The sequence below is a fragment of the Bos javanicus genome, chromosome 20 (genome assembly GCF_032452875.1).
Source record: "Bos javanicus breed banteng chromosome 20, ARS-OSU_banteng_1.0, whole genome shotgun sequence".
In the NCBI taxonomy this organism is placed as follows: Eukaryota; Metazoa; Chordata; class Mammalia; order Artiodactyla; family Bovidae; genus Bos; species Bos javanicus.
In genome coordinates, this window is record NC_083887.1 from 64960826 (window position 1) to 65082721 (window position 121896).

The 121896-nt window shown below is 45.6% G+C and overlaps 3 protein-coding genes across 6 annotated transcripts; 2 read left to right on the plus strand and 1 right to left on the minus strand.

Moving 5' to 3' along the window:
- Positions 1-46225: 46225 nt before the first annotated feature.
- On the minus strand, positions 46226-79210 carry MTRR (5-methyltetrahydrofolate-homocysteine methyltransferase reductase). Of its 3 annotated transcripts, none has more exons than XM_061393886.1 (15): positions 79122-79210; positions 76817-76981; positions 74699-74852; positions 71937-72054; positions 68720-69092; positions 62970-63092; positions 60977-61130; positions 59785-59873; positions 57208-57388; positions 54841-54883; positions 54110-54296; positions 51926-52044; positions 50653-50745; positions 50356-50538; positions 46226-47794 (listed from the first exon to the last, which is right to left on the minus strand). In XM_061393886.1, the coding sequence occupies exons 2-15, from the start codon at positions 76943-76945 to the stop codon at positions 47653-47655; spliced, it is 2088 nt and encodes a 695-aa protein (XP_061249870.1). In that variant the 5' UTR covers positions 76946-76981; positions 79122-79210; the 3' UTR covers positions 46226-47652. The 3 variants fall into 3 exon arrangements, with proteins under 3 accessions (XP_061249870.1, XP_061249871.1, XP_061249872.1); XM_061393887.1 differs by lacking the exon at positions 79122-79210 and adding an exon at positions 79023-79097; XM_061393888.1 differs by lacking the exon at positions 71937-72054 and having other exon boundaries at positions 74713-74852.
- A 77-nt stretch (positions 79211-79287) lies between these two features.
- On the plus strand, positions 79288-90904 carry FASTKD3 (FAST kinase domains 3). Of its 2 annotated transcripts, XM_061393889.1 has the most exons (7): positions 79289-79388; positions 81741-83224; positions 84560-84645; positions 86844-87018; positions 88274-88343; positions 88680-88794; positions 89901-90904. In XM_061393889.1, exons 2-7 carry the CDS (start codon positions 81787-81789, stop codon positions 89997-89999), a joined length of 1983 nt encoding a protein of 660 aa, XP_061249873.1. In that variant the 5' UTR covers positions 79289-79388; positions 81741-81786; the 3' UTR covers positions 90000-90904. The 2 variants fall into 2 exon arrangements, 1 of the variants encoding a protein (XP_061249873.1); XR_009731837.1 differs by lacking the exon at positions 89901-90904 and having other exon boundaries at positions 79288-79388; positions 88160-88343; positions 88680-88698.
- Positions 90905-104592: 13688 nt separating this feature from the next.
- On the plus strand, positions 104593-120206 carry CFAP90 (cilia and flagella associated protein 90). Its single transcript, XM_061393891.1, has 3 exons — positions 104593-104853; positions 117414-117530; positions 119709-120206. The coding sequence occupies exons 1-3, from the start codon at positions 104707-104709 to the stop codon at positions 119886-119888; spliced, it is 444 nt and encodes a 147-aa protein (XP_061249875.1). The 5' UTR covers positions 104593-104706; the 3' UTR covers positions 119889-120206.
- Positions 120207-121896: the final 1690 nt, after the last annotated feature.

Below are 121896 nucleotides of genomic sequence, written 5' to 3' on the forward strand. Positions count from 1 at the left end.
TCTAATTAAAAATAAATACATTAAAAAAATAAAGTTCACAGTGATGCATTTTAAAATAAACTGGACAGTTGGCTATTTTCTAAGCACTGAGAGCTCACCCTGCATCCTGGTCTCAGGTCTGGCAATCTGACCTTTATTGGCTGCCAAGGCCAGATTGCCCATCCTTAACGAAAGTCCCATTCCTACCCAAGGGGCCTTTCACATTCCCAAGACAGCCACTATCTCTCCTTCTTTCTCTGCCTCTAGATTACAAAGCCCTTTTCACCGGCTGCACTGCATTTATTGCCTCCAGGCCTATGGAAGGACCATCTTCCCAGTGATGACTTCCGGGTGCTGTTCCTCCCGGAGTAGCAGTCTGGTTGGGGGTTTGGACAGTACCAGCTGCCCCGGGCGTGGGGAACAGCCCGGGAGAGGCAGGTGTCTCCATGTTCCAGCCCTGCCAGCTCCACTGATAACTCTCCTAAGTGTGCTGCACATACACTTTCATTTAAAAAGAAAGGAGCCACACAACGTAGAACAAAAGCAGGGACTTGCTTGGCGGCCCTGTGGTTGGGATGTCAGGATTTCACTGCGGTGGTCCAGGTTCCATCCCTGGTCAGGGAAGATCCCACAACCATGCATGGCACAGCCAAAAAATTAAAAGTTTTTTTTTTAATTTTTAAACTTTACATAATTGTATTAGTTTTGCCAAATAGCAAAATGAATCCACCACAGGTATACACGTGCTCCCCATCCTGAACCCTCCTCCCTCCTCCCTCCCCACACCATCCCTCTGGGTCGTCCCAGTGCACCAGCCCCAAGCATCCAGTATTGTGCATCGAACCTGGACTGGCATCTCGTTTCATACATGATATTTTACATGTTTTTTAAAAAGAAGAAGAAAGAAAGAAAAGAAATTAAAGCCACTCCTCCAAGGGAGTAAGAGCTGCTTGTGATTTTGACAAAGCTTCCCAGAACCCTGCCTGGGACCCCCTCCTGACCCATCTAGCTTCTCCCCTCTCACCTCGCTCTACAGAAATGCTCTGTCCTGTCAAACTCTGTCTGTCCTCCCAGCCTCCCTGCAACCTGCCCCGATCATCCTCGCCTCCCTTCACGATCAATACTGTGTGCTCTGCTACAGCGTGAAGATGTTGGTCCTTCCTCTGCTCCGTTGCCGCCTTTGGGGAGAGCGCCGCATGCCCAGGCTCTCAGGAGTCTCCCTTCCTCCTTCCTGGTTCTGGCAACTTCATGCAGAGCCCAGGTGCCTCCCCCTTCCAGATGTCCCAGGCTGTGTGCAGTACACTCAGCCCCTCCACACCCGACAGCTCCTCACCTGGTGCAGAGGAGCTACGTCTACTCAGGGACAGAGGAGAGTCCACCCAGGATCCAACAGAGTTGTCTCAGCATCATAAAGTCCCATTTTCCATTATTTTCAATGAAGATTTGCATTTTCAAGAAGGCATCTTCCTATAAGATTGCTCCTATGATGGAGGAGGTTTGTGTTTCGATTCAGCTGCTATAAGAGCGATCATTTTTGCTGAATTCCATTTATCCAAAGGCTTCCCACATGGCTCAGTGGTAAAGAATCTGCCTGCCAATGTGGGAGACCTGGGTTCAGTCCCCAGGTTGGGAAGATCCCCAGGAGGAGGGCATGGCGACGCACTCCAGTATTCTTGCCTGGAGAATCCCATGGACAGAGAAGCCTGGCGGGCTACAGTCCATGGGGTCACAAAAGAGTCGGACATGACTGAGTGACAAAGAACAGCACATAGCACAGTACACGTCCCTGTAAGTATTATAATTATCCCCATTATGCAGATGGGAAACTGAGGCATGTGAAGGTCAACTAGCATCCCAAGGTCACAGTAAGTGGCAAGGTCAGAGGATGAGCCCAGGCAGTCCCACCTGTGCCCACCCATTCAGCTGACCAATCTCCATTCCTACAAGAGGGCAGTTATAATTCCCTTGCACAACTTGCCAGATTAGTTTGAGGATATCAGTTTCTGAAGGGCAAAAGCACACTTTAGAAGATGTGTAAGTCAATATAAAAATGCAGAATATTACGCTGACACTTTGTACGATTAAGGGCTTTTTGCACTGCTTTCTCTAATGTTTACATGGTAGGTGCTTAGTTGTGCTTAGTTGCTCAGCTGCATCCAACTCTTTGTGACCCCATGGACTGTAGCCCACCAGGCACCTCTGTCCATGAGGATTCTCCAGGCAAGAATACTGGAGCGGGTTGCTGTGCCCTCCTCCAGGGGATCTTCCCAACCCAGGGATGGAACCCAGGTCTATTGCAGATGGATTCGTTACCATCTGAGCCACCAGGGAAGCCCTTAAATGTTAAGGGATAAGTTAAATAATTTTTGAAATACTACTGAGTATATATAACAAAAGTTTGGAAAAAATGTTTCAGACTATGTGATCATAATCTCTCAGACTACTAAAATGTGAAATAGCCCCTTGGCCTGAATTCCTCCCAAAGATGTAGGGAATTACACTGAAGGTCCCAAAACCCACCCCCAACTCCCACGGCTTCCCACGTTGCATGGTTCACACTTCAGTTCAGTTCAGTTCAGTTGCTCAGTCGTGTCTGACTCTTTGTGACCCCATGAACCACAGCATGCCAGGTCTCCCTGTCTATCACCAACTCCCAGAGTCCACCCAAACCCATGTCCATTGAGTCAGTGATGCCATCCAACCATCTCATCCTCTGCCATCCCCTTCTCCTCCTGACCTCAATCTTTCCCAGGATCAGGGTCTTTTCAAATGAGTCAGCTCTTCGCATCAGGTGGCCAAAGTACTGGAGTTTCACCTTCAACATCAGTCCTTCCAATGAACACCCAGGACTGATCTCCTTTAGGGTGGACTGGTTGGATCTCCTTGCAGTCCAAGGGACTCTCAAGAGTCTTCCCAGCAGTGCCTAATTCTGACCATGTAGTCATAGTTAATCCATAGGATCTATTTTTCCTAGCTGTACTGTGACCTTGAGAGTAGGTAGTGGAAATCCTTTATTTCTTTATATTAGCACTGCATCTCCAGGATTAATAAAAGTCTGTGGATCTGAGCTGGCTCTGTCTCCCTCTCCTCCACACACCCCAAGCTAGGAATAGTGAGTTTTCTGCCATATATTAGCATAGTGAGGTTGACAGATTCAGACACAAAATTGTATTTTCACTTCAAGGGGAGGCTTGCGTGGGTGTCTCCATTTCTACTGCTCTAGGTGCTTTGCTGGTACATGCTGGTTTTCAAATATCTTCAGATTTAGTCAGGTCAAAAATCCACTCAGAAGCAAAGCCAGACACGGACCTCACAACTGATGGATGCTGGTCTTGCCCTGAGCATTTGGCTTTTGTTCTTAATAGAACGGCAGTCTTCTTGCTGTTTCTAAGCACAGATACACTTGCCCCAGGGGCTGCTGAATGCTGAAGTCATTGAGGCCAAAAGCTTGTCCTGGGAGGCTGAACTGATGGAAATGCCCCAGCCTGGCCCACAGCCTAGAGGCCGCCTTCCCACATGCATTGTTATATATTTGGTTATTTTGCCAACCCCTGCCGGTTCCCTGAATTATGACATGCTGGGATCTAGGTACCCACTCTGTTCTTCTCTTTGGTCCCTTCTTTCTGAAACACTGCTTGCTATCAGCAGACTTGACCATGATAAAGCCTGTCCCTTCTCCTAAGTCCTTAGAAAAAGCATTGATGCCATCCATCAACACAACCCCAGAGAACTCTCACTGTTCACCTTCGTAGGAACTGGCTGTTCACTCAGACCCTTCGTCCCCCTCACAGACAGCTGCGCTCATCTCTTTATGAACCATGTCTTCCTTAGCTTTTCATGAGCCAGTTAGAAAAAGCCTTTCCCATTTAGGAAATGTTGAGTGAATGAGGGAGTGAAGTCACTCAGTCGTGTCCAACTCTTTGCAACCCCATGGACTGTAGCCTACCAGGCTCCTCCGCCCATGGGATTTTCCAGGCAAGAATACTGGAGTGGGGTGCCATTTCCTTCTCCAAGGAAATGGTGCACATCTAAATAAATTACGTCTCCTGATATGTCAGCCATACTACATCAACTTCAAAAGTCCTGTGATGGATTAATTTTGCAAAAATTGGCATTCTCTATTTTTCCTGTTAGTATTGAGTCTCTATTGGCTAAGGATTTACTTTATTTTCTCCGTCCCTTTTTTTCTCTTGTTCCTCCTGACATTAGACTTCAATTCTAACCGTGTCCGCTGGATTCATGCTCACTTCAGATTCTTTTTCTCTCTCTCTTTTTTTTTTTAAGCATTTCACTCCTCATTGAATTTTTATTCTCATACAAAACCAGTCAGTGACATCTTTGGATGCCTTTTGTAAGGGTCTGTAAAATAATTACCAGGACATCTGTGTCGGTCTTTAGAGTTTATTCACGAAAGAACATCTGTACTCTAGATGGACATCTGGTCACCCCAGCATAAGAGCTGACATTTCACACCTCTGCCCTTAGGCCTGATTGCATCTGCAGTAATGAGGGTCCATCCTGGGGTGACATTAAAGCCCCATTCAATTTTTTATCCAAAGACATCAAGTTCACATTTCACTCTAGAAACTTAAGCACAAGCAGCTATTAAATTGGGAAATATCCATCAGGAAAAGTTCAAATTAGCTCTCTCGTGACCCATATATCACACAGACATGTCCAACGGGCAGTAACTCCGTGTGGAGCTGCCCTGAGGACAGGTGTGGGTGGAGATCAAGACCATGCGGCAATGACAGGGTCAGCGTCATGGATTCCGTCCACGCTGTACTATTACTGTGGTAGCCATGCATACAGGGAAACAAACTCACTCAGAAGAAGAATGCAGAGAGTGGAGTGCCATTTGTTACACCCGCAGGCCCAAGGCAGAGTCTCCTCTTAGCCAAGGACCCCGACCAGTTTTTGTGAAAACCTTATATACCGTAAGCGATCATGCCCAAACCCACCTCCCCAAATTCCCTGAAACTAGTCTGAACAAAGGAAAAAGAAAGATGCAATCAAAGTTAACTCATGATTCATATGCCTTAAGCCTAGGTAGTTAACAGTAAACAATTCTCAATAGGCTTACAGTCATACCCCAGTAAGCATAATAGAATGTCTGATTCTATTCGGTTACACAGATAATTAGGGTATTCTTTTAGGCGATGGAGATTCCTGGGGCTCTTCCTCCGGGGGCCTGGTTTTCCAGTTGGTATGTCGTTTCCATAGGTACTGGGCATATAGCTTAACGTCCACAGTCCGGCCCAAGATGGAGTCCTGCTTTCAAATTAGAGCCTGTTCTGTTTCCTCCTTCATTGCAGCTGGAGAAGACCTAGGAAAGGCAGGGGCATATACGCACACCGGGTTGCCCTAGAAAGAGCCAGTGTCCAGGACTGAAGCTTCAAGAGAAGGAGGCTTATGTTGGTGTTCTAATCAATTGCTGTTGTTCAGTCGCTGAGTTGTGTCCAACTCTTTGTGATCCCATGAACTGCACGCTGCCAGGCTTCCCTGTCCTTCACCATCTCCCAGAGTTTGCTCAAATTCATACCCACTGAGTCAGTGATGCCATCCAACCATCTCATCCTCTGTAGTCCACTTCTCCTCCCACCTTCAATCTTTCCCAGCATCGGGGTTGGCTCTTCTCATCAGGTGGCCAAAGGATTGGGGCTTCCACTTCAGCATCAGTCCTTCCAATGAACATTCATGGTTGATTTCCCTTAGGATTGAATGGTTGGATCTCCTTGCAGTCCAAGGGACTCTCAAGAGTGTTCTCTAATCAGAGTGGCTGCCCACACCCAGATGGCTCAAAGGTCTCACAAGTCCCTGGTGGCAGAAGCAAATCCTCTTTCAGGCACACTTCTCTCTCCTCCCAGGTCAGATATCTGGTGCTCACCTGGCCAGGAACTACATCAGCACTATGAGGAGCCACAGTGCTGGTCTCAGCTTAGGGATGACCAGGAGAGAAAATCAAAACAGAAAGGAGGAAGTTGTTCTGCCTGGAAGTCTTATGGGAGCAGCACCCCAGAGAGGACCAAGTTTAACTTAGACTGAACCTCATGACCTCAACAGATCAGAAGAGCCTCTTAAAGGAGGTGACACAACCTCACTTTTTATTCCTCATCTGATGGCGACCACAAAGCAGCTCTTAGGCTCAACTAACCTAATGCAAATGAATTCGTTCACTTAACCACAGAATCCAGTGGTCAAGAGGAAGAGCAAAGAGAAGTGGAAAGAGAGAAGAGGTAAGGATGGTGGGAGGCAGGGATAGCATGGGAAAGACCACAAATGGTGAGGTTTAAGGAGTAGCTAATCCCTAAAATGGTCAGTGGGGAGCACTGTAGAGCCAAGCGTACTTGGCATCTAGGAGCCCTTGGTTTGGGGAGCTCTCTGGATGTCTCGCCCATCAGCTCCCACCTGCTGTCATCTCAGAGTCCCTGACTATCCCTTCCCCTGCCTACCAGGATCATCACCATCTTGCTTTGCTGTTCTGCCCTTCCACATGGTCAAAGCCCCAAAGGAGGATAATTTCATATTCTGTGTGTGTGCATGCTCAGTCGTGCCTGACTGTGAGGCAGCCCCAAGGACTCTGGCCTGCCAGGTTCCCATATCCATAGGATTTTCCAGGTGAGAATACTGGAGTGGGTTGCCAATTCCTCCTCCAGGGGATCTTCCAGACCCACAGATCAAACTCGCATCTCCTGGGTCTCCTGCATTGGTGGGCAGATTCTTTACCACTGAGCCACCTGGGAAGCCCAGTTTCCCATCAAGCACCCTTAAAGTCCATATATTAATGCATATCTATGGAATCTAGAAAAGTGGTACAGGTGAACCTCTTTGCAGTGCAGGAATAGAGACGCAGACATAGAGAATGGATATGCGGACACAGTGGGGAAAGGAAGGCGAAATGAATTGGGAGGTAGACGTATATGTTACCATATGCAAAATACACAGCTAGTGGGAACCTGAAGTATAGCACAGGTGCTCTGTGATGACTCAGCTCAGTGCTCTGTGAGGACCTAGATGTTGGGTTGAGGGTGGGAGGGAGGTCCAAGAGGGAGAGGATATATGTATACATATAGGTGATTTGCTTCTTGTACAAATCACCTAACTAACACAACATTTTAAAAGAAACTAACACAACATTTTAAAGAAATTAACACAACATTTTAAAGCAACTATATTTTAATTAAAAAAAAAGACAACCGGCAAGTTTGAAAGAAAAAAAGAGAAAAGCTATAAAAACACATTAGAATAGTTGTTTATATGATAAGAAAATGCCAACATCTGTTTCGGCGTATCCCCAGAACTGGCAGACTAATTTGCTTAGCAGTTTTCTATCAGGAGTTGATGATATTTGAAAGGTTAAATGAAAACAATGAGACTGTGTTTTCCATAGCTTGACTCAATCGCTAGAATGGAAAACAAGGTAAGATATTTAAATTCTGATGTCTGAGCTTGATCGTTTTGGTTTATTGATCAATAGTGCCAAGTCCACAATTTGATAATTTCTGAATTGAGATTTTTTATTTTAAAAATTTATATTTTTAATACAAGCCATCAGGTTTTATAACACTTATGATAAAATCTTAAAGCCCAATCAGTTAAAGGCAAAAGCAATGACAATCTCTTACAAATGTCTCAAAATGTCAATCTAGACCTGCATACTGTTTTACCTTATATGGAAAAGTTTCCAACCCTCTATGTACTCTGTTGTGTAAAACAGGCCTAAAATCTCTCAACTTATTTTTTAGCATTTTGATAGATCAATGTAATACTTTTAACTCTTTAGAATAAAAATTATACAGAAAGCCCAAATCTCTCTTTGGAAACACAGGTACAATCTCCAGTGTTCAAGAGGATATTCCTGTATTGTTTAGTCACTCAGTTGTGTCTGACTCTTTGCAACCCCATGGATTTCAGCACACCAGGCTTCCCTGTCCTTCACTATCCCCCAGTTTGCTCAAATTCATATCCGTCAAGTCAGTGATGCCATCCAACCATCTCATCCTCTGTCGTCCCCTTCTCCTCCCGCCTTCAATCTTTCCCAACATTAGAGTCTTTTCAAATGAGTCACCTCTTCACATCAGGTGGCCAAAGCACTGGAGCTTCAGCTTCAGCATCAGTTCTAGGTTTTGTCTTATCTCTGGGAAAGATTTCAGGCCATCACCATAATTTAGAAAAACAGAACAGTTTACTGGTTTCTTGAAAGGAGTTCAGAAGTAGATACTGCATTTGAACTAAAAATCTGTATGCAATTAATGAGACAAAATAATGACGCTGGGGCTGGTTTCAGTCTCTCTCTCTCCCAGCTGTCTCCCTTGGGTTCAGGAATAAGGATGCCTGCCTCAGTTAGGGTCCTTACAGCCGCCTTTTCCCGTCCTCTCCCCTCTCTAGGTCACCTAATTCTAGGACCCCCCCACCTCCCTAAGCCCTTCACTCTATTTTATGGAAATCTCCTGAAACCCCTTACCCTCCCTGGACTGATCCCTCAGCCATCGCACGTTTACCAAATCCAAAGGTCTGCTGGCGCCTGCTTTCCCACCTGACTGATTCCCCACCCGGAGGAAGGAGGGGAAGTTTCTTCCTCCTGCTCCCGGTGAACAGTGTCCCCACATGGCATCATCGCCTTTCCCACTTGTCTCTTGGAAAGTGATGACTCCCTCTTTTCTCTCCAGCAGCGCCGGCACTTGTGTTTGTGCGCATGCTCAGACTTATCCGATTCTTCCCGACCCCATGGACTGCAGCCCCCCAGGCTCCTCTGTCCATGGGAATTTTCAGGCAAGAATACTGGAGTGGGTTGCCATTTCCTCCTCCAGGGGATCTCCCTGACTAAGGGATCGAACCCCCGTCTCACGTCTCCTGCATTGACGGACAGGTTCTTTACCATTAGCACCATCTGGGAAGCCCTGTGGATTACTCTTCAATTCACTGCTCCTCTCTTGTTTGGAGATCTGCTTCTTGGCTACTTCTCATCTAACCTTTCTAACCCTAACCCTAACCCTAATTTGCCAGCATGAGTTCTAGCACCTCCGCCTTTATGCTTCACCAGTGATATGACATCAACTCCAGTGACAACTAGCCCAGGTGTTTATTGTCTTCAGATGGCACGGTCACACCTCAGGTGTCATTACCCAGGATGGCTCCACCTTGAAAGAAAGAGACCTAAAATTCCCTGCTATGGTAACAGCCCTCTTTCTGCACTCTCTCCCCGTGCACTATAGCCTACTCTTAACTGGCTGAAATTGATTCCTTATATTCTCTGGGCACTCTTCCTCTCTAGCAGTCCTTCTTCTATTAACTATCTTTTCAACTTCATTCTTACAAATTGCACACGAGCTTTGTTTCAAGGGTTGTACTTCTTACCTTCATAGTGGTGATGACTTCACAGTGCGTACATATGTCCAAACTCATCAAATTGTATACACTAACTATATACAGTTTTTTTGGTTTATAAATTATACCTCAATCAAAGCCAATACAAAACAAAGAGATAAATGTTTTTATGCAAGGAAGAACAGAATATGGCTTTCTGGAATGAGCTTATGGTTACCAGGGTTGGAGGGGAGAGAAGGCGGGGATGGGATAGTCAGGGAGTTTGGAATACACGTGTACACACTACTATATTTTAAGTGGATAACAAGCAAAGGCCTGCCATACAGCACATGGAACGCTGCTCGGTGTTATGCAGCAGTCTGGATGGGACGGGAGTTTGGGGGAGAATGGGTACACGTATGTGTATGGCTGAGTGCCTTGTCTGGTTACCCGAAACTATCACAACATTGTGAATCAGGTATACCCCAATATAAAACAAAATTAAAAAAAAAAAAAAGAAGAATATGGTGTGCTGGAGACAGGGTGAGTGTAACAGGACTTAATAAATGAATCATCAACAGGACCAGATACCAACCTCTTGTAAATTAAAAACCTGATTGGCTTTGTTTATCTAGTATTTCCTTTTGCCTCTGAAAATAACTGCAGAAGTTGTTTACGACATCACAGAACCATCACAGAGCTCGTTGGTCACGTTGGAGCCTCACCCAGGAGGCCTCATTCCTGATTCCACAGGTGCACAATGTGGGGTTTACCCCGGAAGGCAGCTGCACCTTCGCTCTGACAAATGTGCTTTTTAAAGGTAAACCAGGATCTTTAAGCTGTGGTCATGCCTCAGTGAATCTGGGGATACCGGGGCCACTGAGGAGACGCAAGGGGAAGAACCATCAGATTGCTTTCTAAACGGTAGGATTTATTTCAATGCTCACACACAATGCAATGAGACAACCTGTTTACATAAAAGATAAGTACAAAGATATACTACAACTTTTTCTGTACATATCAGGTACATATCTAGTACATTACTATACATATTGTATCCCCCAAATAGTTGGCAGATAGAGATGAGGAGGGGGCCGCTGTGGAAGGAAGCTTGGGGGACTATAGGACCTGGGATCGTCCTTCATGAATTGTTTATAAAGTGTAACACAATGCAGCAGCTTGGGTTCTAGAACCTGACAATTTGCCAGGAGCAGCGAGTGAGCAGGACACTTGCGCTTTCAGGGTACCAGATCATTTTTACCTTGTAGACATGCTTCTTTTCCTCAGTGTTAAAGCTGGGAGCTGGCGAGAGTCGGTCTCCGCTGACTGGCTGTGTGACCCCCGTCCACCTCGCCCCTGAACGTCTATCACTGATCCAGGGCAGCGGGCAATGGGCTTCCTGCCTGGGCTGCCATACCGGTGTCTTATTCTGATTTTGAAAACAGTGTTATCTGTCTAGTGTCATTAGACAACTTTCTTAGATTTAGACCCGGACAGTCTCCAGTGAGCATTTGAGACCAGCGAACTGATGAACAGCAAAGATGAAAGTGAAGATCACTGGAAATCTGGATAGCACACAACCTGGTTTCCAATGACTGACAATTAAGATCACAAGAACCGAGAGTGAACAGTACCTCCAATGCCCCGGTGAGGAAATACCAGGCAAAACTGTCACATTCCAACAAGACGAACACAGTTCCGTTCTCTCCTTCAGTTGAAGGTGAAAGGCAATGCTATTTCATTCCACAAAAGCTCCACTGTAACTAATAGAGACTGCATTTTTGTTTAATGCAATTTTTGAGAAAAGTGAAGTTAGTAGTTTCTTGTGCTTTTCACCAAGGGTCGAAATTGGCTTTAGAAAATATTCAATAACAAAGTAAAACAATTCCAAACAGATTTACTGTGTCACAAAACAGGAACAGAATTAATACAGAAAGCATTTAGTGGGCCTTCCCTGGTAGCTCAGATGGTAAAGAATCCACCTGCAATGCAGGAGACCCAGATTTCGTCCCTGGGTCAGGAAAATACCCTGGAGAAGAGAATGACAGCCCACTCCAGTATTCTTGCCTGGAAAATCCCATGGATGGAGGAACCTGATGGGCTACAGTCCAAGGGGTTGCAAAGAGTTGGACACAACTGAAGCAATTTAGCAAGCATGCATGCATGGATTTGCCTGAGGAGAACAGTAATAAAGCTTTTAATTTCTATGTACACCGCACTGACATCCCTACTACAGAACCTACACTAAAGGGATGTGGGGATTGTCTTGTTTGTTGGTTTGCTTTGGAAGATACAAAAGTTGGAGGGATGTCAGATTCTGGAAGACAGTCTGTGTTAGTCTAAATCCTGAACAGCCCATGACATCTCTTCTGGGGCCACAAGGTGCAGAGAGATGACGGGCACATGGGTGGTTGTCTGTTCCTGAGTTCAAGGAGAGTAACAAGAACAAAGTTATTTAAAGTACAGCCTGACTCTTTGCTTCTGATTGATACCAATAACATCCAAGTGGAATGATCAATCATCATCTTAAACAAGGCACTGCCAACTTTTTATAAGAAATTAAACTGCTGCTGCTGCTAAGTTGCTTCAGTTGTGTCCGACTCTGTGCAACTCCAGAGATGGCAGCCCACCAGGCTCCGCCATCCCTGGGATTCTCCAGGCAAGAACACTGGAGTGGGTTGCCATTTCCTTCTCCAATGCATGAAAGTGAAAAGGGAAAGTGAAGTCGCTCAGTCCTGTCCGACTCTTAGCGACCCCATGGACTACAGCCCACCAGGCTCCTCCATCCATGGGATTTTCCAGGCAAGAGTACTAGAGTGGGGTGCCATTGCCTTCTCTGAAGAAGTTAAACTATTTACATTAAAAAGAAGGAAGCTAATAGAAGAATAGTTTGGATTTTCAGAATTCAGATCTCCTTCTGAGCTTGTGAGCCTTTAACACTGAGCTTTTTAACTTGCAATCACTTTTCAAAATCCAGATGCATATCCAAATTATCTTGGAAGTTTTTGAAAAATACAAATGCCCAGGTATTGTTTTTTTCTCTAAAGCTCCGGATATGCTTCTAATTAGCAGCTGTGTTTAAAAATGACTGGACTGTATGATGATCTTCTACTTTTATTTAGTTTGTTTCACTTTTTCTATTTCGTATTCAGAGCTCTCATTTCATTTAGTTTATGTTTTCTAATTTCTCCATCTCTTCTTTTCTTTTTATATTCTTTATCAAGCATAGTAGAAAAGGCTATATATATATATGTGTGTGTGTGTATAAATATATATATATATATATATACACCATGTATAATGGTGATTTGTTTTGGAAGATATATATATTCATCATATATATATATATATAAAGCTTATTTTATATATACATACATAATAAGCTTGACTTTTTTCACTGGCAGATCTAATATGATCTTTGGAAAACACTGTATGTGAGGTGAATTTTCTGGGAACTGAACAAGGGGTGTCAGGCTCCAATTAGCTTTTTATGGGGCTCTCAGTCATTTTGCTATGGGGACTATATTTTCAAAAGAGAACAGGTCTCTATTCCTGTTGCTTCTGATACAAAATTTCCACTAATAAAACTGTATTAAAGTTGAATCAAACCTTATTCCATCTGCTAAAATGTATAATTCATCTTTAATATAAGTTTATTTTTAAAAGAGCATGGGATACAGTCATTAAAAAAAAAAAATCACTGCTGACACTTCAGCATCACAGAGAGGCAACTGAGCAGGGATAATATACCTCATTCATTGTTTTCCAGCATCCAAAAGAGCAAAGAAGCAAAGATTAGAGCAATATATTTTCTCTGATTTTGTCATTTCAAAACAAGTAACCTGAATGCCTTGGTTCAGTATTTATTGAGTTACAAAACATTCTTAAATCAATTATCAACCAATTATTATTAGTGATCTCAATAAGGGAGAACAGCAGAAATAAATTCCAAAATAGTGCTCAGGCTGCAAATATTTTTAACCTACATGGTAATGCCCTGTGCAATATTTCATTTCCCCTTTTGTGCATTTCTGAGGTCAAAGTAAATATTATTGTACTTTCTCTCATTTCACAACCACTGACCAGAGAAGCAAGGAAGTCAGAAAGGCTTTCTGGCATCTACTATAGATAATTCACTAGTGGGTAATCAAACTTTCATCAATATTAGCTCTGTTGTGTCAACAGACATCTCCAAATACACCATGAATGAATGGACACACTGGACATGCAATCATTTTTAAAAGAATAGCAAAGACTCTGCATAGGAGTTGATTTAAGGGCACCATCTGAATAGCCTACTTGTATGGAAATTTACTGCTGGAGCTGTGGTACTTGAGCAGCACCCCCATCCGATATGCAGAAGGGTTGCCTTGAGGCCGATGCAACTGAGTCATTGTAGCCACTCAAGGTAGCTCCTGATACTATCTACTGTACCCCAGAGCCAGTCTTTTGGTAGAGAAATGCTGCATTTGGACAGAAGCCATGAAGCTGCCTTTTAAATGCAGGCACTATAAACCTCGATGGCGTGTAAAAGACATCCCGGGATTAGCGATAGTTGATGACCATGGGGCAAAACTCAAAGCTGAAAGTGGCTTGACAGTATTGGGAAAATGTTTGTGATTGATTCTCAAAGTGAGGAAAATGTCAAAAAGGAGCATCAGGATATTTGTAAATGCAAACACTATGAAGGCTGCACCTCCAATGTGCATTAAGGGAGTGTTTACACAAAATGACTAGCTGAGCACAGACTTGACACATTTTTTAATAAAATTTCTTTTGACCTGTGGTTCCACTAACACATCCTTTCAGGAAGCCCCTGGGCTGAAAATTTGTCCATAACTCTGAAGGCATGTGACTCACTAACTCAGCCAAGGACTCCTGTGCGAACTCTGACCACACAGGCTTTGATGCCCATGAATTCACCCTTTTCAGATAAATGAGGAAACAGAGGCACCTTCACCTGCACTCTGGGCAGTTGATCCCGGAAGATGCAGGAATCAGACACAGGACTGTGTGAGATGATCACAGTCTCCACCTGGGATCATCCACAGCCCTGGGCTGCGAGGGACCAGAGTCCCTTCTTCACAAGGCCACTTTCTCCCAAATTCACTTCCTTTCTCTTTGACATCACTCGTGAGTCAAGGGACCAGACCCCTGGCTCTCGCTGACCTTGTGGGCTGACCATCCCTGGGCACAGAGGCTTCTCCATGTAAGAGCCCTCACATCCGCTCACCGCTTACCCCTCTTGGTTCCTTTAGGCTCTCTGTCCACCCTCCACACACACAGGGAGCCATCTTTTCCCCCAGGATTACTGCCAATTCTAGTCGGAATCGAAAGGCTTAGTGACATGTCCCTGAAAGAGCAGGAACCTTCAGATCCTCCTGTAAGTCCCAGGGGCAGCAACACAGAAGCAGGCCTAGAGCAAATCAGGCAATCGGGGAAGAAAAATCCCAAGTCCGGGGATCCTGGGTCTTCACGCAACACAGCTTGATTCTGTGTCCCCAGAATCCACAGAGTCAAGGTCGTCCAGGGAGACAAATCCCTCAGTGTGATCAGAGCCATCATCTGCAGAGCTACTCTGAGAGGCCAGCTGCTATGCTATGAGCAGGAACCCTGGGGCAGTGCGGGTTGGTGTTAGGCAGGGACTAATCCAGTTTAGAGAAAGCACCCAACACTGGGAATCAGATTCCAGAGAATTTCAGTGTGAGACTGAAGCCCGTTTCCTAATGAGAACCAGCCAAACTTCAACTATATCTAGAAGCAACCCTAGAAATTAAACTGTGATTAATGCCACTTGACATTTAGTTCCTTTAGCATGATCAACATGCTTGATGCAGCTTAACAGTATTTATCTCTAACTGTTCTTCTTATAATAAAAATGAAAAAAACAAAACAAAAACAAAAAAAGCGGAAAGCTCACACAGAAATTTGAAATGTGACAAGCATCCCCAGAAGGTTTTGGCAGGAATCCCAAACATCTCAGCCCGAGGAAGAGCTGCTGTGTGAAGAAGGTTCCAGCAAAAGTGGTAGACGCCACGGTGAAAGCCCACCACCACGAGGGGCTTAATGAGGGGTTCGGAGGGGAGGCGTAGACACGTGAGCAGCAGCTGTACAGGGACGGGAAAACAGGAGGCTAAGATGCTTAGACCATAGCTAAAATTATTCTAAACCAGTTGATCCTCTGTTAAGTAATTATTTAAAATGGTAGCAACAACCACTCCATTAAGATGGCTAAACTCCAAAGCTTGACAAGACTGATTACAAGGAAGAATGTGAAGCAACAAGAACTCTCACTCATTGCTGGTGGGAACGCACAGCCATCCAGCCAATCTGGAAGACAGCTTAGCAGGTTTTATAAACCTACCAGATCGACCAACAGGAAGAAGCAAACTGATTGGAAGGAGGTTTAATTACAAAAGGACATGACATGGGAAGAACGGGAGACAGGATGGCCAGTCATTTCCTTTTTTTTTTACTATGTGGAATAATAGATTTTATTTTATGATTTTTTTTTGTTATTGTGAAGAGCTAATTCTTTTTTTTTTATTTTAATTGGAGGCTAACTACTTTACAATATTGTATTGGTTTTGCCATACACTGACATGAATCTGCCACAGGTGTATATATGTTCCCCATCCTGAAACCCCCTCCCACCTCCCTCCCCATCCCATCCCTCTGGGTCATCCCAGTGCACCAGCCCCGAGCATCCTGTATCATGCATAGAACCTGGACTGGCAATTGATTTCACATGTGATAATTTACATGTTTCAATGCCATTCTCCCAAATCATCCCACCCTTACCCTCTCCCACAGAGTCCCTAAGACTGTTCTATACATCTGTGTCTCTTTTGCTGTCTCGCATACAGGGTTATCATTACCATCTTTCTAAATTCCATATCTATGCATTAGTATCCTGTATTGGTGTTTTTCTTTCTGGCTTACTTCACTCGGTATAATAGGCTCCAGTTTCATCCACCTCATTAGAACTGATTCAAATGTATTCTTTTTAATGGCTGAGTAATACTCCATTGTGTGTATGTACCACAGCTTTCTTATCCATTCGTCTGCTGATGGACATCTAGGTTGCTTCCATGTCCTGGCTATTATAAACAGTGCTGCAATGAACATTGGGGTACACATGTCTCTTTCAATTCTGGTTTCCTCAGTGTGTATGCCCAGCAGTGGGATTGCTGGGTCATAGCTCTCCAACAAATGTTAAAGGATCTTCTCTAGGCAGGAAACACAGAAAGGGTATATAAACTCGAATCCAAAACAATAAAGTAAATGGCAACTGGATCATACTTATCAATAATTACCTTAAATGTAAATGGGTCGAATGCCCCAACCAAAAGACCAAGACTGGCTGAATGGATAAAAAAACACGACCCCTACATATGCTGTCTACAAGAGACCCACGTCAAAATAAGGGACACACAGACTGAAAGTGAAGGGCTGGAAAAAGATATTCCATGCAAATAGAGACCAAAAGAAAGCAGGAGTAGCAATACTCATATCAGATAAAATAGACTTTAAAACAAAGGCTGTGAAAAGAGACAAAGAAGGATACTACATAATGATCAAAGGATCAATCCAAGAAGAAGATATAACAATTATAACTATATATGCACTGAATATAGGAGCACCGCAGTATGTAAGACAAATGCTAACAAGTATGAAAGGAGAAATTAACAATAACACAATAATAGTGGGAGACTTTAATACCCCACTCACACCTATGGATAGATCAACTAAACAGAAAATTAACAAGGAAACACAAACTTTAAATGATACAATAGACCAGTTAGACCTAACTAATATCTATAGGACATTTCACCCCAAAACAATGAATTTCACCTTTTTCTCAAGCACACACGGAACCTTCTCCAGGATAGATCACATCCTGGGCCATAAATCTGGCCTTGGTAAATTCAAAAACATTGAAATCATTCTAAGCATCTTTTCTGACCACAGTGCAGTAAGATTAGATCTCAATTACAGGAGAAAAACTATTAAAAATCCCAACATACAGAGGCTGAACAACACGCTGCTGAATAACAAACAAATCACAGAAGAAATTTTAAAAAATCAAAATATGCATAGAAATGAATAAAAATGAAAACATAACAACCCAAAACCTGTGGGACACTATAAAATCAGTGCTAAGGGGAAGGTTCATAGCAATATAGGCATACCTCAAGAAATAAGAAAAAAGTCAAATAAATAACCTAACTCTACACCTAAAGCAACTAGAAAAGGAAGAAATGAAGAACCCCAGGGTTAGTAGAAGGAAAGAAATCTTAAAAATTAGGGCAGAAATAAATGCAAAAGAAACAGAAGAGACCATAGCAAAAATCAACAAAGCCAAAAGCTGATTCTTTGAGAGGATAAATAAAACTGACACACTATTAGCCAGACTCATCAAGAAACAAAGGGAGAAAAATCAAATCAATAAAATTAGACATGAAAATGGAGAGATCACAACAGACAACAGAGAAATACAAAGGATCATAAGAGACTACTATCAGCAATTATATGCCAATAAAATGGACAACCTGGAAGAAATGGACAAATTCTTACAAAAGTACAACTTTCCAAAACTGAACCAGGAAGAAATAGAAAATCTTAACAGACCCATCACAAGCACGGAAATTGAAACTGTAATCAGAAATCATCCAGCAAACAAAAGCCCATGTCCAGACGGCTTCACAGCTGAATTCTACCAAAACCTTAGAGAAGAGCTAACACCTATCCTACTCAAACTCTTCCAGAAAATTTCAGAGGAAGGTAAACTTCCAAACTCATTCTATGAGACCACAATCACCCTAATACCAAAACCTGACAAAGATGCCACAAAAAAAGAAAACTACAGTCCAATATCACTGATGAACATAGATGCAAAAATCCTTAATAAAATTCTATCAATCAGAATCCAATCATTTCCTAAGACAGTGTTGTCTCCTATTTACAGGTGGAGACGTGGAGGGTCAGAGCACATGAGCGACTTTTCTCAAGGCTACACGGGTCAGGTAGATCCAATATTAACTAACGTCCCTCATGCCCTTCTGGGCACTGGAAAGAGACTGGCTTTCTACACAAAAATGTCTGGCTCAAAAACTGGCTTAATAGCTCATTGAAGAAGGAAAAAAATAACAAATGCACCGCCTCGTTGCCTCATAGGGAGTGGGGGGTCGGGGTGGGAGGAAGGACATTTACTGCACTTGAAAAAGAGTTGGTTGAAAACAGCGCAAATGTTGTCTCGGGGCGCTCTCTAGTGGAAAGTTCCTGAAGTGACATCCTTTTAGGTCTTCATTTCTTGCATTTCCCTTGTTCCTTTAGAATCTACCTGAGGAAGGCCATGGGCCTTGGTTTCACAAGCAAAATGAAGAAGGCAGTTCCTCATGCGGGGGAGGGGCCTTTATCCTGACCGTCACCTGCGTCACTGTCACAGCTTTGCCAGGGCTTCCCGCATAGCTCAGTTGGTAAAGAAATTGCCTGCAGTGCACGAGACCCGGGTTCGATCCCTGAGTAGGGAAGATCCCCTGGAGAAGGCATGGCAACCCACTCCAGTGTTCTTGCCTGGAGAATCCCATGGACAGAGGAGCCTGCAGGCTACATGGCCTTGGGGTCGCAAGACTCGGACACGACTCAGCAACCCAACCAGCACTAAACCACCGCCCAGGACCCACCTGCCTTCTTGGCACACCTCAATGCAGCGGCGGCTGTGGATGCCCTAAGCTGATGGCCTCCACCGGGTCACCCGTGCTCAGGCTGCTGCTGTTGTGAGTTCTGCAAGAGGCTGGCCTCAAGGGGATGGATACTGGTTCCTCTGGCAAGAGGCATGGCCCTAGGATGGACGGTGATCACTTAGACCGCAGGTTCAAAGCCGTGTCGGTTCTCTTCCTTCTCTTTCTCCCCTCAACTTTTTCCTTTTTCCCGCATCCCCTTTTCCTTCAGGGCAGAGCCAGGGAGGCGTTTGAGGTTGGCATCCAGGCACTATGGGGCGAGCGGGCAGCATCCGGGGCTGGGCAGGGGGAGGTCATCCCAGGGCTGGGCAGCCCCTCTGGGAAAGGGGGTGTCTCCTGAGCACACCGAGGACGCAGAACGAGGTCCCCAGACACAGAAGGAGATCCCCCGGGAGAGGCTGCCTGCAGGTTTGTGCCCTGCACCCAGGTCCCCGGGCCTGTGCCCCTAATCACCCAGGCTCCTCTCGAGGATTCTCTGAGCCTCCTTCGCCTCACCTGTGATCTGCAGCACACGTGAGGTATTTCCTATGTGACCCTAACCCCAGGCGGCCCCCTCCAAGCAGGGCCCCTTTGATGTTCCAGGACACTGTTCCTCCCGAAGCACGCAGCGGTGGATTGGCTCCCAGAGGTAGATGGACACCTCTGGGTCTTCTAGAGCCTCTAACAAACATGAGACTCCAAGATCAGATCAGATCAGTCACTCAGTCGTGTCCGAGTCTTTGCGACCCCATGAATCGCAGCATGCCAGGCCTCCCTGTCCATCACCAACTCCCGGAGTTCACTCAGACTCACGTCCATCGAGTCAGTGATGCCATCCAGCCATCTCATCCTCTGTCGTCCCCTTCTCCTCCTGCCCCCAATCCCTCCCAGCATCAGAGTCTTTTCCAATGAGTCAACTCTTTGCATGAGGTGGCCAAAGTACTGGAGTTTCAGCTTTAGCATCATTCCTTCCAAAGAAATCCCAGGGCTGATCTCCTTCAGAATGGACTGGTTGGATCTCCTTGCAGTCCAAGGGACTCTCAAGAGTCTTCTCCAACACCACAGTTCAAAAGCATCAATTCTTCGGTGCTCAGCCTTCTTCACAGTCCAACTCTCACATCCATACATGACCACTGGAAAAACCATAGCCTTGACTAGACGGACCTTTGTTGGCAAAATAATGTCTCTGCTTTTCAATATGCTGTCTAGGTTGGTTATAACTTTCCTTCCAAGGAGTAAGCGTCTTTTAATTTCATGGCTGCAGTCACCATCTGCAGTGATTTTGGAGCCCAGAAAAATAAAGTCAGACACTGTTTCCACTGTTTCCCCATCTATTTCCCATGAAGAGATGGGACCAGATGCCATGATCTTCGTTTTCTGAATGTTAAGCTTTAAGCCAACTTTTCCACTCTCCACTTTCACTTTTATTAAGAGGCTTTTTAGTTCCTCTTCACTTTCTGCCATAAGGGTGGTGTCATCTGCATATCTGAGGTTATTGATATTTCTCCCGGCAATCTTGATTCCAGCTTGTGTTTCTTCCAGTCCAGCATTTCTCATGATGTACTCTGCATATAAGTTAAATAAACAGGGTGACAATATACAGCCTTGACGTACTCCTTTTCCTATTTGGAACCAGTCTGTTGTTCCATGTCCAGTTCTAACTGTTGCTTCCTGACCTGCATACAAATTTCTCAAGAGGCAGATCAGGTGGTCTGGTATTCCCATCTCTTTCAGAATTTTGCACAGTTTGTTGTGATCCACACAGTCAAAGGCTTTGGCATAGTCAACAAAGCAGAGATGAGACTCCAAACAGACCCGCAATTTCTGCAGCAGGCTCCTCCTCTTCATAACCTGAGGCTGGATAATCCCAGAGGGCATTACTGGAACATTCCACAAGTCTCACCTGCTCCCTGACATCCAGACCTCCGCCTACTTTTCATTTCTCCATTATTTGGTCACTGAATTAACAGAGTGGAAGGAATCCATAAATCTGTAGTCTGTCCTGATTTTGTCAGAAGCCTCCATGGCTGGACAGTTCCCAACCTGGGACCGTTGGGTGAAGCCATGCAGGGACCATTGCACCCGCAGCGCGAAGCTTTTACTCTAACCCTGAAGCAGTCCTCAAGAGAAGCAAGAGCCAGATCTTATACCTGTCGTCATTTCTCCATGTGTTAGCCGTTTGGATCCCCGGGGTCAAGGCCATGTTCAGATAAAAGGACTTCTGCTGCACTGGTAACAAAGTATAACACGTGGAAGAAGTATGACTCTCTGCACGTGCAGATGCTTTGCCATGAGTCGCGTGAATCATCCCTGCAGGTGCCTGGGGAAGGCTGGGGCCAGCTGACATGGCCGGATGGTTGTATAGTCTCTGTGTCTCACACAACTAAAAACAGCTGAGTTGGAACATTTCAGTAGGCCTACATTTTTTCTGCCTAAGCAAAAATCGTGCCTATTAAACCTCTTGAATCCGCTTAGTGTGGCTCTTTGCTTTAAATACGCTGCTTGCTGTGATTGGTCAGTAAGCTGGCAGGGAAATCCCACAGTTAAGTTAGGTGGCTGATATTCTGGGCAAAGTCTAATGATATCTCAACAAACAGAAGGGAGAAGTACATATTGTCTCCCAGAGCATCCTATGATGTTGAATAATTGCTTGTGTTTACCTGCCAGTCCTAAAATGAGGTTGGCCTAACCTCTCCCCTATCTCCCTGCTGATGTATTAATACAAGCAGCCTAAAGAGTTAAGACATCGTTTCTGAGGTTTACAGACTCAGGTTTCTGTACATTCAGTCAATATCCACTGGCTTTGTAGCCAGTTGGTCAGTCTGGCTCAGACAGACAGGAGCTGCATTTCAGGATGGGATGGAGCCTTGCCTTATCTCATCCTGGGTGCTTAAGGTCCTTAAAGGACTCCTCTGTCTTAACCCAAGAGGGCCAGTCGGGGGGAAGATCTGCTGGTCAAAGTCAGGCCTCCCGTCCAGCTATGATCATTACACAGGCACGTGCTGTACAGTACGTGGGTGACTCAGATGGAGAAGTCCAAGTCTGTAACAGATGTGAACATGAGAATGTGTTTTTTGTCATCCAGGACTGTAGAAAGTTTAAAGGATGTAGACAAAACCTCATGCCTCATTATAGCTGAGCCACCCAGAGGCTGGAGACTTAGACCAGCTGCAAACTGAGTGAAACTGTTAGTCGCTCAGTAACGTCTGACTCTTTGAGACCCCATGGACTGTAGCCCGCCAGGGTCCTCTCTCCATGGGCTTCTCCTGACAAGAATACTGGAGTCGGGTGCCATGCCCTCCTCTAGGGGATCTTCCCTACCCTGGGATTAAACCCAAGTTTTCTGTGTTGCAGGCAGATTATTTACCATCTGAGCCACCAGGGAAGCCTCTAGGTGATGTCTTGTTGTTGAGTCACTCAGTTGTGTCCGACTCTTTGCAATCCCATGGACTGCACACCAGGCTTCCCTGTCCATCACCAAATCCTGGAGCTTGCTCAAACTCATGTCCACCAAGTCGGTGATGCCACCCAACCATCTCATCCTCTGTCATCCCCTTCTCCTCCTGCCTTCAACCCTTCCCAGCATCAGGGTCTTTTCCAGTGAGTCAGTTCTTTGCATCAGGTGGCCAAAGTATTGGAGTTTCAGCTTCAACATCAGTCCTCCTAATGAACATTCAAGACTGATTTCCTTTAGGATGGACTGGCTGGATCTTCTTGCTGTTCAAGGGACTCTCAAGACTCTTCTCCAACATCACAGTTCAAAAGCATCAATTCTTCAGTGCTCAGCTTGCTTTATAGTTCAACTCTCATATCCATGTATGACTACTGGAAAAACCAGAGCTTTGACTAGATGGACCTTCATCAGCAAGATAATGTCTCTGATTTTTAATGTGTTGTCTAGGTTTGTCATAGCTTTTCTTCCAAGGAGCAAGTGTCTTTTAATTTCATGGCTGCAGTCACCATCTGCAGTGATTTTTGAGCCCCCAAAAATAAAGTCTCTCACTGTTTCTATTGTTTCCCCATCTATTTGCCATGGAGTGATGGGACCAGATGCCATGATCTTCGTTTTTTGAATGTTGTGTTTTAAGATAGCTTTTCACTCTCCTCTTTCACTTTCATCAAGAGGTTCTAGTTCCTCTTCACTTTCTGCCATAAGGGTGGTGTCATCTGAGGTTATTGATACTTCTCGTGGAAATCTTGATTCAGGCTTGTGCTTCCTCCAGCCCAGTGTTTCTCATGATGTACTCTGCATATAAGTTAAAAAAGCAGGATGACAATATACAGCCTTGATGTACTCCTTTCCCAATTTGGAACCAGTCATTGTTCCATGTCCAGTTTTAACTGTTGCTTCTTGACCTGCATACATGTTTCTCAGGAGGCAAGTCAGGTGGTCTGGTATTCCCATCTCTTGAAGAATTTTCCACAGCTTGCTGTGGTCCACACAGCCAAAGGCTTTAGCATAGTCAATAAAGCAGATGTCTTTTTTGAATTCTCTTGCTTTTTCTGTGATCCAACAGATGTTAGGAATTTGAACTCTGGTTCCTCTGCTGCTGCTGCTAAGTCACTTCAGTCATGTCCGACTCTGTGTGACCCCATAGATGGCAGCCCACCAGGCTCCCCCGTCCCTGGGATTCCCAGGCAAGAACACTGGAGTGAGTGGCCATTTCCTTCTCCAATGCATGAAAGTGAAAAGTGAAAGGGAAGTCGCTCAGTCGTGTCCGACCCTTCGCAACCCCATGGACTGCAGCCCACCAGCTCCTCTGTCCATGGGATTTCCCAGGCAAGCGTACTGGAGTGGGGTGCCATCGCCTTCTCCTCTGGTTCCTCTACCTTTTCTAAATCTAGCCAGAATATCTGGAAATTCATGGTTCATGTACTGTTGAAGCCTGGCTTGGAGAATTTTGAGCATTACTTTGCTAGCATGTGAGATGAGGGCAATTTTGCAGTAGTTTGAACATTCTTTGGCATTGCTTTTATTTGGGATTGGAATGGAAACTGACATTTCCCAGTCCTGTGGCCACTGCTGAGTTTTCCAAATTTGCTGGCATACTGAGTGTAGCACTTTCACAACATCATCTTTTAGGATCTGAAATAACTCAACTGGAATTCCATCACCTCCACTAGCTTTGTCCTAAGGCCCCCTTGACTTCACATTCCAGGATGTCTGCTCTAGGTGAGTGATCACATCGTCATGGTTATCTGGGTCATTAAGATCTCTTCAGCACTCTTGCCTTGAGAACCCCATGAAGAGTATGAAAAGGTGATGTAACAGTTCAGTTCAGTTCATTTCAATCGCTCAGCCATGCCCAACTCTTTGCGACCCCATGGACTGCAGCAAGCCAGGCCTCCCTGTCCATTACCAATTCCCAGAGCCTGCTCAAACTCATGTCCATTGAGTCGGTGATGCCATCCAGCCCTCTCATCCTCTGTCGACCCCTTCTCCTCCTGCCTTCAATCTTTCCCAGCATCAGGGTCTTTTCTAATGAGTCAGCTCTTCACATCAGGTGGCCAAAGGACTGAAGCTTTAGCTTCAGCATCAGCCCAAAGTATTGCCACCTTTGCATCAGGTGGCCCATGAGTGTCCAGGAGTCTCCAGCAGACGAGTGGGTCAGTGGTGGCCTACTGCAAGGTTGGGGGCACAGTGTAGCGGTGAGTGCATGGGGCATTTTGAAGGAGGTCACCTTTATCTTCATTAGCTCCACAATAGTTTGGTCTCAGGTCAAACAATGTGAGGGAACACTGCCTTGCCCATCAACAGAAAATCAGATTAAAGATTTACTGAGCATGACCCCACCCATCAGAACAAGACCCAGTTTCCCCCACAGCCAGTCTCTCCCATCAGGAACCTGCCATAAGCCTCTTATCCTTATTCTTCAGAGGGCAGACAGAATGAAAACCAAAATTACAGAAAACTAATCAAACTGATCACACAGACCACAGCCTTGTCTAACTCAATGAAACTATGAACCATGCCATGTAGGGCCACCCAAGACAGATGGGTCATGGTGGAGAGTTCTGACAAAACATGGTCCACTGGAGAAGGGAATGGCAAACCACTTCAGTATTCTTACCTTGAGAATCCCAAGGTGATGTATAGGTGTTAATTACTTAACACTTACATTTATGTAATTAACATTCAAAGTATGGGGGATCCATGAAGGGTCTTTAGTCTGTTAATTTTGGCCACCAGAATAAATAGTGGGACTTTCCTGGTGGCCCAGGGGTTAGGAATCCGCCTTGCAATGCACGGGACACAGGTTGGTTCCCTGGTTGGAGAGCTAAGATCCCAAATGCCATGGAGCGACTAAGTCCACAGACTGCAACTAGAGATCCCACGTGCTGCAAGGAAAGATCCTGCACGATGCAACTAAGGCCCAAAGCCAAACAGCTAAATATTAAAAATAATAATAGAAGAAGAGATAGTTTATAAAAAGAGAGGAAGAGACATGATCAGAAAATATCAGAAACTGAATAGTTGGTTGAGGGGGAAAAAAAGCAAAAGCAGGCCTTCTGCCTCTTCAGGGTACTGAAAGCACAAAGTTCATGAAAGGACGATGATTTTAAAGCTTCTCTTTAAATAGACCTGTTTGTGGAATCCTGTTGTTGTTCAGTCTCCAAGTTGTGTCTGACTCTTTGCAACCCCATGGACGGCAGTACACCAGGCTTCCCTGTCGTGGAATTATGGAATACTACTCAGCAATAAAAAGGATAAAGTACTCATCGCACATAGTATGAATACATTTAAAAATCATTTTGATGACTGAAGGAAGCCAGAAAGGGGGGAATACATAGTGTATGATTCCCTTTATAGAAAGTTCTAGGAAAAGTAGCATGGAGTGACATAGAGCAGATTCGTGGCTATTTGTGATGGGGTATCAGGGTGAGATGAGTGCAGTTGTGAATTGCACTCATCTCACATGCTAGTAAAGTAATGCTTAAAATTCCCCAAGCCGGGCTTTAGCAATATGTGAACCATGAACTTCCTGATGTTCAAGCTGGTTTTAGAAAAGGCAGAGGAACCAGAGATCAAACTGCCAACATCTGCTGGATCATGGAAAAAGCAAGAGAGTTCCAGAAAAACATCTATTTCTGCTTTATTGACTATGCCAAAGCCTTTGACTGTGGGGATCACAATAAACTGTGGAAAATTCTGAAAGAGATAGGAATACCAGACCACCTGATCTGCCTCTTGAGAAATTTGTATGCAGGTCAGGAAGCAACAGTTAGAACTGGACATGGAACAACAGACTGGTTCCAAATAGGAAAAGGAGTTCGTCAAGGCTGTATATTGTCACCCTGTTTATTTAACATATATTCAGAGTACATCACGGAGAAGGCAATGGCACCCCACTCCAGTACTCTTGCCTGGAAAATCCCATGGACGGAGGAGCCTGGTAGGCCGCAGTCCATGGGGTCGTGAGGAGTAGGACACGACTGAGCGACTTCACTTTCAGTTTTCACTTTCATGCACTGGAGAAGGAAATGGCAACCCAGTCCAGTGTTCTTGCCTGGAGAATCCCAGGGATGGAGGAGCCTGGTGGGCTGCCATCTATGGTGTCCCACAGAGTCGGACACGACTGAAGTGACTTTGCAGTAGCAGCAGTAGCAGAGTACATCATGAGAAACGCTGGACTGGAAGAAACACAAGCTGGAATCAAGATTGCCGGGAGAAATATCAATAACCTCAGATATGCAGATGACACCACCCTTATGGCAGAAAGTGAAGAGGAACTAAAAAGCCTCTTGATGAAGGTGAAAGTGGAGAGTGAAAAAGTTGGCTTCAAAGCTCAACATTCAGAAAACGAGGATCATGGCATCTGGTCCCATCACTTCATGGGAAATATATGGGCAAACAGTGGAAACAGTGTCTGACTTTATTTTTCTGGGCTCCAAAATCACTACAGATGGTGACTGCAGCCATGAAATTAAAAGACGCTTACTCCTTGGAAGGAAAGTTATGACCAACCTAGATAGCATATTGAAAAGCAGAGACATTACTTTGCCAACAAAGGTCCGTCTAGTCAAGGCTATGGTTTTTCCTGTGGTCATGTATGGATGTGAGAGTTGGACTGTGAAGAAGGCTGAGCACCGAAGAATTGATGCTTTTGAACTGTGGTGTTGGAGAAGACTCTTGAGAGTCCCTTGGACTGCAAGGAGATCCAACCAGTCCATTCTAAAGGAGATCAGCCCTGGGATTTCTTTGGAAGGAATGATGCTAAGGCTGAAACTCCAGTACTTTGTCCACCTCATGCAAAGAGTTGACTCATTGGAAAAGACTCTGATGCTGGGAGGGATTGGGGGCAAGAGGAGAAGGGGACGACAGAGGATGAGATGGCTGGATGGCATCACTGACTCGATGGACATGAGTCTGAGTGAACTCCATGAGTTGGTGATGGACAGGGAGGCCTGGCATGCAGCAATTCATGGGGTCGCAAAGAGTCGGACACAACTGAGTGACTGATCTGATCTGATCAGGGTGAGAGGAGGCATATCTAGAGCAACCAGATCCCACTTTCCATAACAGTTGCACAGGTTATGTTCCAAGTCATCAAATTGGGCACTGTAAAAATGTGAAGTTTATTATATGTCAATTATACTTCAATAAGGGTGTGAATAAATAATTTGTTTCTTAAATAAATTAAAAAAAAATATGATTCAATAAGCATTCTGGGCCCAGCTGTGTTCAGAAACACATTTATGAGACTTTACCCCAGAATGTGACTATATTTGGAGATGGACCTTTCAAGAGGGAAATTAAGTTAAAATGAAGTCATTGAGGTGGACCCTGATGCAGTATGACATGTGTCCTTGTAAGAGGAGAGAGGGACACAGACACACAGAGGGAAGGTCATGTGAAGACACAGGGAGGAGACAGCCATGCACCGTCGAGGAGAGTGGGACAAATGGGGAAAGGCGCGTTGACGTACACACTCTATTGGGTGTAAAACAGAAGCTGGTGAGAAGCTGCTGCACAACACAGGGAGCCCAGCCTGGTGCTCTGTGATGACCTAGAAGGGTGGGGAGTGGGGGAGAGGAGGGAGGCTCAAGAGGGAGGGAACATGCGTATACTGATGGCTAAATCGGGTTATGGTATGGCAGAAACCAATACAACATTGTAGAGCAATTTTCCTCCCATCAAAAGATAATTTAAAAAAAAATCAGGGGTGTAGCAGTTTCTCAATGAGCATTTGTTGGATGGATGAGTGAGTAGATGGGTGGACGATGGTTGGATGGATGATGAATGGATGGATGATGGTTGGACGGATGATGGATGGATAGATGGATGATGGATAAATGGATGACGGAAGATGGATGGATGCAAGGGTGGATGGAAAAGGTGGATGAGGGATGGATGGATGAATAAACATGAACATTAACCTAAAAATACAGTTCCCAGCTTTGTAGCTGGGGTTCCTAGCTGCTCCACTCCTCCTAGGCTGTCTCTGCCTGAATTTCTCCAGACTCAGGACACTCCTGACCACCCAGCTTTCCAGGCCAAGTGATGCTGAGGAGGTGGAAGGGTCACAGCACCCACTGTTTCCCACAGCCCCAGGGTGGAGCGTGGCAGGACCCCTCACCCGCAGCTTGGAGGGAACCGGTGAACTGACATCCTCAGATCACCCTGCCCTCACGTCCTCAGGCTCCAGACATGATTCCTCGTTGTCATCAGCACATCCTTAGGCACTGCGAGGGTCAACACTCATCACAGAGACACTCTGTTAATAGGAGCTGCTGCCTGTCTTTATTTTATTGGTCTGAATATCTTGGTCCCTTGGTCCCAGCAGCTCCTTCCCTCCACCTCTTGCCAAACCAAAGCAGCTAAGTCACAAAGGTTGATAAACCCAGAAAATTGTTTTCTTCTGAGAACCATCTTTGACCAGAAACTCTTCCAGAAACTAGCCTACCATAGGCTGACCCTCTGGCTTCATCAGGAAAACTGAGAGGAGCAGGATTCTAATAGCTGTCCACCTGAGGACTCAGCTCAGGCCAGCTTTGGGGCATCGGTAGGAGGAACTGAGCCATATTTAGGCATGTTTGAGTTTCTCTAAGAGAACCAGAGCAATGGATGGGGAAGTATTTGGAATTTTGGCTACTAATACTTTATTCACGCAGCAAGGGGAATGGCAGTTGTCAGGAAGAAGGTGAGAAAGGGAGAAGGTGAGTCTAAGGAGAAGGTGAGTAAGAAGCATCTCCCTTTGCTTCTCCCTTGATCTTGTAGATTTCATAGCCAACAACGTCTTGTGGAATTGGGACAAGTGCTGAGCACTGGGTCTGAAATTATTAAAGCACGTCAGTGCATCTCCACAGGGCTGCCTGGTTGGCAGTGCGCTCCCAAATCTTACTGGAGCAAGTCACATTCATCCTCCGGGGTTTTCTAGTCCAGCTCGAAAGAAGCCTTCCCTAGCCCATCCCCTTTGACAATTAAGTAAAAATGCAGGTGAGTCATTTCCTGCTACTACTGTAGCTTATTCCTTTGACTCTTTGCAACCCTATGGTCTGTAGCCCACCAGGCTCCTCTGTTCACAGGATTGCCCAAGCAGGAATACTGGAATGGGTTGCCATTTCCTTCCCCCAGGGATCTTCCCAATCCAGGGATCGAAATTGTGTCTCCTGAAGCTTCTGCATTGGCAGGAGGATTCTTTACCACATGAGCCACCTGGGAAGCCCCTTATTCATCTGTAACTTCCACTAAATAGGGTGCAAATGAGAAAATAATCTGTGTATGTGGCTAAGTCCCCTGGCTGCAGTGGTTCTCGCATATTTTCACATATTTTCCTGAGAAACTTCATACGAAGAAAATACAACATTCTCAGTACTTTTCCCTTGAAAATACTAAAGGAAAACAGAAATAACCTACAGATATATTGTGAAATAAGGGCAGGATTTAGCTGCTCTTGGACACAATGGAGTCACGCTGTTTGGTGAAAGTCATCCGTCTGGAAAAATAGAAACATGATTTAGACCTTTTCCAAACTGTTCCTTTACCTGTTAACATTTGGACCATGAATTAAAGCTGGTGAGAGGTGCTGAGTTAACGGCTGTTGAATGGAGAGCCGTGGAGACAGACGTTTGCGCTGGGACCAGGCAGTGGGGCGGGCACTTGCTGGGCGAATGAGAAACACAGCAAAGTGAGCTGGCCATAATCAAATGCAGCCCTGAAATTCAGAGCACTCCCAGCCGTGAAGCAGCGTTACTCCCAGAGTAATGGCAGAAGAGAGAGGAATAGAAGAGACAGCAGCAACAGGAGTGGTATTAGTGCTACTAATAAATAGAAACACGTTGTAAATCCTTATTTTGTATCAGGTGTAGCCCTAAGGACTTGAAATCTGTTAATTTTTCTAAGGGACAATTGTCAAAATTCCTGTCCATTTAGGTTAAACTTTCTCCCCAGTTGCCAATATCGATGAAGATTTAATAATCTTCTCAGAAGGTAGACGGTGTGATGCAGGCTTTCCCGAGTCTACTGGGCAGAGCTCTCTGTCCTATAAAGGCAAATAGACCAAAGGCACTCTTGCCCTCGAGTGTCACGCCCTGCTGTTTATCCAGAGCCACCAGCTCAAAAGACGGTCAGGATTCTTTGCAGAGAAAAAGATGCAAGGTAGCACTCTGTCTACATCATTGACCCTGTGATTAACCACTAAAGAAACACCACACAATTCAGTCTCATCCTGCACAGAGCAAAAGAGCGTCCTGTTGCCTGTTCAGAAAACCTGCATCCAAGTGTGGACAGAGGTGTGAGGAGAACTTAAGCCATAAAGACCCATGAAGTCTCCGGGCTGTTTGAAGCCACATTTGTCTTACACAGTTGGAGGAAATAGAAGACGCCTTTTATAACAAATACTGCCCTTGTCCTTGGCTTGTTGTCTAATATTGATAACAAAAACCAGACTTTCTTATATGTATCTGAAAACCAGAGTTAAAAATACGTGAATATTCAGAAACTAGAAGAAATTAAGATGTACAAAAGGAACACCATCTTATATTTTCTTAATTTGATGAAATTAAAAAAAAAATCCAAAGCTAAAAAGATCCTGGGCAGACTGCTTTGCAATATCTGGATAAAGAGCTGAATGGAGATAGTTGGACACCATGGAAATCAGTGCCTTGCAGTCACCAAAGCCCATCCAAGCTCATGCCAGCCACACAGGCTTTCAGGAGCATATGTGTGTGACCATGACTGTCCATTCCCCGGAAACTTGACCTTCACAGCTGCCAGGTGGCTCCATCAGAGTCAGCAACCAAGTTACAAGCCCAAGGGAACAAACAGTCCTGACCCAATGCCCCTTCTGACCAATCTTCTGACCAATATATTACAGCGGACATGCAATTCCACTTCAGCAACCTCACACCAACCAGGGCACATTTGGAAGCCGTGCAAGATGCTAAATAATTCAGAAAGTCCCCCTTTTTTTTTAAAGACAGAAATAATGAAAGCAAAGGAATGACGCTCATGTGCTGGACATTCTGAGTTCCAATTTCTGTGTCTTAACATAGTGGAAAATATAAAGCATGTTAAGAAAATGGTAAAATTTAAAATCTTTTCATTCTTCTTTCATTAGGGTTTTTTTTTTTTTTTTTTTGATGGAAGACTTCTTTCTCTGCAACAGAAAGTGCCTCCCCCAGAAAGCTATGTTCTGTACTATTATGACCCCACGATGCTCCCTCTTTCTGAAGCCAAATTTCAAGTCAGTGGTGGTAACACATCAGGCATCTGGTAGATCATGGTTTACCATCACCTTACTGGCTCAGATGGTGAAGAACCTGCCTGCAATGAGGGAGACCTGTGTTCGACCCCTGGGTCGAGAAGACCCCCTGGAGGAGGGCATGGCAACCCACTCCAGTATTCCTGCCTGGAGAATCCCACAGACAGAGGAGCCTGGCGGGCTACAGTCCATGGGGTCGAAAGCAGTTGGACACGTCTGAGCAACTAACACTAACTAACCTCTGTGTGACAGTAATTTTCACTAGTAACTGCGTAGTGAAACATAATAATAATGACAAGAGAGAAACACAGTAAAAATTTCCTCTTATTGATCTTGATATACATATAATTGGGGCTTCCCTAATGGCTGAGATGGTAAAGAATCTGTCTGCAATGTGGGAGACCCGGGCTTGATCCCTGGTTTGGGAAGATGCCCTGAATAAGGGAATGGCTACCCACTCCGGTATTCTTGCCTGGAGAATTCCACGGGTAGAGGAGCCTGGTGGGCTACAGTCCATGGGGTCGCAAAGAGTCGGACACAACTGAACAACTAACATACATATACTTTTTAATTATAAAAATCAAAATTAAATATTATAAAAATTATAAAAATATAAATATTTTTAAAAAGATAAATAGCAATCGATTGCTTCTCTTTAATTGTACCAAGTCATTCTTTGAAAAAAGGGGGTAAATTTATAACTACATATGCATCTAATGGCTTAACAAATCACAGCATTTATTTCAATCTGTAACTTCTGCATATTTGTCAAAATTAACATTCTTTGCATATTCGTGTTCAATGGACATGTAACAAGATTTATCATGTCACTTCACCCATAGTTAATTGAAAAACACTTCTTTTAAAATTTCTCATTCTTTTTTTTAAATTTTATTTAACTTTACAATATTGTATTGGTTTTGCCATGTATCAAAATGCATCTGCCACAGGTATACATGTGTTCCCCATCATGAACCCTCCTCCCTCCTCCCTCCCCTTACCATCCCTCTGGGTTGTCCCAGTGCACCAGCCCCAAGCATCCAGTATCGTGCATCAAGCCTGGACTGGCGACTCGTTTCATATATGATATTATACATGTTTCATTAAGTTCAGAAAGTTAAGTTCATAAAGAAACAGATATGTGAATTGTTAGGAGAAGTATTAAATATAAGGATAAGTTTGTCAGAGATCCATAAAAAAAATCATATTTCACAATGAATCCCAGAAACTGAAATACTGTTCCTGTCTTTGTCCCTTCAGGACTGAGTCTAATGGTTTTCAAATGTCTCTGCAATAGAAGAATTTCCCCTAATATATCTTCACCATAAATTTCTATTAAGTGAAGATGTCCAACAGAGTCTGAGAAAAGAGCTGGATGTTAAGAAACACTGAGGATGTTTAATCCACTGATTAAAGCCACTGCTTTAGAAGAACTGTCCAGTTCTGGGTGAAATTAATAAAACACTCAAACAAGCCTTGTGGTCCCTTCCAGCAACCCAAGGCTGGCCTCTTTGGTCCTTCCCCTGACATTCTTCCTTAAATTGGATTCTTTTTCTGTGTAAATGTCCATTTACTTACACTTTATTGTTACATAGTTATCAATAAAATTTTGGTTTAAATTTGTGGTTTTCTCCACAATCTCTGATCTTCAGGGAACAGTTTTAAGGCTTGAGCTTCACTATATCATTTTTAAGGTTGTTTCTGACTGTCTATAAATATTTCTGTATCTGATTTAAAGTTTACACCAGGAAAAAAAAAGATGGCTCAGGAAAAAATGATATATCTCTACATATAGTAGAGAAGAAAATCCAAGAATGACCTGCTGTGTCCATGTTAATTTTCAGATGGCAGCGCACTGCAGAGGTTGATGTGGACATCTAGACCTGTCTAAATAAAGCCCGTGTAGAACTTCATGTGAGCACATTATATCAACAGGGAGAGTCATTCCAGGCTATACCCAGATTTCAAAGCATTTTTTACCTATAAAGTGAGACTGAAGGAAGTAAGTAATTGTTTCCCAATTGTTTTCCAACGTTAGAAAAGGCTTCACTGGTGGCTCATTGGTAAAAATCCACCTGCCAATGAAGGAGATGCAGGTTTGATCCCTGGGTTGGGAAGACCCCTTGGAGGAAATGGCAACCCACTCCAGTATTCTTGCCTGGAGAATCTCATGGACAGAGAAGCCTGGCGGGCTACAGTCTATGGGGTCACAAAAGATTAGGACACAACTTAGCGACTAAAACAACGTTAAAAAGAAAGTCACCATGAAGGAAAACTTCGAGTGGTCATACAGAGTAACAACACTGAAATAACTCAAGTTCTATCTGTTTGTGTCCATCATCCCCATGCCATCATTTAAAATTTTGACTCTTTTGTTCAAATGTGGTAACACCTAATGCAGCAGAGATGGAAGATGGGGCCATCCTAAAGCTCTAATGAGGCTGAGCTCCTATTGATTTACTCTCAAAATAAAAACAGGAGCTCGCAGTCATCGCTGGTGGGAACAGGACAGTCACTTTGGGAGGTAATTTGGCAGCTTCTTAGAAATTCTTGTTTACAGAAGGAAAAGAAAAGCTTAGCATCCAACCCAGAAATCCTACTCCCACATATTTATCCAAGTGAAGTAAAAAACTTATGTTCATGCAGATTTTCTTCAATAGGTAAAGGAAAAAACCATTCTAAATCCATACAACAAAATACTGTGTAGCAATAGAAAAGAACCAGATAGCAAGTCACACAATCACATGAATTAATCTCAAAGACATTTTGCTAAATGAAAGAAAGTGAAAGATGAAAGTCGCTTTGTGAGGGTCGACTCTTTGTGACCCCATGGACTGTAGCCCACAAGGCTCCTCTGCCCATGGGATTCTCTAGGCAAGAATGCTGGAGTGGATTGCCATTTCCTTCCCCATGGGATCTTCCCGATCCAGGGACTGCACCCAGGGACTGAACCCAGGTCTCCTGCATTGCAGGCAGATTCTTTACCATCTGAGCTACCAGGGTAGCCCTAAGACTCACCCAAAAAGCAGCCCTTTGTATCATCTAATCATGCCTCAGTCTGGAAAAGCCAAAATTAGAGAGGTGGACAGAGATCAGTGGTCGTCAGGGGCTCTCTAATAGAAGGAACTGGGGCTCTTTGGGACAATGTTTAACTGTACCATTGGGGCAGTGAGAATACAAGATAATCATGAAGCAACTCAGAGCGCCAGAAAGTAAAGAAGCACTTAGAGAACAAAACCGAGGGGCACATCAAAGGGACTGAGAGATCTTGCAAAGGCCAAAGATGAACAATTTGAGCAAAAAACCAATATTATAACTCATAGTATTTAATACTCAACAGTCCATCTAATAGGAAGAGATAATAAAAATAAAATACATAACTTGGGAGAAGGGACAAAATTTTTTTATTTTTTCCCTACAAAAGCATAAAAATAATATATATAGATACTCCTTCAGGAGGTCAAGCTTAATTTCCCTCCCTTTTAATATGGGTTGGACTTAAGTACTCATTTCCAAATAGACCGAAAAGGAAAAATAGGAACTTCTCAGTGGAAAAACGTAGCAGGTTCCATCGGAACCAAATGACAGGCTTAACTCACAGTGACTAACCTCACATGCTATGCCATGTGCTAAAGAAGGTGACATCTCACCTCTCAAAAAACCATGACGCTAGGGCAACCATAAGCAGTGTGCTCAGCGGCGCAGTCGTGTCCGACTCTTTACAACCCCATGCACTGTATCCCACCAGGCTCCTTTGTCCCTGGGATTTTTTTCAGGCAAGAATACTGAGGTTGCCATTTCCTCTTCCAGGCGATCTTCCCAACCCAGGGATCGAGCTCTTGTCTCCTGCATTGCAGGCCACTCTTTACTGCTGAGCCGCCAGGAGTTACAGGGTCTCCTGTAACCAGTAACTGTAACTCCTGTAGCCAGTCCAGTAACCAGGAGTAACTACCAGAAAACCCAAATCAAGGGGCCTCCTATAAAATACCTGAGGTCTGCTTTTGAAAACTTAGGGTCATGAAAAACAACAAAAGACTGAAGAACGGTCACAGGCTGAAGGAGACCAAGGAGATAAGAAGATTGAAAGCAACAGTGTCCTGGGTGAGGCTGTGCACAGAAAGATGTTACTGGAAAAAGTGGCAAAATCAGAATAAGGCCTGAAGTTTAATTTTTAATCTGATCAGAATTAATTACATATTATTACTGTATGGTTTAGTAAAGCTATTTAATATTATTTGATAAATCTACTAAATTCCTATGGTTAGTATTATCCAAGTCCTATTTCCAAACTGGACTTTTTCAAATTCTAGAAACAGATTTACTTAAAGTTTTTTAAAATGTAACTTAAGAATCACAGAATCTAGTGTTCCTAAGAATAAAACGCTGTGTGGAAAAAAAAAATTACAAAACTTTACTGAAGAACATTACAAAAGATTTAATCAAAATGAGAGAACCATTTTCCTGATAGTAAGCAACAATATGGTAGAGATTTCAGTCCTTCTAAAATCTATTCAAGGCAATTCCAATTTAAAAATCTCATCAGGATGTTGTTGATGAACTCCAAACGCTGATTCTAAAATCCACAAAGAATAACAAAGACCTGAAAATAACCAAGACGCTCATTTAGAAGAAAAATAAGATGGCATGTTTATGGGGCTGTTAAATCTTAGCCAAACCTCCTCATTTGCAGACTAGGAATAACGGCACATAGCTCACAGCTCAGTGATGACTACATGAAGTCCACAAGGGTTGACACGCAGGAGTAGATGAGCGCTGTTAACCCTGGGATGAGAAGCGGGGTGGGCGTGGGAGACCAAGGAACCCCGGGTCCTGAGCTGAGCTTCTCAGATCACACAACCCACTGCTTACAAATGTTATATTCACACGTACGCTCAACATCATAAATGCTGAAGAGAGACTGATCTGACAGTGAAATGCGTTCAGCATTCTTCAGCCAACTCTAGTTTAACATTCTTACCCTAAAAGAATACTTCTAAAAATAAAAGTTGTTCTAACCTTAAAAAACACAGCTGAACCTCTGGTCATGAAAATTTAATGGATGTCAAAAGCAGTGTTTGGATTTCCATGAAATGTCAACCAACTCCACTTAAAAAGAAAAACGTTAGCTTTAAACGAAGCATAGATGAAAGCCTGGAAGAATCGATTTAGCAACAGAATGAGTAACACTGCTTTTAATAGTGTTCAACTTAATGTTCCTTTCTGAGTGGGGAAAATTAATCATATTTATTCAAATACTGCAAATCTATTTAAATTACCTCAGTTTTCAACTTTGATGACAATCAGTCACTTAGACCTGTGATGCACACGTGCATTAGATAAACTGCATCCCCTGGGTGATTAGAAGAGCTAATCTCTGTGGCTCACAGAGTGAGAGGGAAACCAGAACCAGCCGGATCACGGCACACGGGACATCCTACATGGCAGTCGGGCTTCCTTGGTGGCTCAGTTGTAAAGAATCCACCTGCCGATGCAGGAGACATAAGACTGGTTCAGTCCCTCGCTTGGGAAGATCCCCTGGAGGAGGAAATGGCAACCCACTCCAGTATTCTTGCCTCGGAGATGCCAGGGACAGAGGAGTCTGGCGGGCTACAGCCCACGAGGTCACAAAGAGTCGGACACGACTGACCGAATTTCACATCACAGTGCCCCTCAAGCGCGTACTGAAGGTGAGCAAAACTCTCCATAACCAAGCATGAAAAAGAAAATCACCGCAGTCTCTAAAGCAAAATAAACTAAGTACTTCAATTAAAAGCGATAAACAGATAAAAACTTAAAGTACAAATCCAGATGAAATAACTTTATAATTAGTGTGGTGATTAAAGAAGTTAAAGCTTAAATATATTAATGTGGATAGCCTTTCCGGTATTTTATTAATCTGACTGATGAAAGAGGAAATTGAAGTACAGTCCACTTAGAACATTTCAGGAAAATTCAGTTAAAACCAAGTCATGTCCAGTGGGGTGAAAAAAAATCCAGAGCAGAGACATAGGGTTCTGAACAGGCAAGAAAGCAACACAGCTCAGAAGCTCCAGGTTATTGGAAATCATGCCGCTGCCCTGGGGATTTTAAAGCCAAGGAATAGTTTGGGTACTTGGGAGCTTGGGAAGTCAGAAGAACACCCTCAAGTCTGATCAGAAAACCCAGGTTTAAACAATACAGTATACTAACGCATATATATGGAATTTAGAAAGATGGTAATGATGACCCCATATGCGAGACAGCAAAAGAGACACAGATGTAAAGAACAGACTTTTGGACTCTGTGGGAGAAGGCGAGGGTGGGATGATTTGAGAGAATAGCACTGAAACATGTATATTATCATATGTGAAATAGATCACCAGTTCAGGTTTGATGCATGAGACAGGGTGCTCAGGGCTGGTGCACTGGGATGACCCAGAGGGAGGGGATGGGGAGGGAGGTGGGAGGCGGGTCCAGGATAGGGGACACATGTACACCCATGGCTGATTCATGTGAATGCACAGCAAAAACCACCACAATATTATAAAGTAATTAGCCTCCAATTGAAATAATTATTTGAAAAAAAAAGAAAACCCAGGTTTAAGACTTAATTAGACTTCCTTAAGGTAATTGTTTATTTTTTACGTAGCAAGTTTTAAAATTCAGTAACAATCTGATGTACAGGAATAGTGTCCTTTATTTCATCCTAAGTGATCATATTTTGCTCATAAACCTCTTAATCCAGGCTTGGTAACCAAACTGTTTTCTCTCATAATATGTCTGACACCACATGTACAGGATTTTTCTTATGCTGAGATACATTTCCTCTACACCCAATTTGTTGAGGGTTCATATCATAAAAAGATGGTGAATTTTGCAAAGCTATAAAATATAAATGAATGAAACTGTGGAAGACACAAATAAATGGAAAGGCAGTCCATGCCAATGGACTAGAAAAAGAAACACTATTAAATGTCCTTACTAGCTGTAGTGATCTACAGATTCAATGAAACCCCATTCCATTTGCACTTTTCATAGAAATTGAGAAAACAATCCTAAAACTTGTAAGAAATAACAAAATATCCCAAATAGCCAAAGCAATCATGAGCTGAAGTGGCTTTAAGGCCTTGGTAACCTATGTAAGATTGGAGGCAGGAGGAGAAGTGGATGACAGAGGATGAGATGGTTGGATGGCATCACTGACTCGACGGACCTGAGTTTGAGCAAACTCTGAGAGCTGGTGATGAACAGGGAAGCCTGGTGTGCTGCAGTCCACGGGGTCGCAAAGAGTCGGACATGACTGAGCGACTGAACTGAACCAACGTAAGCCACCAAAACTTTGTGTAGTGCCTCAAGGTTAAGAAATCAAACCTAAGGACATACAATAACAAACAGCCAAATAGACTTCCCCAAATAACTCTTAAGCCATAGGCCGTCAAGGAATTTCCTTGCTTCGCTTCCCCATCTTCCCTGTAAGTCTTCTCCCTAACTTCTGTAGGTGGAACACTCCTAGAAATTTCCTGTTAGGAATTTGTTTTTGGGTGGGTGGGGGCATGCCTCAAGGCTTGAAGGATATTAAACCTGGTGGGCCCTGGCAGTAAAAGCATCAAGTCCTAACCACTGGACCACCAGGGAATTCCCTGAATTGAATTTTGCTCTTAAAAGTTTAATATACCTCTAAATAAACACAACAGCATGTTCCTCAGTCATGAGAAAGAAATTCTGCCATTTGCAACAACATGAATGAGCATAGAAGACGTTATGCTAAGTGAAATAAGCCAGACACAGAAAGACAGAAATTGTATGGTCTGACTTATATGTGGAATCTAAAAAGGACGAAGTCAAAGTCATAGAAATGAAGGATAGAATGGTGGTTACCAGGGGCTGGGGGCTGGGGTAACAGGGGAGAGCCAGTCAAAGGGCACAAGCCTCCGGTTATAAGAATACGTTCTAGGATCTAACACGCAGCATGGTGACTACAGTGCGGCACTGGATACTTGAAATGGAGTACATCTGAAACCTTCTCATCACACACACTCAAACATGGTAACAATGTGAGGCAATGTGATAATTAACCCGACTGTGGTGATCACGTCACAAAGTCCACACAGACCAAATCATTATGTTGTACATTTTAATTATATACAATTTTGTTTCTTAATTGGGCTTCCCAGGTGGCTTAGTGGTAAAGTCTGCTTGCCAATGCAAGAGAATCAGGACATGGGTTCAATCCCTGGGTAGGGAAAATTCCTTGAAGGAGGAAATGGCAAGCCAGTCCAGTATTCTTGCCTGGAAAAGTCCATGGACAGAGGAACTTGGCGGGCTACAGTCCATGGGGTCATAAAGAGTCAGACATGACTGAAGCAACTCGGCACGCACACATGCCAGTTTTCTTGCCTGGAAAATTCCATGAACAGGGGAACCTGGTAGGCTGCAGTCCATGGGGTTGAAGAGTTGGATAAGGCTCAGCTACATGCACGCACACTATTTGTTAATTTTACCTCAAAATAGCTGGGAAAAAACTTAAGACAATTAACATTTGCTTTAACATTGGTTTCCTCTATTGCACTTTTTTTTTTTTTTCCATTGGCATCTTCTTTTATCCTTACTGCATTCTTTCAAATGTTTGGCATTTAATGTACTGGTCCTTTTCCAACTTCCCAGTATTTAAGCTTAGATTATTGATTTGTAAGCTTCTTTAATTTGATCAGAATTTAGACACAACTGTTTCCCCCAGAGCACTGGTTTAGTTGCAAACTTCAAATTTTGAAAAGTCTTTTCTTGTCTTCATCACAGTATTTTCTAATTTCCTTATGATTTTTTTCTTGAGTCATAGGTTACTTTGTGTTGCTTATTTTCCAAAGATTCGGAGGTTATTCTGGTTTCACTTAGCTATTTTTAGTTTAATTCTCAGAAAACCTACTGTACAGCTTCCATCTTTTTGAAAGTTGGTGTATTCTGATATGTATTCAACATAAGCTGGAAGATATGTTCTGTTCTGAAGTTGTTGGTGTTAGTGTTTTACGCATGTCCATCAGCTCCTATTGTGTTAAGTCGCTTAAACATTTACGATTTTGTCTGCTTATTCTCTGTGTGGTATGTCAACTTCCCCATCTGTGATTTTGGATTTGCCTTTTCCTTTTAGTTTGAGTTTTTGCTTTCCATCAGTATATTGAGTTGGCCAAAAAGTTCCTTCAGGTTTCTCCACAGCCTCTAATAGCAAAATCCCAAAAGAACTTTGTGGCCAACACAGTATTTTTATGCTTTCTTACTAAGTGCAAGCATATTTAGGATTTTCATGTCTTTCTCATCAATTGACTCTAATCACTATAAAAATATCCATCCCCTGCAATATTTCTTGAAGCTTCCTTAATTTTAATAATTTTTATTATTTATTTTTGGCTATGTTGGATCTTCATTGCTGTGCAGGCTTTTCTCTAGTTTGTGGTGAAAGTCAAAGTCACTCAGTTGTCCCTAGACTATACAGTCCATGGAATTCTCCAGACCAGAACACTGGAGTGGGTAGCCTTTCCCTTCTCCAGGGGATCTTCTCAACCCAGGGATCAAACCCAGGTCTCCCACATTGCAGGTGGGTTCTTTACCAGCTGAGCCACAAGGGAAGCCCAAGAACACTGGAGTGGGTAGCCTTTCCCTTTTCCAGGGGATCTTTCCGACCCAGGAATTGAACCCAGGTCTCCTACACTGCAGGCAGATTCTTTACCAACTGAGCCACAAGGGAAGAGTGGGTAGCTGCTGGGGTCCAGCCCCAGCAGGATCCAGGGGTACCCTCAGGATGACGGCATAGGCGAAAGGATAGCAAAGCAGACAGAACAGAGGCTTGATCTTCCTTGATTAATGCAGAAAGCCAATAAAGCTCCTGTATTCCAAGGAGTCATCCTGAAAGAAGAGAGAGAGAAAAAGAGAGAAAAGGAAAAAAAGCATGACACGGGGAGACCAAGCTTTGGTGAGCGAGGCCCATAACTTTATTTTCAAAAGGAACTTTTATACCTTGACTTGTACATAGAGGGAAATGAAAGATGCAAAGTCATACACAGTCAGCCCAAACATTACATCTGTTTTGTCTTTATCAAAACCAGGATTTTTTCTGCATACCTTTCCCATAAACAATGTTGTGTACATTATCTTCTGGCCTTGGAGGCCTGTGGACATTTTATGACCCTTTTTTGATAAAGGCCACTCAACCAGAAAACTTATTTTCCCTTGAAGTGTTTTTTCTTTATATTTCTAATCTATGTCAGCCTCAGAAAGACAGACTTACATTCTCACGGAGCAAAGGTGCAATTAGTTACAAGAAAGAAAGAACCAATTAGCTCAGAGGTCTGATGTGGGTAATTCCAAGGCTGCTGCTTGTTTTTTTTTCTTACATTCCAACCATGTTAACCAATGCACTCCCAGGTGCACAATGGATAAGGGATATGGGAACTTGGCAGCAAGCATTGGCCCAACAATGAAGCCCTTTACCAGTACTATTTTAATAATTTTTCACCCCTTAAAGGACTCTATGCTCATTAGGACTTTTAGAATGTTTTGGCTTCCCGTGCCTTTCAAGGTTGGGGAGTTGTGAACAATCATGTGTGTTAATTGCAAGAGTATGGATAAACCTGTCAAGCAAGCTAGAAAGCCATCAGAAGGGTTTGAATTGAAACACTCCTATCATGCCCAGGAGACTTATTAACTAAAGCTCTAAGTTGACTTTTTCCAGAGAAAGGTGGTCGGGGATAGCCCTCTGCTAATGTCAGAAGAGTTGGTGAAAGGCATAATACAATAAACAGTAGAGAGATTTTGGTTTTGGAGTAGATGCTTGAGCAGATCCAAGGGGTCCCTTGAGTTCTGATCCGCCTTGCTCATCAGATCTCTTCCACATGACTTTGTCATGGGTGGGATCTCCTGTGGTGGCTCCCGGCAGGTAGCCTTTCCCTTCTCCAGGGGATCTTTCCGACCCAGGAATCGAACCCAGGTCTCCTGCATTGCAGGCAGATTCTTTACCAACTGAGCCACAAGGGAAGCCTTGTTGTGGTGAGTGGTGGCTACTCTCTAGTAGTGTGTGGGCTTCTCATTGCTGTGACTTCTCGTTGTAGCTCCCGGACTCTAGAACACAGGCTCAGCAGTTGTGGTACACGGGCTCAGTTTCCCCCGGGTGTGTGGCATCTTCCCAGACCAGACTGAACTGGAGTCTCCTGCATTGGTAGGCAGATGCTTTACCACGGGGTCACCACAGAAGCCCTCTTGAAGCCTCCTTGTACACTAATTAAACTACACTCCCTTTTGTTTCCATGGTATTTTGTTGTTGTTCAGTTGCTCAGTCATGTCCAACTCTTTGCAACCCCATGGACTGCAGGATGCCAGGCTTCCCTGTCCTTCACCATCTCCCAGATTTTGCTCAAACTCATGTCTATTGACTCGATGATGCCATCTAACCATCTCCTTCTCTGTTGCCCCTTCTCCTCCTGCCCTTAAGCTTTTCCAGCATCAGGGTCTTTGCAAATGAGTTGGCTCTTCCCATCAGATGGCCAAAGTATTGCAGCTTCAGCTTCAGCATCAATCCTTCTAATGAATATTCAGGGTTGGTTTCCTTCAGGATTGACTGGTTAAATCTCCTTGCAGTCCAAGGGACTCTTGAGAGTCTTCTCCAGCACCAATGTTCAAAAGCATCAATTCTTTGGTGCTCAGCCTTCTTTACGGTCCAACTCTCACATCCGTACATGACTACTGGAAAAACCATAGCTTTGACTGTACAGACTTTTGTCGGCAAAACAATGTCTCTGCTTTTTAATATGCTAAGTTTGTCATAGCTTGCCTTTCAAGGAGCAAGTGTCTACAATGATTTTGGAGCCCAAGAAAATAAAATCCTGTCACTGCTTCCACTTTTCCCCATCTACTTGCCACAAAGTGATGGGACCAGATGCCATGATGTTAGTTTCTTGACTAGAGAGTTTTAAGCCAGCTTATTTTTTAATTGAAGGATAATTGCTTTACAGACTTTTGTTGTTTTCTGTCAAACATCAACATGAATCAGCCACAGGGGTACATTGTCCCCTCCTTCTTGAACCTCTCTCTCATCTCCCTCTCCATCCCACCCCTCTAGGTTGATTTATTTGCAAGGCAGCAATGGAGAAACAGACATAGAGAACAGACTTATGGACACGGGGAGAAGGGAGGAGAGGGTGAGATGTATGGACAGAGTACCATGGAAACTTACATTACCGTATGTAAAACAGATAGCCAATGGGAATTTGCTGTGTGTCTCAGGGGACTCAAACAGGGGCTCTACAGAGCCAGATTTTTCATTCTTCTCTTTCACCCTTATCAAGAGGCTCTTTAGTTCCTCTTCCCATAACCTTTATTATCTTCTCAAACATCATAATATTTTTTCATTCATTTATGGCTCTCCTCAGTAAGAATGCAAGTTCTGAGAACAGAGGTTTTTTATCTATTTTCTTCACTGCTGTTGCCACAGTACTTCAGGACCTGGTGAAGTAGGCACTGAAAATACCTGTGAAATGGATGAAATTTCCCTCTGGGTATTGCTTTGGCTGCAACTCATGTGTATGTTTAGCATTCTGGAAGAAATCAGTCCTATATATTCTGTAAACCATTTTCATTTCCTATGTCACACGTCATTTGCATGGGTTTAAAAATTCTTCAGTGTGGCCTCAGCGGGCTGATTATAGTTGCTTCTTAACTCTGTCAAGACCAGCAAACAATGCCTTATTTCACACCATCTGTTGTCTCCCTTTATGGCCTAGTTCATGGTCAATTTTAAAACTGTCTCAAGCATCTGAAACCAGCGTGGGTTTCAGATGCCTGGATGCAGCTCACATGTCATCTAGTCTGCCGGCTGTGAAGTTCACATTCCCACATTTTTTAACCTGACAGTTTATGACTAAGTAGATTATGTCCCAGTATTATGGTGTCTGGAATTCAGTTTAGACTGCTCCAGCGCAGATAACTAGGTGTGTTACGGAGTAAGGAACTCTCTGGGTGCAGTCAGCATTCTAATGAGGAAAACCATACAGCCAATGGCTACCTCAAGCTCTTTTACTAATTTCATCACTGATCAGCCTTATTTTACCGAAAATAATGGGTCCAACAGTAGCTTCTTACAATAACAGGTTAGAAAGGGGTTCTTACTGAACACTTAGTGGTACTAAGATATGATGGAGCTTGACTATATTAATCAGAGGTACTCCCCACTGCTGGACAGACAGGGTCAAAAAGGACTTAACCAGCAAGACTCTTGGGGTAGTGCCTGAGGCGTAACCCCAAAACAGCACTGTGTCCAGCCACTGGGCTGGGGGTGGGGGGGCAGTTTATGATGCTGAGAGGAACAAAAGTCTGCCCTTGTCATACTCACAACCACCTTGATGTGAAACTTTTTATGTAAGACGTGGCCAGGCCACCTAGAGAGAGAGTGCTGGAACTTCGTTAAGCTTACAGGCCTGGCTGTAGGAAGCGTTAGTGCCTGACTGCTAATAAAGAAAGAAAACTGTTCAAGAGCTGTGTGTGCTGCAAAATCTGGCCTGGGATCTAGTTTTACCCTCATCTGCTGGCAAGGCTGTGAGGCAGCAGCTGATTAACTCTCATCTGAACCTGGTAACTCGCGACCTAACAGAAATAACCCGGATGTTGGGCACCAACAACATGGCTCGGGCTGGGATCTGAGGACATTATGCACACTCTTCAGTTTCTCTTTAGGGGTCTGTCAGTTGTGCGGTCACATATAGGCTTCCCGTATGGTCCAGCGGTGAGGATTCCTGGTCTTCACCCAGGCGGCCCGGGTTTGACTCCCACTATGGGAACGTGGTAACTTGTAGGACTTCCCTGGTGGCTCAGACTGTAAAGCGTCTGTCTACAATGCGGGAGACCTGGGTTCAATCCCTGGGTTGGGAAGATCCGCTGGAGAAGGAAATGGCAATCCTCTCCAGTACTATGGCCTGGAAAATCCCATGGACAGAGCAGCATGGTAGGCTACAGTCCATGGGGTCGCAAAGAGTCAGACATGACTTCATTTTCACTTTCACAGGCTTCCCTAGTGGCTCAGACAGTAAAGAACCCACCTCCACTGCAGGAGACCCAGGTTTGATTCCTGGGTTGGGGAGATCCCTTGAAGAAGGGAATGGCAACCCATTCCAGTATTGTTGCCTGGATAATTTCATGGACAGAGGACCCTGGCATCCTACAGTCCATGGGGTCACAATGAGTTGGACATGACTGAGCGACTAACACAGCAACATGGACGGACAGCACTGGCACAGGACACACGTTCTCAGCTGTATTTTCTTGTTAGAATGATTAGCAAGGAATATCGTTCTTTGTCCCTTTTCATGTTTTCACCTTAAGTCTATTCTGGCTGACAGATATTAATATATGCCCATAATTTTGCTTGATATGTTGTCTTATGCCTTGTAAGTTTTTCCAGAAATATTTCTATTGTAAAAGACATGAAATATGTAACATTAGAGGTTGTAACAAACTGCTTTGAAGTCTTAACAAATTTTAAGATTATATACCGTATTATTTTAGATATTTATTTTTCAAAATGACCAGAACCCTTTGACAGGTAGAGATTTTTTAAATGCCAATCTCTTTAATTAAAAAAACAATATATACCAGAGACTAGGAGAAAAAATTTCCATACCCCTTTTAGACTTTGTTTTCTGTTCTGACAAATACTAAAAGAGAATGGGTTGTTGGGAATTATCTTAGTCCGGTAGTCCATTTGAGCTGCTGTAACAAGATATCATGGGTAGCTTATAAACAACAGAAATCTTTCACAGTTCTGCAAGCCAGAAGTGCAAAGCAGGTGCCAGTGTTGCTGGGTTCTGGTGACGGCCTCAGGGTTTCGGACGCCGACTTCTCACTGTGTCTTCACAGGGCAGGAGGAGCAGGGAGCCCTGTGGGGCGTCTTGAAACAAAGGCACTGATCCCATTCCTAAGAGCTCCACCATCATGACCTTGTCACCCCACAAAGGACCAGCTCCTAGTACCATCATATCAGAGGTGAGGATTCAAACATATGAATTGGGAGGCAGCGGGGGAAGCTGGGGGACATAAATATTCAGACAATAGCAGGAATTTATGAAATACAAGGGTACTAAGTAGGTATTTTAAGCCCAGGATACAATCACAGAAATAACAATAAATTATGTGGGAAAATTTAAAAGTACATCAAAAGGGGCAGAAATCAAAAGATGGGAAATGGATCTATAATCTGAATGCAAATTTCTTTAAATTCTGGAACTGTGATACTAAGAAGAAATGACCATGCTAAGTATAAGTAAATCATATGCCAGAGTGGAATTTCAAAATATAGTTTGTATTTCCAGCATCATGAAAAGAATCACTATAAGCATTACCTTAAAATGTTTTTATCAGAAATATAGTTTTGGTAATAAACCATCTGATAAAATTATATATAAACATGTAATCAGATATACTATACATATGTAATTTTAATACACTCATATGAATACTCTCTATGGTGTATTTTGTATAAAATAAAAATTAATTTTAGATTATTAAAAAAACTGGCAACAAGTTCACAAGACCTGACCACCTACCGGGTCAGCTCCCACGCTCACATCCTGCGCTGAAAAGCTCTCACACGCACCAACAGAGAAGCCCAGAGAGCCGGTCAACGTCCCTGCAAAATTTCTCCAGGATGTGGAGGTGGCCTGTGAGGTGCTACTGGAGAAGTCAGAGCCGCCTTTCTGCTCAGGGTGGTTTGGGGAGGGGGTGGGGGGAGGTATGGAAACCCGAATTGAAAGTTCCCCGTATGGTTAAAATGGTCCACGCCCCGCCCCACCTCCTCCAAGAAATGTTGAAAAAAAAATTTTTTTTTTAAATTTAAACGTTGAAAATCCCAAGCTTCAAGTCAAGTTTCATGTCAGAACTTTCAGCCAAAAAAAACCTTAATTCTCTTCTTTTACTTTCTAGGTTTATCACCAAATATCCTGAAGATACCGCTTTTCTTCTTTTAAAGTGGCCAATGTTTTCATTGCCTCTAGTTTTTCAACTCCAGTCTCTCTGCTTATTATTTCCACAAGGGCATCGTGGACATCCTTGGCCATATTCTTAGCATCTCTAGAAAAAAATGAGTAACAGCATTCTGTTTAAGAACAGGAACTGTGCACTAAATCCTCCTGCATTCACGAATCTCAGGCCGGGCCTGTGTCACCACACTGCAGCCCCCTCCATCTCTCTGGAAAGTGACCCTGAGGTCTCCAGGCACTGGTCACCACCACACCCCCCAGCCCAAGGCCAGGCCTTTGCCCAGGGACCACCAGCACATGCATTGCTGACCACCCCGTTCACAGCTTTGAGTCCTTCAGCAGGCTCTGAGCTCCAGGAGCAGCCGAAATCTTGACGTGCCTGAGGGCCTCACGCACTGGGCCCTCCTTGGCTCTGCCCTCCCTCCACTCTCAAGGCCTTCCTGGGGCAAGGAGTTCCCCTGAGAGTCTAAGCCTGCATGCCTGGCAGGCACACAGGCACACAGTTATCAACAGACACATCACTGAGAACTTGCTGAGGGCTGCCCCTTCTCGGTGCAGTTCCACGGCCCAGCTCTTTCACTGCAGGCCAGGCGAGGCCCCACGCAGCCCCCGCTGCACCGTGAGCACTGCTGCCCGGCTCTCCCACTGGGAGCGGTGGCTGGCACGGAGAGCACCTTGCCCACCTCCCGTCTCCAGACACCTGCACGGGCCGAAGCGCCGGCAGGCACTGTGACATCTGCGGCATGAGTAACTGCCAGACAGGACTCCACTGTGCTGGGAGCTGAACTCGCTCTGCCCCTTCCAGCGAGATTCCTTGAGAAAGACATAACGGCTGCTCCAACGTCCTCCTCCTGCTCTGCCCAAGCACACCGAGAGCACCTCAAGGCCACCCCCGTCCCCGCCCTTCCTCACGTCCAGGGCTCCAGCTACCACATCTCCTGGGCCCTGTGTCGTCTTCTTACTTGACTCTCAGCAGCAAAGGCTTCCCCTTGAGACAGTGTCCCCTGGGACGAGGGACAAGCTCGCACCTTCCTCGGTGGCTGTCCTCCTCAAGGTCCCCTTTGTTTGGTCCACACTAGAAGCCACGGGGCGTTCACTCTGAGCCCTCACCTCGGACCTCAGACCAGCTGTGAGTGTATCAACCTCACTTCACGGATGTGAAAGAATGAGGCACCAGTGATGGTGAAGGGTTACTTCTGGGCTAACATTTTAAGATCTCAAGTACCAGTTATTCATATACTTGTACATGTATGTTTGTACACGGACTTCACCTCCATTATTTTAGGGCTGCACTTAAAACTTCAGCCTAAATCTGACAGCACTCTCCTCTGCAAACAAAAGGAAGACCAAACACTTCACTAGAAGCTACATGAAAACATAAACCAACACAACATCCAGGAGCTCGGTCGTTTCTGACCTAAAGCAACTTTTTCTATCTGAGGAGTCATTAATGGGTCGTGAAATCAACTTAGGAGCCAAAGTCAGCTTTCTTTAAAAATGATACAACAAACAAATAGACATTATCAGAATGTATCACAGAGAGTAAGTCCAAAAAGTAAGTTCTGTTTTATAAATCTTTTCAATTATCTCCAGGTCATTATGCCAATATTTCTTTTTCTGTGTCAGTTTTAGAAATTAAAAAAAAAAAAGTGTAGTTTCTCATTTCAAAACTCCTTTTTAATTAGCAAACATTTTGAGTTCCATTAAAACACGTAGCTAGTTACTAAATTTTTTTTCCCCTATGGTGATCTTGGGTTTCTACAATGGCTCTTGTCTCAAAAAGTAGATGAAATGCAAGAATGACTCCTGGTGTATGTCAACTTTGACATTACAAATTATGTCTTAAGAAAAAAATCCTAAATTCACAATCTCAGTGAAAAGTGAAAGTGAAAGTTGCTCAGTCTGTGTCCGACTCTTTGGCAACCCCGTGAACTACACAGTCCGTGGAATTCTCCAGGCCAGAATACTGGAGTGGGTAGCCTTTCCCTTCTCTAGGGGATCTTCCCAACCCAGGAATCGAACCCAGGTCTCCAGCATTGCAGGCAGATTAATTACCAGCTGAGCCACAAAGGAAGCCCAAGAATACTGGAGTGGGTAGCCTATCCCATCTCCAGAGGATCTTCCTGACCCAGGAATCAAACCAGGGTCTCCTGCATTGCAGGCGGATTCTTTACCAACTGAGCCATGAGGGAAACCATTCTCAGAGTCAAAACCGAAGCTCTTTTCCTAGGTCGACTGCAAAAATCACACGTTTAGTATTCACTGATCAAAATCAATTAAACAATGAATTAGGCATAGCAAAAACAAACAGAGAAACCTAATTTAAAAGAGCACAGAGCAGTCTGCAATGCACGAGTTAATTTTCTTTTGGGATCTTAGCTCCCCAACCGGGGACTGAACCTATGCCCCCTGCAGCGGAAGTGTGGTCTTAACCCCTGGACCCAGGGAAGGCTGCGTGAGTTAATTTTCACTTTCTTTTCCTGATAACAACTTCTTGGCTATCGAGGGTACATAGAAATAGCTTTAGAACTTGTATTTCTATCCCTGTACTTGAGAATCAGATCTCCCACCCGTACAGGTCCGGGTCGTTAACCAATGGGCCCCTGGTTTCTTTAATGAACACCACTGACTGTCCCCACCCCCTGCACTCACCCACACACGTAGACATAACCGCTGTCCTGGAGGAGGACCCCCGCCACCTGCTTGCTGTGACGCTGGAGGCTGTCTTGAACATACTTGGCTGGGCCTTCCTCCTCCCCCACCGCAACATCTCTTGAGAAGGAGACTTCCAAGTGAGTGAGCACTCCACACTTAAAGAAGTGTCTGAGCTCGTCTCTGAAACACAATACGTAACGGGTCACTGGAAGATTTGTAATTTCATGTTGGAGAAGTCTGAGATGACAACTGTAGAGCATGGCAAAGCCTTACAACACAAGGGCTGGCAAGTACCTGAACAAATAATCCCTCTCCTTGTGTCTGCAGCCGAAGAACAGCCACGTGGCTCCAAAGTGGCCCCCTGGGTGTTGTTCCTGGAGCTTCTCTCTAAGGGGAAACGAAAGCTGAGGTCTGGTAGAAATAACAGGTAACAGCAACCTCTCTTTTTTTTGCCTCTCCAGGTAGGTCTATAAAACCCAACTCTGCAGTCACTCAAAGTCCGTTTACTGAATTTACACTTCATTGTCCACAGGGTAAGTCGGCCACTTCAGTGGACGCTAGAGAAAGTAAATTTACCTCTGGGCTGAGACATCTATGACCTTTATATGACATCTCCAGAGCAGGGGTAATTCAAATGACCACACTGTGAAACCTCAACTAATTTCTACACTAAATACTAGCAACAATCTTATGACTAAAAACTCTCAGTTAGTGTAATAGAAAAGAGGCACAGGGCTTTAAAGGTAGAACAGTCTGCTGTGCAATTTTCAGACATGGTTGACATGCCCCACTTTTTTGTTTTCTTAACAACACAAAAAAGAAAACTACACAAAGATTTTGCCCGAAGCATATTACTCCACCACCTGGGGACCGTTACGTAAGAATTGTTATTTTACACACAGGGAGAGAAGCACAATTTTATTTGTATCAGATAATTATGCCCTGATATGAAGATACATGAATTAATATTATTCTACTGAAAATTACTGGCGTTAGGGGTTTGACTTTGAAATGCTGAGTGTACTTGGGTCTTTGTGATGACCCAGTTAAGGAATAGATGGATGTTGGGAAAGGCTGAGGGCAAGAGAAGGGGGCAACAGAGGATGAGATGGTTGGATGGCATCACTGACACAACGGACATGAGTTTGAGCAAACTCGGGGAGATAGTGAAGGACAGGGAGGCCTGGCGTGCTGCAGTCCATGGGGTCACGAAGAATCGGACACGACTGAGCAACTGAACAACAACAACAAAGGAACAGATGGGGCAGCCGCACGTCAACACAGCATGAAGATGTGCTTGGAATCTGTCCCCAGCACTGCAGGGCTGGGCGGTGCGGGCAGTAAATACTATAGTAAAAAAGAAGTTCCAGCACAAAGCAAAATCTCTGGACGGTATTTTCACTTTTCCCACAGTGACAAGTTATGCTATGCTATCACACATTTCATAATAATTTTTTAAAATAAAAATTTTACAACTGAAGTCCAATATCCTAAAATCCCCAGAAGAAACAAACAAACAAAAAAACGCTCTATTATCCTCCCAGCCAGGTCCACGAGGGATACATACCTGTGTTGCAGGAAGCCAATGAAGGGGGCCACGCCCGCTCCTGGACCCACCATTATGATGGGGACTGAAGGGTCATTTGGTAAGTGGAAAGAGTTTGTGGTTCGAGGAGAAATGGATAGCTGAAACGTTAAGGCAATGCTCATAAGTTTGAAAAAAAAAAAAAAAGAACCTGAACAAAAGCATATATCCAAGGTGCTGTCTGCCAAAGAAATCAGAAAGTGAAACTTCCCCTTAATTTCATCACTTCCCCTTCCCCTTAGAAGCATCACAAAATTAAATAGCGGCATTAAATCGTACTGAAACCACAAACACATCTGTCAACGCAGAGAAATAAACAAGTCTGTCTTGTAAATTTTTTTCTTTCTAAATCAAAAGTATTTTTAAAATGACAGGGCTTTTTCCGAGGTAGAACACTGAATAAATAAATAAATAATGAGCTATTTTTCTAGGCCCAAAGTAGTGGGCAACCCATCATACGCATCATGAAGAAATGCACACACAAAATGAAGACAGGGTCCTTCACATCAGGACATAAAGGGGCAATGCAGACAAACGCCAAGAAGGGGTGAAGGGTTTAAGCGGAAACTAGGCAAGCGCGACAGAAACGAAGGGGCTGCCCTAAGGATGCCAGAGCACCACACGGCCTCTGCTCCTGTGCATCCAGGGTTTGCTGCAAAGCTAGACTAAGAAATGAGATACAGATAAAAATCTTTTTGCTACAATTTCAAAAGGGTTTTCTTCTAAACCATGTGCCAGGGACACTTACAAGGAATCAGCTTGTTAACATACTTGACTCTCAGTTTCACTCTGCCATATGCTTCAGTTACACTGAGTGATACTAACACTTAAGAATGACGGGAATCGTCCCTACGTTGCATACAGATATAATCGTATATATTTTAGCCTTTAATTCAAGGGAAGCTGTCTGAAGTTCATCCACAGGATGGACACAGCACTTTTAAATGGAGAGCTGGCAGAGTTGCGTCAAATGGCTGCTCTCGTTTTGGAGGGAAGCTGTGATGGATATTACATTAGCCTTATTCACTTGATTCATCCACCTAACAATTTCACTGAAGGTACTCAATATGACAAGCACTTAGGATGGAGAAATGAGCAAACCAAATCTATGTCGATGGGACGCATATTCTACTGTGTGAAAAAGACAATAAACAAACATTCATCTACAGAAAAACAGATAATAAGTTCCATGAAGCAGAATAAAACTGCTGAAGAGACCACACTCCCATGTTCCAGGGACGGGGAGGAGACGGGAGAGTACTAGTCGGCTCCTGCTGCACACCTCCAGGGCCTCAAAACTGGGTAGTCAATAAAAATCTGTTACAATGGGGAAGAAGAAGCGGGAAAAGGACAGGAGGAAAGAAAGGACGCGTGAGAGGCACCCACGCTTGGTGTCTGTAATGCAAGTGTCTCAGTATGCTGTCTTTAACTTTTTGGAGACCTGCTATTTCATGAGACCATGAAGTGACACGATACTTGCGTGTCAGCACTATTACTACAGCATTTCTTTCCAAAAGAGAAGTTTCTCGGTTCTCAAAATTTTGTGGAGGTAAGGAAACACACACAGTAAAGCACCTGTTTCAGGCAGCAGACTGGGAAAACACCAAGTTCAAGGGCAATTTTAAGCCCCAGTCTTCTCTTAAGCTCTCTCAAGTATATATCAGAAGCCTTAATTCCCCCAAGGGCTGTCAACTTTTTAATTTCAGTAACAGAGCAACCAAACCAGGAATAAGACATTATAAATGTCTTATTTTTCAAAACCATGGAAAAGACTTCATGATAAAGACTCAACTTTTTTTTTCGATTTCAACCATTCTTATGGGTGAAGAGGGAGAATGTAATTGTTCTCTTTGCATACAGTCTCAAATGAGATTTTGACAAGTGTGAATCAAAATATAAAACACAAAAGGTCTTCTGTTTACGAACGTGATGAGCAAGGAGTGAATACTGTACTGTATACAATTCATACTTTACACATTGAGGAAACACACGGACTATTTAATACTGAGTGAAAATTATGTTCTCCTAACTTTCCAAAAGACTAAAGCTCAAGTGTGGCATAGAGTTTCCTTTGAATGGTTTGTTGGTAACGAATGATGCAGGGGACATTTTTCCAACTAAGCAATGAACGCTTTCCACGTCACCAAAACTGCATTCTCCTCATACCTTGGGAGCCAGGGCTTTCTTGCCATCTACATGGTTTGCACACATGTACGGCTGAAGAATTGATTCAACCAAGGTGGCTAGCCAGCCCGTGCACACGCCTCTCCGAAGAATCACCTCCGTGGTGTTAGACAAAAACTCCACGATGTTAAAAATGAAATGAAGCTTCCCTGGGTGAAACAGACTTGAGCTGCAAAGACAGAGGCGAGTTTTTAAACTCTGCACCAGGACTAACACACACAGGCCAGACCAGGCCTTTTTTTATGCACTGAGGGGTATTTCTGTGTGCGCACTCTTCAGAGAACAGCTCTGCTGCTTGCTGCAAAGTCAGCCCTGCCCCCAGCATCCTGGTATCACTCAGGACAGTTTCTGGTTACCTGTGTGCCCCAAAGACTAGATGAGATTTATACAGAACCCCTCCCTCTCCCCTTCCTCCTCCAGCCCAGCAAGCGGCCAGGCACACCAATAAGGCCACAGGGGGAGGACTTGGACGCTCGCTAAGCAGGGACACGGTTCTGGACTGCAAGAGCCATGAAGATGCCACGCCCTATGCACTCTGGGAGGACGGGGGTCCAGGTCTGGTGTTCTTCACTCCTTATCACGTCTGCTGCCGTCTTCCACAAATCTGGTAGGTTTTCAGTAAATGGACCTGTAGCTAGCAAGGATCTGAAGGTCTGAGTTTCACTGTATTTTAGGAGAAAGATGCTACGTATGACGTTAATAAGCATCAGTACCTTGCGCAAGAGTACGGTCTGGGTTGGAGCTTAGGAAGATGTTCTAGAAAAAAGCAAAAACAGGCAACTATTAATTCACTCCTACTGAAAATAAAGTATATGTATACACGTAAACTACATGTAAAGGTCTGACTTCTAAGTGTTCTCTTATTTAAAATATTCAAAACAACTGTTGTTTCCGTTTTCATCATACTTTTAAGTACCTATACATTCACTGTGAGTAAGCAGACCATTACTAGATGCCACATCCAAATCTTAAAGACCAAACAGAATCCGTTTCCTTAATGTGAAGCCAGTAATTTCTACCTAAAGGCGTTTGGTTTTTTTAAAACAGCAAACAGGAATAAGAGTAAGGTCCACAAATGGGCTTCAGAGTCAAGGAACCAACTATATTGTTTTCTGGGGTGTCTCCAGAGTTTTCAGACTTGAAATACAATTGTGACTCAAAGATGATTAGACTGTGGAAAATACTGAGGCTGAAAATATTTTTCCTTATATTTATAGGGTTATAACAAAAAACTGGAGTGTAACGGTGAACACTCTTAAATCAAGTTACCCAGAAATCCAGTGATTTCAAGACACATAGGTACTCTTTCAAAAGGAGACTAAGAGTCAATATTTGAATTGTCCACTAATAAAACTCTGGAAATTTTTGTGTTCAGTATGTTATCATTTTGATAGTTATTTAGCAAAAATTTAGAAAGCCCTTTCTAAATGTCTTACAGTTGCAATGTCAGAATAAGATTTAAAAGAGGGCTCAACACAAACCCCTAGGTGTATTAAGTTTTCTCATAGACATTAGGAAATAACTGAAGTTTCTGTAAGTCTCAATTATAGAAACTTCTAAAGTTTATAAGCTGAAGCGTCTATACTTTGGTCACTTGATGTGAAGAGCCAACTCATTAGAAAAGACCCTGATGTTGGGAAAGCTTGAAGGCAGGAGGAGAAGGGGATGACAGAGGATGAGATGGTTGGATGGCATCAGCATCTCAATGGACGTGAGTTTGGGTAAACTCCAAGAGTTGGTGATGGACAGGGAGGCCTGGCGTGCTACAGTCCATGGGGTCGCAAAGAGTTGGACACAACTGAGGGATTGAATTGAACTATTAGCTCAAAAGAAAGAGGATAAGAGTGTTCATTTGAACAGGAAAATGAGAAGAGCAGCCTCACCACTTGCAGGAGGACAGAGAACACTAAGAAGTAAAAAGGGAGCACGAGCCTCACTTGTAAAGGAGCCTGACTTGTAAAGGCCTCACTTGTAAAGGAGCCTGACTTGTAAAGGCCTGACTTGTCAAGGAGTGCCCTTCACTGTACTCGGCATCACAAGGGACCTTGCCAGCCTAACAGGACAAAGTACAGTACATGCTTTCCTGTCACTATTCGTCACTGCAGGAAAACAGACAGGAGATGACAAAAGTACAAACATAGAAAGTATTAAATAACAAAGGTTTTAAAATCCTATAAACGCTTATAGTCACCATCCCCGGTAAACGTCTCCAAGTCCGGACACCAGATCCTTAAGGAAGATCTGAAACTCTCTTTTGCTGGAGTACAAGGACCAGAAGGCATGATCGGGACAAAAACCAGGGTGACCTTCTATCTGGATGCCTGTCTCCCCAAGTCCACACTCGGAGGCACCCTGAGTAAGGCCACTTGTTTATGCTGGGCCAGCACTAGACCCTTGGGCTCTTGAAGAACCAAAATCTGGACCTGCCCAGGTGGGACATTTCTGAACCCTGCTCACAGAGGGCACACTTCATCACACTCCGTCAATTATCACTATCCTTAAAAAAGATACTTTTCTTGGAAAGTTCATTTTTAGATAAAATTTGGCTAAGTGCTTTCTGAAAAACAGATTCTAGGCTGAAGGCTGAGTGAAAAAAGAGAATTACAACTGATTCTATTAATGGAGAAAAAGAGCCTGCTGCTGGGAAAGATTGAGGGCAGGAAGAGAAGGGGACAACGGCGGGTGAGATGGTTGGAAGGCATCACTGACTCGATGGACATGAATCTGAGCAAACTCCGGGAGACAGTGAAGGACAGGGAAGCCTGGTGTGTTGCAGTCCATGGGGTTGCAAAAACTCGGACACCTCTTAGCGACGGAATGACAATAATACTGAGAGATCAAATGACAGTGACAATGGTAGGAAAGAAAACTGAAAAAGCAAACAAAACAAAACAAAACGGGAGAGAGATCCTCTGACCTCAGGAAGGCAGTTCAGCTGGATAAGGCCCCAGGAAGTCCAGCCGTGAGACGCTTGCTTACTGACCAGTATGGAAACGTGCCCCCACAGACCTGCAGGAACTTGAGATGACCTTAGCACAGAGGGGCTGCCCGGGGAGGGGGCTGTGACGGCGGCCACTCACCGAGCAGGAGGCCGAGCGGAGGCTGGCAGGACGGGAAGGCCCGCAGCAGGTCGGACAGGCAGGCGCCGGCCTCCCTGACAAAGCGGGTGTAGTCGGCCGCCCCCTGCCTGCTGCACAGCTCCTGCAGCCGCCGCCTCTCCGCGCTGTCGCCAGTGTGGTCCGCGAGCGCGCGCAGAAATGCCTGTGGCCAAGAAATCAACAAGTCACCACGTGCTCTGTGGTCACAGCGTCAGAACACGGGGTTGGTGTCCACCTGGGATGTGCCCAACTATAAAAAAAAAAGGGAGTGTGGCCACCAGGAGTGTGACCGGGAAAAGGGTATTTCGTTTCATATTTGCTCTGATGGCAGCCCATCGAAGTGGGAAGACCCATTTTTATTTTTTGGTCACCTTCCCTGTATCTTAAACTGACCTAATCAGTCATAAGTATGGTCTCAGGTTACATGACAGCTATATGTGAGTAAGCAGGAAGTCAAGTCTCCCAAGCAAACTTTTTTTTTTTTTTAATATTTATTTATGTAGCATCTAGTTCCCCAGCATGTGGGATTTAGTTCTCTGACCAGGGATTGAACCCAGGGCCCCTGCATTGGGAGCCCAGAGTCTTAGCTACCAGACCACCAAGGATGTCCCTCATTAACCAAATGTTTTTATCTCAGGACACAATACCTGTTCCTGTCTTAGCTGATGACTACAACCTGGATTTCGACACTTATTTGAGCACCATTAAGAGCTTTTTCTGGCAGGCACTGGGTACAAGAGGACACCTAACTTGCCCAAAAGGCTTCACAGGAGAGCGGGAGCAACAACGCTCCCTGAAACAGAGTGGGCACCACTGCATCCCAGGCCCGGACGCCCTTGACGGGGGTGATGAGATCACATTCCCGTGGGGTCACGGGTCTCCACCGACTAGCCAAGAATCCCTGCCCAACCTACCCAGAGACCCACCAGCTACAGGAGCGCAGGAGCTTACCAAGAACACTTCCAGCCAAACTTTCTCAAGTCAATAAACCCTCCTAAATTACAGGCTGAAACAGTAGCATATTTCTCATTTTACACTTAACAGAAACTTCACAGTACTAATAAAGGGAATACTGTACTACGTGGAGAACAAGTTGACAAACGTTACTAAAACTTAAAATCTAAATATTTTTAACACAGTAATTGTACTCCAAGGAATTTATTTTTAAAAGAAAATTTAGACAGGTGTATACAGATGCAAACAGAAGGTTGACCTAAATGGGTTTTTAATAGTGAAAAACTGGAAACAATGGACTGTCCTTAATCAAATCAACAAGTATAGCATCTTTTAATAAGATCTCCAGTATGTTTCCACGTTGGGATATGCAAACTCATGATTTCTTTTTAATAAAAGAAGGTATGTTACAGAACAGCATATATACTAACAACACAAATCCAAATGTTAACTGCAGTGTGACAGTGGCTCAGTCGTGTCTGACTCTACATCCCCATGGACCACAGTCCACCAGGCTCCTCTGTCCTTGGGACTCTCCAGGCAAGAACTGGAGCAGGTTGCCATTTCCTTCTCCAGCGGATCTTCCCAACCCAGGGACTGAACCCAGAACTCCGGCTTTGCAGGCAGATTCTCTACTCTCTGAGGCACCGAGGGAAGCCCTGTTAACTGCAGGGGTCTAATTAAAAAGCACTTTTGCTTCCTGTATTACTTTTGTGTCCAGACTTTTTACAAGCATACTGCTTTTGCAGTAAGACAAAATACATTTGTAAATATACACATTGTGAAGTTTTCAGAGATGGTAGAGTTGAACTAAAATTGTGAAATTATGCAGGAAATTTTCATCACAGTGCATCGTAAATTTACTCAAATTATACCTAGGACTAAGTCTCTCTATTGAGCTCACTTCCCGAAGACTATAAATGCAGTCAGCACCTTAATAAAACAGAGAATGAACACTGCAGTGTGAGCAGTGTAACGTGATCATGTTTTTATTCACTGGCAATACAAGTTCGGTAAAACAGCTTGCAGAGTTCACCCATTAACATCCCTCAACAGGGCCAGAAAAATGGCGGTGGCGGCGGCACAACACGGACACCTAGTGGGTCTCCACCCCCAAGCCTGTCTCAGCGTCAACACGACCCTTCGCCTTTCCCTCAAGAATCTGACGTAATAAATTAACTACCGACTTTTACACAAAAAGGGGTCTTCCCAACCTTACATGAGTGACAGGTGAGGGAAAGCCCCACTCCCCAAGCCTCCTGTCAACTAGAGAAAAAGTGTCCGTGCACAGCTGGAAAACCCATGTCATCGAGGGCCACTTTCATCCCTGGTTACCGCGCAACATCGAGTTAACGTCTAGTAAAATAAGATTAAGGAAAAGCCCTACTTGAAATTCTTGTTTCAAAAGAAAACATAACATTTCAATACAAGAGCAATTTTAAAATATTTGTCCATGACATCACAAAGACACAGCATGGCTTGGGAACTATTCTGAACACAGGCTATGAAGACCACATTTTCCAAGCCTTCAAATGATTGAATAAGCTCTAGAGAGACATAAGCATATTTTTAAGTAGATACCAAAAGAACTTAAAAAAACAGTACCTTCTTGGGAACGGCTCGTATTTCGAGGCACCAGGTGAGAAGGAACTGGAGAGAACACCTCTCAGGTACGTGCTGGGGCAAGGCTGCGCCTGTCCAGGGAGATGCGGAAGAGTTCACGACAGAAAATAAAGATGTTTCCAACCCCTAGAAACACTAACAGCTGTAATCTTTTACACTGTAGGGCTATCAAAGTACAGTATGACTTTGGTCAACGTTTATTCAGTCAAAAGATTTCCTCAGCAAGAGTGTGAAAGAAAAATCCACTTTACAAAAACAATTTTATTAATTCAACAGTATTACTATATCAGCCATACCTATGAAATCTAGGTTTACCAAACAAAAGGAAGGGAAATTATCTAAAACCAAAGAACAAAAAAGCCCAGGAATCGAACTGGGGTCTCCTGCATTGCAGGTGGATTCTTTACCAACCGAGCTATCAGGGAAGCCCCTCCAAAAGATGGCAGTGGTCCCATAACACTACCTGTCTTCCTCAGAAAGAATTTTAGAGCTGCCTGAGCTCTAGTTCCAGATTCTAAGCAATCACTGAAAAATAATTTCCCTTAATCATGGAAAAAGCAACTATTTTCATGTATTAAATAAGCAACAACAAATAGGCCATGAGACACAAACATGAAACAACTACCTTTTTTTTGGCCACGTCGTGCAGTTTGTGGGATGGTCTCCCACCAGGAATTAAACCCGGGCCCCAGAACTGAAAGCCTGGAGTCCTAACCACCAGGGAACTCCCAACAAAAAGCAGTTTTTAAAACAGATTCATATAATATAGTTTTTCTGCATGACAACTCTAGTGTGCTAACTCAGAAACAAAGCAATGCTGACTGAAAAGAAACAACCTAACATATTGGCTCAACTAACCAACCTGCTTTTCTGAAACCACAGTTATATTCATCTTTGTGTTTCCCAGATTGCTGTAAGCTTGCTGATGTCTAGAGTTCTGGAAAAGTTGATTCTTCAACTTCATTTTTAATGTTTGTAAGCATCCAGTAAGCATAAACTCGACCACCACCTCATTCAGGGTAACTGACTCGCCCAGGGCACCTGCTGGGGATGCTAAGGACTCCCACCCAAGACCAGCGAGCGCCTGTGTCCCGCCCTCAGGCACCCGTGCAGACTTGCCCTGTCACCCCCGTGCCCCCAAGGATGTCCGGAGCAGTAAGACACAGGGCTGCACCTTTCTTCCTTGTGTCTGCCTTAATCGTCACGGCGACATGGTGCTCTCTCCTGTCTGCGAGCTGCAGTCTCTGCAGCAGGAACTGCACTTCAGAGTCGCTGTTGGGACAGATCACATTGAAGGCATCTCCAGGCTGGTAGGAAAAATCTGTTTTCTAGAGAAGAACCAACACGAAATTAAAAAATGCCACATGAGTTAAGAGTTTTAGTTGTGGGGCAACCAACACAGTTTTTCTTATATGAACATTTGAACATACAAGTTCGTTTTTTGCAATTAGAATTATTTTGTTTCTAACAAATAAGACCAATTAACTAAACAAGCATACTTTTATTAGGAGTTATTTTTTAAAAAGAAATTTTGTAATTATCTAATGTTTTGCTTTATATCGAGTATTCACAGACTAGAAATTAAAACCTGCCTCTTCTGGAGATTAAGGTGTCCTGGTAAGTAGTGTTTCTAATAATCCATGTAAAAACCCTCTTTTGAAAATATACACACACACTTTAGGAGCAAAGAAATGACTCTTCAGTGGTCTCTCCTTACTTCTTTCCTTTGGGGAGGAATGGGGTGGGGGAGACCGCTTTTCTCCCTTTAGTGACGTGCAACATTAAAGCGTCTGCCTTGGTCGTGGCTGTGCACAAACTCGGGCTCCAGGTGGAGCCCCCTCCCACAGCAGGTCTACGCACTCTGCATAGAGTGGGGTAGGGGTGTGGAGGGCTCTGGGAAGGGGCCTCTAACCACACGTGCTCACACCCCTAGCCTGTGAGGAACACAGACACAGACTGGACCCACCAGTCTGCCAAACCTCACCTCTTTATGACAAAAGTGTGTAACAGAAGTGAAATGCTTTCACATATACAGGATATTTAACAGCAGGGATAAAAATGTTCAAAAGAAAATGGAATTACTCAATAGTATGAGAGTCCCTTGGACTGCAAGATCAAACCTTTCAGTCAATCTGAAAGGAACTCAACCCTGAATATTTACTTGCAAGGACTGATGCTAAAGTTCCAATCCTTTGTACACCTGATGCGAAGAGCCGACTCACTGGAAAAGACCTGGATGCTAAGATTAAAGGCAAAAGGAGAAGGGGGCAGCGGAGGATGAGATGGCTAGAGAGCATCACCAACCAACTCAATGGACATGGTTTGACCAAACTCCAGGAGACAGTGAAGGACAGGGAAGCCTGGCATGCTGCAGTCCATGGGGTTGCAAAGAGCTGGGCACGGCTTAGCGACTGAACAGAACAATGGTATGTAAGCAAAACCATCTAGTTTTGATGCCTGCCATATTTCTTTTTTTCTATTAGAAATTCAACTAAACCTCCACCAACAGCCTTGACACACTCTCTTCTGAAAGTTCAGCCCACTGAGCTCCACAGGACCCACACCCAGGGCTGAGCCGCACGACTGTGAGCAGGTCCAGTCACGGCTTCCCACCTGAGGCCGGCGGCTGGGGCGGGGGCTGGGGGAGGCTTACGGATGGGGCTCCAAGAGCCAGCACAGATAGCCCCTAAAACTGTGCAAAATGCTTATATATAATCATTCTTCTTGAGGGGGGTCCATGATTTCTCCAAGATTCTCAAAGGAACAAGGACCACCACTCTGAGAAGTGACCGTCACAGGACGGGCTAGCCTGGGCTCGACTCCCCTGGCCGCTGACCTCAGCTTCCTTGCCTGGGGCTCCTATATGCCAGTGCTGTGCTGATTCCATTATTCTTTCGTGGCTTAATGAGTAAGACAGCAAAACTACTCTCTCCAAGTGGAATCACCTCCAGACACTCCTCATTTCAGCCCCTCCTTGAAGTGAAAAGAAAACAGGGATGAGACAGAGAGACAAAATGACGGGTCAGGAATAAACGCGACGGGCCAGGTGGCTGGCCGCTGTCCAGACACCTTCTCCTCCTGGCGCATGTGGATGAGGACAAACCACAGGCGAGCCTCTGCACTGACTAGCAGCATCCCCGTGCTCAGAGACACATTCTGGAACTTACCGAGATGTCCAACTCTATCAGAAGAGTGGTTTTTATGGCATCATTCGTAGTCAGCTGAACTGCCTTTGAAACTGGAACGTGAAACACTGGATCCACCAAACTCACAGATGCGTGACTTTCCTCCTTGAGAAAGAAATGTGATAAAGTGCTATAAGCGCGATTTTCAACTATTCTTACCACTGCTTCACTTAGCGGCAACGTCAGAGCTACAGGATCTTTCAACGTTCCCTGATGAGATTTCAGAATTCTTCTCTAGGGTAAATGGCTACAGACAGGCCTCTCAATCTTTCAGAAGAGAAGCTCATCTATATTTTAAACTCCTTGTCTACTAGGCTTTAAAATTTCTGAGATTATATGTAAAATATCAGATACTAGCACTTTCCACGGAAAAGTCTAACAGTCTTCCTAATGAACTATGCAAAAAGAGTGTGTGTGCCCATTTCAGAAGGAGATTCGAAAGGAGTAACAGATGTTTACGGTCGGAAGCTGTCTGCACAAATGGTGACAAGAGCCCTCAGAGCGGCGGGCGGTGCTGTTCCACAGAGCTTTCTGGACGGTGGGGATGCCCCATAACCTCACTGGCTGATACCTGACCACTGAGCATTGAGCCCTGGAAACATGGCTGGTATGACTCAAGAACTGAATTCTTAATTTAATTTTCATTAATTAATAGTAGCCACACACAGATAAAATTAGACAACACAAGCCTTGGGAAACTAGAAAGAAACCCAAATCTTGGTCCTACCTCACCAGATTCATAACTTGCTGCTTCTAAGTTCTAATAAAAATAGAAACTTACATCTCGGAAAGTGCTGGTCAGTTAGCTGTGGATGAGTGGCTGTGTGGGAAGGCCATGGAAGGCCAGGGCTGAGGGTCTGAGAGTTGTAGTGACAGGGACGGGGGCACAGCCTTCAGCAAGGCTGCCGGCAGTGCTCACAGCGGGCCCCCAGCCCCTCGCTGTCACCTCCGAGGATCCTCTGAGCACTCAAGGTCACACCTCCGTCTAGAGGCTGCCCATAGCCAATGACATCAACGATTGTAAAGGCCCAGCCCCTGTGCACAACCCAGGACAACCCTGAAGGACTGCCCCAGCTTCAGAGAGCCCTGCAGCTCAGCTTCTTCTGTATCCCATCTGGCTCCTGCCCCCTGACATCCCGGGGTGAGGGGGAGGCCCCGAAGACCATCTCACAGTGATTCCTGGTAGCCCAGCCTGGGACAGCCAGGGCCAGAGTGGCCCAAAAAAGTCACTAAAATGGGCGTGTGGCGCTGGAGGGCTGCCCCGGCCGGCAGTGAGAACACACCTGGGGACAGGACACCAGCTGCTGCGGGACACGTGCTTGGGACCGAGGAGGGTGCGACACGGATGGGGCTGCTGGGCTGGAGGCCTACGGCTAAGCTTCACCGACACTTTTGGAAAAAAATGCAAAAAGCCAAGAATAATGAGGCAACAACTAAAATCTACCAGTGAAAGCCAGAGGACACTCTCAATAGCTTACACATGAGCACTCACCTGCCGCAGCCTGAGGGCAGAGAAAGCCAGGGATGACACGGCAGGGAAGAATGGGAGAGCGACACCTGCGTGAACGTCTTGAATCCGGAGACAAGCCCTGGCACCCGCGGAAGGGGCTGCTCCTTCCGTAAGGGCAAGAGCTCCCTTCTCGCGTTAAGACAACACAGGGACTCCACCCCGCACCCTATCCCTCCTCCTGGCTGCTGGACCAATAACTACAGTTAAGAAGCAACAGGCCTGGCTGCCCGTGCGCTGGGCCAGCTCCAAAGAAAGGGCAGGACAGCACCATGCATCAGCAGAATACGTGTGCCCCAGACAGGAGGCCGAGGTCCCGGGCCAGGCGGGGCGGGACACAGGTCCGGATGAAGGGCTTTCTAACTGGGACGCTCTCCCAGGACTCAGGCTTTCCTCACCCTGCCAGAGCCCCAGAGATGACGTAAACACGCGGACAGCAGGGCGACAGAGCAAAGAAAAAGTGAAGTGGGGCAGAAATGCCAAGACACTGGAAGACAGGATTGAAAAGCTCAGAGAAGAGGGCCTGCCAGAGTGGACAAAACCACGCAAGGCCAAACCCACCAGCCGACACATGCTCCCTGGAGCACCCAGAAACCACCTCACTGCCAAGGCCAACAGGACTGTGCTGGTCAGGGGGACAGCCACACCACCGAGCTCACTGGCTGACCAGAGCTCGCAAAGCGGACACCCCCACCCCCCAGCACCAAGAACTGAGGGAGGTGGGAGCACTTGGCCAGGAACGCCGGGGGAGGGGTGTGCACAAGGATCACAGTGAGTAGAAAAGCTGGGGGGTGGCTGGGGGCCCAAGTCCCAGAAATAACGAGAATGATGAGCACATGGCTTCCAGAGGCTCAAAATGAATGGGCAGCCAGCAAGGGCACTGGACCAGTCCTTACGAGGAAAAGAAACCAAGACGTTATGAGCGGGAAGCTGTCCAATGAGAGCTCGAGACCCCCTGTCCAGCTGCTGGACCTGAGTCAGCTGTCAGACCCGGAGCCCTCCCATCTGACGGCAGGAGCAGGCAGGCCCCCAGGAGAAGCGACTCCGCGAGGCACAGAAACCGCACTCACTGACGCTGCCCCCAGGGATAAAGGTGCACTGGACTCAGGGACAGTGGGTAGAGGGGGCAGTGCGGCCGCTGGCCCTCACAGCCCTGAGATCTGTGGCCGGGGCGACCGGAGTCCAGGGGTAAACAAGCACTGGACTCGGACAGCAGGGAGAAGGGGCAGTGCGGATGCTGGCCCACACAGCCCCGAGGCCTGAGGTCGGGGGTGACCGGGGTCCAGGGGTGACCGGAGTCCAAGGGTAAACGAGCACTGGACTCAGGGACGGCGGGGAGAGGGGGCAGTGCGGCTGCTGGCCCACACAGCCCTGAGATCTGTGGCCGGGGCGACCGGAGTCCAGGGGTAAACAAGCACTGGACTCGGACAGCAGGGAGAAGGGGCAGTGCGGATGCTGGCCCACACAGCCCCGAGGCCTGCGGCTGGGGGTGACTGGAGTCCAGGGGTAAATGAGCACTGGACTAAGGGACGGCGGGGAGAGGGGTCAGTGCAGCCACTGGCCCACACAGCCCCGAGGCCTGAGGCCGGGGGTGACAGGAGTCCTGACCAAAGTGTGGCTCAAAGGGCCAGTCAGTGGCTAACCTAGCGGTTAGCAGTGAAATCCTGGCCTGTGGGCTATGAGCCATCACAGTGGGGAGGGTCAAGAAGAAGCCTCTGAACCTGACACCTTTCTCTCTCACCTCTCAAGATAAAAGATGAAAATTAGACTATCCTGGGGAGAGCGATAGATATCAAAACAATCCTTAAAAAGCTGAAGGACACGGGAGGATGATAGACATGGAGTTCACCAATCGGGCCCCTGGAAAAACCAGACAGCTCCTGGGGGATGACCCTGAGCCAGCAGCAACCCAAACAAGCAGCAGCCCCAGGCACGCCCGGGCGGATGGTTCTCTGATAGAGCAGTTAATACAGCCTCTCGTGCAGGGCTCATCCAAGAGGATGTGGCCAATGTGCTCTCTTCCATCTCCACCCACAGAGGACCAGACGTGCTCACAGGCACGCACTGTTTACCATTTTGCCCCAAGACTGTGACAGTGTTCCTGCTCGCTGGCACAAGACAGCGTGAGTAAACGGGGACCGTCTGGACACTCAGCAAACCTTGCCCAGCCCCGCCGCATCAACACCTTCACGCCGGGGAGACGACGCTGGCGTCCCCACGGCCCATGGAGACTCAGGGCTCGTGGTGATGTCCGGTGTGTCAGGACGTCCCCTCCCGAGGAGAGGATGCACTCTCTCCTCCTGCCCTTCACCGGGAGAGGTGCCTCCCACCTGGCAGGCCCCAGCAGCTCAGAGCCGCACACCCCACCCAGACACTGGGTGACACGGGAGGATGCGAGGGCTGAGGGCCCAGGGCAGGGAAGGGCTCTGGGCAGGGCCCCGAGACGCGCCCACTGAGGCCGTGCGGCACGTAACCCGCAGTCCAGGCGGCCCCACAGTGGTGGGGGCACCAGGGACGGGGAGACGGCGCTGGGTGGAGGGAGTGGACCGGCTGTGGGCTCTGTTACGGCTGCACTGAAGCTCCAGCTTCCCAGGCGGTGCTAGCGGTCAAGAACCCACCTGTCAGTGCAGGAGATGAAAGAGACGTGGTTTCGATCCTTGGGTCGGGAAGATCCCCAGGAGGAGGGCATAGCAACCACTCCAGTATTCCTGCCTGGAGACTCCCATGAAGAGGGGAGTCTGGCCGGCTACAGTCCCTGGGGTCACCAAGAGTCAGACAAGATGGAAGTGACTGAGCGCGAGAGCACCAAAGCTCAGATTCTGGTTCTGTCCAACCAGGCACCATCCTCCCCTCCCCCACCCACCCTTCTCCCCAAGGGGGTTATCCCAAGATGATGCCCTAAAACAGGAAATTTATTTTCCTCAATCCCTTATCCTCTAGGTATATACTTTAAACAGATTTACACGTTTCCATTAAATAGTTGAGATTTTAAAAAATCTTTTGAAGACATTACCAACAACTCAAGCCTATTTAATGACACCTATCATAAAAGAAACTCTCAAGCAGATCCTAAGTGAAGCACCTTGTCATAACAATCAGAGATCAACACCCCTGCCACACACACTCACCCTTGCAGCAGAAACCCGGGGCCGGCTCACCACCCTGAGCCCACCCGCCCGGCACATTTACCACAGCCACTCCTGTCCCCAGTCCTGCCTAAGATGTACTTGTTGTGATAATCCCTTTTAATAAAGAATGAAACATGAGTGTGAAAACAATAACCCAGGGAAGGTCACATAAAAACCTACCTGTTTGTCTGAATGCATTAGAAAAACACTGTAAAAATATGATGCTGGAAACACTGGTATGCATATCAAGTGTTCGCAAACAGTTTTCAAATAAACTAGAAAGCGGCACTTAAACTGTTTCTCAAATGTCTTTCCTCATTTAATAAAAAGAAAAGCAGAAACCAGAAACCACGACAGTTGCATTAAGAATGTGGTTTACCTGAGAAAGCCCACACAGAACTCCCTCTGAACAGAGAGGGGTCAGCCATGCGTCACAAGACCGGCTGCCCTGGAAGTTTATTCCAAGCATGTTGGAAGAAATTTCAGGGAACCATATATGACAATCGTGGGGTAATATCAGCTATTATTCAACTTGATGCTCAGAAATGTACAGATCACTTTAAAGTCATTTATTTACTGATAGGAAAGATACGCAAGGCATAGAAAAAAAGATTTAAACAGACAAAAACAGCTCTATAAAATATTATGAACAGAAAGAAAAACCCCTAAAATGGAGTATCCCAGGACAGCAAAGATCCACACTGGAAAAGTGATCTTACTGTACCTGACTCAAATTAGTTGCTGAGATAGTTTTCTGAGAGCCCACAACTCGCCCTCACCTGACTGACATCTAAGGCAAGAAGCCAAGACGTTACTTCTCCAAAGGAATGGAGAAACTGAGCTCATATCCATTTACTTCTTCAAAGAGAAGCCAGGTAATAACACAAGCGCCATCTTTAATGCCTGGAGGTAACGCCTCTTTGGGAGCTACTCAACTCCACCACTGCAGTGCAGAAGCAGCCTTGGATGGACATGGCTGTGTTCCAATAAAACTTTATTTACACAAGAGCTAGTAGACCACATTCACCCAGCACACCATAGTTTGTTGGCCTCCACCATAACATAATTTAAAAAATACCACCAACATCACTGCTTACCTGGCCAAGGGCCTCCTCCAGATGCACCTCTAAATATTCCGGTGGTAAAGAGGGAATATTCAGAGAGGCTTGTGAAAGTGGGGGTACTGAACGGGTAAGCGAGGCCTCAAAGTCTACAATCAAAGTACTTGATTGACTGCTGTTCACTGCATTTTGTTCCAAAACTTCAGCAGCCTTTCCTCCAGAATCATCTAATCTCAGAAGTCCAACTTGTGATTCCACGTGTAATAATTCTGGCGTCACGGCGTCACGGGAGGCATGAGATGCCATCGTGAGAGTTTCACTTGTGTCCTCTCTTCCTCTGTTCGACAGAAAATGCTTCTCGAGGGCGGCCCAGAGTCCGTTAATCCATGGCTCAACCACAAGTTCTAAACTGAGTTGTTAAAAAAATAAGAAAAAAGAAACAAACACTTTAAGTTCTTCATTTAAACACATGACAATGGGATAACGGGAGAATCTGTCCACTTGACAGAATGCTGTACAACTGTCAGAAACATTTGCTATGAAGGCTATTCAGAATACAGAAATACTTATTATTTAGCTAAAAAGCAAAACATTACTGTGTTCATTAGCACTGAGCTATAAAAAAGTATGAACAAGCATAAAAGAGAACAAAAATGAAGATGATTTAGTAAAAGGTAATAGGAGTATGATTCCACTTAACTTCCTAAAATAGAGTTGGTATTGTAAGAAGACATGGTTTTAAACAGGCATGATAAATTCTGATAAGGCTAACAGGAACATACTCAAAATCCAAGTCTACTCTAATATCATAAATGATAATTACATCAAATGCACCACCAAGTTTTGCCTAGTCAATTTACTGATCTTTGTTTCCTACAGACTTAAGATACCACCAAGAAACCACGCCAGATTAATGCTCTTTGACTAAGAGCTCCACGCTTCAATCATCCTTTAGGAGAGTGGATTAACCGTAAGTACATTATAAAATATGCTCATCTACTGACTACTGGCTGGAGAAGGAAATGGCAACCCACTCCAGTATGCTTGCCAGGAAAATCCCACCGACAGAGAAGCCTGGCAGACTACAGTCCTTGGGGTCGAAAAACAGTCGGACACGACTTAGTAACTAAATAACAAACTGACTACTGGCAAAGTATGACAATAGTACCATTCCCTACACTCTGTTCACACAGTGAATGGCTAAGAAGTACTGCATCAAGACCTTGAGAAGGATGTCTCTGTCATTTTCAATCACAACTCCAATGCGTGATCAGTCACGTTACAATTCATAGAGCTAAGTGACAAGAGGAGACACTTGTGGACCTCTGTCTTATCGAGACTTTGGCTATAATTTCATTGTATTCATTTACTGCTCACGTGGCACATAGTTAAAAGTTTGGTGACACAGGACATCCATTCTCTCAGGAACATTTGGAAGAGCAAGCGTATAAAATTAATGGCTCAATAATGATAGCTACATTTAAAACACCATTCTCAGAACTCAGAAATACTAATACGGTAATACTCTTACAAGAAAGCTCATGCCCGCTGAGTATGCACTGTATGGCAGGCGTTGTTCTAAAACAAGTTTTATTCGTTCATTTGATGCTTCAAAGGATCTTAAATAATATATACTGTTATTATCCATTTCACAAGGGGGAACACCAAGACACAGAAAGTTTAAGTAATTTGACCCATGCTTCATAGTAAGTGGGGAAAACCAAGGATGTGAACGCAGGTATTTTAACTCCAGTCTACATTCTTACGGAGAAGGCAATGGCACCCCACTCCAGTACTCTTGCCTGGAAAATCCCATGGATGGAGGAGCCTGGTAGGCTGCAGTCCATGGGGTCGCTAAGAGTCAGACACAATTGAGTGACTTCACTTTCACTTTCATGCACTGGAGAAGGAAATGGCAACCCACTCCAGTGTTCTTGCCTGGAGAATCCCAGGGACGGGGGAGCCTGGTGGGCTGCTGTCTATGGGGTCGCACAGAGTCGGACACAACTGAAGCGACTTAGCAGTAGTTAGCAGCTACATTCTTAACCCCTTCAATGTGGTGGTACAGTAAGCCAAGATGTCTCCTTGAAAATATTCTAATTTTAGAAGAGTACTTAGGCTGAAAATTTTAGAGATGCAGGCTGCTGAAGTACACACTGAACAATTTTAATGGTCAGGGCAATAAATCAACAGTGAACTCAAAAGCCTCTGAAGTAAAATATGAGGTGAGCAATCGGAATAATGGATTTATAAGCATTTAGCATTTAAACAGCTCACACAGGACAATAAACATGTAATGCCAACAAGGTTTTTCGTGGGGAAAAGAGCCCAACACAGCGAGACAAAACTGAAAGGTAACAGGCAAGGCAATGTGGTGGAGCTGTCACCATAAGGGACATGTGCCCTGGGGCAATGGAAAAAAACTCACAGCATCACTGCTGCAGAAAATGACGGACGCATGGACTCACAAAGGTGAGTTGCGGGCAAACAGAAGTGTCTCCAACATGCCCGTGCAAGGTGGTATATGCAGAAAAGCACAGCCTTTGCTGAACTTGTCATGTTGCATAAGCCCAGATCTAGTGGGTGAGATTTACTTAATACACAGAGCCAGCAGAAAAAAAGATCAAGTGCATGCCTGTGCTGTTATGACAGAATAAGGACAATTCTATAAGGTCTTTTGAGTTCACACGTTAAGAGGATTTGTAAGGTGGCACATAGGGTGAAATACTGAACTGTAAAGACAAGAATAAATTAATGAAACAGAAATTATATTCCTGGTTGGCAGGATGGTAAATGACCATGAAGACAGGGAGGGAGAGTGCCAAGGAGCCAGGGTGCCGGGAAGGCCTGTGGCATGCCTTCTCCACCTGTAATGAGCAGCCGGGAGCCCTGCATGGGGAGGTCCAGAGTCCAGTCACTCCCCTGCAGGCACATGCTTTCCAAGTTCCTAAAGAAAACAATGACTTTTGCAAACAGCTGTACACTTCCAAGCCTGAGGTAACCGTTCTGGGCTACCTTCCTAGTGTCTTCCATTAGCAGACACTGAGATGGACGGGGCACTTTGAAAAAAAAAAAAAAAATTCAGCAAAACAGATAAATCAAGCCCTAGAGGATTTTCTTTGGTCCCCAAACTAAAATAGGACTTTCAAGACTGAAAGTTAATGCTAGTTCAAAAGTGAACCCCTTTTGTAAACTGACTTACATCATGTACAAACATGCTTTACTGGAAATGACAGAGGTACATTGCTCTTACCCTACACAGTCATCCGCGTGGCCAGTGTCGTAGAAATGCTGGGCTCCAAGCTCCTGAAGTCGTTTATCAATTACCTTCCCCCCGTTACAGAAGTACGTGTATTCTGAATCACCCAGACCTAGAGTCCAAATGGGTTATTAGCACGAAGTAAGGTTTAAATTTAACCATATTCAGAAGACAGAAACAAAACATTCAGAAGAACACCATTCAAAGCTCTTCTTGACGAAACAGGAAATAATGTGTAGCTTCGTATTTTCTTATTTTTTCCTTGAGGAATACTAACTATGCAAACAGAAACAAAACAAGTACTTTGGACCACTGTTAACACAAATATATCTCACATTTTTGTTTCCACGAATCTGTGTAAAAATATGGTAATCTGAAAATAAGGATTAGCATACTAAATGAGAGGGTAACAGGCAGGAAGGCCAGGGGTCTCCAAATGGAGGAAATAGGCTGCAAGTGTCAGACACTTTTTCTCTCTCTCTTAAGCAGCAGGAGAAAACATACTAGTGTTAAATTTTTTCCCCTGCTCTATACAGATTTAAAAAGAGGTTTCTCTTAAAATTCTGTGTTGCCATGAGGACACCTGGCTCCACCAGAACTTAACTTTTCTCAAACCTTGAGCTAACCAATGCGTTTTTCTTAGGAAATGCTTGTCTTAAGCTATGGTAATGAACCATGTATTTACCTTAGACTCTTTCCTCTTAGGACTTAGAATGACACGGGCCCAACAAACCTGTGTGTCCTACTCATGCATTGTTCCCCTAATCTGTAACTGTTAATGAAACTATATGTTTTCTTGGAAACCTGCCTTTCTTCAAGATTCATGCCAATCGTTTTATGGCCCGGGATGACTCTCCTGGTGCCAACGTTATCTCAAAATGCATATTGTGGGTGAGGGGCTTGGTGCCATTCTCTAAGTTTTGGGACATCTCCTTTCTCTAATTAGCAGCCTGTTGACAGGTATACAACATACTGCTAAAGGCTAGCAGGGGGGCACTCTTTCTGTTCCCTTCTGATGTCTATGTCAGAAGTCTTCTCTATCTGTTTAATACTTTAATAAAACTTTATTACACAAAAGCTCTGAGTGATTAAGCCTTGTCACTGGCTCCAGGCTGAATTCTTCTCCTCTGGAGGCCAAGAATCCCAGCGTCATTCTTGGTTCAGCAACAACCTTTGCTCCTTTCACAAGAACATGCAATATCTGTATTTTCAGGCTTTTCTGATCCCACTGCAGGGTCTGCAAACTATAGCCTGTGTGTGGGCAATTACCATCCATTGTCTCTGCAAATAAAGTTTTATTGGAACACAGCCAGGTCCACCTGTTCACACCTTGTTAAGGCAGCTTTCAAGCTCCAACAGCAGAGATGAATAGTTGTTAGATAGACCAGTGACTTATGAAGCCTAAAGTATTTACTATCTGGTCCTTTATAGAGTTTACTGACTCCTAATCTAGAACAAGAGCTACATCCAAAACACAAACGACCATTTACTTGCTGTTTCTGTGTTGATATATTAAGAATTGCTTCTGTGTTTCCTCTTAAGAAATGGACTAACACTTTCATACTTGTTGAAAATTTAAAATTAAGAGCTTAAATTTTGCACTTGTTTGTCTCCCTGGATTTTTCCTACAAGAACAAGGTGAGCAATCCATTGGTGGGCCCATGTTGCTGCTGCTGCTAAGTTGCTTCAGTCATGTCTGACTCTGTGTGACCCCATGGACTGCAGCCTACCAGGCTTCTCCGTCCATGGGATTCTCCAGGCAAGAACACTGGAATGGGTTGCCATTTCCTTCTCCGGGCCTAAGATTGACTAAAATGGCCAGACAGGCTTCAGTCTTTCCTTTTAAATAATTTTGAGAAATTTTTAAAACAATATGTACATGTTCACTCTTCTAAATAAATAAATTGGAAAAAATGAATTAAAAAGCTATACACACTCTAAAATGCTCTCTTGAATACACTACACACGACAGATCTCGGCCAGGCCAGTTACTTATCATCACACATTCCATCCTTTCTAGATACCCTCCCCAAAAGTGCTCTCTAAGGAGAACAGAGAGCGTGAGCCGGGCAAATGAACCCTCAATTCCCTCTTTGGTGCAACTATCTCACTGCACTGGTCCTTCTGAGCCTTTAATATTTTAAAGCTATTCTTCACAGAGCCCTACCCTAGGCCAATGCTTCTTAAGTTGGGGTACATAGTAGTCACCTGAGAGCTTTAAAAAACAATGATCCCAGGACCCTACTTCAGAATGATTAAGTCGGAATCACAGTGTGGTGGGCAGGAAGGGGGCACTTGAAGCAATGACACTGGGAGGAAAACTCCCAGCGGGTGCTAGTGTGCGGCCAGGCTGGAGAACCAGCATCCTAGGCAATGGTCGTCTGCTAAGGAAGTCGTCACATAAGACCTTTGAGGGAAAAAAAACAAAAAACACAGCATGCAGAGTTGCTCCTTGGGTTTTGGCAGATTTGGGGTGAGGCCCAACCACTAACATTTCAAAAATGTTTCCCAGTTGAATCTGGTGTGCGCCCGAGGTTAAGATGCAAAATGGGGCCCTCCAGAGGAGCTGCTGGTGGGTGATGGCTAGGAAACAGTACCTGGTTTACCCTCAAATATTATACACACATAAAACACATCAAAAGTCAAGAAGGACAAAATCTATACAATGATGCACCATGGTTTTGAAAAACACATTTAGATACTAGTGCTAAAGCCAGCAGTAACATTCCAGTAACTACACAAAACACAGTCCACACCTAGTAATCCATACCGCAGGTGAGCCAGGAAGTCAGGCGGCAGCGTCTTGTCCTTAATGGCTTTAACAAACTTTCGGGCTGTGTCAGGCGGGTCTCCGTTGCCCGTGGTAGAAACTACCATCACAAGAGGGGCTGTTTCAGTTTTCAGATCATACTATAAAACAAGGGTGTCACGTCAGAGATCTACTGCTATGCAGACTCAACATACCAGCAAAACAATCAGCTTCATTTTCTGTCCTGTGGTCTGTGTCACATAATGGCAGAGAGGCACACAGATCATTTTAAATGGCAAAGTGAAAGTGTTACTCCTCAGAGATCAGGAAACCTAGCTGTCAGGAAGGGCCTGACCACCTCAGGGTTCCAGAGAGCCAAGAAAACGGAATACTGGGATCACTGGTGTTTCCAAGTCTTAAAATTCACATTTCCTTATTCTAATTCTCACCTAAATTTCAAGTACTCCCAATTAAGCACTTCACTCTCTCTATTCACAATCATGAGCTCTATCACTGGGCTCTGAGGTATTCACTTTATTTTTCATGCTGACGTTAACAGGTGAAGATTTGAGCTGACATCTTACCAGGCGACTCAACGTTTCTACAACACAACTCTGCAGTTTACAGCGAGTGACTTTACCTTAAAAAAGACAACTGATTGAGAAGGGCAGAGAGCTATTGAGTTAAAGTTGGATGAGGAACAACTGGAGAAACCATTCAGCTGAGGAGAGCAAACAACACGACTACCGGGGTATCAAAACCAACTCACTACTCACTTAACTTTTCAAAGAGCTGCTGGCCCCACCGGGGTCACTGGCGAGGGGGCCATGTCAGGGCTAGTTGTCTGATGCTGCCGACTCTGTTTCTGGGGTTAGTAACAGATTTGGACGGAGCTCCATCCTGTGGCACCACAGCTCACTCTGAACGTGCTGCAGGATCACGGAGCCCATGACTGGCAGTGCCCCAGGACCCTCCCGGCTGGGTGACTGGCTCCCCGGCGGGACCCTCCTGCCTGGGTGAGTGGCTCCATCAGGACTCTGCCTGACCCGGCTACATCAAGGAACTTTGTGGTTTCCCTTCTAGGAGCTGAGCTTATAATTCACCTCTGTGGCTGACAGGCTAGTCTTTCCGACCAGACACATGGGAAGGAACAGAGGAGGTTGTGAACTCGAGCAAGAGTGCATGGCCGGGTGGTTTTTCAAGTACTGAGCTGAATCTGAGGACTTAGGGGCTGGCACATCACCATGTGTGTTATAAGAGCCCTGCTCGTGGCTCAAGCCTGAATGAATGTTAGTCGCTTAGTCGAGTCCGACTCTCTGCAACCCCACGGACTATAGCCCGCCAGGCTCCTCTGTCCATGGGATTCTCCAGACAAGAATACTAAAGTGGGCTGCCATGCCCTAAGGCCTGAAATGCGTGTGACTATAACCTGAAGGCCTCAGACTAGGTATTCTAAGCACAGATCTGTTAAGATCTCATGTAAACTACTCAGTGAACATGAGTCTGAGCAAACTCCAGGAGGTAGTGGAGGACAGGGAGCCCTGGCATGCTGCAGTCCACAGGGTCGCCAACAGAGGGACACGACATAGCGCCTGGACAACAATCCTACGGTGGGAACTTCTGCAGAGACTGAATACAGAAAGACAAGCAGCCCCCGAGGCTCCCGCAGATCCTACACCTTCACTCTAGATTCTGTCTTCACAAAAGAATTCAGTGGTTCTGCACTTGGAAGAACTCTGGCACAAATGACAAGGTCATTATTTCAGGGAAGTTTGTACAGGGCACCAGGATTCATGAGGTGGAAAGCTCACATGTTCCTGTGAACACACACACCTCAATTGTTCCCAGGCACCCAGTGAGAAAAACAAGGCAAATATACTAGTTCCATTTATAGTTGAGAGTGGTTAGTCATCCTAGTTTTTAAGACCATGCAGTTTAATTTAACACACACACAGAGAAAAAAGTTGGCAGAAGTCTTACAACACAGTTGATAAAATGAATTTCTAAGTGTTTAAAAAAACAAAAAAAGGATCATGGTGGCATTTAGGGACCCACTTCGTTTTTTAACATCAATTCCCAACCAAGATACTTCAAAGCGTGAAACACAGTAAAAACCATGACTTACCTTATCCGACTCACTAATACAGTGGAGATCTGCATAAAAACCATATGTAACTGCTTTTTCACTTATCTCTTCGGCTATGGCCTTTGCTTGTCCTCGTTGTGTAGCATAGAGTAACAAAAACCTCCTCATCACCTCAAGGCATATGCTACAGCTCTAATAGTTACACTGTAAAACAGAAAGAGGAAAAGGGATTTCTCTCTTTAACGGAGCAGTAACAACCTGCAGGTATGAATTTTCTTAATTAAAAATGGACTGCAACAATATCCAGGGATAATATGAAACAGACTTACTAACTTTTTTAGCATTAATTCTTAAGGTCTAACAAAGACAGTATTCATGAAATCAAGGCAAATACAAGGAAAGCTCTAATGCCACAGCTCAGAAATCAGATTCTGGGGCCAGACTACCAGGGTTTGAATCCCGCCAGGAGTGACCATTCACAGGAGGGGAACTTCAGGCCGGACTCAGGCCTACTGACCAGTCTCTTGGTTCTCGCACCTTTAGACTGGGGACAATGACGGTACCTACCTGACAAAGACAGCGGTGTCCAATAAATGTCAGATACCTTTTCTCTTTTAAAAAAAAGGTAAAATTAAAAATTCACTAAAATGGTAAAAACTCGATTAAAATTGATTCCTACTTGATCCCAGTGGTAAATAAATCACAGTACTCTAGTTAATACCTTTCTTATTTAATTCAATTTCATATACATCTGCATGCATGTGTATACATACATACCTATAAACAGAGAAAAACACTTCTAATCCACTCAAATCTTTTACTAGTTTTACGTTTTTTCCTGAACAGATAACCAGGAGTAAAATAAAGGGCTCACAGATTTTTCACCACACCTCAAGTGTCTAAACCTGAGAGACTGTCAATATGTAAGGATTCAGGCTTCCCAGGTAGAACTAGTGGTAAAGAACCCACTTGCCAACGCAGGAGATATGAGACGCCTGGTTAGATTGCTGGGTTGGGAAGATCCTCTGGAGGGCATGGCACCCCACTCCAGTATTCTTGCCTGGAGAATCCCATGGATAGAGGAGCCTGGCAGGCTACTGTCTATGGGATCGAAAGAGTCAGACACGACGTAACAACTACACTACTACTACTAGGCTCCTCTGCCCATGAGATTCTCCATACTGGAGTGGGTTGCCATGCCTAGTGGGCTACAATCCATGGGGTCACAGAGAGTAGGACATGACTGAAGCAACTTAAGCACGCATGGCAAACTGAAACTCAAACCCCAAACTTGGCTTTCGGGAAACGAACCGCAGATACTTTTTTGCTCCTCTGGCCAATTAGATCGGAGGACAACTTAAAGCCACGAAGGAATTAAACGGCAGAATCACAGTATTAATAAGCAGGATGCTAAAAAGCAGGGAACAACCTGCGGAACAGAACAGCGCTGGATACAGCGGGTACGCAAGAGGTTAACTCTGGATTTAAAAAAAAAAAGAAAGCTTCCCGCATAGCTCAGTCGGTAAAGCATCTGCCTGCAATTGCGGGAGACCTGGGTTCAATTGCTGGGTCGCGAAGATCCCCTGGAGAAGGAAATGGCAACCCACTCCAGTATTCTTGCCTGGAGAATCCCATGGATAGAGGAGCCTGGCGGGCCACAGTTCATGGGATCGCAAAAGCCGGACACGACTGAGCGCTCTCTTCTTTCTTTCTAACTCTATATAAATGGATAAGGGGACGACGTGGAAACAGTACACACCGAGCTGATCCAGAAGCACGACAGCGCAGTGATGGAAAGGGCTTCTACCACTATCCAAGCCAGGGACCCAGGGCACTTCGCAGGAGCCACAGGCACCGTCCGAGATGCTCGCTGCGTGAGACCCTCGGCCCCTTAACCACCTTACGGAGCAGGCACTGCAGCCCACGTTCCTCAGCGGGTGGGGTCCCCGACACCCGCAGGACAAGGTCGGGGCGGAGAACCAGCGCGCGCAGCTGGTCCGCGTGCCCCGCATCCCTGCCTCCCGCGTCCCTCCCCCTAACCCGGTGCCCCAACGTGCCCTTAGACCCCCGTCTAGGAAAAGTGTTTGGAACCATAGACCCCGATCGGGGAACGGCCCACAAGGACCTGCGGGACCGGCTCCGCCGTTCTGCACGCCCCGCGGCGCCTCCGGGAGACGACGGTGAGGGCGCAGGGCCGAGTCCCCGGCGCAGTCAGCCCTCCACCCTACCAGGCCTGAGTCCGGACCTCCTCCCCGCGCGCGTCCAGCCTGGGCGGGAAGGAGGGACGCGGAGGCTGCCGCCGGTCGCCCAGATCTGGCAGCGGCGGCTGAGGAGGTACACTCACCTGAAGGAATCCGGTGGGGTTGCTGAGGAAAAAGCTCAGGGACGCGAGCCCCGGCTCCCGCGCCTGCGCACACCGCCTCGCGCCGGGGACCAATAAGGAGGCTCGGGAAAAGGAGCTGAGGCCAATCACCGCGCGCCTGGACGTGGGGCGCCCGCCCCTTCCTGGTGCAAGCGCCAGGGGCCCCCTCCGGTGAAGGGCGAGCGTACGGAGGCCGCAGAGGCTGCGGAGCCGCGTGGGTTGCTGGAACCCAGGCGCGCGCGGAGTCCGGTAGGTATCCAGACGGATTGTGGGCTTGGCTGTCCCGGCCCGGCGTGCGTGGCCCACGGCTTCGCTGAGGCGCTCGCGCTCGCTCCCCGGCTAGCCGCCCAGCTCTTCGGACGCGGTTCCCGCCGTTCCCGGTGCGTGAGCGTAGGATTCCGCGGCGCCCGTTTTGGGGGCGCCCGGCCCGTCAGGTCCTTTCCCTCCAGAGAAGACGCGGCTCCCCCCTCGGGGCGCTCCGTCCCCCGCTGCCCCGCACCCTCGTGTTCCCGGGTCTCCCACAGTGGGGCTGGTCAAGCAAGTGTGGACGGGCTGGCCCACCTTTCCCCTTCATTGATAAGCGTTTTATTTTTTTTTTCCTCCATCTGCAAAGCTAGACCTTCTTATTCCTCAGTCCTGTTTAGATCCTAACTCTGAGGGGAAACTGACCCCTCGGAGACCTTGAAGCTGCTCTTTTCACCCTTGCCGTGTGAATTAATGGTCACTTCAGTTGTGTGTTTGAGAACGTTGGACCAAGTGCAGTTCCTTTCGACAACCAGCACATAGGAGGCGTGCGAAGGAACCAGACTACCCGAGTTGAAGTCTGGCTCAGCCGCCTACTAGCTGTGTAAACTGGACAACATGAGATCTCTGTGCTTCGGTGTCCTCATTTCTAAGATGACTTTAAAGTACTTAATTCATTGTGTTGTTGGGACAATTAAATGTAACATTGTCTGGCAAATGATAGCGATGATTATGAGATCCAGCAGCTATTCTGTAACATCTTGGAAAATCTCCACACTTTTCCAAAAACAGTTGGAATAATCCTCCCACTCATTAGCATATGAAATTACCCATCCTATAAAAACTAACCACACCTAATTTCGCAGCCACGTTCACCCTCTGCGATGGCCCCACACTCTGTGGAGTGTGCTTCTGTCTATCTGAGTAAATCCACTTTTTACCTATCACTTCGTTAGGGCCTGAAACCCAGTACTGTGGGTTTTGGCTGGGTTGGAGTTCCGGCCATGTGGGTTGAAGTCCCAGTAAGGGTTTTGGCTGGGTTCGAGTCCCAGCCATGTGGGTTGAAGTCCCAAGCAGGGTTTTGGCTGGGTTCGAGCCCCAATCTGAGGTAAACAGTTGCAATTCTAAGCTCTAGGGTGCAGAGTCACTGCTCCTCTAGTACTTAGGCCTTTTTGCTGTTGTTTATTTTCATTGGAGTATAGTTGTTGCTTTACAACTATATTGTGTTAGTTTACAACTATATGTTGTGTTAGTTTCTGCTATACAAGAAAGGGAATCAGACACATGTATACATACATCCCCTCTTCTTTGATTTCCTTCCCATTCAGGTCACCACGGAGCCCTGAGTAGAGTTCCCTGTGCTATACAGGAGGTTCTCATTTGTTGTTGTTGTTCGGTCACTCAGTCATGTCAGACACTTTGTGACTCCATGGTTTGCAGTAGGTTTCCCCTTCCTTCACCCTCTCCCGGAGTTCACTCAAACTCATGTCCATTGAGTTGGTGATGCCATCCAACCATCTCATCCTCTGTCGTTTCCTTCTCCTTTTGCCTTCAATCTTTCCCAGCATCAGGTTCTTTTCCAGTGAGTTGGCTTGTTGCATCAGGTGGCCAAAGGATTGGAGCTTCAGCTTCAGCATCAGTCTTCCCAATGAATATTCAGGGTCGAGTTCCTTGAGGATTGACCGGTTGGATCTCCTTGTAGTCCAAGGGACTCTCAAGAGTCTTCTCTAGCACCACAGTTCAAAAGCATCAATTCTTTGGCACTCAACCTTCCTTATGGTCCAACTCTCACAGCCACACGTGACTGCTGGAAAAACCATAGTTTGACTATACAGATCTTTGTTGGCAAAGTAATGTCTCTGCTTTTTAATACACTGTCTAGGTTTGTCATAGCTTTTCTTCCAAGGAGCAAGCATCTTTGAATGTCATGGCTGCCGTCACTGTCTTCAGTTATCTGTTTTATATGTAATATCAGTAGTGTTTATATGTCAACCCCAATCTCCCCATCTGTCCCACCCCTCCTCCCCCTTTGTTCTCTATGTCTTTGTCTCTGTTTCTGCTTTGTAAATAAGTTCGTCTATACCATTTTTTAAATTTCTCATATATGCATTAATATAGGATATTTGTTTTTCTCTCTGATTTACTTCACTCTGTATAACAGTCTCTAGTTCCATCCAAGTATCTACAAATGGCACAATTTCGTTCTTTTTTTACATCTGAGTAACATGGTACTAATGTTTGAGTGGGAAATGTTTAGTGGGAATGACTCCTTTTGGATACTCATCCTTAGTTTCATAAGCATTGATGTTGAATGAACCGTGTTCTAATATATTTGACTACTTTTTTTTTTTTTTTTAGTCTTTTAACATAGTTGTAACTCAAGAGGAGCTGAGACTCTGATGGCATGGCTTTAGTTACCTTACGGAGGAACCTCTATCACTTATCTGATTTTCGGATACATGGAGCTCTGGCTGCTCTGAAAACTCAGCAAGTAAATCATGTTCACAAGACAGTCAAAGAGCATCTGTGTCCATGGTTCTGGTCGCAGCACCCTGGGCCCATCAGGGTCCGGTTCCATCATGCCCATTGTAAGAAGTTTCATTCAGAAAACGGAAATGACCTCCATCCAGTTGGGGAGCCAGGGTTCTCTCAAGTACACAACTGGGACAGGTTTGAACACAGTGTTAAAAATGTGGACGAACAGATGTTTTACAGGAAACTAAACAGCTTCACTTCATCAGGAGAAATCTTACGTTTTGTAAGCACACTGGAGACTTTGCCCGATACTATGATGGCAGGAGCCTTACATCGTATTTGTGAAGTGGAAAGAAAAGATGGTGATCAAAGGTTGCCGAAAGAAATACTGGAGAGTAGTGCCTTTCAGGCATTGTGTGATCGGTTTGGACGGGATCCCTCGGATTTGTCAAATGCGGGTTTGGTGACTGCTTTTCAAGCCCTGACTCTGTTGTGTGGCGATCCCCAGAGTCACTTGCTGATGAACCTGGAGGCGGAATGCCAGCATCGTCTTGAAAGGGGCGGCCTGGACGTTCACAGTCTTTGTATTCTGGGGGAAACGCTAATTAAACTGCACGGTCCGGGCTGTTCGACGCTAGACCTGATCATATATCAGCTGCAAGGGGAAAGTTTGGAAACATTTACCCCTGAGGATATCGTGACCGTTTACAGACTGTTGCAGGCGAGTCCTGAAAAAGCGGACCAACAGCAGAGGTTCTTAAATAAGATCAATCACTTTTCTCTATCACTAGTTTCCAACCTGAGTCCTAAATTGATGAGCCAGATGCTCACTGCCCTAGTGGTCCTTGATCAGACTCAAGCCCTTCCCCTGGTTATCAAACTGAGTAAGTACGTCGTGCGGCACATCGCTCGTTTCACTAGTGAAGAGCTCAGAAAAGTCTTAGAGGCGCTCATATACTTTGGGCACAGTGACAGATTCTTTACAGAAACCCTGGAGCAGCATGTCGCTTCACTGTGTCTCACTCTAGATCCTGAGCTTGTCAGCAGAGTCATGGAGTACTGCAGCAGAAAGCTGATTCTTTCAGAACCCATCTTCAACGCAGTGGCAGAAACTTTTGTTTGTCAAGCAGAAAAATTTTCACCTAGTCAGACTGCCAAGTTAATCGAGCCATTTGGAAAACTCAACTATCTGCCACCAAATGCTTCTGCTTTATTTAGGAAGCTAGAAAACATGCTGTTAACCCGCTTCAATCATTTTCCCCCCAAAACACTGCTGAGACTTCTCCATTCGTGTTCACTTATTGAGAGCCATCCGGTCAATTTTATGGCCAAGATATTCAGCCCATATTTTCTTCAGCAGCTGCAAGGTGAGTTGGTTATGACTTCTGAGAGTAGAAAACTTACCATTTGACCTTGATGTTTTCAAGTCACATATATAGCTTTTTTTTTTTTTTTGGAAAGGGAAATGGCAAGCCACTCCAGTATTCTTGCCTGAAAAAATCCCACAGACAAAGGAGCCTGACGGGCTACTCTTCAAAGAGTTGCAAAGACTTGAACACGACTGAGCAACTAAGCACACATACACAGCATGTACCTTTTTTATTGAGCCTTTATTTTTTCTTCCACTGTGATCTGAAGAAGAGATCTGAAGTTGCAGATGCTAACATTAACACAGGGTTAAAGACCAGTAGAACATTGCTCAGAGAGAAAAAACATTTTGGGGTAAACAGACTCCGCTGCCCTAGCTGAGAAACTGGATCTTCTTGTAGAGATCTGGTGATGACAATGGCAGTGTCATAATAACGTGTTAGGAGCTTTGATGACAGCAGCTGTATCACTCTTTTGCCTTTATTAACTGGCCACATGTGGAACTTCCTGACCAGGGATCAGACACGTGACCCCTGCAGTGGAAGCCTTGGGTCTTACCCTCTTATCCACCAGGGATGTCCTGGCCTTTTTTTGAGAGATGTTCATCTTAATTCAAGACCACCCAAATCTGTAAGAATCTAGATTTCCATAGGTAAAAGGAATCCCCACTAATTCTAATTCTAACATGTATCTGTCACTTTTAATTATATTCTCCAATTAGGAGCTTGCATTCTTGAAAGCCAGAATGAGATTTCATTGAGATGACAGGCAGGAAGGCATAATTAATTCTAACAAGTTATTTCCCTAGTGTCATTTAAAGGTACCTTATTAGAGTGAATTAATTAACGTTGTTGTGGTTCAGTTGCTCAGTCATGTCCAACTCTTTGAAACCCCATGGACTGCAGCACGCCAGGTTTCCCTGCCCTTCACCATCTCCTGAAATTTGCTCAAACTTATGTCCATTGAGTCTATGATGCCATCCAACGATCTCATCCCCTGTCATCCCCTTCTCCTCCCACCTTCAATCTTTCCCAGCATCAGGGTCTTTTCCAAGAAGAGTTGGCTCTTCACCTCAGGTGGCCAAAGGATTGGAGCTTCAGCTTCAGCATCAGTCCTTTCAATGAATGTTCAGGACTGATCTCCTTTAGAATGGACTGGTTGAATCTTCTTGCAGTCCAAGGGACTCTCAAGAGTCTTCTCCAACAAGACAGTTCAAAAGCATCAGTTCTTCAGTGCTTTTTTATGGTCACAATTAACGTGTGCATTCTGGCTATTCTCTGATTATACACAGCAAAATTCAAACTTAACTCTGACTGAGATGCTTTGTATTTCAGGTGCAGAGTCCTATTTGGACAGACTGAGCCTAGCACAACTGACCCAACTCTTCTTAACCTCAATTCTAGAATGCCCGTTCTACAAGGTAAAAGTATGAGCTCGTTGCATTACTTCCCTACAGGGATGGGTTTCTTTGCTTCCTTCTTCCCCTCCACCACTGCCCCCATCAGCCCCCAACCCCCAGTCCTCTTTTAAGTTCCTTCTCTTTTGAGCTGAGTAACCTCATTAAAAAACAGAGTTTTCATTCACTTGGAGTCAGTTGCCACCAGGTACTTTTTTTAATCCACTCATCATGGATGGACTTACAGGCCTTTTCCAATACTTGTCTCTTGATCAGCCATACTGTCATAAACATGCATACCTACCCTTTCATACTTAGCCCTTTTGTTGTTTTAATCTAAGACTAGATTCCTGACCATGGATGTTGCTATTCAGTCGCTCAGTTGTGTCCGACTCTTTGCGACCGCATGGACTGCACCCCAGGCTTCCCTGTCCTTCCCCATCTCCCAGAGCTTGCTCAAACTCCTGTCCATTGAGTCAGGGATGCCATCCAACCACCTCACCCTCTGGATGGCTGGACTAATTTTTGGCAGGCACTGATGGATTGATTTCCCCCTAATAGTTGTAGATGTCTCATTTCGCCAGCAGTGAATGGAAGTGACTGTCTCCCCCCATTTCTGTCGCAGTATGTTCTTAGTGCCTTTAATTTTGTCACTTGGCTCAATGAAATGCCATGTCCCATGCTTCAGTTGCGTTTTGATGAGAGTAATGAAGTTGGACGTATTTTCACGTGTTTATTGCTCATTTAACTTGCTGTGAATTGCCTCGTTATGCCTTAATTCTTATTTCTCAGGGTCGTTTGTCTGTTTTGTTTTGTGTTTTGTCCTAGTGAAAGTGAAAGTCCCTCAATCGTGTCCAACTCTTTGCAACACCATGGACTATACAATCCATGGAATTCTCCAGGCCAGAAACTGGAGTGGGTAGCCTTTCCCTTCAGGGGATCTTCCCAACCCAGGGATCAAACCCAGGTCTCCCGCATTGCAGGTGGATTCTTTACCAGCTGAGCTATCAGGGAAGCCCTAGAACACATTGTAAAAGACATTAACTATTATGTGTGTTGCATGTATGTTCTCCTGGTTTGTTTTAAATTTTTTTAGTTTTAATATTGTTTACGATGCCTTTTTGCTACACAGAAATGTTTCTTTTCTGTAGTCAAACAGTTCATTTTTTATGGCTGCTGGGTTTCCTGTGTTGTTTGTGAATATTTTGTGACTCCTAAGATAGTATAAATATTTTACTGAATTTAAAAAATACTATTTTCCTATTACGTTTAGATCTTTAATCTACCTGAAGTTAGTTATAGTCTGTAATGTGTGGCAGAACTCTAGCTTAGTTCTTTTCCAGATGGATAACCAATTACTAGCACCATTATTACATAGCTTTCCTTTTCTTACTAAACTGAAATGTCAGCTCTGTCACATTTTCCACTATTAAAAACTCAGCTGGGTGGCCTCAAGCCCCTTAAAGCAGTTCTAAGAGCTCTAGGGATGTTTCTTGAGCTGGCTTGCTTTCTTTCTCTTCCTTCCTTCCTTCCGTTTTTTCTTTTTGTGACCACTGATTACATTTAAAACACGTTTAAGATGCTTTGAATTACTGGTCTTGAACTACAACAGGAATACTTGGCCTTGTCTCACTGGCAGCGACATGGATGGACCTAGAGAGTGTCACGCCCAGTGTGGTCAGGGAAGGAGAGGTGTCGTGTGACAACCCTTATGTGTGGAATCTAAGAGACGATATAAGTGGACTTACCTACAAAACAGAGACTCAGACTTAGAGAGTGAACGCACGGTTGCCAAGGGGAAGGTTAAGGGGAAGAGGTAGTTAGGGAGTTTGAGTTGGAGATGTACACACTGCTGTGTTTAAATGGATAACCAGCAGGGGTGGGACAGGACACTGCTCAGTGTTACATGGCAGCCTGGAGGGTGAGGGAGCCTGGGGGAGAATGGACACTTGTGTGTACGGGGCTGAGTCCCTTCCCTCTTCACCGGAGACTGTCACAACTATCACTGTTAAGTCAGCTATACCCCGGTTCAAAATAAAACGCTTTTTACAAAAAGAATATTTGGCATTGCCATTTTGAGAAAGGTATTTGTGCCGAGTCTTAAGGGCACGTATTGCCTACAAAGTAATCTTGAATCAGATGTTTATACTCAGGCAGCATTCATTTTATTCTCTGATTTTGTATCTGATTTTTCTTTCTCACGTTTGCACATACATTTTCAGGGTCCAAAACTTCTTCCTAAGTTTCAAGTGAAATCCTTTCTTACTCCGTGCTCTTCCCTGGAGACCCCCATGGATTTTCACCTTTATAAATCTGTGATGATTGGACTAATCGACCTGTTAGGAGCAAGACTGTATTTTTCTTCGAAAGTGTTAACACCTTATTGCTACACAATAGGTAAGTAATAGGGAGTTTGTTGTTACACAGTCCTCTGATGGAACATGTGGGCCTTAGTAGCCACCACAGGTCTGGAAACAGAGTGGAGCTGGTCCTTCTGAAGGCAAATGGGAACAGGGGTGGGCAGTAGGGTTGAAGGGTCAGTACTCTGTGGGTGGAGTCCTGCAGGTTAGCCTCATGCAGCAGAATGTCTTTGGACATCCTTTCGGGGCATTCATTCAGAGGAATAGTGACCCAAAGTAAACAAATGAAGTAGCTCAGACTAATACCCAGGACACAGTAAGTGCTCAGTAATTATCAGCTATTCTTGTCTTCTCAGGGCTGCCCAGGCAGCTCAGAGGTAAAGAACCCTTCTGCCGATGCAGGAGACATGAGTCTGATCCCTGGATTGAGAAGATCCCCTGGAGAAGGAAATGGCAACCCACTCCAGTATTCTTGCCTAGAAAATTCCACGCAAGGACAGAGGAGCCTGGTGGGCTCCAGTCCCTGGGGTCACGAGGAGTCAGACACAACTGAGCATGTGAACGCTTGTCCTCCAGGCTGCTGCTCTCCAATACAGTAGCCACACATCCTAGTTGCTGTTTAAATTTAAATCAGTTACAATTGTAAAAATTCACAGTTCAGGCCCCCAGGTGCGCTAGCCACCCTTGAAGTGCTCCGTATCTGGTATAAGTGTTTCCATCATCACTCAAAGTTTTGCTGGACGGCACTGCCTAGAGAGTCAGAGGCCTTCTCTTTTCACACTGTTGCGTCAAGGACAATCAGCCCAAAGAGGACAGTGTTCCTGGGCTTCACACGGTCAGGTCTCACTCCCCTCCTTCATGAGCTCCTTTTACAGGGAAGGCCGGGGAGGCTGCGTGCCCAGGGCCCATGTGTCAGGGTTCTGGCTGTCTCACCGGCCCCTGGGGCACTGGAGCTTGGGGATGCCAGGTGCCAGGATGTAGGATCGTCTTCACTGTTCCCACCATCTGTTACCAGGAGAGTGAAAGTGTGTGTGGTTCACGTCGTGCCCCAGGGACCCGGAGGGCCCCCTCCTTGTTCAGGTGCAGGCGAGCCCTCATAGTTTACCCTGATGTGGTTGGGCAAAGCTCTGATTAAATTAAAGTTCTCACCATTGTCTGGTGTGGTTGTTACTTTGCAGCCTTCTGCCCAGTTGATAAACGCAGTGCGGAAGAAATCAAAACAACCAGAAGGGAAGGAAGCTAGTGTTTGTGAGGGTATCACACGAAGACTTTTTCCTTTCTTCTCTCACCAGATGTTGAGATTAAATTAGACGAAGACGGATTTGTATTACCATTTACAATTGATGAAGACGTACATAAAAGGTAAAGAAAACCGTTGTGGTCTAGATGTTACGAGACTTGTCCAGGTTAATACATAAGGACTGTTTCTTAGGAACGTGAAAAAGGTAGACACAGTTCTGGAGATAAACACTATGGCATACCAGTTTTAGAAATTCCTTGTAACATTTTGTGAACCTTAGTGTTGATAAAGTTGAGTGCTTTTTTCATCAAATCATTGGATGACAGTCATGAGTCATTTGGAAACAGTATGGGCACAAAAGCATAGCCAAATCCCAAATAAACGCTGGCAACTAAAACTATGTGAATATTTTGGATTGTTATGGAAATGAAGTTCCTCTCTCCTCTTCCGTTTTTTAGAGTAGCACTGTGCATTGATGGCCCAAAAAGGTTTTGTCTGAATAGCAAACACTTACTGGGGAAGGAGGCTACTAAACAGAGACACCTGCGCCTGCTTGGTTATCAAGTTGTCCAGGTACGGTTTTGCCTTTGTTTCCTCCAGAAGCCATTTCTAGTTCAGATTTGCTTTTCCCAGGGTCCTAAGTGGTGTGGCAGCCCAGCGGACCAAGACTAACGTCTAGTTATACGTCAGCTTTGTTCGTTACACTCGTCTCTTGATTTGTATTTTGAAACACGGTTTTTCAACTTGTTTTCCAAAAGTGAGACATCCCTAAATCCTATATAAGCTGTGCTTTACTTTGCTTTTAGAATTGCTAGATTATTAGAATATCTATTATTTTAATTTCCCTTGATATAATGAATAAAATGGACAAGATGGCCCATTAAAGCCAGGACCTTCATCAACTCCTAGCGTTTAAGACTCTTACTAGTCTTTACGTTGAGGGTCACTAACAGGGTCTTCAGTGAGGAGTCACCGTGCGTGTAACGGAGGTTTTCTGTCATCCAAGCTGTCAACCACCCTGCTCTCTGCTTTCCTGTGTAGTTAACTTTTTTCCACTCTGTCTTGTACACACCCAGATTAACTTTTCTAAAACAAATCATTGCCAGTGTGCTCAGAAACCTTCCTTGTTTCCTTACCGCTTACGGGATAGAGTCACACTCCTCTGCACCTCAGCATTTCGGACGCTCCTTGGTCTGCCTGCAGCCGGGCTGTCTGCTCCGAGCGTGGCGGTCTTCCTTCCGGCCTTTCCCCCTCGCCCAGGCCACTCAGGTGGTCTCCCCCTCTCAGAGTGTCCCAGTTCTAGGTCTTCATGACTCCCAGTGAGGCCGACCTCTCACCCTAATGAAATGTCAGAAACTGCCTCTCAATACTAAAGCATGATTTTCATTGTATGTTCTGCTTACGTTTTGTATTTATTGCACATTTTAAGTTGGTACCTGACTTGTAAGCTCCCTGGGGACAAGGGTCATGTTGAGCCTTGTGTAGTCACCCCCTTCAGCGCTGGCAGCACCATCGCAGGCTCTGGGCACACGGGACGCGCAAGCCGGCTCTGACGTCCTCCCGCCAGGAGCTGACGCTCTGCCACGGGGGTGGGCGTGACAGACAGACAGGCACCCCCAAAGCCAAGGTGATTTCAGATCATGAAGGATCATGATGGCTTTCTTTTCTTCTCTTCACAGATACCCTACTATGAGATTGAGATGCTAAAATCAAGACTGGAATTAGTGGACTATTTACAAGGAAAACTGTTTTCTCAAAACTCAGGTGGTCATTGGTAATAAGAACGAATACTGACTTCTGAACTCACATAGTGAAAGAACTTGCAAATTAGCCATTTATTTATGGAATGATCTGGAAAGGGTCTCTCGTATACACTTTTGTTGTTGTTTAGTCACTAAGTCGTGTCTGATTCTTTGCAACCCCATGGACTGCAGCACGCCAGGCTTCCCTGTCCATCCCCAACTCCCGGAGTTTGCTCAAACTCATTGAGTCAGTGATGCCATCCAACCATCTTATCTTCTGCTGCCCCCTTCTCCTTCTGCCCTCAATCTTTCCCAGCATCAAGATCTTTTCCAGTGAGCCAGTTCTTCGAATCAGGTGGCCAAAGTATTGGAGTTTCAGCATCAGTCCTTCCCATGAATATTCAAGGTGGATTTTCCTTGAGGATGGACTGGTTGGATCTCCTTGCAGTCCAAGGGACTCTCAAGAGCCTTCTCCAACACCACAATTTGAAAGCATCAATTCTTCGGTGCTCAGCTCTCTTTATAGTCCATCTGTCACATCCAGACATGATTACTGGAAAAACCACAGCTTTGACAGTATGGACCTTTGTCAGCAAGGTGATGTCTTTGCTTTTTAATACGCTGTCTAGATTTGTCATAGTTTTCTTCCAGGAAGCAAGCGTCTTTTAATTTCATGGCTGCTGTCAGCATCCACAGTGATTTTGGAGCCCAAGAAAATAGAGTCTGCCACTGTTTCCTTTTTTCCCCCATCTTTTTGCCATGAAGTGATAGGACCTGATGCTGTGATCTTAGTTTTTTGAATGTTGAGTTTTAAGCACTTAACCAGTAGCAAATTTAAAATTAATCTTTATTTAATACTAGTGTCATAGATACTTTTATACATCAAACAGAACTGATCAACTACAATAAAGGAGTGAGTAAATGTCATTATTTTTTTTTAAGTCTTGTGTCTTGTGATGATTGTCTGCTAACTGAAAATATATTCTTGAGAGACTTTTGCTTGCTCTTCTAACAAATGTAAGAAATTTTATCTCCTATTTTTTTCTTTTATATTTTATTAGAGGAAGTAATATATGGTAAGAAAAGGAGCAAGGAAAATAGGTTTGTGTATGAACATATAGAATTATAGATTTACACAGACATAATCCTTTAGTTAATAAAATTTTTTATTGGTATGGGAGCTTTCTTATTCATAAAGGTATAAAGATGTGAAAAAGGCGACTTAAGCAGGCTTGCGGGGTGTTGGAGGGAGAAACTTCTAAATCTAGCATGGCTTCAAACTACCTAGTTCCCTGTGTGTGCTTCACTGTCCCATTATGGTAAGTTAAAAGTTTCGGGGATAAGAAGGGTTCTGCACCCAATTAGAATGTGTGTGTCGGGCAGGGGGATGGGGCTGTGCTCCAGCACCTGCTGAAGGTCCTACAATTGAACTCTGACCGTGTCTGCCTGGAGAGAGCTCCAGATCCCACAGGTGGAAGGCTCAGGCCCACAAGACTGTCCCCTCACCCCCACCCTTGTGACAGTTGTCACATGACTTGACCAACTGGCTGTAAGTCAGAGGCTCCAGTATCCCCCTCCTTCAGTTCAGTTCAATTCAGTCACTCAGTTAATGTCTGACTTTTTGCGACCCCACGGACTGCAGCATGCTGGGTTCCCCTGGCCTCCACTATCTCCCGGGGTTTGCTCAAACTCATGTCCATCGAGTCGGTGATGCCATCCAACCATCTCATCCTCTGTCGTCCCCTTCTCTTCGCACCTTAAATTTTTCCCAGCATCAGGCTCTTTTCCAATGAGTCAGTTCTTTGCATCAGGTGGCAAGGTATTGGAGTTTCAGCTTCAGCATCAGTCCTTCCAATGAATATTCAGGATTGATCTCCTTTAGGATGGACTGGTTGGATCTCCTTGCAGTCCAAGGGACTCCCAAGAGTCTTCAACACCACAGTTCAAAAGTGTCAATTTGGCTCTCAGCCTTCTTTCTGGTCCAGCTCTCACATCCATACATGACTACTGAAAAAACCATCGCTTTGACTAGATGGACCTTTGTTGGCAAAGTAATGATGACCCCCTCCTTGGGTTCCATCAAATTGCTAGAGCAGCTGACACAACTCAGAGAAATGTTTTACTAACCAGAATGTAGGTTGATTATAAAAATGTAACTCAGGAACAGCCAGAGGGAAGAGATGCTTGGGCAAGGAATGGGGACGGTTGTGGGGTTACCCTGCCCTCTCCAGGCACCATTCTCCCCTAAGCTCCACCTGTTCACCAGCCTGAAAACTCAAACTGATCCTTGTGGGTTTTTATGGAAGCTTCAGTACAAAGAGGTTACAGTAGTTTGTTATATATGCTAGGAAAAAACTAAAACCTTTTCCATCTACCTGAATTCCCATCCATTGGGTCTTTTATTCATTATTTTTCTAATTGGAATGAGACACTGGTTCTGCACTGTTAGTAGTAATGTGCTCTGCTGAGCCTGTGTCTTACTGGGCTCTCCCTTACCCTCGTCATTCATTCATTCACTCACCAAACATTCATTAAAGAGCCCTGATAATGCTGGGCTCCCACTGAACGTCAGCGCTCCGGAGGGCAGCAGCAAAGAGCCCCCGCCTGGAGAGGCTCCACGTGGGAGAGACGAACGAGGACGTGATTATAGTGATGAGCCCACTGGCAGTCCTGCAGCAGGAGCAGGACTCTGGAAGGCAGATTTCAGGCCTGCCTGGGGGGAGAAAAGAGGCTTCTTGGAGTAATTTGTGAGCTGAATTCAGAGGACAGAGGCAGGTTTCTGATTGCCACGCCCAGAGTACCCAGCACAAAGCAGACAGGGTTGCCATAGGAAATGGAAGTGAAAGTGAAAGTCGCTTAGTCCTGTCCAACTCTTTGCAACTCCATGGACTGAATTCTCCAGTCCAGAATACTGGAGTGGGTAGCCTTTCCCTTCTCCAGTGGATCTTCCCGACCCAGGAATCAACCGGAGTTTCCTGCATTGCAGGCGGACTCTTTACCAACTGAGCTCTCAGGGTTGAAACTAAATGACACTTTGTTTTAAAGAAAATTTTAATCCTGAAAATGTGTGGGGATATGTTAGGAAAACAGTTTAACAAATAGATATGAGATTGCTGATTTCACCAATTGGAGTAAATTTGGCAAGCTCCATAAGATTTTATAAAGCTATGGGTGCTTATAAGCTGAATCCTCAGGCCAGTAAAATTTTAATGTCTACCTGTGTAAACGATGTGAATTTTCTTGTTGAAATTACATATACAGTATGACAGACCATGGTGCCATGTGTTAATAAAGTTTTTAAATAAGACATAATCTTGATGTGTTTTAAAAGCAAAGGGGGAAAAAAAAAAAACAAGAAAAAAATAGGTGAAAAAAGTTAACTTGCAAGCCTATATCCCCTGAAAGCAACAGTGATTATCTTCAGATTAGACACTAGAGGGCAGCAGAGGCTCGGACATTTATTGGCTTCAGCAATGGAACTAACTATAAAGCAAGCAGAGAGTCGAAGGATTGATGCTTTTGAACTGTGGTGTTGGAGAAGACTCTTGAGAGTCCCTTGGACTGCAAGGAGATCCAACCAGTCCATCCTAAGGGAGATCAGTCCTGAGTGTTTATGGGAAGGACTGATGTTGAAGCTGAAACTCCAATACCTTGCCATCTGATGCAAAGAACTGACTCATTGGAAAAGAGCCTGATGCTGGGAAAGATTGAAGGTGGGAGGAGAAAGGGATGACAGAGGATGAGATGGTTGGATGGCATCACCGACTCAATGGGCATGAGTATGAGCAAGCTCCAGCAGTTGGTGATGGACAGGGAGGCCTGGTGTGCTGCAGTCCATGAGTTCGCAAAGAGTCAAACACGACTGAGCAACTGAACTGAACTGACTGAATGGAATCAGATGGTCCCTGGTACATGTGTGTATCGCAGGCCGGAGCTGTGGAAGGGTGACAGTTTTGCCTGAATAAAATGCAGTTTTCTTAACCTCGATCTGAAGAAGGAATGTACTTTGGCTGAACCAGGCCTATCAGAAGAGCGTAGGTGGTATCTTGGGATAAAGAGATCCTGGCTGGTTTCTTGAAGACGAGGATCTGACCTACAGAATTTCTGTACACCTGGGTGCCTATGGAGACTTGCTAAGTATTAGGTGGAAGAAAAACTAGGAAGGAGTGGGATTGAGCATATTTAATATAATTCCAAGAGTAGGGGGAGATCTGCTGCTGCTGCTGCTGCTGAAGTCACTTCAGTCGTGTCTGACTTTGTGGGACCCAATGGACGGCAGCCCACTAGGCTCCCCCGTCCCTGGGATTCTCCAGGCAAGAACACTGGAGTGGGTTGCCATTTCCTTCTCCAATGTGTGAAAGTGAAAAGTGAAAGTGAAGTTGCTCAGTCGTGTCTGAATCTTCTCGACCCCATGGATTGCAGCCTACCAGGCTCCTCCGTCCATGGGATTTTCCAGGCCAAGAGTGCTAGAGTGGGGTGCCGTTGCCTTCTCCGGGGTGGGGTGGGGAAGATCAGTTCCCTCAAAAAAAAAAAAAAAAAAGCTGGACCCACCGGAAGACTGTGTACAAATTCAGGGAGGGAGTCTTGGCTCCATGGTGACGAGTTAACCTCCGAAAGCTGAAATTTCCCCAACTGGAAACATATCCAGATCCACTTGAAGTCTGAACACGTACTGTAGGGTTGTCATGAAACCAAACTTGGGTCTGCTCACCTGTGCAGAAAAGCCAATCAACTGACACTGGGTTGTGCTGAAGGGAAGTACAGGGTTGGTTACAGGGCAGCAGGCAAGGAGTCCAAGCAGCTAGCGTGCTTCAAAGACCTGAACTCTGATGGACTTCAGCAGTTCAGTTCAGTCACTCAGTTGAGACCCCATGGACTGCAGCGCACCAAGCCTCCCTGTCCATCACCAACTCCTGGAGATTATTCAAACTCATATCCATTGAGTTGGTGATGCCATCCAACCATCTTATCCTCTGTCATCCCTTTCTCCCACCTTCAATCTTTCCCAGCATCAGGGTCTTTTCCAATGAGTCAGCTCTTCGCATCAGGTGGACAAATACTGGAGTTTTGGCTTCAGCATCAGTCCTTCCAATGAACACCCAGAACTGATCTCCTTTAGGATGGACTGGTTGGATCTCCTTGCGGTCCAAGGGACTCTCTAGAGTCTTCTCCAACACCACAGTTCAAAACCATCAATTCTTTGGACTTCAGCAAAGCATTTTTAAAAGCCAAGTGAGGGAGAGGGACTCGCAGGGGCTGTGATCAGCTCGTGCATAATTCTGTGCTTGGCTGATGCAGACATAAAGAGGCCTTGTTGCAGGGGTTAACGGAATCAATCCTCAGGCGCCAGTAGGTCTGGGGGCTAAGTGCTCAGGGTCATCAGGTGGCTAATTTCTTCCATTTGGTGGTGGTTTTAGCATCTGTAAATCAACTCAGGGAGTGTTGCATCAGATGCTATTATCTAGGCACTTCAGAGAAGAGCCACAGCAGAGGGTGTCGGGGGAGGGTCTGTCCCGGGAAGGCCCCTTAGGGTCCTGCCCGGTTTCAGGATCATAAAATAAGACATTCCTTGTCAGCTGTATGACAGGAACTGGAAAACAGTAAATCCCCAGCGAGCCACGCGGGCTTTTGTTATTAGTATGTGAGTTATGGTGCAGTCAGACCTCCTTGTTACAGCTGCAGAGATGGAGCCTGTCAAAGACGCTCAACAAGGAGCAATATTGAAGAGGAAAAGTGAAAATTTTTACATAACCTCCTGCTTGTCCTGCCTCTGTAGCTCAGCTTACTCCTTACAAATTCTGGATCACGTAGGTCAGGAAGTCTCAGAAAGTGGGGACTTACAATGCTAGGAATTGGAGCTTATCTCACTCACCCTCGTCCTGCAATCGCCGGGCCCCTGCAAACCTGCTTAATCATGCCTGTTCATGTAAAGCTCAGGCATTCCCCTCCCCGTCAAGATTGCTGTTCCGGCTCGCGAAACTTCTTAGTTTAAACCAGCATATAGCAGCTAGTGCTGCCCACTATCGTCTGTCTATAAAAACCCTGTAACTTCTTTGTTTGGGCCTCAGAGCTTGGAGTGTTGACACATCTGGGCCTGCCCGCGTGATTAACCTGAGCTCCCCACCTCTCCGAGTGTGCTGCTTGGTTCCCGCGTGATTAACCTGAGCTCCCCACCTCTCCGAGTGTGCTGCTTGGTTCCCGCGTGATTAACCTGAGCTCCCCACCTCTCCGAGTGTGCTGCTTGGTTCCCGCGTGATTAACCTGAGCTCTCCACCTCTCCGAGTGTGCTGCTTGGTTCCCGCGTCATTAACCTGAGCTCTCCACCTCTCCGAGTGTGTTGCTTGGTTTCCCGCGTGATTAACCTGAGCTCTCCACCTCTCCGAGTGTGCTGCTTGGTTTCCCGACCACCGGTTTCAAGACCCCACAGGAAAGAGCGCACGGCCACTCCTTTCGCAGCATGCCAGACATCACGCTGAGAAACCCGGCTCCATAAAACCTCTGCTGTAATGAGAATGGAATGCACCTCGGTGGCCCGCTCCATCATCAGATGGTTTGCCTTAACATGCTTGAAATCCCGTCTCAGAAAAGCCCAAACATCTCTCTCCGTGACTCCTTGCAGTCTCTAGCATATAGGGCACACTTTTGGTGTCTTGAACTTGTATTCTAGGATCTAACATTTGCAAGAAGCAACATCTCAATGATCCTACTGGAACTTTTATTATGGAAAACACTGAAAACACATAAGCTTAGAAAGAGGGCTTCCCAGGTGGCTCAGTGGTAAGAACACCTGTCAATGCAGGAGACTTGAGTTTGATCCCTGGGCCAGGAAGATCTCCTGGAGTAGAAATGGCAACCCACTCCAGTATTCTCGCCTGGAAAATTCCATGGACAGAGGAGCCTGGTGGGCTATACAGTCCATGGGATCACGAAGTGTCAGACACGACTGAGTGAATGAACACACATGCAAGATTAGAAAGACTGGCATAATGGGTTCACATGAGTTTCTTTAATCATCTTGAAGGATGCCCATATTTTCGAATCCTGTTTCATCTCTTTATTCCCTTCTTTTTCTTTCTTTTCCTATATTGGAATGTTTCTAGAAAAATCCAAACTATCATCTACTTTTATCCTAAACACTTCAGTATGAGCCCATAACCAATAAACATTTTTTTTCTTTTTTATTTAACTATTCTGCCATTATTACAACAAACAAAACTGATAATTCTTGCCCACGGTCATTTAATATCTGGTCTATATTCCAGGTTTTCTATGCTGCCTCAGAAATATTTTTTAAATTTATTTTTGTTATTGAAGTGTAGTTGATTTAGAATGTTGTGTTAATTTCTACAGTACAGCTAAGTGACTCCGTTATACCTACATATATATTTTTTTATGTTCTTTTCCATGAGGCTTTACCCCAGGATACTAACTTTATTTTAGTTCCTATGCTATAAAGTAGGACCACTGTAGGAGAATAGTTTGTACCTACTAATCCCGAACTCCCAAGCCGTCTCTCTTATACCCCTCTCCCTCTTGGCACTCCCAAGTCTGTGAGTCGGTTTCTATTTTGCAGACAGGCCCATCTGTGGCATACTTTAGATTCCACAAGTAAGCGGTATCATATGGCATTTGTCTTTCAAAAATCTTTTTTAAGTGTTGACTCCTTTGAATCAGGATCTGAACAAAGACCACATACTAATTTTAGGTGTTAAACCTCTAAGTCTAAAGTCTCACATCTGTATTGCGCCCCACCCCCCCCCACCACCTAGGTTCCATGTCATGAATTTATTGGAGAAGTCAGATCAATTGCCCTGGAAAATGTCCCACGGCACTGACTTGACATTTTCTAACTAGTTCCTCTGCTGAATTTCCTGTTAAATGAAAAGATCCAGAGGCTTGCTTAGATTCAGCTTAACTTTTTCAGCAAGGCTGCTTCAGAGGAAATACTGTGTATTTGGTTTGCATCATACCATAATGTCCTGTTACCCTCTTAGTAATATTCATTAAGATTGATAGCAGGTTCCTGGCTCACCACCAGGCTGATCCCTCCTCTGTAGTCCCCGTCAACCTGTCACCTAAGGGCTTTAGCATCTGTTAATGACCATTGCCTAGACTCGTTCTTCCAATTGGTGATTAAAAAAAGGTTTCCTCACTCTATCATTCCTTCTGCTTTTATCAGCTGGTATTCATCTCTAAAGAAGAAGTTTCTGCCATCAACTATTGGTGAACTCTAAAATAAGGTTTGGGTTTCCCTGGTGGCTCAGACGGTGAAGAATCCACCTGCACTGCAGGAGACCTGGGTTCGATCCCTGGATTGGGAAGATCCCCTGGAGAAGGGAAAGGCCACCAACTCCAGTATTCTTGCCTGGAGAATCCCCATGGACTGAGGAGCCTGGAGGGCTACAGTTCACATGGTCACAAAAAGTTGGACAAGACTGAGTGACTAAGCACAAAATAAGGTTTATACACAAACTTATGTTACTGGGGGAAAGGGAAGGAGGGATAAATTGGGAGATTGGAATTGACATATATATGCCACTACTATATGTAAAAATTGATAACCTACTGTATAATGCAGGTGTCGACTAAAAATAATACGTGCAACCTCAAAGTTGAGAGGTTTTATTCGGTGGGAGTGTTAGGACTTGAGTCCGGGGGACAGTATCTCAGGTGACTCCGAGAGAGCTGACTCCGAGGAGGTGGGGGAGGAGCCAGACTATATACAATTTTGCAGCCAGGGGCAGGTAATCTGAATATGTGACGATTACTGTTAATCAAGAGAAAACAAAATCTCCTACATGAAGAGATTTAGTCATCTTCTATGTATAGAAAGATGCAAGCATCTGGGCTTGCTGAAATCATTTCTTTCATAAGCCTCTAGCCATCTGGGGCCAATCCTGCTTTCTTTATTGTTCACATACTAATTCCTTGTGTACTGTAAGAGAAAGCGAATGTGGAGGATGGCTGCCTCTAAATATCCCCCAGTTCCTCAGTGCTTACCAGGGACGAAAGTAGCTAATGGTTTCCCAATAGCTGGCTATGTTTCACCTGGGCTCAGAAATTTGCATTTGGAAAAGGCTTGTTTCCTGGTAGAGCATAAAGCAGAAAACATTTCATGTCACACAGGCAACTCTTCTCCATCCTCTGTAATGACCCATATGGGAAAAGAATCTAAAAAAGGGTAGATATATGTATACATATGGATACGTGTATAAATGATTCACTTCGCTCTACAGCAGAAACTAACACATCTTACATCAACTATACTCCAATAAAAATTTTAAAATGATGAATTATACAGAAAAAACAAGATAACTGCGTCTTTCCTTTTATCAGGTTTTAGAATAGAGAGCTGGTTATCTGGTCAGTTTTTTGTTTGTTGTTTGTTTTAGGCTGTCTCTGAATTCATGACGTTTTATCTACTTGATGTGCTTCAATCCGTTACAGTCATCTTTTGGATGTTTACCTTGTATTTTAGACTGGTGGTGTTATGGAGTCCAAGCTCACTCTGCTAGCCACACGATGGGCCGATGAAGCCGAGAGAGGAGATGTTGGGGCAAGGAAGAGACTTTAATCAGGGAGCCAGCAGACTCATAAGATGGCAGGCTAGCGCCTCAAAATAACCGTCTTATTGGAGCCTGGATGGCAGGTTGTTTTATAGACCAGAAAGAAAGAAGCAAGGAGGAGCTGAATTCAAAAGGCAGAAGGAAGAGGGAGATGCAGTGGGGAAGTAAAGTGAAAGGGTCTTCAGTCTTGTAAAACATCTCCAAGGGAACGTCCAGCCTTCAGAAGGGTGTGTTATCCCTCCTTGAGCCGAACAAAGGCATTTAAGTCTACAGTCAAGCAGAGGGGCAGGGTCCTCCAGGCAAGCCACTGAGTATGATTATAATAATAAATAATAATTTTTTAAAAGGCTTCCCTTGTGGCTCAGCAGGTAAAGAATCCACCTGCAATGTGGGAGACCTGGGTTCAATCCCTGGGTTGGGAAGATCCCCTGGATAAGGAAAAGACTACCCGCTCCATTATTCTGGCCTGGAGGACTCCATGGATTGTATGGACATGACTGAGAGACTTTCACTCACAATAATAAAAGCCAGTCAAAGAAACAGTTTCCAACATAGAGTCAGCCCTGGCTTCCTCCCTGCCAGAGTGGGATACCCGTCGTGTTGATCTATTTATCCTTTTGACCTGGAATACCCGTGTCTGAAAATTTCTTGGCAGAAGAGAGTGTCCCAGGCTCACTCACCCTCTCCTGTCTCAGCCCTGGGGTCAGCCCTCTCTAAGGAGCCTGGTTCTGACAGGTGGTCCTGCTCACTGCTAGAGTCATGGGTACTGGGGATTTTTCATTTGGGACATCTATGAAATCACATTCATTTTGATTTCAAAATCAACCAGGGGAACAAATCACAATTAAATTTACACTTATATGCCTTGAAATGTAAGTTTGATGCTTAAAGAGACTCATAAGGGACTCCATCAATTGAACGAGTCAGCCTCCTGGAAAAGCCTGATGGCAAGCATGTTTTCTAAGTCTACTGGCAGTATCCTACAGGGAGGGGAATTGGCCTGACCTCTTTACCAGGGAGGAGGTGTCGAATAAGATTAAGGCTTGTTATGCCACCACGCATCATTGCCTGTACCCCACATCTGCTGAAGGGGATCTGGAGGACAGGCTGTGGCTCCCCTGTTGATGGTGCCAAGGTTACAATTTTATTCTTTCAAACATTTGGAACATGTGTGGCAGGAGCATTCTGCCATATCCCTTGAGTTTGTAACGACCTTTAAATTTGCTGGATACACAGACCCAGTGGGGAGCGGCAGGCAGCTGAGGTCCTGGTGGCCCCGCAGAGCAGGCTGCCTAAACAGTAAGTTTTAGCCAGACCAGAGCAAAGTCATCACCCAACGTCAGCTCTGGGCACCGGTGTAGATTCTGTGATGGTGGAATGGGATTTGGAGAGTAGACATCCCAGTCAATCCTAAAGGAAATTGACCCTGAATATTCATCAGAAGGACTGATGTTAAAGCTGAAGCTCCAATACTCATTGGAAAAAACCCCGAGGCTGCGATAGTTTGAGGGCAGGAGGAGAAGGGGGCAGCAGAGGGTGAGATGGTTGGATGGCATCACTGACTCAATGGACATGAGTTTGAACAAACTCAGAGACAGTGAAGGACAGGGAGGCCTGGCGTACTGCAGTTCACGGGGTCTCAGAGTTGGACATGACTGAGTGACTGAACAACAACCTCCCAGATTACTGAGGCTGTCAACTGCAACAAAGCTATCTGATCTGCAGAGTTACTCAGGCTCAGCCTGCTTGTGGGTACTATTATCCCACTTATTTTAAGGGTAGGGTTTTTGTTCCTTTATCCTTCCCTTCCCTCACATAGGACTTTGCAAGTACAAGTCACAGACACAAGGGACTTAAATATATAAGACTTTTTGACTTTCTATTCCACTCATGTACCTGGAATATGTAATAGGATCATATAGGAAAGTATTTTTTAAAAAGCAACTAAAATCTCTTAATAATTGGAACCAACAAAGTTCACTTGCCTACTGTTTCCTCTACCTCTGATTCCTGCCGTGCAGGATGTGAATTCACTCCCGGGGTGGTGGCCATTCCACAGGGCTCCACCACCTCCTGACCACGCATCACACCTCAAGTGATGCTGCAGACTTTCACAGTCAGGCTCCTGGGCTTCTGTGACACCAGGCAGACCCACAGGGATGCTGAGGCAGCACTGGGCTGGGGTCACACGAGGTCGGGAGTGAACTATAAGGAAGGAAGTCTCACCCCAGGAGGACAGGGAATGAAAAATAAAAGGTGCCTCCATGGTGAACGGCAGGTGGTTCTGAGAGGCTGCTCCACGCTCCTCAGAGTCCTGGGCAAGGTCAAGCTCCAGTTGCCCTGAGGAGCGACCTTGAGAATTCAACTTATATGGACTTCCCTCCTGCCCTCACTTGTCTGGTGCCTTGCTCCTGATCCCTGGAATTACCTCCCAAATAAAGCAAGAGCATGCAAGTCCCCCTTCATGGATCACTGCCTTGTCATGGAGAAGGGGCTTGTGTAACTGAAAGAGTCAATTCCTAGGTTGGTTGATAAGTCCAGGGTCCCCAAGGAGGAGAGAGGGGTCTGAGGCTCTTGAGGAGGAGATACGGGTCTGGAATTCTCAAGGAAGAGAAAAGGACACCTTAGTCCTAGTCACAGACAACTTTTTTTTCCTTTAATCCTGGAGCTGATGATTACACAACAAAACAACTCAGCTTAAACTCTGTACTGAGGATTATCTAACAACAATGTATCCTGCTTGAGGTCATTTTCTCCTTCTTGAAAACCTTCTGACCAATCCTGTTATCTTAAAATAGATATTATGGGAGTGGGTCTGCTAAGATCTTTCTATTGCTAGTTCTAATCCTGTCATCTTAAAATGTAAATTGTGGCGTGGGTCTAGTAAGACCTTTACAACCTTGAGACATCTTTTGATTTATTGTAATAACCAATTGAAAAAGTAACTCCCTTTAAGACAAGCAAGTGTCGGGGCACTCTCCACCCGCCTTCTGACGTCTGTGTCAGAAGCTTTCTCTGTCCCTTTTTCACTAGGGCATCCCTGGTGGCTCAGACGGTAAAGTGTCTGCCTACAATGCAGTAGACCTGGGTTTGATCTCTGGGTTGGGAAGATCCTCTGGAGAAGGCAATGTACCTCCAGTACTCTTGCCTGGAAAATCCCATGGATGGAGGAGCCTGGTAGGCTGCAGTCCATGGGGTCGCAAAGAGTTGGACACGACTGAACAACTTCACTAACCTAACCTTTTCATTTTAATGAAACTCTGTTACACAAAAGCTCTTGAGTGATCAAACCTGGTCCCTGGTCCTGAAGCTAAATCTTCTTCGGAGAACACGAATCTGACATCGTTCACCATAAGCTATCATAACTCAATGAAGGTATGAGCTATGCCATGCATGGCCACGCAAGATGGATGGGTCACAGTGGAGACCCTGACAAAACTTGGTCCACTGGAGAAGGGGTGGCAAACCCCTCCAGTATTTTGGCTGTGAGAACCCCACGAACAGTATAAAAAGACAAACAGATATGACACTGAAATATGAGTCCTCCCAGGTCTGAAGATGTCTAATATGCTATTGGGGAAGATGGGAGGGCAATTCAATGGACATGAACTTGGGCAAACTGCAGGAGATGGTTAGGATCAGAGAAGCCTGGCGTGCTGCCCTCCGTGGGGTCACAGAGTTGGACATGAACAACAACAGATCCAAGTCCCTTGTCCCAGGCTCACCTTTAGAAGGAACCCAAGCCAGTATGCCAACTGTATTTCTCTACTGAATCACCAACTATCTGTGGAGTGAGCACCTACTCTGTGCCAGACTGAGCCATCAGAGGGTGAGTGCAGCGCCCTCTGCAGCTGTCAGTCTAGTACAGAAGAGAGCCGAGGGGGAGCTGAAGCTAACTGATGTACCTCCACATAGCTGCACAAAAGGATTTTTCAACAAAACGATTTCAGTCTCAGTTTTAGCTGAGTTCTCAAAACAACTGGTATCAACCGCTCCCATTTCACAAAATGTGTTACCAGGTCACCTATGCAAGGCTGTGACGGCTCCCGACCATTAGCTGACCTCCTGTGTCCGATCTTTAAAAGAGGTTTGAGAGGTTGAGGGAGGTACTTGATTATAAGAGCTTCTTCTTCTTTTTTTTTTTTTTTCATTCTCTCTCTCTCTCCTGGTGATTTTATGAGGACCCCTGCCTAGGGCTTCCAAGGGGGCGTTGGTGGTAAAGAACTCGCCTGCCAAAGCTGGAGACAGAGAAAGGAGGGCTCCATCCCTGGGTGGGGAAAATCCAAAAAATAGAAGCAATATTGTAACAGATTCAATAAAAACTTTTTAAAATGGTTCGCATCCAAAGAAAAAAAAACAACTAAAAAAAAAAAAAAGACAAGAATGATCTTCCTAACATTGGTGTCCTCTGTACTTAAAAACTTCCCAGCTGGCCCAGTGGTAAAGAGTCCACCTGACAATGCAGGAGACACTAGAGATGCAGGTTTGATCCCTGGGTCAGGAGAATCCCCCTGAAGGAGAAAATGGCAACCCACTCCAGTATTCTTGCCTGGACAATCCGATGGACAGAGGAGCCTGGCGGGCTACAGTCCATGGGGTCACAAAGAGTCGGACACGACGGAGCTCACACGCGGCTGCCTAGGGAAGGGTGAGAGTGTGGTTCCCAGAAAGTTTGAAACTACAGGTGCCTCTGTGTCTCTATTTGGCGGCGCTGCTCCAGACCCTCTTGAATCACTTGTCATTTCACATCGATCCCGTCTTCGTCACCAGGCTGTCAGATCCCAGCGGACAGTCCGCTTGGTTCAGGGCTCATCCCAGGCGCCGGCACACAGGAGGTGCAAGGTCATCAGTTGCCCAACCAACACGGTCCCAGGAAGAGACAGACTGCACGCAGAAAGATGAGCAGGTCGGAAACTGCGGATCTCAGAGGCATCTCCCCGCCTCCGGCCCCAGCAGCGGCTTGAGCCAATGGAGCTCCCCGTTGTCCCAAGAAGGGGCTGGGAGGCGGAGTTTCCAGGGGGCATGGGGGCGTGTCGGCCCCGCCCTCGCCCCGCCCTTCCCAGACTCGCGCGGCGCGGCCGCAGTCTCCAGGCAACAGCACAACACGGGCGCCTAGCAGCCCGAGGCGGGAGGGCTGCACCCTGGCCCTCGACGGGCGGACGGAGCTTTGCGGCCAAATGGAGGACGACGAGGAGGAGATCACGGCCGCCGCGCTGCGGGGCAAGCCCCGGCCGCTGCCCATCTCGGCGCTGTCTGCCTTCAGCTACATCCCTCCGCGGCGCCAGGACCCCAAGGAGCACAGCTACTACTACCGCCAGGGCTGGGTGAGCTGGGGTGGGGTTGGGGGGGGGGGGGGGGGGGCGGTGAGCGGGGTGCTTGAGGGCCGGGACGGAGGACTGGATGCTGGTGGGGGCTGCGGGGGTCAAGGGCGGGGCTGCATTGAGGGGAGGGGGCAGGAGGGCTAATGGGGGCGGGACTGCAAGTCCAGGGAGGTAGGTAACCGGGGTGGGGGGAGAATAGGGGCGGGGTTACAATGCCTGGGTGGGACCAAGGGGACGTGTTTGGGGCGGGGCTGCACTTCCAGGGAATGAGATGGGGGCGGTGTTTCACGAAGGGGACGGGTCCTGGGAGCTTCGGCCCAATCGGGAAGGAGTCTGGTGGAGGGGGTTCAGAGGGAGAAGAAACGGGGTGAGACAACATAGTGACATTACTTTGCAGACCACGGTCCATCTAGTCTAAGCTATGGTTTTCCCAGTAGCCATGTATGGATGTGAGATTTGGACCATACAGAAAGCTGAGCGCCGAATAATTGATGCTTTTGAACTGTAGTGTTGGAGAAGACTCTTGAGAGTCCCTTGGACTGCAAGGAGATCCAACCTGATGCTGAAGCTGAAACTCCAATACTATGGCCACCTGATATAAAGAACTGATTCATTGGAAAAGACCCTGATGCTGGGAAGGATTGAAGGCAGGAGGAGAAGGGGCTGACAGAGGATGAGATGGTTGGATGGCATCACCGACTTGATGGACATGAGTTTGAGCAAGCTCCAGGAGTTGGTGATGGACAGGGAGGCCTGGCGTGCTGCAGTTCATGGGGTCGCAAAGACTCGGACACGACTGATGGACGGAACTAAACTGAACACTGAGAAGGAGGGTGCTGGGGGCGGGATTACACTGCTGGGAAGGGTTTCTGGGGGCGTGGATGCAGGGTGGGGCGGGGCTTCAGTGTCAGGTTAGGAGTCTGGGGATGAGGCTACACAAAAAGGCTGGGGTGGGCTTGAGCAGCACAGCCTGTAAAAGGTTCGAGGTGGGAGGGGGGCGTCAGGGTCACAGGGGTGGGAGAGTAGTAGAGAGGCCTCTCTCTGGGGTTCTTAGACCCCAGAGAACCGCTGCTAAGACCACCGTAAGTGGTCTTACGGTGTAAGACGGAGTAAGGCGGACCCCCGCGCCCCGCCACGGAGGGGCTGGGCAGGGGCGGAGCTGGGGTGGGCGGTGGATGGGGGGTGGGGGTGGGTTCAATTGTTAGTCGTGTTGGACTTTTTGCAACCCCCAGGCTTCCCTGTCCATCACCAACTCCTGGAGCTTGCTCGAACTCATGTCCATTGAGTCAGTGATACCATCCAACCATCTCATGCTGTGTCATCCCCTTCTCCTCCTGCCTTCAATCTTTCCCAGCATCAGGGTCTTTTTCAATGAATCAGTTCTTCCCATCAGGTGGCCAAAGTATTGGAACTTCAGCTCCAGCATCAGTCCTTCCAATGAATATTCAGGACAGACTTCCTTTAGGATGGACTGGTTGGATCTCCTTGCAGTCCAAGGGACTCTCAAGAGTCTTCTCCAACACCACAGTTCAAAAGCATCAATTCTTTGGCGCTCAGTTTTCTGTATGGTCCAACTCTCACATGCGTACATGACTACTGGAAAAACCATAGCTCTGACCTGACAAACCTTTGTTGGCATAGTAATGTCTCTGCTTTTTAATATGCTGTCTAGGTTAGTCATAGCTTTTCTTCCAAGGAGCAAGTGTCTTAATTTCAAGGCTGTAGTCACCACCTGCAGTGATTTTGGAGCCCAAGAAAATAAACTCTCTCACTGTTTCTATTATTCCCCATCTGTTTGCCATGAAGCGGGGATGGGGGAAGGAGCACAGTACACCTGGAAGAGGTGTTGGGGGGACTGGGCCTGCTGGGGTGGGGTAGGCCGGACACTCAGCCAGTGCTCCTGGCCTTTTGGGGGTGGGTTATGGCTGAGTGCTCTATGGGGAAGCAAGGGCAGTCGCCAGGTTCCTATTGCTTCTACCGGAGCAGCAAGCTTACTGGGTGCCCAGGATCTGGAGGAAGGTTGGGAGCTGGGGTCCGCCGCTGGGCGATGCTCCTTCTGGGGTCTGACTGCGGCAGGCTTGGCTGACTCGGTTTATTCTTCCTGAATTCACCAATCAGACACGGGGCTCCAACTTTCTGGGGCCAAATCAACCAAGCAGCAGAGAGATGCCCAAAGTGACCAGACCAGGTCTCCGTGCCTGGAAGGAGATCAAAAGTGAGCGAGAAGCGTAGTTCAAATACACCCTGCCACCCGCTTTAAGAAATCTTTATTAAAACACAGTCGTGGCCTCATGTGTTTAGTATTGTCAGTGGCAACCTCACAGAGTTCAGCTGCAGCCAAGACAGGGGGACGGGCAAAGTTTAAAGCGGTGATTGTCTGTCCCTTTACAGAAAACACTTCCAACATCTGCTCTGATGTCCTACTGCCCTGGGAAGGTAGGGATGGGCCTTAAAAAAGTAATGCAGATAGATTGTAAGGGGAAAAAAAACATTAAAAAACTCAGTAATGTTGATTGCTGGGGTCATAGGCAAATTCAAGTCCTGAAGCCTTTAGTGTCACAGGAAAAAAAAAAAAAAAATGACCCAGGAGAAAGGCTAACACTTAAATAAAAAGGCCTTCAAGGCAGCAAGAACCACAAAATACATTTCAAAGTCCATTGTCAAGCCAACTCCCAATGGTAATGAAGTCCTTGTGTGAAGTGGTGTTTAATCAGCTTCAGGACTCCAGAAGCTGATCCTCTGACCTTGAGAGTATTTGGACTAAAGAGGATGAAGTATGTATCACAGGTTTGCTGGGGGACCCAGCTGCCACTAAATTCTTTGTAAATAATTCCAAGCTCCGCTCAGAGCTGAGAAGAAACACTGAGAAATTAGCTCTTCAGTCAGTCTCTGTGTCACCCTCACGGGTTAGTTCCTTAGGAGCTCAGGATCCTGGGTGAAAATACTGTGTGTGTGTGCGTGTGTGTGTGTGTGTGTGTGTGTGTGTGTGTTAGTCACTCAGGTGTGTTGACTCTGTGAGACCCCAGGGACTGTAGCCCTCCAGGCTTGTCTATCCATGGGATTCTCCAGGTGAGAATACTGCAGTGGGTTGCCACGCCCTCCTCCAGGGGATCTTCCTGACCCAGGGATCGAACCCAGGTCTCCCACATTGCAGGCAGGTTCTTCACCAGCTGAGCCACCAGGGAAGAGCTGGGTAAAGTACTGACTCTGTGTTAATTAGCTCAAGTCACAGAGCAACCACTGCATCACACCTTGCCTATCTCTGAATCAGAGATCAAACAGAGCCAACTGCATGGAGCTCTTATGAGAATTAATTTAACTAAGGGGTAGAATTTGTATGCAGGTCAGGAAGCAACAGTTAGAACTGGACATGGAACAACAGACTGGTTCCAAATAGGAAAAGGAGTACGTCAAGGCTGTATATTGTCACCCTGCATATTTAACTTATATGCAGAGTACATCATCAGAAATGCTGGGCTGGAAGAAGCACAAGCTGGAATCAAGATTGCCAGGAGAAATATCAATAACCTCACATATGCAGATGACACCACCCTTACGGCAGAATGTGAAGAGGAACTAATAAGCCTCTTGATGAAGGTGAAAGAGGAGAGTGAAAAAGTTGGCTTAAAACTCAACATTCAGAAAACTAAGATCATGGCATCTGGCCCCATCGCTTCATGGAAAATAGACGGGGAAACAGTGGAAACAGTGTCAGACTTAATTTTTGGGGCTCCAAAATCACTGCAGATGGTGACTGCAGCCATGAAATTAAAAGATGCTTACTCCTTGGAAGAAAAGTTATGAGCAACCTAGATAGCATATTGAAAAGCAGAGACATTACTTTGCCAAAAAAGGTCCGTCTAGTCAAGGCTATGGTTTTTCCAGTGGTCATGTATGGATGTGAGAGTTGGACTGTGAAGAAGGCTGAGCGCCGAAGAATTGATGCTTTTGAACTGTGGTGTTGGAGAAGACTCTTGAGAGTCCCTTGGACTGCAAGGAGATCCAACCAATCCATCCTGAAGGAGATCAGCCCTGGGATTTCTTTGGAAGGAATGATGCTAAAGCTGAAACTCCAGTACTTTGGCCACCTCATGCAAAGAGTTGACTCATTGGAAAAGACCCTGATGCTGGGAGGGATTGGGAGCAGGAGGAGAAGGGGACGACAGAGGATGAAATGGCTGGATGGCATCACTGACTCGATGGATGTGAGTCTGAGTGAACTCTGGGTGTTGGTGATGGACAGGGAGGCCTGGCAGGCTGCGATTCATGGGGTCACAAAGAGTCAGACACGACTGAGCGACTGAACTGAACTCAACTGACTGAAGGGGTAGAAAGTGGCACACGGTAAGCCCAGTGTGAGCAGACCTCTTCTTATTATTATCCTTTTTATTTGTTCATCTTAGTGATGATTAGAGTTTCCTTTCACTGAAGGCTGGGTCTCGGGGCCTGTCTTTTATCCTCCACCCTTGGTCAAAGTTGGAAATTAACACAGGTGAGGCAGGTAGTCTGAGTGTCAAAGTGTCAATCTGTTGGTTCCTAAATTCTAAGGCATCTCCCCTGTGGGAGCTCAAAGTCAAAGCTCTCATAATAGCACACTTATTCAAAGCCCGTGGCTCAGGTGGTAAAGAATATGCCTGCCCTGCAGGAGACCCGGGTTCCATCCCTGGGTTGGGAAGATCCCCTGGAGAAGAAAATAGCCACCTACTCCAGTATTGCCTGGAGAATGCCACAGACAGAGGAGCCTAGCAGGCTACAGACCATGCAATAGCAAAGAGTCTGACACGACTGAGTGACTAACATTTTGACTTTCAGTGCCGCGGATCTGAAGACAAATTTGTCCTCTAAAGCTGCCAGAAAAGATGCTATCAACTCCTGTCTCGCTCCCGAAGGGGCCTCTAGCAGTGTGTGCTTTCCCCATAGGTTCAGTCAATGGTATTTAAAAATGACTTTTCTTCTTCTTCCGCCTCGGCCGCTTTTCAGCTCCTGAAATGCAAAGGCTAAGTCAGAGGAGAATGACCTTTCATGAAGGTTTTGATTAAATTTTTCAAAGTCTAAGAGCTGCATTGAGAAAAAAAAACCTTAGGCAGTGTTAGAATATGCTTTCTGTCGTGCTAATGTGAATTGTGGATAGCTCTGTTGTGAAGGAAGCTTTGCTCAGAAAGCCCTATCTCAGCTTTGGTGGGATTAGCCAACTTTCCTTGTTGGTTTGTGGGAGAGACACAGAGGCAAGGGGTTGAGTGTTTCTTTACCCTCCTGATACTGAATTTCCCTTTGCCAAGTGCAGCCAACGACTTGGTAAGAAAGACCTCTGACCATGCAGAGGTGCAAAGGGGCATCTTTGAAAGGCCTGTGCCAGCATGCAGGATGCAGGAAGTGTTCAATCTCAGCTCCACGAGCCCCTCCTGAGTGGAGGAGCCTTTAGGCACCACACACGCCTGCCACACCTCGGGCAGGTGAGCCCCAGTTCTGTTGCTGGCCCACTTTTAGAATCTAGACAGGTTTCTCTCTGTTATCCAGTGGACTCTCGCACCCACACGCCGTCCAGTCTCAGCGTGTACTAGCCAAATGCAAGTATGCCCCCTGCAAGACACATTTCCGTTCCCACTCCTACCTGATTTTCTCCTTAGCATCTACTACTGTCTGACCTACTAAATATTTTCCTTAGTTATCCTGTTGGGTTTTTTTCCCCCTCTCATTAAAATAGGAGAGCAGGGATTTATTCATATGCTTCCTGTGTCCTCAACAATTGAAAGAATGCCCACGGTCTCACAGTTGGTGTGTCATAAATACCTGCTGATGAATCAGTAAGGATGAATAAATGGATGCAGATTTTTTTAAACAAAGTGACAAGTTACCGATTGACAAGTTTAGCCTCTTAGACTAAACAGAAGTTTCCTTTTGGATTATCTGCTGTTTGGGTTATCCTTGACCTTGCTCTTGTCCTAGGGGGACCAAAATTGGGAGTGGACTGTGGTTGCCTCTCTCTGCCTGGGCTGGCTGCACTTGCTCTGCTCAGTGATCTGTCCCTGGAAACTTAAGGCCTGGAGGGGTGGGGCTGAGTGTCTTCCTCCAACTTAGGAAGGGGTCACCAAGGAAGGAGGATGGAGTGAGCTGGGGGGTCATGTGTGCCCTTCTAGTGGAAGTCCTCCTTCTGGAAGGAAACACCGGGAGTGGGGAAGAAGCGTTCCTACCAGTCATGACCGCTGTGTGAACACATGGTGAAGGCCCTTCTGTGTGTGTTTATGAATGTGATCATGTGTGTCAAACTTCTTAAACTAGTAACATGTTCCCACATGATTACACAACTATGTGTGTTTACTTGCAGCACACTCTTTTCATTTAACACTACATCTCAGACTCTTTCATAATCATCCCCTTTTAAGAAGTACAACAATCAAATAATACATGAAAAGTGTTAGTCACTCAGCTGTGTCTTGACTATTTGTGACCCAATGACTGTAGGGGGCGTCTCTGTCCATGGGGTTTTCCAGGAAAGAATATCAGAGTGGGTGCCATTTCCTTCTTCAGCAGGTCTTCCTGACCCAGGGATTGAACCTGGGTCTCCTGCATTACAGGCAAACAGCACTTTCCCCAATATACTTAAGCCTATTAGGCACGTGTAAGATTAGATTCAGGTTTCAGCCCACGTGGACGGCGTTTTCTTCCTGGATGTGAATTGCTGCGGGTTGGAGGTTGCGGGGGTGAATGGGGAGCTGGTATCAGTGGAAGAGAGAAGGCAACTGCCTCCACTCTTGTTAAATTGACAAAGTATTCAGATTATTTGGAAAGTTATGAAAATTTCCCCAACTTGGGATCTTAACTCACCAAAGAGGAAACAGTCTTTGCTGGGAACCAAAGAGATAATTGAGTATTGTTCTTTTAAAAATGTTAAGGTTGTGTCCTTGACGAGCTCCAGTTCTTCTGAGATACAGAATTTTGAACAATGTTAAAATTAATGAAAAAAACCTCCTTAAGCTTCATCTACTGTCTAAGTCCCAAGGAGAAGTGCTGAAAGTACCAGACGGAAAAATGAATCTCTTAAGAATCAAAGAAAACTACTTTCGGTCACCTTGGGAATTTTCAGTTTTGAAAGTAGGTCACTCCGCTCTGGGTAGGCAGACAGTTCTGAAAGCCTGCAGGTGACAGGTAGTGGTGCCATGGCCCGTGAGGAGAGGCGATGAATGTAGTCCTGTCATAACCTTCTTAGTCAAGGTAGGCTGGGACGTGCTACGCAGACACATGGACTCCAAACCCAGAGAGTCTTAACTAGTGGGGTGTCAGAGCCTGATCATACTGACAAAGGGGGATTTTAGCATTTCTTCTGGACTTTGTATTCATTTAAAAGCCTACAGTTGCCACAATGGGCATACTATACCACAGAAATGATCAAATGCTACAAAATTGGGTCTTTTATCCCCAGAGAACAGGTTGTTAACACAAGCTCACCACTGGCCTTAAACAAATAAACATAATGAAATATAGCCCAGCATGTATGTTTCTCCTGGGCAGCTCTTCTGAATGTAGTGACTTGGGAAACTAGGCTTCTTCATTTTAGTTGCTCCATTATTGCCAAGGCCTGGGAATCTTTGGGGCTTTGTAGTCCTTCCTTGGATCCTTTAATTTGCTGGCCATTGAGCAAGGTGAGAATTGATGTTTTCAAACTGTGGTGCTGGAGAAGACTCTTGAGAATCCCTTGGACAGCACGAAGATCAAACCAGTCACTCCTAAAGAAACTCAAGCCTGAATATTCATTGGAAGAACTGATGCTGAAGCTCCAATACTTTGCCCACCTGATATGAAGAGATAACTCACTGGAAAAGCCCCTGATTCTGGGAAACACTGAGGGCAGGAGGATAAAGTGATGACAACAGAGGATGAGATGGTTGGATGGCATCATTGACTCAATGCACATGAGTTTGAGCAAACTCTGGGAGACAGTGAAGGACAGGGAAGCCTGGCGTGCTGCAGTCCATGGGGTTGCAAAGAGTCAGACTTGACTTAGCGACCGAACAACAACAAAGAGCAGGCAGGGAGAGTGTGCAGGCCTGCAGGAGAGTTTCTCGGGGACTAGGCCTAGAAGGTGGTGTCCACTGGTTTCACCCTCATTCCCTGGCCAGAGCTGTATCCCACCTGCCCTGGATATTATGATGGGAACTGGACATTGCAGTCTTCTGTTTGCGCTGGAAGAAGAAAGGTGTTTGGTGGGCACTCAGTAGTCCCAGTGGAACTGGGACTTTTGCCACAGTGGAAAAATATGTTTGTTTCCTTTCTCTTGTTTCTTCTTTGCAGAGCTGATCTGGTTTAAAGTTTCAATGGAGAGTATATTTACATTCAGAATGGTCTGAAAGGGAGGAGAAAATAAAGGACTTGGACCTCAGTTTGCTCAGAATCTTACCCCAACTATTTGTGTGAGAATTTGTGTAACTTCTGGGAAGAGAGCTTCCAAGATTGAGAGGAGGCACTGGGCATAATAAAACCCACAGCCCTAGAGGAGATGGCCCCTAGGATCCCCGCTGCTCACCTCCTCTCTGGCCGAGGTTCTCTGGGTGCAGAAGGGGACACCCGTGGCCACCACCAGCTGCTCCTGGTCCTAGGGAAACAGGTCATTTGATTGCACTGTAGGCTCTCTCTGAAACACACCTATTTCATGGGTCAGCTGGGCCCGGAGGGATTCCAGTGATGATGAGACATCTAGATTACGACCAAGAGCCCAGATTGTATTACTGTGTAAATGGAGGTGACAGACTTTCAAGTTACTGTCTGTGTCTGCCTTTGGGCTTCTGCTGGGGCTGGCCTGTAGCTCTGAACCCAAAAGGGAATGGTCCACATTGCAGTAGCTCCCTTACAGAAGGTGGGCATGCTTGTTTGGAGAACCTGCCTCCCACCCTCCCAACAGAGTGGGTGGCAGGCATCCTTGAGCTTCTGATGTATTTCTGCAGGGCCCACTGGCCTGGGAATTATTAAAAAAATTTTTTTTGCTGCAAGATTTCCTTAATCTGTCTAGGCTAGAAGCGAACACACAGCCAACCCCTCCAGCTTCTGCTTCTGTGCACATCCTACTCATTGATGTTAAAGATAACTGAGATTTTGGACTTCCCTGGAGGCCCAGTGATTGACTCCATACTTCTAATGCAGGGGGTGTGGGTTTGATCACTGGTTGGGGAATGAAGATCTAACATGCCATGCTGTGTGGCCAAAAAAATAAAAAGAGTCTATAAAAAAAGATACTGAGGTTTCTCTATCATTTCCTAAAGGTTTTTAAAGTTTGAATTTTATGTGATAAGCAAATTTCTGATTTTACATGGTCAGAGTGGTGGGTATTCTTTTGCTTTTATGCCTAGGAGGCCCCTTATGGCTTTTCTTTTCAACTATTTCACTAATCCATCCTGAGTTTACTTTTGCCTGTAGTGTGATATGAAGACTTAAGTTTCATTTTCTTTTTCCCCCAAACAGCTAGCCAATGTTCATGGCACGAAAATCTGAATAATGTATCACCTCTCCATTGATCTGGGTCTTTGGCTTTTTATCTGTGTGAGTACAAGGTTGGACTTCCCTGGTGGTCCAGTGGTTAAGACACTGTGTTTCCAATGCAGGGGGCAGGGGTTCAGTCCCTGGTCAGGGAAATAAGATCCCATATGCCACTTGACATGGTCATGTATGGATGTGAGAGTTGGACTATAAAGAAAGTTGAGCTCTGAAAAATTGATGCTTTTGAACTGTGGTGTTGGAGAAAACTCTTGAGAGTCCCTTGAACTGTAAGGAGATCCAACCAGTCCATCCTAAAGGAAGTCAGTGCTGAATATTCGTTGGAAGGACTGATGCTGAAGCTGAAACTCCAATACTTTGGCTACCTGCTGCAAAGAATTGACTCATTGGAAAAGACCCTGATGCTGGGAGAGATTGAAGGCAGGAGGAGAAGGGGATGATAGAGGTAAGATGACTGGATGGTATCACTGACTCGATGGACATGAGTTTGAGCAAGCTCCGGGAGTTGGGGATGGACAGGGAAGCCTGGCGTGCTGCAGTCCATGGGGTCTCAATCGGACACGACCAAGTGACTGAACTGAGTACAAGGTTGCCTTCAGGAGGCTGTAGGTTGCCTTCAGGAGGGGTGAAAGTCAGGGCCGGCTAAACCAGGGCATGCACAGACCCAGCAGCTGCGTGGGAGAGACAAGGCGGTGCCGAGAAGAAGCTCCTGCAAGGCGACCTCATTCCATGCCCACTGGGGCACAGACTGAGAAGCCACAGCTCCCCCTCTAGCACTTGGAGTGACTTAGAATGCAGGCAGGTCAGCATTCCAGCATCACTGAATCAGTGTCTTGTACATGGTGCCTCTGAAACTTTGAAGAACCTGAGAATAATGTTTCTAAAAGATAGCCTTGTTTTCCTGACTAGATGGTTAATGGTGTTGTAGGGAAGAGCCAAAATGGCTCCATGTTGGAAGTGTGTTGACTTGCTTTCTGTTGCTTCTGTTATTATAATAATTCATAGTGGGCTGCCTCAGAGGGCCCTGCCCCTCTGCCTGACTGTTGAGAAAAAGTGCCTTTGTTCAGGACCCTGTCCACTTGTGATGACAAGAAGGAAGAAATTAACATCCTCTGCCTGAGGCTTGCCATTCTAGGAGATACTTGTAAGATTAATGGCCTTTTTACTTTGCTTACTTTGTCACCTCCCCAGTCCCCCACCCTCCAATCTCTGTTCTATAAAGGAACCCGGCATCTAGACCCTGATGAGATGGTCATTTTAAGATGTTAGTTTGCCAGCTCCTTGGTCAGCTGGCTAATTTCTTGCCTCAAACCCTGCCTCGTGGATTCATTGGCCTCTTGCGCTTCGAGCAGAGCAAGCTTGGGCTCTGTAGGACTGGTACCAGGACAGCAGCCACGTCTGGGTTATCTTCAGACCTTCCTGAGCAGGAGCGGACTGTCCTGCACAGGATGGATGATGCGTGAAGGCGTTTCCAAGGCTGGGCTGAAGCTTCGTCACACTCCAGCCGTTGCCACTTTTGCTGGAAGCCCTGAGTTCCCGCACTGAGAGTCTGCGGGATGTGATTTCCACCAGATGGTGCACACATCATACATCCTTTCCACTGTGACCTTGTACCTCTGTGTCCTGCAGTTGGAGGGGGTCATTCTAGCATGAATACTAGAATTTTTTCCCTAGAATACTAGGAAAAAAATAATAAGCAGCCTCAGACCCCGTGATCCCAATTCCAGTGAGATGGCCCATCTGTGTTCACTGTTGGAGGATTCAAGGCAGATGGTTTTTGTAGTTATTAAGTCACTAAGTCATGTCTGACTCTTTGACCCCATGGACTGCAGCACGCCAGGCTTCCCTGTCCTTCACTATCTCTTGGAGTTTGCTCAAACTCATGTCCACTGAATTGATGATGCCATCCAACCATGCCATCCTCTGTCATACCCTTCTCCTCCCACCTTCAGTCTTTCCCAGCATCAGGGTCTTTTCCCATGAGTCAGTTCTTTGCATCAGGTGGCCAAAGTATTGGAGTTTCAGCTTTAGCATCAGTCCTTCCAATGAATACTCAGGGTTGATTTCCTTTAGGATTGACTGGTTTGATCTCCTTACTTTCCAAGGGACTCTCAGGAGTCTTCTCCAGCACCACAATTCGAAAGCATCAATTCTTCAGCGCTCAGCCTTCTTTACAGTCCAGCTCTCACATCCGTACATGACTACTAGAAACACCATAGCTTTGACTATACAGACCGTTATCAGCACTTGGCTGGAGGAACATAAATGACAGGCCTGACTTATAAGGTGGAAATTAGAGATTGGCTGATACATGGATTTCTTCTTTTACTAGATACCAAATAAGGCAGTTTTATTTCTGTAGTAAGAAAAATTGGGGATTAAAATTATGGAGATGTTACAGATGGTAGTTCTGTTAACAGGTTCATTTTCTAACACATCAGAGCTCTGTGTGTGTGTGTTTTATGCATATGTTTGCTATATGTATAAAATACATGAATAGTTTACATGTATATATAACATGCCAAACATATATATCTATGTTCATACATATATGAATTATAGCTTTTATAGCTGCTGTATATGATTAAAATATTTCTGTCTCTCTGAAGAAGGAGAACGTCTCTTTGGATATATTGTCCTAGTATTCAGAGATTGTTTGCTTTTCAAAGTTGTACAAGCCTATTAGAGAAAATTTGAGAAATTCAAGAGAAGCAAAAATGAAGGAGAAAACAGATATCAAACAGATTATTATTATTTTAAGGTTTGCGCTCCAGGATGGAGTCAGGGAGAGTGAGGAGCCTCTTCTGGGAAGAAGGGGGTCTGTAACAAGTGGAGGAAAATTGCCCCTGGAAACATCTTTACCCCGTTGGGGGCTCTCGGGAACCAGGGGCCTGGCCTCCGTGCTCTCGTCGCTGCCCACATGATGACCTTCTCTACACACGTTTGTTGCTGTGGGGAATCTCTATACGTTATCTCTACTCTCCATCAGGGAGAGTTCAGGCTTTTCAAGCCCCCTGAAACTTCCACGACTCAGCCCCTGAATAAACCCATGGCTTGCTTTCTCTTTTTATTCCCAGACTGGAATCATTTCCCTGTATGACTGTGTTTTTAAGAGGGATCCAGGTTATAATCAGAAGTTACACCGAGATGACAGAGAACACGCCAAAAGCCTGGGACTCCGCATTAATGAGGAGGTAATAGCAAGAGGGTATCACCGGGCGTGAACAGATTCCTGGTGTGCGTTTTCACCACTGTGTCCAGTCGGCCGCACGAAACTCTCCCCTGTCTTCCGGTGCCGGGAAGAGACGATGAAGCTTCGGTCACTGTTGCTTGGTTCTGCCCTGTTAAACAGTCTATTCATTTCTGTGACTGTTGTTTAGTCCTATGAAAGTGAAAGTGTCAGTCGCTCAGTGGTGTCCGACTCTTTGCGACCCCGTGGACTGTAGCCTGCCAGGCTCCTCTGTCCATGGAATTCTCCATTCACTGGAGTGGATTGCCATTCCCTTCTCCAGGGGATCTTCCCAAACCAGGGATCAAACCTGGGTTTCCTGTATTGCAGACAGATTCTTTATGACCAGGGAAGCCCAGCCCAGTCCTATAGAATTGAACAATTCCATGACAGCAAAACTCAGAAGTTCTTTCCAACAGATAAACAGGTCTTTGCTGAACCTCTGAGGCCTGGTATCATGGTTCCAGGGCCCTGGCCTCCCAGGAGTGGAAGCACACAGGCAAGAGAGATTATTTCTCGCGAGTTACTGGGCCGCTGTGTGCACCATTGTATGGTTCAGGTCCTCTGTTTATCTGAATAGATTTCTGGAAGGAGCTGACAGGGTGGGTGGTGACCAACCAAGGGAACCAGACTTCCAGGGTGAGAAGGTCAGGCTCACAGCAGATGCCTGGAGTGGAGGGAAGGAGGAGGAGGAGGCTGTGCATCCCCTAGGCAGGGTCAGGACCATCTGCCCACTGGGTTAGACCCCACTTCCACACTAGAACATTGTCTCCATAAAGTCTGATGTGAGGACAGTATGTTTATTAAAATTCATGTGCTGCACTAATATCATCATCTTTGTACAATACACAGAAATCAGCATGTAAGAACTTCTGGTGGGACTGCTTTTTGATCAGAGGATTTTTGCCTGCCGCTGTTAATGTTTTAGAATGTCGCCATGTCAGTTTCCATGAAACTTGTAATTGACATGAAGTTGAATGATGGAAATGCTGAGAGGTATCACTGCTTAAGTCACAGACATGAACAGTTTTCCTGCTGTGTTGTTGTTATTCAGTGGCTAAGTCGTGTCCCACTCTTTGCAACCCCCATGCACAGCACTTCCCTGTCCTTCACTATCTCCCAGAGCTTGTTCAAACTCATGTCGGTTGAGTCGGTGATGCCATCCAACCCTCTCATCCTCTGTTGCCCCCTTCTCCTTGTGTCCTCAGTTTTTCCCAGTATCAGGGTCTTTTCCAATGAGTCTGTGGGTTTTGGTTTGTATTAATTCATTCCCAGTTAGTAGTGAAGTTAGTGCTTTTCTCTTACAAGTACGGACTTCCCTGGTGGCTCAGAGGATAAAGTGTCTGCCTACAATGAGGGAGACCCGGGTTCAATGTCTGGTCAGGAAGGTCTGAAGAAGGAAATGGCAACCCACTCCAGTATTCTTGTCTGGAAAACCCCATGGATGGAGGAGCCTGGTGGACTACAGTCGCAAAGAGTCAGACATAAGTGACTTCACTTTCACTTTTCTCACAAGTATATATGCCTAGCATGACTTAAAGTCAGTCAGACATTTTGAGCACCTCCCATATGCCACTGAGTATAAAGTGAACAAAACAGGAGTGTCTACCCTCATAGAGCTGAAATTCCCATGAGGAGACAGAAGGAAAAAAAACCAGTAAATGATGAACTGAATTCCAGGCAGTGATAAGTGGTACGCCAAGAGACACAGCCTTTTAAGCGGATGTGGAGGTCTGGGGATGTGATGGGGGCTGGGGAGATAAGGAGTTGGGGAGATGAGTGTTTGGGAGAAGGAAGGAGGGGAACAGAAGACAGGCGGGAGGAGCAGCAGGGAGAAGGGAAGAGGAGGAGGAGGAACTCGATCCTGAAGGCAGTGGGTACCTGGCGTCCCTGCAAGATCTTGGACTGTCCTCTGAACGTCTTGAGGACACTGGTGGCCTGGAGCAGAGGGGACAGAATCTGACCTGGTTGAAGAGCGCCCCCCACCCCACCCCGGCGTCAGTGTGGTCTTAACCGGCTCCTTAGGGGCTGCGATGGTTCATTTGTAGGTTTCTTGTGCACCGAGAAGCCCGGTGGAGGCGGGAGGCGGGTGTGGGACACGAAGGCATGGACAGCTGAGAACGCTCTACTTCCCCTCCTACAGGAGCGCGAGCGGCCGGTGGGGGTGCTGTCGTCTTCGGTCTACGGGCGGCGCATCGACCAGCCCGTGGAGCCTCTGAACCGCGACCACGGCCGCGCGGGCCACGTGAAGGCCGACTTCTACCGGAAGAACGATATCACCAGTATCAAGGCGCCTGGCTTCGGGCACATCTCTCCTGCCTGAGCTCCTTCCATGGGCCGAAGGGCGCACGAGCGAGGCAGGAGGGAGGGCAGCGCTGGGGACGCTCGGAGGGCCTCCCGGAGCCGGTGGGCGCCCCTGATTCCCCTGGATGCGCGCTGGGTCGCGGGGAAGGACCAAGGACCATGCAGGGCTGCTTGCCTGTGTATTTCCTGGGCGACCAGCCTGGCCAAAGGCCTGCGATTCTTAGGATGGACACCTGGTAGGACGTTTTTCCGCTGGAACCAATTTCAAGATGAAATGATGCTGGAGAGTGATCCATTGCGGGTATCTGAATAAAGTGAAAACTTTGTTCCCCCTTGACCTTGGTTGGTTTTGCTTTCTGTTTGCTCCTCTGCAGGTTTGCGTGTCTCCCTGACAGGCGCTTATAGCAATGGTGTTCAGATGTTTTTCTTACCGGTTATGGGAACTGCTACCGTCTCTTGGCACAGGTAACACTTAATGGGAGATAAAATAAAATTGCCTTTTGGCACAATTAGACTCTAGATTCTACAACCGCCCCCTCCCCCGCCAGAGGTCTGAGGCACAAATCACAGAAATTTGCATAACTAAGGACAAAAGCCCCCTGCAGGACCAGTGGCCAGTGAGCAGGGGCAGTACTCCCCCAGGGGGTGCAGGGGTGAGTGGGGGCAGTACTCCCCCAGGCGGTGCAGGGGCTTCTCACTGCCACGGCTTCTCTGGCTGCGGAGCCTGGGCTCTAGGGCTTCTGGCTTAGTTGCCCCAGGACATGTGAAATCTTCCCAGACCAGGGATTGAACCCGTGTCTGCTGCATTGTAAGGCAGATTCTTCACCAGTGGACCACCAGAGAAGCCCAATCTTTAAAGTGGGAGTTCCAAGCCTTGAAGAGTTTGTGTGGGAATCAAGGGGCCACTGGAATGTGGTCTTCGCTGACCCCATAGGGCAGTGACGGTTCATTTGTAGTTTTCTTTTAGGAAGCAGCTGCTGCTTTTAACGAAAGTTGGAAATGTTTACTCTGGAGATGATTTGAAACTTATTTCAAGTGTTAAGATTTGGCTATGGTTTAAATGAATGGATCTCTTGGAAGAAATCACCCCTTATCTATTGTGATTAAATTTCCCACAGCTTAGCAGTTAATGGGCAGGTGATTAATTAATTTCAGTGCTGATTCCTCCATTGCTCCTTGTATTGTTCTGACTAAGGACTTTATGACACTGTGTTCCTGGCAATTTCAAGGTTGAGCGGCTCTTAAATATTTCTTTATACTTTTGAAAATGTTTTTTCACTATGAAAAGTGAAAGTGAAGTCGATCAGTCCTGTCTGACTCTTTGCAATCCCATGGACTGTACCACACTCCTCCGTCCATGGGATTTTCCTGGCAAGAGTACTTTCACTATAGCTGGCTTAAAAAAAATGTTTTTTTTTCAAATAACTAGCAGTTTATTTGGAATGCCTTTGGGTGTGTTAACTACATTTAGAATAACATCATAGAGAGTATACAAAGTTTGGGTTATGGAAATTTTTATAAATTACACTTTTCTCAGTCTTGATTATCGAGAAAGACAAGGCATCTCAAAGAAATGCCTTCATCTGAAAGTAGTTGCCGTAAATTAACAGACTAGATTACTTTCAGTTACCTTAAGTCAGACCCCACTCCCTTACCCTTCCACTGCTTTTAAAAAGCAGGCCTTGAACTGGGCAAGATTTCAAAAACTCACATTTGTTAGACAGCAAGGGAAAATTAAATGTATTTATTTTAGCATCTTGACTTTTACACTTCAAAGACAACAATGAATGCCTGTTAGTCAACTTTATCAAAGAAAAACATATATTAAAAGGATTTGTTTCGACCTATCAAGTTTCCACCACGAGTCAGTGTTTTTCAAAAGCAGAGTGTTGCTGTCTTTAGGAAAGCGCTGCTGCACTGGGAAAAGGAAAAACATGGAAGATTGATGATAATGTAGACTTCTTTAAATAGGCGTATCGAAAACTCTGCAGAATTAAGGGGACTGGATTCACAGCATTTTTCATGAG

Bases quoted from the DNA above. Each gene is read 5' to 3' on its own strand.
- MTRR (XM_061393886.1), bottom strand. From the start codon at position 76,945: ATGAGGAGGTTTTTGTTACTCTATGCTACACAACGAGGACAAGCAAAG. The intron at 54,297-54,840 runs GTACTGATGCTT...CTGTCTTTGCAG, and splicing joins AGACCGTACTCTTGCGCAAG to CTCAAGTCTGTTTCACCCAG. The intron at 47,795-50,355 runs GTGAGTGCAGGG...ATTTTTTTCTAG, and splicing joins GGTTATGTCTACGTGTGTGG to AGATGCTAAGAATATGGCCA.
- FASTKD3 (XM_061393889.1), top strand. From the start codon at position 81,787: ATGGCTTTAGTTACCTTACGGAGGAACCTCTATCACTTATCTGATTTT. The intron at 83,225-84,559 runs GTGAGTTGGTTA...TTTGTATTTCAG, and splicing joins TTTTCTTCAGCAGCTGCAAG to GTGCAGAGTCCTATTTGGAC. The intron at 88,344-88,679 runs GTAAAGAAAACC...TCCGTTTTTTAG, and splicing joins GATGAAGACGTACATAAAAG to AGTAGCACTGTGCATTGATG.
- CFAP90 (XM_061393891.1), top strand. From the start codon at position 104,707: ATGGAGGACGACGAGGAGGAGATCACGGCCGCCGCGCTGCGGGGCAAG. The intron at 104,854-117,413 runs GTGAGCTGGGGT...TTTTATTCCCAG, and splicing joins ACTACTACCGCCAGGGCTGG to ACTGGAATCATTTCCCTGTA. The intron at 117,531-119,708 runs GTAATAGCAAGA...CCCCTCCTACAG, and splicing joins GACTCCGCATTAATGAGGAG to GAGCGCGAGCGGCCGGTGGG.